This window comes from Heterocephalus glaber, unplaced genomic scaffold, assembly GCF_053883595.1.
Source record: "Heterocephalus glaber isolate CG9 unplaced genomic scaffold, H.glaber_assembly_v1.0 deba00001509, whole genome shotgun sequence".
Classification (NCBI taxonomy): Eukaryota; Metazoa; Chordata; class Mammalia; order Rodentia; family Bathyergidae; genus Heterocephalus; species Heterocephalus glaber.
Genome location: NW_028258325.1, coordinates 10956094 through 11100272, shown reverse-complemented (window position 1 = coordinate 11100272; position 144179 = coordinate 10956094). Strand labels below are relative to the sequence as shown.

Sequence of the window (144179 nt, the reverse complement as noted above, 5' to 3'; positions counted from 1 at the left end):
AAATCAGTGAATTGAAGACTTGGTTTTTTGAAAGAATAAATAAAATTGATAAACCCTTAGCCAACCTTATCAAAAAAAGGAAAGAAAAGGCTCAAATCCATGCAATTAGGAATGAAAAAGGTGAAGTCACAACATATCCAGCAGAAATCCAGAGGATCATCAATACCTAATTTGAGGGCCTGTACTCTGATAAAATGGAAAACACAGAAGAAATGGACAGATTTCTAGATACATAAGAATTAGCAAAGTTGAACAAAAAAGATACAAAAATCCTAAATATCCCAATTACAGTGAAATTGAAAATGTAATTTAAAATTTACCAACAAAGAAAAGCCCAGGTCCTGATGGCTTCACTGCTGAATTCTACAAGACATTTAGAGAAGAACTATTGCCACTACTCTTCAAACTTTTCAATGAAATTGAAAGGGAAGCAATACCGCCAAATTCATTCCTGGAAGCAAGGGTTACTTTGATTCCAAAACCAGGAAAAGACCCAACCAAAAATGAGAACTACAGGCCAATCTCCCTAATGAACATAGATGCAAATATCCTCAGCAAGATACTGGCCAACAAAGTACAGAGGGTCATCAAGAAGATCATATACCCTGACCAAGTTGGATTTATCCCTGGGATGCAAGGATGGTTCAACATTTGTAAATCGATAAATGTAATACACTATATTAAAAGAGTCAAGGACAAAAACCATATGATCATCTCAATAGATGCAGAAAAAGCATTTGACAAAATTCAACACCTATTCATGATAAAAACTCTGCAGAAAATTGGAATAGATGGTCTTTATCTCAACTTGATGAAGGCTATCTATAAAAAAAAAAAACAGCCAACATCAGAGTAAATGGTCAAAAACTGAAAACTTTCACACTAAAATCAGGAACAAGACAAGGATGTCCACTATCACCACTCCTGTTCAATATAGTTTTGGAAACATTAGCCACAGCAATTATACAAGAGAATGAAATAAAAGGAATAAAGATAGGAAAGGAAGAAGTTAAACTGTCAATGTTTGCTGATGATATGATACTCTACATAGAAGACCCAAAAAACTCCACCAAAAGACTTCTAGACTTAATTGACAGATACAGTAGAGTAGCTAGATACAAGGTAAACACTCAAAAATCAATAGCCTTCTTCTACACAAATAACAGACTCACTGAGAGAGAAATTAGGGACACAATCCCTTTCACAATATCATCCAAAAAATGAAATATCTAGAAATCAATCTAACGAAGGAAGCAAAAGACCTCTACATTGATAACTACAACACTCTCAAAAAAGAGATCAAAGAGGATATAAGAAAATGGAAAGACATCCCTTGTTCCTGGGTAGGAAGAACCAATATAGTGAAAATGGCCATACTTCCACTGCTGTATAAATTTAATGCAATGCTGATTGAAATTCCAACAGTACATTTCACAGAACTAGAGAAAACATTCCAAAAATTCATTTGGAACCAGAAGAGACCTAGAATAGCAAAAGCAATTCTAAGCAACAGAGACATGGCAGGGGTACCACAATCCTCAATTTGAAACTATACTGCAAAGCCATTGTGATAAAAACAGCATGGTACTGGCAAAGAAACAGACCTGAGGATCAGTGGAATAGATTAGAAGATACAGAAACAACTCCATACCTACTCAGCCACCTCATCTTTGACAAAAGAGCCAATCATCCTCACTGTAGTAGGAAAGATATCCTCTTTAATAAGTGGTGTTAGAAAAACTGGATTTCAACCTGCCAAAGATTAAAACTAGACCCCTATCTTTCACCGTGCACTAAACTAAATTTGAAGTGGATTAAAGATCTAATTAAAACAGAAACACTAAACTTGCTGGAAGATAAGTTAGGTAGAACTCTTGAAGACATTGGTATAGGAAAAAACTTTATGAACAAATCCTCAGTAGTGTGGGAACTAGCACAAAGAATCAACAACTGGGATCTCTTCTTATTAAAAAGCTTCTGCACAGCAAGAGAAACCACCAACAGAGCTAAGAGACAACCTACAATGTGGGAAAAAATTTTACCAGCTGTTCCTCAGACAAAGGTCTACTATCTAGAATATATAAAGAACTCAAAAAAATCAGATCCCCAAATATAAAGACCCAATTCAAAAAGAGGGCATCTGAAATGAACAGACATTTCTCAGACAAATAAGTAAAAGCAGCAAATAAACATATGAAAAAATGTTCAACATCACTGGTCATTCAAGAGATGCAGATGAAAACAACACTGAGATTCCACCTCACCCCAGTAAGAATGGCTGCTTTCAAGATATCAACCAATAACAAATGCTGGTGGGGTTCTAGGGAGAAAGGAACCCTTCTTCATTGTTGGTGAGAGTGCAGAATGGTGCAACCACTGTGCAAATCAATATGGAGATACCTGAAACGACTAGGACTGGAAGTTCCATTTGACCCAGCTATCCCTCTGCTGGGTATCTTCCCCAAAGAATTAAGAGAATCATACCACTTAATGTCTCCTAGGTCTTGATATTTTAATTTAAAAATGTATAATTGATATTGTGTAATAGGAAGTAAAGGTCTAAAGGAGTAGGGGAAGTGGGAGGAGTAGGGGAAAGGAAAGAAGTGAAAAGAAAAAATATGAGAAAAGGAAAAAAATGGAAACAAAATCTTTGCAAATAGAGAAAGGTGGAGGGGGTGAAGGGAGGGCAGGGGAAGAGGAAAAAAATAAGAATCAAGATACTCATGTAATGGTACAAGATCCCAATGATTTATGTAAATATATTTTATACCTAAAATGTACCAATAAACATAATGGGGGATAAGAATCATACCACAGTGATATATGCTCACCCATGTTTATAGAGGCACAGTTTGTAATACCTAAAACTTGGAAACAGCCCAAGTGCCCATTAACTGGAGACTGGATAAAGAAGATGTGGGTTTTTTTATAAAATGGAGTACTACTCAGCCATAAAGAATGAGAAACTAGAAACATTTATAGCTAAGTGGATGCACATTGAGGCCATACTCCTAAGTGAAATAAATAGGACACACATGTGTAAATACCAAATAGTTTCTCTGGTGTAAAAAGCTAAAAGTGTGGATAAGAATCAAAATGTATAATTGATATTGTGAAATAGGAAGAAAAGGTCTAAAGGAGTAGGGGAAGTGGGAGGGGTAGAGGAAAAGAAAGAAGGGGAAAGAAAAATATGAGAAAAGGAAAAAATGGAAACAAAGTCTTTGTAAATAGAGAAGAGTGGAGGGGATGAAGGGAGGGCAGGGAAATGGGGGAAAAATAAGAACCAAGATACATCATGTAGAGGTACAAGATCCCAATAATGAATGTAACTGTACTGTATACCTAAAATGTACCAATTAAGTTAATGGAAAAAATTAAAAAATAAAAAATAAATAAGCGTCCTGCTCTTTCCAGTAGCTAAGCCTGGGTTTTATTGATCCTCTCTCTCAGAATTCCTCTTGCCACATTCAAGTTCCATCCACCCCCACCACCATTCAGGGCCTGGATCATGTGCCACCTTCTCTGGGAAGCCAATCTCTAATCAGAGAGAATTAAGCTTTCTCTTTGGGGTCTTTTAGACTACTTTTTAAATTCTTTCTATAAAACACTTCAGATTTTCCTAGTGCTCATACTTCCTTAGCAGATAAGTTCACAAGGGAGAGAAGCATCCCTTGTTTTGTCCTGCAGCTTCTCTAGCAACAAGTGAGGACTTCCCTTCTAGGGGTTGCTTTAATGCTGCTGCAGGTGGAAGCTGTCTTAGTCACTTTTCTTGTTGCTGAGACAAAATGCATGCACCCAAAATTAAAGGAGAAAAGATTTATTTGGCTCACAGTTTGTAGAGGTTTTAGTCCATAATTGGCTGGCTCTAAGGCAAGATGGCATGGCAGAAGGGCATCACAGAGGAGAATCAGTTCATGGCAGAGAGAAGGCAGCAAAGCAGCAAAGTAGCAAGCAGCAAGCAACAAGCAATAACAGCAGCTCTTTTTCTGTCCCTTATATCTACATTCCTTTAGACGCGGGGTGGGCCCTTCCATTATCCATACTCAGAACTATACCAAACCAATCAGTGGACTAAGTTAGTAATCACACACTCTGAATTACTCAGCATCACAATCTCTAGAGCCACCCACCTCTGAAAAAGCCCAGCCTATGACCACATGAGGCTTTGAGGGAATATCTAAACAGCCATAGCACAAACCTTGGTTTCAGTTCTCACTCTGCACACTGCTGTATGACATTGAGAAAAGCAGGTAAGCTTTCCACACCTCAGTTCATCATCTGTGCACAGCGACCTGGTAGCTCCTGTCTGAAGGATCCTTGGACTGATTCAATGAGGCATGACCTGTAATGTACTGTGTACATTTCCTGGATCACAGCTGAAGGTCAAACTATGTTTCTTGAATAAAAGGATCTTCAGTGGTATAAAAGCAGCAAAGATCACATGTCCAAAAGAAATGGCTTTATGTGATTTTGGAAACAAGTGGGGTTTTTTTCTTTTCTTTAAAAGTAATTAAAGTACCTAAAAGGAAGTCTCCTAGGTACTGGAGAACCAAAGATGAAGCAGCAGTTTGCTCTAATAGAGCCAAACCTGAAAACTTCTCCATCAATATTGGGATGCCAGCTCCCAGAAGGCATACTCTATTAATCATACTTATGGAAGTAATTTTTTGAAGCACCATTTTATTTAGGCCTGTGTAGCTGGCTTTTCAATCTGAACTGACTAGCAAGCATAGTTCTGCTACAGCTGGATTTGGTCTTGAGGTACCAACGACTTTAACAGCAGCTACAGACTGTTGGTAGTGCAGTAGAGAGACCCCAGAGCTGGAGGTGGAGGTCTGACCTAAAGAACATGATCTTTCCTCCAGACCACATTTTCCAGAGAGTGATCACCAACTTCTGCCATTTATTGAGATACTCACAATAAAAGACATAAATTTTTTATATCCTCCACCATAATGTTTTCTGCAAAGGAAAAATCTATTCAGAAGTTCTTATTTTTAATTAAAAACGTGATTTTTACGACTGAAAAAATAATGTCTTCCTGAGTTCTGCCATATTGCTTGTTGGATCATTGATCTAGTTAATTCTCCCACTGGGTGAAATGTGAAGCTTCCCCTTGTCCCACATCTTTGTTGGACTTCATATTCTCCAACAGTCTGAACTTTGGTAATTTGGTAGGTGTAGTGTAGAGTCATGTTGCTATTTAAGTTGGGCACCTCCATGATTATGGATGAATTGGACTCTTTTCTTATACTTGTACCTTGTGTGAGTTTCCTGTTCTATGAGACCTTTCTTGATGGCTTTCGATGACCAAGTTTGTTTCCTTGCCTTTTTTGTTGATTTCCAGGAGTACTTTGTATACTGTGGCTACCAATCTCCTTCAAAAATTCTATTTTTGTCATTGACTCATAAGTTTATGTTTCACAGTAAAGTTTCCAATTATATAAAAATTTCCCCCTTTGTTTATAGTATAAAGTAAAGATTACTTTTCTCCTTCATATCAGTCCATTTGGTCTGTCCTTTATCTATTGCCACCTCTAATGGATAACAAGTTTCTAGATACATTAATGAACTTTCTCTTTTTTTGCAGTAACAAAGTATTATTAAAGGTAGGAAAAGAAATAGGCTCTACAAGTGCGAGTTTGCACCAAGTAAAAGTATGGGGCTAAAGTACACTCTCCAGCATGAGGGTGGGCCACCGTGTACCTGAGAACACAGTGATCTCTACTCCCTACTCCCTTTTGCTGTCCTAGTTGAACATCCACAGCACTGCTTCCCCCAGGCTTCATAGTATATCTTCATATCTGCTAAGGAACTCCCCCTTATTCGCACTTATTTTTCACAATTAGCTTAGTTATTCACATACTTTTAGTATTAACCACTAATTTGAGAATGTCTGTTAACAATCAAAAAATAATGCCAGACATTTTTAAATTGCTCTAATTTATAAATTAATTTTAGGATTGATTCCATTATAGTGTTTTTATTCCACCCACGAACATAATAGTATATTCATATATATTGTGTTAAGTTCTTTGTCTATTTCCTTCCATAAACCTATAAATTACTCTCTGTAAAGCTGCTATATAGCTCTTATGTGTTCTTTGCTAAGTAAATTCTTAAACATGTCACACATTTATTTCTGTTGTGACTCGTGTTATCTTCCTTTATATTTTCTCACTTATTGTTGCTGATCTATAGGAAAATGATTATTTTATATAGTCTCTGCTAATATTATTCTTGATTCCAATAGTTTGTGACCATTCACATTTTTCTGAAGATTATCGTATCGTCTTCACTTACTGTCATGTTTCTCTTCCCTTTCCATCTTGCAGCTTTTATTTCTTTTCCTTGACTCATAGTAGCACCCAAAACCTTTAAAACCAAGTTCACAGTAGCAGTGACAAAGTGTTACATTCTGTTTCCTGATCCTAATGAAAATGATCGAAGATATTTTCCATTAAAGACAATTTTGCTGTAGGATTTAGGTGTGTAAGGTGTGTGTCTTTCCTCTAAGGTTAGGAAGGATCCTACTAGTACAAGTTTTTTTTAAGGCATTTAACATAAATATGAGTTACATCTTATCAGATTTTCAATCTACTAATTATATAACTATCCTCCTTTAGTTCGTTGATTTGGGTAATACCTAGTTAATTTATGTGAATATTATTTGTGTTCAAATAAAATGTTACTCAATTATAAATATTTTGCTTATGTATCTGCTATCAAATTATCTTCAACTGTTTGCAAGTCATCCATTCCATTTTTAAAGCACTTATTTTTAATTGCTAAGTCCTATTGTTGTGTTTCTCTCTATTAATTTCTTAAAGTTAGCATTAACTTTTTTTTTCTCCAAAAAAAGAAAGGGACTTTAAAATTCTCTTCACTCTTCTTACTTTTTTTTGCTTTTGCCTCTATAGACTCTGCTAACTTCTCATCCATTGGGTTCTCTCTCATATTATACATCTCATCTTCTCATTTCCAAGTTGGGTTTTCTTTATGAATGCTTGTCCTGGCCTTGTATTATATTTTCCTAGACTATTCCTTCAACATATGTACTATATCTCTTTAAAATTCTTTATTTGTTCCATTCCTTCTTCTTCATCTGGTAAGGGTTATTTACATTTGTTTTTTGTTTGTTTTGGTTTTGATTTGTTGTTTTTTGATATTGGTCAGACAGCTCGTATTTCTCCCTGTGAACATCTATTCCTCTGGGTATATGAGTCATTTCTCCAGGTAATCTGTCCAGGAGAAGAAAAAGTCCATCCCCAGTTGCCTTCCTGTGAGGTGAAGAAAGGCCATGTCACAGGACCCTGAACTTCTGTCCACTGTTACGTTTCTTATGACTTCCATTTGCCATTCCTACCAGGCAACATCAGCCTTTACTACAACTGCTTTTTTTTTTTTAACAAAATAAAACAAGGAGAGTGACTTAAACAAGTGTTGTCCTGTAGCCCTGGAGGCGAAGGTGTCAGCAGAGTGGGTTCCTCCTGAGAGCTGTGAGTAAGATCCCTCCATTCCTTTCCCCTGGCCGCTGGTCCTTTGCAGGCAATGTGTGTCATTCCGTGGCTTGTAGAAGATTGCTTTCATCTCCACCTTCATTTCCACACCCTCGCTCTGTTTGTCTCTGTCCAAATTTCCTCTGTTAATAAGGACACAGATCACATTGGGTTAGGGGGCCATCCTTCTCCAATATCACCTCAACGAATTACACCTGCAATGATCCTATTTCCACAAAAAGTCACATTCCAAGGTACTGGAACTTCAGTATGTGAATTTTGAAAGACCCAATTCAACTCAGAAGGGCCTTCAAAGCACCTCCCTGAACCTCTGCCCTGGGAACTACGATTTTACAATCTGCACATATCCTCACCCTGTAGAAAAGAATGGAGGGGAGCTTTGCCCTCACTCGATTCTTGCTTCCCACCCCAGCTGCATGGGAGCACCATGTTGCTGTGGTCCACAGCCTGGGCTGAGATTCTGCTACCACTTTTCTGATTTATATTGGCAAAAAGAAAAAAAAGTAGAACAGAAAAACCACCACAACAAAAGAGCTTCCTGCATCTGCACGCCTTCTCCCATTATGAGCTACCATTTCTCCTCTACACTGTCACCCAATAGGAGTTTTTACCATGTGTTCAGCTTCGCAGATCCCCCACATTTCCTCTTGCTTTGGTGGCACTTCAAAGAATGCTCCCAGGGGCAGGAGACACAATCCATGTTAATTTGATATCTAGTGGAAATCATCCTTTGTCTGAAGTTGTTCTGTAGACATATCAGTTGGCAGTCAACCCTTAGCTCATCAGTTATTTCTGATATAGAGAAGAAAGGGAGTTCAAGTTGCCCACAATGGAGGCACTGGGTAGGCAATTAAAGCTAAAAGCAAAGTTTTACAATGTATTGTAAAGTTGAAGATTTTTTTTCTCAAGAAAGACTAAGCAGCTATAGAAAAGTTAGGACATTGATAAATGATGGTTTTCCCAACATAGATTATTGTTCAAAACAAAAGGATGCTTGTTAAGGGGCTATGGATACATTCATTTTTCTTTTTCAGCATTTTTCAGTGAACACTTTGCTGCAGTCCTCCTTCCTGTTCTAGTGCACTTTGAGCAACTGCATGGAAAGGCAGGAGGCTGGAGTGAGAGTCAAGGTGTCCAGGTCCTCGTCTTGAGTTTGTCACTGGGTGACCTGAGCAGGTGACTGGCTTCAGTTTTCCTTTGTCAAAGAAGGGGTCAGACCCTCTCTGCCATCCTAAGTTGTCACCAGATGTAACACTTGCTTGTCGTACAGTGAAGATGACCGTGCCTTATACTATTGTTAGTTTCTTTGAGAACATGGAACTAAAACTCCAAGAAATTACATTTTTATTTTCTCTCATGTTTATTTAGCTCATAGATAGATAAGATGACCTATTGAAAATGATTCTAAAGTCCAGTTGATTTTATAAGCCTGATGGCAACATGAGGTTTATAAACACATGACCAGATCCTAATATCTCAAGTTCTAATTGGATAAAGAATCACTACATTCTCCTGGGCATGGTGCTACATGACTATAATCCTAGCACTCTGGGAAGCTGAGGGAGGAGGATCACAAATTCTAGCCCAGTCTGAACAACTCAGCAATTTAGCAAGACCCTATCTTAAAATAAAAAATAGGAAAGGGGATGTAGCTCAATTGCAAAGGCCCTGGGCTCTGACTCCAATAAAGGGCGCACACACACACACACACACACACACAGGAGAGCAATGGTTAACCACTGAGGACCATTGTGGACCTTTATTGTCTAGAAATGACACTAGAGGGATTTACTAACTGAACTTTATCTGCCAATTATTTGACATTGCTCCCAAATTGTGGCTGTAGAAACTCCAAGTCCTTTTCCTTGGTCTTGTCATTTCTCTAAATACACACTGTTCTTTGTTGTAGATACAGTACAAATTCAGTGCCACCTTACTGAAAACTACTTACTCAGTGGGTGTCTCTGTGTGTACAAGAAATATATATCTTAATAAACTATTTGTTTTTCTCTTGTTAATCTGTCCCACAGTGCTAGAGGAAAGTAAGAGATCCCATGTTAATGAGGTTTCCATTACTGTAACAAATACCTGAGCTAATCAACTTACCAAGAAAACAAGGTTTATTCTGGCTCACAGTTCTGGTGGTTGTAGCACATGACTGGTTGTCCTCACTACTTTTGGACCTGTGGTGAAGACCCACATCATGGCAGAGTGTATGTGGCAGAGCAAAACAGCTCTTCTCATGGTCAGGAAGCAAAAGGGAGAAAGAGGGACTGGCTGAGGGTGTCTCATGCTCCTCTTCAAGGGCCCCGCCCCAGTTACCTAAAGACCTTCCACCAGGCTCCACCTCTTAAAGGCTCCACTGCCCCCCAATAGTGCCACAAGATGAGGGCCAAGCCTGCAACACGTGAACCTTTGAGAAACACTTATCTAAGCCATAGGAGATCCACTCTAACTAAAAACCCTACGAGGTTATTATTGGTCCCTGCATTTTACTTATCAAACCCAAGACCTGACATTAACACATTACCATTAACTAAGCTCCAGATTTTTTATTTCATCTTACTTTCCATAAATAACTTTTATCTATCCCAGAATCCATACCAGGATACTTCATGGCATTTAGTTGTCATGTATTTCCAGTCTCTTCTAATGTATAACAGTTTAGTTTGTTTTCTTCTGATTATTTCACCCATAAGTCAGTAGATAGACTTGGTTCTTACCACCATGCAAGAGCTTATTATTAAATTTTCAGGAATTTTCCAGGCTGGCTGACATCATGCTGCTAGTCTGAAAACAACTATGACGGGATTATTTACACCACAGATATCGACAAACACTGTATGTCAGGGCTTCCCCCACTCCAGAGAGTTGGTTGTGAAGAGTTGCTGGCACACCTCTGTATCACAGATATACCAAACATAAAGTACTAAAAAAAGCTAAGGAAAACAGAGGTTAGAATCTGTACGAGCTTTCTTTTCCTGTTGAGATTGAAAATAAATAAGCAGACTGTCTCCCTGCTCTGCCCCCTCACTCCTACACCAGACACTACACCATTGTGAGTGAAGAGGCTCAGCTGTAGTCAGACAACCATTCTGCTCTTTGCTCCACCAACAAATAAAACATACCATCTCCAAAGCCTGGACTCTTCTGTCTCCAAGTTGAGAAACTTTTAATACCACTGTTTATTTAAATTATTTCAAGTCCAAACATGAAATTTCTAGATCAAGGCAATAATTATTACTTATAGTAATAACTATGTCCATTCTTCATGTCCAAGTTCGTCCTTCTTAAATGGGAGCCACCCCCACAATACAAAGGGAGTTTCTAATACCACTGGAGAAAAACCCAAAAATAGGAACCTGGGAGATTAGATACACATTGCTCCCTCCATTCTACTCCAAAGACTGAAAGGAAATCTAATCTCTTCTCCTTAGTGTAGTGCTTTTGGGATGTCATGGGAAGGGTCCCTGGATTCTTACCTTTCAGAATGTAACTAAATGTCTCGTTCCTAAGGGCAGAGGAGACAAATTGGAGTTTCCCATTAAGGATTTTGTCCTCCTTTGAAATGTTAACATACAGAGAAACTGCGGAGTTCTCTTGGCTTTCAATCGCCCTTTAATTTCCACACTTGACCTCTAGCCCAGATAATCTTTGCTCAGGAAGCCCTGCCCACGCAAAAACAAATGCTTTATCTGTTGTCTTTCAGGTGGAGACAGGAACTGCAGATTAGCGATTTGAAGTTTAATTTAGCAAGAGTTGAAGGAAGAAGAAAATGCCTTGGCCATCCCGGTCTCCGAGGTTTTCCACTCTCATCCAAAGCACTAATATTATGTTTTGCCAAAAGAGAAGATGTAAGCCCCTAAAATTGAACACGTAAGCCCCTAAAATTGAACATATAAAGCTCTGAGAATGATGGCTGATCTCAAAAAAAAGACATATAGCCAATGCTGCTTCTTCACGAGAATGAGACTCGCTTCTCTGCAAAGCCTTCAGGCAGCCCCAGAATGAGCGAGAAGCCTTCTTCCACAGTGATTCGCAAACACAGTCTATGGTTTGAGACCCTGTCACCAGGATCCACTGCCGACCTCCTGAATTGAAATCTCTAGTACATTTCTGTGGACCAGGAGTCCGTAGTTTTACAGGCTCTGCAGGTGATTAGAGGTCACCATCCAGATTTGGCATCTGCTGGTCCATTTCTCCCAATTCAAAATGACGTGGTTCTAGAAAGGGCCACAACGCCATCTATAGGTGATGCTTGGTTTTGCACCAATTTAATACCAGAAACAACATACAGCTGTTGCCAGGAGCGTGGTTCCCATGGGGTGTAACGAGAAGACCTGAGACGTTTGTCTGCAGTCATTTCTTCATTTAGACTGTTTAGAGTGTCTTTTGGAGTCTTTGAAGGATACCTTGGGCAGAGTCCATAACTTTCCAGACATTTTGTTAAAAGTCCAGATCGATTCAAAACTTCAGACCTAAAAACTATTTAAATCTCATCTCCTCACGTCTTCCTCAACACTGCCCAGTTCAGGCTGTATTGGTCGCATAAAAGATTAGGATGGAAGTGTGGGATATAATCTATTATTTTGCCTCTCCACCTCAGATTCCTTAAAGTGGCAGGAGAGAAGGGGTCGTGCCTGAAACACAAACCTCCCTTCCTGTCCTCTTTTCGTGGTTTTATAAAAGAGAAGAGGTGCCCCCAACTTCCCAGTCCCTAAAATTAAAGAGCTGTGGCTGGCGAAAGTAGGGAGAGAGACGTTCTGGAAGGCAGCGCATGGAGATGCTCTCCTACGTGATTCACTGTGGCATAGGTATGGGGCTGGAACTATGGCCCTGCTTGGGTAAGGTTTAGACTGTGGCTGGTATTCAAGGGGTTCATGCTAACACCCTGTCAAGGAAGGAATGCTATGCTTAGAGGGGTGCCCAGATCTCCCCTGGGCCCTGCCAGAGTGTTTCTAATATCCCCTTCTGAGAGGTGCACACTTTTTGTATCCTTTTCTTCCCAGGTAGAAAGCACTACCCACTCCACCTGTGACGCATCCCTGAGAGGTGTAGGGGCCTCCTGCCTCCAGGAAGGAAGAGGCCAGCAGCAGTTAGTAGAACCTTGTTACGTGTGTCTCCAGGACAGGTGTTGCCTCTCCTGAGCATTTCCCACCAGTGCCAACTCCCCTGGGATGGCAGTGCCTGGTAGGCCTGCAGCCTCTGCAAAACCTCAGCCAGTAACAGCAGAAGCAGGGTGGCAGTTTGTCCCTCCTACAGAAGCCTCTAATCTCTACATATATTTTTTTCCTGTCTCCTTTGCCACCTCCCATTGTAATTGTTGGGAAGTTAAATATTCATTTTTCTAACTTCCCTTGCAACTTGATGTAGCCATATGACAATATTCTGGAGTTTTCCAGAGTTGAAGGGGGCCTCTGGAGAATGTTTTACCTTCCCAACTGCAAAGAAAAAACTCAAATGAATCTTCTGCCACTACTTTCTCCTTCCTCCTATCTTGAATACAGACATGATGGCTGAAGCCATGGCAGGCATCTCACCATCACGAGGAAATGTCAAAGACTTTCATAGATGTCAACCCTGACGTTGCTGAGCTTCTGAATCAATTCCAAACTGGTTATGCGAGAAAACTAAATTCCTACTAGTTTCACCCACTGCAGTCAGCTTGTCAGGTTTTTTGTAGTTAAAAACATTTGTAAGTATGGGCCAGGGATTTAGCTTAGTGCTGCCACTGCCTGCCTGGAAAGCTCAAGGTCCTGAGTTTGATCTCCAGGACCAAAAAAAAAAAAAGTTTGTAAGTAAAGCAGTGACCTCCTTATTTATAAAATGAGAATCTCTAATTCTTGGGGATATTGAAAGAATTAAATGAGCTCCAGTATATAAATCACTCTGAAGCTATTTGATATTTAATAAATGTAAGACTCCAGTGGCCAGTCCTTCACCTTTCTTTTCACTTCTGCCCCCATGAATCTAGTGTATTGTGTTTTGGCCACTGAGCACATCAGCCCCCGTAGCTCTCTACTCTTATTGCTATTCCCTATTACCAACTCCAGAATCGTAAGTGATACAAAAGAAAGAGTAAGAGTCAAGTGTACGGGCTCAGGTCTGCTGCAAATCAGCTATGTGATCTTAGGCAAGCTAAGCAAGCACTTCTGAGCCTCAGCTTCTGCCTCTGCCAAGTAATAAGAATATCGGTGCAGCACAGGCTTCATTATAGAAAGCGATGTACTTAGCACATGCACGTGGTAAGCTGTCAGTCCTGGAACCCTGTCTGACCTTTGCCCCTTTGTGCCTTGGCTCTAATACAGGGTCAGGGCTGAATACACACAGGCTCCATGAATGAATGGGACCCAGCGCACATAGCAATGTGCTCAACTATACAATGGATATCGTCACCCAGCCAAGTGCTCAACCTCAGAGCACCATCTTCCAAACCTGCTCCTCTTTTGGTGTTTTCCATCTTAATAAATGACCCAACTTTGTTCAACGCCAAGAACACGCAGGTCACCTTTGCTTCCTCATCTCTCCACAGGCAGCCATCCATCAAGCTGATGACACCTCCTCGCTTCCTGCTATCCCCGCTCACACTCCTCAAGTCAACACCATGATCATCTCTTACCTGCACCACAGCTACAGCCTCCCACCTGGCTCCCTGGCTTCTGTTATCCTTCCTGGATTAGTTTTCTAAGGCTGCCATATAAATTACACAAATTGATTCACTTTCAGCAATAGAAATGTATTCTCTCAGAGTTCTGGAGGCTGGAAGTCTGAAATCAAGGTGTTGGTAAGGCCATCATCCCTCTGAAGCATGTATGGGAGAATCCTTCCTTGCCTTTTCTGGCTTCTAGTGGCCTCTAGTGTTCCTTGACTAGTGGCAGCATCACTCCAGTCTCTCCCCGCTTCTTCACACGGCCATCTTCTCCGTTTCCGTGTGTTTCTGTGGCGGCTTCACACAGCATTCTCATCTATGAGTCTTGGTTTCTCTTTTCATAAGGACACAAGTCACATGTGTCGGATTTGGGCTCATCTTAATTGAATGTGACCACATTTCAATTTGATTACATCTAGAGAGACTCTATTTCCAAATAAGGCCACATTCACAGGTATCAAGAAGGACTTCAACATATATTTTCAGGGAACACAATTCAGTGCCCAATGCTTCCCTTCAAATCATTCTTCACATCACCATTGCAGTCATTGTAACAAAAAAGAAACTATGCTAACAAAAAAGATAGCTGCTGTCTTTCCATTCTCGTGCTGAAAATGATGGACAAGGGGAATGGAGTCTGGTGAAGATAAGGCCAAGTGTTTATGCTTATCACAAGCTTCCTCTGGATTTATAACTAACAGGAGAGTGAATCACAGAGCAGTGCATTTGTAATTCACAGACGATGGAAGCTTTCAGCATTTGTCCACATTCGGTTACACTTTGGTGACTTGGGAACTTTGAAAGTGTAATAGTCCTTGACGCTGAGTCAAGGATATGTTAATAGCTGCACAACATAATACCTCGAAAGCACTCAAGGCATTATTGTTCAGTTCTTTTCTTGGGATTTTAGATCCTGCCTCTTAAGAATCTAGCCTTTCACTGACTTTCATTTTTAATTTTTTTTTTTCCTTTTGAAGTTCATGTGCCCAGAATTGGATTAATCAGAACCTCTGGTTCCTAAGACACCAGCATCTTTGGTCCACACATAATTTTTATTTATTACCTTTTTTAACAGTCTGTTATTTATTATTCAATCATATGATTAATGCTTGTATTTCATTACTCACCCCAAGAACCAAACTATCAGCCACTCCTTCAAATCTCCTAGAGTTAACCTTCGTCTCCTAGAAGCAGAATTGGGAATTCAAGTGAACTTTTTAGGTCTTTTGCAAACTCATTCAATTTGCAAGTAAAGAAACAGAGCTCCTGAGTAGAAAGGCTTGTTCAATGTCACACAGATTGTTAGAAATCTAGAGCAAGAATCCAAGATTCCAAAAAATATCATTATCAAAATTATTTCTGACTACTAAGCCAAAGAAAGCAGAGAGATTCAGAACTAGAATACCTAGGTCACCTTTGAGATAGGTAGGTTTTACAGCACACGGTTCACCTGCATACTGCCATGGCTGCTTCCACCATAACAACAGAATTGTATTATTGTGACAGAAACCTGTGGTCACTAAAACTTAAAATATTTACCATCTTTCACTTTACATAAAACTTTGCCCACTCCTTGGTTGTGGGAAGAACTCCAGGTCAGGAGACATTAACCTTAGCGGCATGTTTGCCTTTCATTAAGGGTATCCTAGAACTTGTCTAAGTCTTTGCCTGCCCAACATCTACTCCTTTCTTCTTCTGGTAAATCAGCTGGGCAAAGGTTTCCCCTGAGTCTCTGTGATGTGGTATTTTCATCACTTGGGAGTTGTATTGCTCAGTCTGTTTCACTCCAGACTCAAACTGAGAGCCTAAACTCCAATTGCTTTAAATGAAAGAAATACACATGGAAGCCACTAGGCCACTCTATGGTCATTAAGGATCAGAGATCCTGTCACATTTCCCCTGCAGAGTTCAGCAAAGTTTTTAACCTAATATATTTTTGGGTTGGGTTACGCTACTGATTTTTCTCCTCTCCTGACAAAAATACTTTACCCAGAAGGACTCTGCAAATTGTGAACTACAGACCAGCACAGGGAGTTAGAGTGTCGTCACTATAGTATTATTCTGTGGGCTCCCTGAAGAACAAAGACCAACCTTAGATATAAGGAGTAATGCAATGACTTTTGAGTATTTGAGATATTCAATTAATCCATTCATTAAGAAAATCCTCTTGACAACATAATTCTGAATGAAGAAAAATTGAAAGCCAAAAAAAAAAGCCACCAAAAAATAGTCCAATCAATAAGTTGGCAAATAAACTGAACATTTTTCAAAAGAAGAAGTACAAACATCCAGTAAGCATACTAAAAATAATTCGACATCCATAGCCATTAGGGAAACATAAATTAAAACTACATTGAGATTCTGGCCAGGGATTTAGCTCAGTGGTTCCGGCACCTGCCTTGCAAGGGCAAGCTCCCAAGTTCAATCCTCAGTACCAAAAAAAAAAAAAAAAAACTACATTGAGATTCAATCTCAGCCCAGTCAGCATGACTATCATCAAGAACTCAGAAAACAGGGAGCGCCTATCAGGATGTGGGGGAAAGCGAACACTTCTACACTGTTGGTGGAAATAAAAATTCATGCAGTCACTATGGAAATCAATGTAAAGGTTTCTCAAAAAGACTAAAAGTAGAACTTCTATACAACCCTGCTACACCACCCTTTAGCATGTAACTGAAGAAATTAAAGTCAGAATATTATAGAGATACCTGTATCCATCTCATGTTTATTGCAGCACAATTCACAATTACCAAGATACAGAACCATCCTAGGTCCCATCACTGGATGAATAGATAAAGAAATTGTGGCATATAAATACAAATTCATCCATTGAAAGAATGAAATTATGTCACTGGAAGGACGATGGATGGAACTAGAGATCATCGTGTTAAACAACATAAACCAGACTCAGGTAGGTACTGCATGTCTTTCTTAATATGTGCAGTGTAAAAGAGGAAAAAATGAACTGACTATACGAAGAATCATATTATTAGACAAGAGAAGGGAATGAAGGGGAGGGGTATAAGGGAGGATGGATATAGTCAAAATACATAAAATGCATGTATGAAAATACCACATTGAAACCCAGTATTTTGCGGAGTTAGTATGTAGTGATAAAAAATATATTTAAAAAGGAAATACTTTGTGGCACATAGTCAAACACTGTACTAGTTACTGGGGTAGAAGGAGATTCTCTACAATGATTCTTGAACAAGCCCACTTTCAGTGACTTTTATTTGAGATATTTTTATCTGGTTCCAAAGCTCCTCTAAATATGTTTCTGCCAGTGGTTGACATTTGGAAGTCCAATGGTTAAAATTACTCATTACATTTATGACCATTTTGTTGATCTAGTGTTCTGAGCAAGTGGGAACTTTACGTCATAACCAGAGTTTCGCCCTGTATATGGAACACTGGGCAGGATCAAGCAGTGGCTCTGTCCTTGGATGTAGCCCCCCTAGAGAGAGCATGAGCTCTCCACTAGCAGCTCCATAACTACCTTTTGCTCTACAGCTTCCTGCTTCATTACTTTACATTCCTTGCTTGGCCCTGATCTGTCTACAGAGACTGGGGTGTGAACAAACCAAAGTGATCTGAATGGCCACATGGCTGTTCCACGAGGTTGTGACAGTACATTAGTGGCTTTTATCCTTTTGGGGGTCAGATGTCCATGTTATAATCTGATAGTAAGTCTGAAAATGTGCATAAACATAAAATTTTGCATACAGTATTAGGGAGTTTCCTGAACCTTCTGGTAAAGGGCCTTTTGGTGTGATCACTGTGTCACATAGAAGGGTTGTGGTGACAGATGAATGTAAAACCCAACTTAAACTGGTTTGAACAAGAAAAAAAATTCGTATAAATCCAGTTAGACCTTTTGCTATGGACTGAAGTGTGTCCCTCTCTTCCTCAAATTCAAATGCTGAAGTTCTAACTTCCAGTGTGACTGTATTTGGAGAAAGAGCCTGTAGGGTACAAATTAGGATAAATGAGGGCATGAAGTTAGGGTCCTAATCAGATAGGTCTGTGTCCTAATAAGTAGAAACACCAGAGAGCCGCAAAGAAAGGCCAAGTGAGAAATTCTGCAGTGTGAAGCAGCAAGCCAGGAAGAGGCCCTCATCAAAAACCAACCCTGCTGACAACTTGATCTTGGACTCCAGCCTCCAGACCTAGGAGACAGTAAGTTGGTTTTGTCTGAGTCACCAGTCTATAGTATTCTGTTACACCAGCTCCTGTTAACACATCTTTCAAAAATTGGCAGCTATCTAAAGGCTTCTTGCGGCCAAACGTGGACAAACCAAGAATGATATGACTGTGGTTCTGATTTAGACAAAGCACTACAAATCCCAGAAGTCCATTCATAATAACACTAAAGAGAGTGATCAATGCACATTGAGAACTTACTATGTCCTAGGGACTCCACCGTGTACCTTACGTATATTATCTCACTCATTACTATGATAGAATTTACAGTCCCTACTTGACACAAAGAAAACTGAAACTATTTGATTATACAATCTATTATTCCATTATGCATCAAATATATACCACCTGCATATCGATTATTACGCAGGGAAGGTACAGCAGGGCCCTAAAGAATCCCCCACAAAAGTGACACCAAGAGGCTGGGCTTACTTGAAGGGGACCCAACTACACAGCCATTCCTGATTTCACATTGAAACACCTCAGCCAGTCTTTCTGTAGATGTCCAAGAGTTGTGGGAGCTGCAAACTTTCTCACCAGATTTAGATGCACAGGAAAAAATGACTTTAATATTTTCTTGTTCAATAAAAAATTATACTGAATGGTAGTAGGAATAAAATCTAAAATTACTAAGTTTTTCTGGTTTAAAATAATATCAAGTAGGATTTAGCTCAGTGGTTCTGCCGCCTGCCTCAGAAGCACAAGGTCCCAGGTTTGATCCCTGGTACCAATAAAATAAAATAAATATGTCAAGCAAATAACCCAAATTTCATGTGCCTAACCAGTTTAAAACAATGTCAGGTAAATAGCCTATATTTCACAGGCCTAACCACTGTAATCCATTCTTCTCATTACTAAAACTTGAATTAAGAAAAAGAAGAGCTAGATGTGGCAGCACACATCTGTAGTCTCAAGCTATCCTGGGGGCAGGGGGCTCACTTGAGCCCAGGAGGTCAGGACCAGACTAGGCAACATAGTGAGTATCTCAAAAAAAAAAAAAAAAAAAGAAAAGAAAAGAGAAAAGGTGATTTGAGGAAATCAGGGCCCTAGTACCTGTCTCTTTTATATTGGGTATTCCAGAGGGAGACTAGGGAGAAAGGAAAGAAGAGTAAGAAATCACCTCCAGTGCTGGAGATTTAGCTCAGTGGTTCTCTGCCTGCCTCACAAGCACAAGGTCCCAAGTTCAATCCCCAGTACCAAAAAAAAAATAGAAATCACCTGCATCCTGATCTTCAGGGAACAAAGGGAGAAAGGCAGGTCGACCAGCAGTCCGAGAGATAGGTGTATCCTAATTTCTTCTTTCTGTCCTGTGGCTGGGAGGGGAAGGAGGACCCAACAATGCTAAGTCTCCAGTTGTTTGTTTTGGTTTTCTTTTTAATGCAAACTCAAATTTTGCCATTCTGCATTTGGTTTACTCAAAGTAGATTACACACACACACACACACACACACACACACACACACATATGTCTCAATTACCTTAACAGCCTATATTTGTTTTCAGGGGTCATCAGATTGGACGAGAGAGAAATGAGGAAGAAAAGAGGAGGACAAATGGGTAATTTGCATTGTTGAATTTTTAAATAAAACTTCCCAAGACCAATCACATTTGTTCTTTCATTCTTTTTCTAATGCATGAGTGGTTTAGAAACTAGAAGAACAAGGGAGGGAAGATGATGCAGCAAATGGATACATGGTTTAGAACCTAAAATGGCCAGGATACTCTACTTCCTTAATGTTGCCATCTGGAGAGGTTTTCCTTCTGATTAATGATCAACCATTGTACATTACCAGAATGCAAACAATTCCATTACCAATAGAGCTAAATCATAATTACCATGCAAATGATTTCAATCATGTAATAGAATGGGATATCTGGTCATTACAGGGAAGACAATTTACAATGTTAATTGGGGTTAGTCTGTTTTCAGGGAGTAAATAATATTAAGAGCAAAATAAATCCAAACTAATATTGGGTTTGACTTTGCTTATAATCAAGGGGAATGGTCTCTTCTGAGATTATGTCAATGTTACAAAGCCTATGTTGCTTCAGTCTCTGTTGTAAGTAAAATGATTGGATTAAAAATACTGGGGAACAAAATGATACTGATGCATTCTAGAGTTTGAGAAGAGAACTCAGCAACTGAAGCTCTTCAGGGCAGAAGACAGACATGGAAATAGCCTTTAATTCCCGAATGCCAAATATACTTGGGTAGGAGGTGATGGTTAAGAACCTGAAGAACAGGAGAGAGCCAAGAGAAAGAAAACTGCTGGTAAGTTACCCTCTTAATTCCTATTCTTCCATTCTCTCAGCTCTTACCCAAATTTTAATCTAATATAACCACCCAATGGGTCCATTACAGTTTCCTCCTCACCCCTAGATCTCTATGACTCATGTTCTCTCTCCCATTCCGTGCCACATCAGTAGTAAAGCATGAGGTTCTCCCCTGCCACCACTGAGGTCCCACCAAGCCCTTCTCCAGGTGGAGTCCCTAGATGTTCCTTCCCCTGGAAGCTGCTTCTCATCCGCTGCTCTCCCATGGGGAGCCACATGACCTCACCATGGCTTTCAGTCACTCTCCCCAGACTCTCAAGGCACAGACACTGTGGAGCTGATTACCCAGCAGCATCCTTGAACTGTGAGTCATGCTTGCTATTTACACACCCACAGCAGACCCAATTTCTGCTCAGAACCTTTAGCCAAGTTTCTCTCCATTCTCTGATCTATACAACATTCCTCTAATGAACTGCCCTTTGATAGTATCTTCACCATAGTTCATTTTTGACACTTTCCAAAGAGAAACTCTAACACATGTACTTCTAAGAAATGCAAGTTAGATCTACACAGCATCAGGTGGGAGGGGTGGAAAGGATCCTGATTATCTGGTAAATGTGGGCTGTTTCTAAAGATTGCTTGAGTTCATTATAAATTCAAACATATTCTGTGAGTAGATGACCTGATCAGATTCACTGCAGGTTGCGAAGTGAGACCATGTGGATGTGAACTTCACTTCCAGCTCTGAATAGCTGTATGACCTTAGACACATTCCTTAGAAGTTAAATGGAAGAAGTAAGAGTACATTTCTCTGAGGTTGACTGTGAGAATGAATGAGTGACATATTTGGAATTTAAAAGAGCAGCGTTTGACATCAGGGAGCATTTGTAAGCACAAAAAATGGGATGATTAAGACTTTTGAAAAATAGCCTAGGCAGGTAAGCAAATGAGACTGGCGGGGGGTGGGGTACCAGGAATTGAACTCAGGGCCTTGCACTTGCCAGGAAGGCATTAGGCTGCTGAGCTACATCCCTGGCCCCCTAGAGGCTTTTTAAATACTGCTTCAATAACCTTCCTTGATCTCTATATGAAGTACAATCAAAATAAATAATGAATGTTTGCATTTTTTAAAGTTTATGACAGCAAAAGACAGTAATCTCTCTGAAAGTCTTCCCTCTTGCTTTGAACAAAACATGCTTATCCCACTGTTCTTCCCACTTCCTGAAGCAGTTTGCAAGTACTCTTTCATGAGTGTCTTTACAAAATGTGATCAAAAATACAGTGAATGCTGCTGCCCAGTGCTCTCCAAGGGAAAGGCAGTCTTATAAAAACTTCAGTGTGTCCTCATCCACCCTTATTCACCAGATCTGACATCATGAGACTTCTGGGTCTTCCCTGAAGTCAGGATGGCTATGAAAGGTAAACATTTTGAATCAATTCAGGAAATTTAAACATTCACCATGGTTTTCAAACATCTCACATATACAAGTAGCTATGTGGAATCCAATGTAGTTGGCCTGGGGTTACAAATATTCCCATGATATTATTGTAGTCAGCTAAGTTTGTTAAAAATAACTAGTTTTGTCCCACCTTGGGATTTTCCATTGGATCAATTTTACCTAAGCGAATATACTTGCAATCTTATTAGTGGACTATTGTTTTGTCCCACCTTATACTTGCCTCATCTCATGGTTTTGCTCTATACAATTCTCTGAGAAGTGTGTCTGTGCGTAACCCACTTTCTGGGCCCCCTTCTGTCTCTCTTAGGCAGAAGCTATCTTTCAATAAATTCTTCCTACTCTTAGCCTCCATTGTTCCTAGAACCATTCTTCAGTTTTAGAGAACATGAACTCGGCATATCAGACATCTAGCAAGTTGGGAGTTACTACATTTCCCTCATATTATTTGGAGGTCCACATTTTACCCCTATATCATATGCCCTAGGTCATTATTGCCAACATTTAAGATTTTTTTTCCCAGAATTTCACTTTTTGAACTATATTTACAGCCAGCCATACTAAGGTTTGACTGTCCTTGTTCCAGCTAAAAAGAAATGTAATTACTAAGTACCAAAAGAAAGTAACTCATAGCATCTAGACTAGGTGTGATCTTTCCTCCTGGTCCCCCAAGGCTTTCTAAAAAATTAGTGTCCCAAGGAACTGTGAACCTTGGCTCCTGAATGGCCTCACCACTGGTGCTTCCCACATGCTGTGGCACATATCCAAGAGCTTGCCTGAAAGAACAGTCTCAAGCCCAGAATCCTAAGTCTCCTTGCTGGCTCTGACAGGCTCTCAGAAGGCATCCAGAAAAGACTCAGCCCCAGAAGACTGTCCTGCCCTCTCCCTCTTGTCTCACTTCTACAACATCTTGATCAGTGCTTCCTGCTAATGCCTCTTGGTCTCTGGCCAAGGCTGAGGTCAGAACCTCCCCATCTGGCCCATGGTGCAAAGGTGGCCACATACACCTGTTTATACTACCTACGATACAGGTTGACAGGAACCAATTCCCAGGAGCTGGATCCCTGGGGGACTTGAGGGTCCACCCAGTACCTTCTTAAGGCTGAATCCTCTACACAGTTCAGGATTTGAAGACAGGACCACAGCCCGTGCTCTCTGAATGAGATGCTTTAGCTCTAGGCTCCTAATAAGAACAGAAAATGAAAAAAACCCCATGGCTCTCACTCCCAGGCTCCCATGTATGCTACACTTTGCACTCAGCACTTCCCAGTGCCCACAGATGTCTTAGTGGCAGTAGTGGTGGATATAACCCAGGCACAGGCAGTTTTCAAGAGTTGCATGAATCAAAGAGGCAACATTGGTTGAATAAAGGCCAGCTTTTCATGTCTAGTCCCAAAAGGAGGTGCAAGTCCCCAAGCACGGTAGTGGACACATGTGACCATTAATCATGACATGTTGACTTGACTGAATTAAGAAATGTCTAGAAGATTCATAAAGCACAATTCTGGGTGTGTCTGTAGGGTGTTTCCACAGATGACTGGGATGGAGGCCAGCAAAATGAGGTGGGAAGACCCACGTTGGTTGTGGGTGACACCAACAAGTAGGATTGTAGCTTAGATGAAATAAAAGGAAACATGGAAGCTGGCAGGCATTTTCGAAGAGCTCCAGTCTGCTTGAGTGGGTATGTCTTTTGATGCTGTTGCCTTTAAACATCAATCTCCAGTTCCTTCAGGCTTCCAACACAGACTCATACCAACAACTTTCCAGTGAGCTTCCGGCCCTTCGACCTTGGACTTGTGATGCACCCTTGACCCCACTTGTTCTATGGCTTCCATCTGCTCAGGCTGAGCAGCCCCTGGATCCTCTGGATCTCCAATGTGCAGACGGCCATTATGGACTCTCTCTCTTCTGCTCCTATAAGCCTACCTAATAAATCCCCTTGCAAAATTACACGTATTTCTATTGATTTTGTTCCTATAGAGAACCCTAACCAGTACAACACAATTGGTAGTGTCTTTCTCTGGCAGAGTACTCTCTGGGTGGGGGATTCTGACTCACCAAGGATACAGCCCCTAGGAGGGCTCTGAGCTCAGCTGATCAGGGTGTTAGATGAGCCCTCATCAGTTCCTACAGCCTCACAGACAGAAGGCTTCATGGGCATCAAGTACAGCTCACTGAGTGACAGGGGCATAGGCATATGAGAATGGTCAGATCTCTTGATAAAAGTCAGGCTGCTCAGAGACAGGACCGATGGGTCTCTCTCATGGGTGGCACAGACTTCAGGGAAGTCGGTCTCTACTGGTACCTGGGAAACAGTCTCTGAACTTGAGACAACATAAAAATCCTGAACTCATGACCTCCAGCATGAATTTCCATGGAGACATCTGCGGCCCCTCCCAGCCATAGCTCAGTGGGTTCCACTGTGTGATGGTTAATCATGATGTGTCAACTTGACTTCAGTAAGAACCTACCAGATTAGTAGTTCTCAGTGTGCCTGTGAGTGACTGACATGTAGACCAGCAAACTGAGGGAGGAAGACTCACCCCAAAGGTGGGTAGCACCAATCAATAGGCCTGTAGCATGGGCAGAATAAAAAACAAACAACCAATAAATAGAAGTGTTTTATTTTCTTTGGCATTGCCTTTGGACATTGGTTGCCAGTTCCTTCAGTCTTCCAGTGCAGGCTCCATGCTTCAATCACAGACTCTTCAGCCTTCTGACACAGACTCCCACCAGTGAATGCAGCAAGCTTCCAGGCCTTTGATCTTCAGCTACTACTGAATACTCTGGCTCTCCCGCACACAGTCAATCATTTTGGATTCTTCTAGCCCTCATTTCTCAGGTGGCCCCTGGGACTCTTCCACTTTTGATCCTGCAAGCCTACTTAATAATCCCCTGTATAATCATACATCTATTTTATATTGAGTCTGTTTCTCTAGAGCTCTAACTAATAGACACTGGTAGGCAGTGTTATGGGGCTCCCTCCACAAGATCAGCATCATGCATTAACACTACCTGGCCCAAGCTGTCAGGGAGTTAGAGATCTCAGTGCTACTGAGCACTTCCAGGTGCTGGACTCATCAACCCTTCTCCATACAGCACTCACTGAGCAGAATCCTTCCAACACAAGGAATACAGTCAACACCTCTCCTCACCACTGATGTAAACACAGGGTACAGATGGGAAGTAGGTTAATTTAGGGTTGGATTGAAGAAAATGAAGACTTTGTGGGCTGCTAACTTGCCCTTTCCTTTGAAGGCAGAGTTAATGTCTCTTATTCACCATTCTAGCACTCTAGAACTCTAGGCAGAGCTGATGATCCAACAGGAAATCAATAATTATTTGTTCATGGACAATCTCAGAAATATCCGTTGATGTTTTCAACAAAAGACTATTGGAGATATTTTCCTCCAGTCCTATTAGTCTCAGTCTACTTCTAAATTGAAACAAAATGGCAGTTGTTGTCCTTTTTCTCCTAATTTTTAAAATTTCAACAAAGAGATTAAGTGTTTATCACAAATGTAACAATACAAAATACACCAGCCACCATGACGCATGCACTCTGGGAGGCTGAGGCAGGAGGATCACAAATTTGAGTCCAGCCTGGGCAATTTAGTACTTGGTGAGACTCTGTTCAAAAGAAAAAGGGGAGGGGTGGAAGTAGCTTAGTGCAAAGGCTCTGGTTCCAACCCCCAGTACCACAAAAAAGGTGTATTAAAATGTAATGTTACAAAACAGAACATGATCAAATGTTTAGTGAGTTTTATGGAAAATAGAACTCTTTATGTTCAGAGTCAAACAAAAGCATGAAGGCAACGGTGGCCTTTCAGTCATTTTCGTTGTATTAATCAGAACAATTGCAAGGAGTTTTTTCCTGTGCCTCCTCCTCCTAATGTAAAATCTGCCCCTTGCCTGAATTACCAAATCCTGGTACAGTGTTGAATTTTAACTGTTTGCTTTTATGGTTTTGCATTTAAAAATAATACTAAAAATAAAAACAATACAGAAATGTATAAAGTAAAAGCATCCTCCCCATTCTAAAGAATTGCTCAACGTTTCTCCTATAGAAATTATTTACTTTCCTTTGTACTGTAATTTTTAAAAATTTGAACTTGCTTTCTCCTGCCCTCCAACTTCTTACCCGTTCATGGAAAGAAAATAATACAGGATATGCATTTGTGATATGTGTCACTACCAGTAAAATTGCAAGTTTGAATTGCACCTTAGAGTACGGATAGGTTTTTGTAGGGGGAGAAGACGGAGGAAGATACTTGTCACTAGCACAGAGGACATGGCATATAGCAGAAAAATTATGATTGCTAAATATATGAATAAAACATCCGTCCTCTATGACTGTAAAATACTGGGCTGATATAAATTCAGGATTTAAAAAGTTTCCTAAAAGAAGCAAGAGGAAAAAATAGGAGAAGCAATCAATCTCAGTGATCATGTAAGCTGCTAAATTTAAGCTGGTGCACATTAGCAGATTTTATTTCCCAACTTCTAATACTTTCTCCTTCCTTAGCAACTACATATTGTTCCCATATCTCAACAGTTGGTCATATGTATTGATGCTTTTTATTTCAAGTTTTTAAAATAGGTATGCTTATGGGAGAGGGGTTTGTGTTTTTATTTCTCTTGTTGTCCTTGATTTTTTTTCCCAAGGGAAATCAGCCTCCTTAAATGCACTTACAGGTGTTCCTGTAAGTGGTCACTGGGGCTTTCACATGAGCTGTGTCATCTTTCTGCGGAGCCCGATAGATGTGCTCTTGGCAGCTCTCTGATCCAGGAGAGTGAGCGAGCATGTGTACACACGCGTGTGTGTCTTTGTGTATTCTTGAACACTAACTCAATTTCCTTAATATTAATAAGACTTTTTAGATTTTCTATTCTCACTTGAATCATTTACATTTTTTCTACAAACTGAATGAAGTCATCCCGACATTGGGAGCATGAAGTTGTTCATAATATTCTCTGATTCACAGTTGTGATTGCTTCTGTTGTGATTTTTTTTTCAATCCCAATAGTAATCACTCATTACCAGTGATATTAATATCAATTACCATTCACTGGAAGTTTGTGTATTTTATTAGTCTTTTCAAAGAATTAATGTTTAATTATCTGTTTCTTATTTAATTAATTTTGGCTGTTATCTTTATTACTGTCTCCTCCTCTTACTTTGAGATTACTCTATCATTCTTTTTCTAATTTCTTGAACTAAGTAGGCTTTCTGCTTGTTTGTTTTGGAATTTTTATATTATTTTGTCTAAAATATAAGCCTAAAATCATAAATTTAAAGTGTCACAATATTGTAGACAGCAAAGTTAGCTGGATATATTATAGGCCAGGCCCTCTAGGAAGTCAATAGAGAAGACAACTGAGGCCCATTTACCAAAAGCCAGGATTCAAAGAAGAACAACTATACTCACATAGCTCCCCTAGGGATGGACAGCAGTGACTGACACTCCAAATAGGCCTCAATCGCCTTGGGTGGGACCAAAACCTCCCTAGCCCATTCCTTCCCAGAAATCCTTATTCATTGCTTGCTGCGTGATTTGCTTTCCCATCTGATCCTCACTTAATCAGTATTACCTAATCGACTATAATTGTTGTGAGCTTATTGGCTGATCATAGTTTTATCCCACTTCATGATTTCCCATTAGATCAATATTACCTAAATGACTGTACTTGTAATCTAATTAGTTGATGGTAGTTTTGTCCCACCTTGTACCCATCTCTCCTCTTTGCTCAATAAAACACCTTGAGGAAGCAGGGTGGGTGGGCAACCCAATTTCCAGTCCCCCTTCTGTCTCTCTTACACTAGAGCTATCTTTCTCTCAATATATTCTTCCTACTCGTAACCTCTGTTATTCTTGAATTCATTCTTCGATTTTAGAGAACACAAACTTGGAACATTGGACATCTACTGGGTTAGGAGTTATAAAATTTCCCTTACATTGTTTGGATTATTTATCATATGCTCCATATCATATATATACGCCCTATATTATATGCCCTATATCATCAACAGATAAATTCTATTATCTTTTACTTGCAATGTTTTCTTGCTTTTCAGTTCTAAATATTTTGAAACTTTTATTACATTTTCTTCTTGAAACACAAATTATTAATTAGTAACTGAATTTTTTAACTTCTAAAATTATGAGGATTGTTTTTGCCATCTTCTGCTAATTCCATTGTATTTTAGACAATGTAGTCTATAGTATATTTTTAGACAACTGCTCAGACTTTCTTTTGTGGTTGTGGCTGAGTATATGTAAATTCTCTAATGGGTAGAACCACGGACCTTTTATACCTATTTTACTATATTGTTCAAATTTTCTAAAGTCTTAAAAGAATTTTGTCTACTTTATCACATTTTGAAAAATGATGTTAAATTCTCCTGTTGTTAATACGAATGTATTCATTTCTCCTTGAAAGCCTTTCATTACTTGCTTGCATTTTTGAAAGCATATTATTAGGTGCAGATGGATTCTAAACTATTTTAATCTCTAGGTTTGTTGTTTGTTTGCTTGTTTGTTTGAGGCAGGGTCTGCTACACAGTTCCGGCTGGCCTGGCTGGCCTTATACTCGCTGTGTAGCCCAGGCTGGCCTTGAACTCACTATGATCCTGCTGGTCTCAGACTCCAGAGTGCTGGGATTACGGGTGTGTACCACCATGTCCAGCTTGGTTTATTTTATTTAGTAACTCTTTATCTTATTCTTTTATTACTATGAAATGGCTAATATTAGGCTAGTGTTAATAATTAATCATGAACAGGAATAATTAAGCTATATTAATATTGCTATCCCAGCTTTGGGGAAGAGAACTTGTATCAAAAGCACCCTGTCTCGACTTCTGCAGGACGGCTTGCACTGCCTGCTTGTGACCTGGTATCCCTCTGTTGGCTGGCCCCTCTGGCGAGGGACAAGGGAAGCACGTCCTATAATTTCAGCCATGTCTTCCCTTGCTCTGCATACCCTGGCCACAGAGAGGAGAGGATGCCACAAAGCCAGGTGACAGCCTTTGGTGCTAAAACACTTCCGCGTGGGCTTAGGACTTTTCCAGATGCCCCAGAGCTCAGGGCTCCTGTTCGGGTCAGGCTCATCCTGCTCCCACACTGAATTGCAGCTCCTCTCCATCCCAGCTCAACTTTCTAGAGTTCTCTTAACCAGGACAAGGAGTTTGTCCTGGTGTCTAGGACACTCTGGCCATGCAGACACTTGAGCCTAATCTCAGCTATGGTGTGAAGAAGCTGAGACCAGGGAAAACCACCAAGCCCACTTGGCTGTATGCTCTTTCTATAAAGTGAGGCTACATGTTGTAGAAGGTCGAGGTTAGCTGGGTGTAGCAGTGCACACCTGTATTTCCCCTACCCTGGGAGGGTATGACAGGAGCATAGAAAGTTCAAATCCAGCCTGAGCCATTTATGGACTAGCTGGGGGAAACACCAAGAATCTATGAATCTACTTGGAGTAGGTAACCTGAGCCTGCTTCTCATAATTGGGAATTTCAAATCCTAGCTACTTTACTGAGAAATTAAACAAATCTCCAGAATGAATTACAAAAAGGTTTGTTGAAAGGGAATGGCATGTGTGACAGAAAATACTGGGGCACAGCGGGAGCAACCTTCTTTGAAAAACACTCAAGCTAGTGCCGTGTTTCCTTGCAAATAAGACCTAGCCAGAAAATAAACTTCAGCTGTAATTAATATAACTATAATAATGCAATTAATAGCTGGTTGTCACCATGGTGATGGCCAGTATAATTCAGAAATTATACCTCTGTATTCTCTTGCTCCATGGCTACTCTAATGGCAGGTAAGACAAGGATAGGCTAGTTGGGACTAGAATTTTTGATCTCTAGTTAGATCTTATTTAGGGGGGATGCAGTGGTAACTTTTTTTTCCCAGAAAGTTCTCCCTTTATTCTGAGCTTCCACATCTCTAAGAAAAGAACAATGACAATTTTCAAAACAAAACAAGCTATGTGTAGGGACAAAACTTTAAAAACACAACATGTTCGAGAAATTACTTTGAACTTTCCAAAAATCTAACAAAGTAGTTTTCAGTTAAAAACTTTTTTAAAATATATATTATATAGACCTCCTACTTTCTAGGAAATCTTACCTGTTCCTGTGTTTTCACCCTAAAATATTACATAACTTGGAAGAACTGTGAAGTTTACCAAAATTCAGATACAAAAATCACAGTCCTGAAGTCACCAGCACAGCTGTCCTGCCTCACCATCAGCAAGCCTACAGAGTTCACTAGATGGCAGCATGTAATAACAAATAATGACCCCACAGGCTCGAACAAAACGTAACTGAGCAGCTACTGCAACAACAAACGTCAGTCTCACAGAGATTATAAAACAAAAGAAAGAGCTTTAGTCTTTTGAGCTTCACGCTAAAGAATGGTGGATCTATCCAAAGAATTTTCCCCCACCTACACACATACTATTTTAAGTAAAAATTCTTGAGACTAAAGCTATATGGATAGGAGAGTTGGCTTCTCTGAGGTATCTTTCCATTGTTAATATTTAAATAAAGTAAATGAAAATTTGCCTCTGAGCAAAGAGAGGTTTTCATTGATACTATACATTATAGTTAAGCATTTCTCAACATCAGATCTTACTTAGCAAGGTCAATATTTTGTTTAGCAATTGATGATTAAAAAAGAAAACCAAAACTTTAACTCTAGGGGAAACCTACCAATGCAACTGAGAAACTTATGGCCATAGGTAGAAAATGTGCATTAAGCATTCTACAACTTCAAAGAATGGACATACAGTACTTCGTGTAGACTGAATCTATGTGTATGTGTGTTAAAAATTTCTCATATTCAAATTCAAACTATTTCATACAAAAATAAGAGAAAATGAAAGAAGAGCTAAATTGATAGAGACCTGCATCCATTTATTGGAGGCTTCAACATTATTAAAATGTCAACTTTATCTCATCAAAATCCCATCAGGCACATTTGCAAAGATAGACGGATTCTACAATTTATTTATAAATTCAAATGACATTGAACTGCCAAAAATATTTTGGGAGAGAAAAAAGAACAAAGTTGGAGAACTTAAATTATCTAATTTCACACTACAGCTGCAAATAACCAAGACAATATAATATAAAGTAAGTACAAAGATAGACACCTAAATCAGTGGAAGAGAATAAAGTTCAGAAACAGATGCAAACGTAGATGGTCCATTGGCTTTTGCTGTGTAAGGTGTGATTGAAAAAATTCAGTAAATGTTTAAATTTATAAAAAATTGTTACAGTAAAAGACACATTGCCATTAATCTTTCTCAAAATACTCCCCTTCACCTGGAACATACTTATCACATCGTTCTTGCCACTTTCTGAAGCAGTTCTGGAAGACTTCTTTTGTGAATGTCTTTAGTTGTGCTGTTCTGGCTGCCTCGATGTCCTGAATCGATGCAAAATTTTTTCTTTTCATGGTCATTTTGACCTTAGGGAAGAGCCAGAACCTGTGCAGTGCTGGATCCTGTGAATAAGGTGCATGAGGACACATCTTAATGCTTTCATGAGTCTGCCTTTCCACTGATGATGGCACTCGGCAGCAACATGCACGGTAGTTTTGATCATATCTCATTCTGAATGTATAAATCAATATTGCTGATGGAAAGCAACTTGGAAATTTCTTGTAATGTTAAGCACATATTACTATCTCGGTCCTCAGTATATACCCAAAAGAAATCAAAATATATGTGTGTACCTGAATGTTCATAGATTTATTCATAATAGCAAACCACTGAAAACAACCTAAATTGGGATCTGACTAGATAAATGGTTTATAGTATATAATTTGTTTACAATCTAATACAGCATATAAAAATAAACAATGTATATCAATGTGAAATTCCTTTATTTGTTCCCTTGGTGGTTTCCTTTAATGTTTTCAAAAGTTTATACAATGGAGTACCACTTAGGAACAAAAACAAATTACTGAAGCACTCAAAAATACAGAATCTAAAAAAATACTATGTTGAAGAAAAGAAGACAGAAACAGAACAGTATGCACTAATAGTTCCATCTATATAAACAACCAAAACTTATGCATGATTTCATACTATAACAGTCTATATTATTCTATATGAGAGAACAGATCCATGGATTCCTGTGATTAGAGGAAGAGGACATTACATGCAAAGCAGTAGGAGGGGATTTTCTAGGGTGATGGAATCAAAACTATGACTTGATTGCGCTGATGATCACCTAAATGAATGCACTGCCTGGAGCCCATAACACTGCGCCAGGATTCAGATAAGCAAGGTAATGGACTCAGAGGTGAGGTTAGTGTGGACACAAAAGGGAGATAGTCCAGCAGTTACACGTGTAGTCAGTGTCTTCCACGTACCTTTGATGCACAATACAAGTGCGAATCTGGTGGCTGTGGCCCATGCTTTCTGCACAAGAATGCAGTAAGGATTCAGCACAAATACCACAGAAGTCTTTCTATCCACCTACAAATGGTTCACACTTTAATCATTTTTAATATACAAATGTTCTGCATTTTGTGCATTTGCCTTTTTTTCTGTCTGACCTCATCAGCAGAGCAAACATACCAATGCAAGATTCTGTACATATATGTGTTGTTGGATTTTTTTCTTTTTTATTTCCTCTGATTTGCAACAACAAAAGATCTCATCAGCCATGGGCCTAGCATAGTAGACACTGTAACTATAAGATCTAATTGCCATAAAATACATAGTACAGAGACCATGACATTTTTATGTCTAAAGAATCGTGTAGTCACCAAAATGAGCAAGGTTCCAGAGGAGGTGGACACGAGCAGAGAGACAGGGCCAAGGTGATGGCCAGGACCCTGCTCACTGCAGAAGAAGGAAGAAGCGCTACAAGTGGAGGTGTGTTTGGGGGCACACTACAGATTCCAAGGCCTTTTGTCATCGCGTAACAGGAGGTAAAATGGACAGGGCAGGCTTAGGGCTTGAGGAAAATGAGAAGGTTGGTCACAACCACTGTGAGGAAGTGGAAAACAGCTCACCTCAGAAGAGCCATCTGAGTCTGGTCAGGGCCCGCTGTGGTCAGAAGTCATCAGTTTACAGTGGTGCTGATCAGTATGGAGCCAAAATGTGTCTGCTCTGAGATCCTGCTTCTGCTCCCTGCCTTTCACATGTAGGCACTTGAAAGTGTAGAAGGTGTGTGTGTGTGCGTGTGTGTGTGTGTGTGAGAGAGAGAGAGAGAGATATTGTAGATCCCAGTGATGAAAGTACGGACATGTTACTATCCTTTTGTTCCTATATGTCCCTAAATCTTTTCCTTTCTGGTTTAATATCTCATCCTATGACCATTCCTCAATGGGGCAGTCATTTGGTTGTCTCGGCAGCGTTTTCTTGGACATAGATAAACAGCAACAATAAAAAGCCTATAATTTTTTATATTATATTATTGATGGTTAATTCATATGGCAACCTGGCTGGGGTGTGGTGCTCAGATGGTTCATCAAAGGTTACTCTGGATGTTTCTGTGAAGGTGTTTGGAGGATGAGATTAACATTTAACTGGAAGACTTTGTGTAAAGTAGTCGTCCTTCATACTATGAATAGGCTTCATCCAATCAGCTGAAGGCCTAAATAGAACAGAGCCTGACCTTTGCAAGCAAGAAGAAATTCTGCCAGAAGATCACCTGTGGCTCAGACTACAACTATCCTGAGTCCTCAACCAGGCCTCCACAATCATGTGAGCCAATTCCTTAAAGGATGGATGGATGGGTAGCATCTTTATTACCTTCTTCATTGCTGGGACAAAATACAGAACACCTACAACTTCAGGGAGGTTTATTTTGGCTCATAGTTCATACAGGTTTCAGTCCATAGTCATCTGGCTCTAACTCAAGGTGGCATAGCAGAGGAGAAAGAGCTCATGGCACAGTGGCTGGAAGCAGCAAAACAGATCAAGGTAGGAGAGAGGGAGATAGAGCCTTCCACACCCCCAGAGACCCACCTCCTCCAACCAGGCTTCACCTCCCAACATCACATTTAGCTATAAACTCTTCAGTGGATGGATCCACTGATGAGTATCACACCCCCATGATCCAATCACCTCCCAAAAGTCTCACCTGTAAGTGCATGAGGCTTTGGGGAGAACATCTACACAGAAACCATAACAGATGATTGATAGATGGATAGATAGATAGATAGATAGATAGATAGATAGATAGATAGTAGTAAAGATAGATATATAAATGTAGACATATATGGTGTAGATGGTAGAGATGTGCAACCTGGTTAGCTTTGTTTTTCTGGGAAGCCCTGACTCATACTGCTATAGTTTGCAGTACAACTTGAGTTCATGCATTGGCACCTTAATCCCTGATCTGACTGTGTTGAGAGGTGGCCTAATGGGAAGCATTTAGGTCTTGAGGCTCCTCCCTCATGGACAGATTCACACATTTATAACAAAGCTCACAGAGTAGGTTTGGTCTCTTAAATGTTTGCCATCCCACCTTCTGCCATGTGATGATGACACAAGAAGCGAAGCCTCTTGCAGAAGTTGGCACCTTGATTCTAGACTTCCCAGCCTCCAGAACTGTGAGCTAATGAATTTCTGTTTATTATAAATTGCCTTGTCCCAGATACTCTGATACAGCAGCACAAAATGGACTAAGACACTTTATAAAAAATGTCTTTACTTAAGCCATCCAGTAAGTGGATCACAGAAGCCATTTGTGGTAATCTACCTATGTCGCCTTTCTGAATGTCTTTCGCTTGGAAAGGACTATAAACATATGCACTCCCTCCTCCATTTCTCCTCACGAACTATAATTTCTAAATTCCTTACCTCCTAGAGGCTGCTGAAAATAATATGATATTTAGTGCATCAATAAAGATCTTAAAAAGAATTACACAGAGGTATGTTAAGACTGAATTCATTACTAGCAGTTTCAAAGACAATTAATGACCAGGAAACTTTTTCCAAACTTTGCCATTGGTATGCAAATAAGTTGCTTTTATTCAAATACGCAGAGTTTCTAGCACACCAACCATAAAGATGATTACAAAAGTGGATTTGAAATTCATCATCCACTCTATTAAAAATAATGAGTATTTTTCTGGAATAAAGATGACTAATAATGTATTATCAAGAGCAATAAAAGCTAGGCTGATGCAATTGGCAACTCACCCACATATTTCCAAAAACAGCCTGCCTTTTATAGATCCATGATGTAACACTAGCAAACTTCTCCTCATGCTGAGCTGCTGGGGTCTTTTTAATGCCCCAGTTCATTGATAGGCTGTTATTTTTAAGCAACTAGCCCCTGTTTGGGTCTATTGGATGGGACATGAGTTGAGAAACAGTATACCTAGGGTAAATGTTCTCTCCTTGCAACTCTAGCTATGTAGGGCTTCATTTTGAAGACAGACATCTTCAGATAGCAAGCACCAGCACAGCTAACCCAGATATTAAATTAGTGAAAGAAATTGTCTCATACTTGTTAGAAAACGATTGATATACTATGTAAGTCCTTCCACTCCATACCCCTCTTCCTCTTCTCTGCTCCTGCCTCAGGCTCCTCTAGCTAAACAGATACTACACAGCAGAATCGGGACCCCGAAGCCTACTCTAGAGCAACTGCCAGCTTCCATCCCACTTAGTACCAGGTCCCACTGTTTGCTAAATATCCTTAATACATACCTGTTGGCTAGGAAGTTTTGAGCAATTTTTTTAATGTAGTCTTTTAATTAGTCAATCTATTTTTGTTGAAAAAACAAATAATAAAATAAGTAGAAACATTTTTGTAACAATCAGCATTTTGAAGTTTTTCCCATATATTTCTATTCAACAATTATTTATTAATCCATACCATGTCCTAAGCACTTCTGTAGGTATTAATGAGTGCCCACACACACACACACACACACACACACACACACACTTTCTACTTCACTATGAAAATCTTTGTCTATTTGTGCTACTGTAACAAAATACTACAGACTGGATAATTTATGAACAACAGACATTCATTGCTCATGGCTCCGGAGGCCTGGACTTCCAAGAGCAAGATGACATCAGGACTAGTGTCTGGTGAGGGCCTGCTCTCTGCTTCCAAGATGGTGCCTCATATTACAACCTTCAAAGGGGACAAATGCCATGTACGCACACAGTGAAAGGGACAGAAGGGTGAGAAAGTGGTTCCTTTAACCCACTTTGTGGTCCCAAAAACCACATCTCTCAATAATGGTGCACTGGAAGTCAGTTTCTACATAAAGTTCATCAAGGATAGAAACATTCAAACCCCTACCAGCATGCACGTAGGCACCCACACCATTTATTCCTCATGACAATACTGTGACTTAGGTGGTACTACAGTAAGTTTTATGAGCAATCATATAAATATTCTGTGTGATAGACCGCAGGTTGCATACTAAACACTTTGCATAGATCAGCTAATTTAGTCTATAATAGTGCCGCGAGATATACATTTTTTTCATCCCTAATAGACAGATGAGTCTGCTGTGACAGGAAGAGGTCAAGTCACATCTTTAAGGCTAAAGAGCTGGTAGGAACGGAGCAGGGATTCTCATCCAGATTTCTGATTCTAACTTTCCACTGCTGTCTCCACTGTTCCACATTCCCTTGCACTAGAAGCTGATTTGGGCAGAAGCACTGAACTTAATAGGACAACTGCAATTTCTAAATGGATAAAAGTATCCTGAGCTCTCACTTTCAGTTTTAGTGTTGGCATCACATGACTTTCACAACATAAAAATGACAAATTCATACTGAAAACCAAGTAATTTCTAGAAGCAGCTCTGTTACAATTTCTTTTTGGTAGTTCTCATCTTGAATAGATGGAAATTTCGCTATTCTTTGTTTTTCTTATAGATTTCATTTAATATTTAAATCCTGAGACTTCAACTTTCTAGAATTACTATAGGACAGAGGGAAGACTTGCCCTGATTCTCTCCCTATTTTTCTCTACTTTTGTCTTGTGTGGAATGCTAGACCCTAAGCTTTGAGAATAGGAGCCATGTCTATCTTACTGTGTCCCTGGCTATTAACCTCATTCCTAAAACATTCTAAAATAATATCGTTTGAATACAGGAATATATGTGGGTGAGAGATGGTGCTATTTAGCTATTTTTTCCTGTTTCTGAACATTTATTCCAGAATCTTATTCATTATTTATACTGTAGTTTTATTTTGATATTATCACATGGAATACAGTTTATCCATTGAAAGTGTACAGTTCATTGGTTTTTAGCAATATTCACATCATGCAACCACCAGGACAGTCAACATTGGAACATTTTCATCAGACCCCAAAGAAACTCTGTACCATTAACAAATGATGCTATTTAAATGTCTCCAAAAGATATAATTTCCCCAAGTGTGATAACAGTGTGCTTTGACTTCCACAAAATACCAATCCCCAGGTTAAAAATACCAATCCCCAGAGCCAGTATACGGCATCCAGTACTTTGTTCTATCTCTCTTTTTTCATGCAATAAATTCTACCTACAAAATTCATTCATTTATTTAACAAATATGCACATCTCCTGTACACCACACAATGTGCCAGATTCTGGGGATACTGTGAAGAATAAGAAGGATCCAAGCTCCCCTCCACAGGCAACTTACATTCTAATTGGGGGGAAGGGAGCATGCATGATGAATATATCTAATAAATAAGTCAAAAATAATAAACAATAATCACCAACTGCATAAAGTGCTTTGACAAAAACATACAAGGAAAAGAGATGGAATAATTGGGAACAGCAATAAGGTGACCTCTGAATTGAGACCTAAAGATGAGGATGAACCAGCTATGCAAAGGGATAGGAAAAGAGCATCCTAGGCAGAGAGAAAAACAAGCGCAGAGGCCTGTGCTCCTGAGAAAGGCACAGAAGGTCCATGCTGCTGCTGTCCAGGGAGCACTGGGAAAGGTGGCAGGGAAGGAGAAACCAGGCCTTGCAGGGCTCCGTGAATTTTATCTCAGAGAAAATCTAACAAAGAAGAAAGAAAACAATTTCCTCTCTACTCTAGAGAGTAGGCTGAGAAGGAAGGTTATACAAAGGTTTTTACAAACAGGGGCAAGACGATGGCTTGGACTAAGATGGTGGCAGTGGAAATGCACAGAAGTTGATGGATCCGTGTTCTATTGGACCCGGGTGTATAGGAGAAGGGAAGGTGAAGGAAAGATTGGGAAGACTGAGGTAGGAGACTGTTGCTGTCAGGAATTCCCCTTGGTGTGCTTTAACCTTCTACTGCACATTAAGTACCCAAATGGGACTACCAAGTAAGCAGAGAATATGCAAACCTTGAGTTCAAAAGAGAAAGAGATCAGAACTGAAAATAATAAATTTGATTATCAACTAATGGATGGTATCAAAATGAAACCAATATATACTATGATCTGCTTATTTAAAGCCTACTGATGAAGCATGATAGTTCTGTGATCTTGAGCAAGCAAACTCTTCATGCCTCCATTTCTTCTTCTGCAAAATGGGAATGAAAGTACTATTTGAGGGTGGTTATAAAGATTAATAAAATAATTCATGGACTCTACCATCTGGATGAGCACTCCAAGAGTATTAATGTAACTAATTTATATTTTTCTCCACAACTGCTGTTGTACTCATTCTGAGTGTGACTGATTTAAGGCAATGAAAACCTTGCTGGGTATGGTGACTGACACACACCTCTAATCCCAGCACTCTGGGAGGCTGAGGTAGGAGGACTGCAAGTCCAAGTCCAGCTTGTTCTGTCAAACTCTGGAAGTCCGGGCTGGGCCCTCTGCTACCTGAGGTCCTCATTGGCCATCTCAGGCTTCTTCAGCTATCTTTGTACTCTCAGATCTCTCCAGACAAGAGGAAGTCTCCAGTCTCAGTGTCCCCTGTTGGTGGACATCATCCCTCCAGGTTTGCCTAGTGTGGAGTAAGGAGACAAACCACCCTTCTCCCCAGAGTGAGGACCTCAAAAATGTCACAGTAATCTTACCATCAGTCCCCTTTAGAGTACCTTCTCAAACTATCCTCATATTCCTGAAGATGGTTTGAAGATTCCACTTGGTTATGTCTCAGTAAATCCTGTAAAAATGCGGCTAGTGTCAATCTTTATAATGTGACTATGTTAGCCAGCTTCACATACTATCATAAAATACCTGAGGCAATTAACTTATAAAGAGGAAAGGGTCATTTACCTCATAGTTCTTGAGGTTCCAATCTAGGATGAGGGGGTTGTTGCATTAGGCCTTTGGTGAGGATGCCAGGTGACAATGACAGAGAGCAAGTAGCAGAGCAAAATCGCTCACCTCATGAATCCGGAATTAAAGAGAAAGAGGAAGAGTCCAGGTGTCCCCTTATCTCCCCAAGGACATATTCCCGATGACGTAAGGAGCCCCCAGGCCTCCCTGTCAAAGGTTCTTCCACCTCACAGAGGTGCCACTCTGGAGACCAAGCCTTTACCACACGGACCTTTGTGACCTATCCATATTCAAGTCACACCAAGTGGATAACTTGGTGCACTTCATAATCAGCTCCGGGCTTCAGGTGAAATTCCAAGAAGCAAGAAATGTCCCATTTCCTGTCATATGTATTTATTCTTTAATTTTTCGTGGCAAATTTGTTAGCCCATAATAATCCCTATACAAACAAACAGAACTTTTCAGAAGTGACTACTGAGCAGAGACTGGAAGGAAATGAGGCAGAAACTTGTGGAAGGATAGTGTTTGGGAGAGAGAAAACAGCAAGGATAAAGTCTAAAGAGATACAGAATGGAGGACAGTTTGTAAATTTGCCTCTTCTTTCTGCGTGTTTATGATCTCGGTTTATAAATACAAATAAGAGATTATGAAAATCTGTGTTACAGAGACGTTTGTACAAAGAGTCATATGGGTGATGTTTGAGTTTAAGGCAAGATGATAATTGTTCCTTCTCTTCAGAGGTCAGAACTAATTAAGAAATTAAGCCAGAATTATGGAGGCCAAAACATCAGCCCTGTAATTGTGAAAGACGGGACTAAAAAATGTGACTTATCCTGTGGTAAATGGAGGCTTCCTGCTACTTTCCTCCAGGCTTCAGCAAGAAAGGCAGTCCCCATACCGAGCAAAATTAAAGCCTGTCCTTGTAACCCCACTATATGGAGGAGCCAGTCATGAATGCATGTGTGCTTCAGCAGGCAGATCCCAGAGCAAATCCCACATGGCCCGTTCTGATGGAGGGACAACCAACCAAAGGCCTGGACAAACAGATGCCAGACTTCCCCTGCCTTTGAAGGCAGAATGTAAGAGAAGAAACAGATGCTAATAGTGTCACTTGCATCTTTTTTCTTCCTTCCTCTTCTAAAGAAAGGATGGATGAAGAATAAGACCACTCTCTCAACAGAAAGAACAAAATGCTGTAAAGACAGAAAGTAGAAAAAGATCAGTTACCAAAACCAGGGAACAGCAGCTTTATGGCTATTCATTTGGTCTGAGCCAATAGGTCTGATTTCATCCTTTTTTTTTTTTTTTTTTTTTTGGTACCGGAGATTGAACTCGGGTCCTTGCGCTTGTGAGGCAAGCGGTGGAACCACTGAGCTAAATCCCCAGCCCCCTGATTTCATCTTTTTAAAGAAGGGGAGGCAGGGAGCGTGCCTCGCAGAGCAGGATTGAACAGTGTTCCTGTACTCAGAATCAGCAGCGAGTATCCTTTCTTTGATTGTCCAGATATTTTCCCAGAAGGATTGAATGACAACGTGCAAGGGGAGTACAGGTTGTCACTTTTCTACAAGCCTTTCAGTGTGAGAGGAATAGGCCCTCAGAGCTGAGAAATCTCTAAGAGGTGGAAGCAAATACATGCTGCACATGTGTGTTGTGTCCTTGAGGGAAACCAGGAGAGAGGAAAAAGTTGAAGGAAGAGAAAAATAAGATAACTCACTGGTAAAGTTTCTCTGACTCAAAAGAGTGTGAAATTGAACCCAGAACTATATGTACAACCAATCTTATGAAAATGTGTGGAAGCAATCTGAAGAAAATCCAGGAACATAGAATTTACTGAAATACAAGAGTGGAAAAGGACCACTTTTTTCTGCTGAGATCATGGAGGCAGAAGAGCAGCAGCCATGGATGACAGACTTTTACTCAGAATTGCCCAAAGTGGAACTTCATGCCCACTTGAATGGATCCATTAGTTCAAATACCATGAAGAAATTAATACCCAAGAAGCCAAATCCTGACATCAACAATCAGATGACTGTGATTGACAAAGGAAAGAAAAGAACTTTAGAAGAATGTTTCCAGATGTTTCAAATTATTCATCAGCTTACTACTGGGCCTGACGATATTCTAATGGTCACAAAAGATGTCATTAAAGAATTTGCTGATGATGGTATCGAGTACTTGGAACTGAGGAGCATACCCAGAAGAGAAAGTGCTACAGGAATGACCAAAAAGACTTATGTGGAATCTATACTTGAGGGTATAAAACAGTCCAAACAAGAAAACTTAGACATTGATGTTAGGTAAGAAGATTGCACCTCAAGAGTTACCATTTTAAAATCTAGAATATGAAGTTTTATTGTTTTTATCATAGGTATATATAATGAGTTTTTAAAAATCAACCATTAACTTTCTACCTATAACAGAAAAAGATAAAGAACTCTGTTGTTTAAAAAATAAAAAAAGAAGGGGAGGCATTTATCAGAGGAACAGCATAAGGACAGGAGAGGAGGGGATGGCAGTTGAGCTCAGTTGTGAGCAGCAGGTTAGATTCATTTGAAAATGAAGATATTTGTTGAAGACAAATGGGTGATAGCATGGATGGAGTCTTGAGCCAGGCTGGGAGGGTTGTGGATATAAGCCAAGAAGTTTGTGTACCATTTGATCAGGAATTGGAAGGCAATCACAGTTTTTGAGCATCATTATGGCAGTGCCTCAAGAAGATTAAGTGGGGCAGAAGGGTGCAGAATATATTATCTGGGGAGAGTTCGGAAGCGGGAAGATTAGTCAGAGGCCTCTGTATGAGTTGGAAATGGAAGTAACATTAATTAGTGCCATCACAGTGGGACTGGAAGGCAAATGACATTTGTGCAGTGCTTTAGAGTTTCTAAAGTTCATGCTGCATTAATTACCTCACTTGACACAGCACTTGTGGGTAGTAAGTAGCTCAATGATAAACACACCGTAAGGCACCTTGCTCTCAATAAATGCTAACTGAATAAACTCGAGGAAGACTCTAAAGGGCCTGGTGACTATACACAAGAATGAACTCAAGTGAGGAGTCAAAGACAACTCATTACCTTCTGTACCTAGAATAATTCATTCATTAATCAAATATTTATCAAGCACTTACTATCTTCCAGGACCTTTTCCAGATGCTGGGATTGAAGAAAAGAACATGATAAACAAAGATCTGATCCTCAGGGAGCTTATATACCAATGAAAAGAGAGGATCAGTAGATATATTAAAAGAAAAAGTATTACATGGTGAAGGAAAATGTCAGCATAGGAGAATGGGGTCATGGAAGGACTTTTTAGATAGTGTGGTAGAAGAAGCCCACTTTTTAGAAGTGACTCCTGAGCAGAGGCTGGAAGGAAGCAAGACAATGAGCTACAGAAAGTTCTGGAAGAGCATTCAGGACATGGAGAACAGCAGGGGCTATCCGGTGCCTTCAGGAACCAACAAGGAGGAGGCATGGAAGGCAGAGTGGTCAACAAGGGAGTCCAGAAAGACTGCCAAAGCCAGGTTCTGCAGATCTTCTTAGCCAGGATAAGGACCTCTGCCTTCCTGTGGAGAAATCATCTGTAGAGGGGAAGAAAGGACATACACAAGAGGGGGCACGAAAGGAGTCCGACAAGAGGACATGGCAGCTGGACTAATGTGGACTGGTAGAGAAGATGGAGAATGGCAGGTTCCAGATAGATGCTAATGTCATTTATAAACTGTTTCATTATATCAGATATGTAGTGGAAGAAAAAGAGAAAGGAAGGATTACCTTAAAGTGTATGCTCTGAGCAGGCGGGTACATGGTGGTGTCCTTACTGAGACCAGGCAAGTGGGTCAAAGAATCAAGAGCTTTGCTTGCAGCCTGTTGTGTGGGATCAACTTGCTCATCTCTCAAGTGGTGGTGTTATGAAGGAAAGATACGAGTCTGGAGGCAAGCGGGACAGTTGGGGTCTGAGGTACAAATTTGAGATGGCTTCCTGTTATGGCCTGTGTCTAGATGTCCCCCCAAATCCTCATGCAATTATAGGTGGGGCTTTTCAGAGGTGGCTGATCTAGGGTGTGTGCTGCTTGGATCAAAGATGTGATGCTGGGATTGATTCACATGCAGTGCAGTGCGATGCTAGGATGAAGGGTGTGAGTGCTACCTACCCTAAGGGTGCGTAGACAGAAAGAGCTGTGGCCTTGGCCTGAGGCTTGTCACTTGCTACTTTGTCGTTTTGCTTGTGAAGCCCCTCTGCCCTGCCACCCTGCCTTGGAGCCAGCCAGCCATGAACTGAAACCTCTACAAACTGTGATCTAAATAAACCTTTCCTCCTTTAACTTTGGGTGTCAAGCACTTTGTGTTAGCAATGAGAAAAGTAATTAAAGACACTTCCCCAACATCAAAAAACAAGGACAGGGCTGGGAACAGTGCCCCACACCTATAAACCCAGCTATGTGGGAGGCTGAGGCTGCAGGATCACGAATTTGAGGCCAGACTAGGCAATTTCAATAAATATTAAAAAGTGAAAATAATAAAATACACACTTTTAAAAGCAATTTTTTTTAAATGGCTGGCGATGTAGCTGAGTGGTAGAGAGCCCTGGGTTTAATCTCCAATACTGTCCACCCCATACCAAACAAACAAACCTAAGGGCACAGTTGTACAGGCTAGGGACCAGTTATAATGGCCAAGATCATACCCCCATGACCCACCCAGACACATCCAGAAGTGTGCTCCACCAGTCCCCCAGGTAGCTCACAAGCCAGTCAGGCTGACAGTCCAGCTTAACTGACACAGTGAGGCTCAAGGAAATGTTGAAGGTTGAAGAAGGGCTCTCTGGGAGGAGGGCAAAGGAGAAGGGTGTTTGAAAAGGGCAGAAAGCGTGGTTTTCAATAGTACAGAGATGATGCAGAAAAAGCATTTGACAAAATCCAACATGCATTTATGATAAAAACCCTACAAAAAATTGGAATAGATGGTCTCTACCTCAAACTGATAGAAGCCATCTATGAAAAACCAATAGCCAATATCATACTAAATGGTCAAAAACTGAAATCCTTCACACTCAAATCAGGAACAAGACAAGGATGTCCACTATCACCACTCTTGTTCAATACAGTTCTGGAAACATTAGCCACAGCAATTAGACAAGAGAAAGAAATAAAAGGAATAAAGATAGGAAATGAAGAAGTCAAATTGTCATTATTTGCAGATGACATGATACTCTATGTAGAAGACCCCAAGAAGTCCACCAAAAGTCTTCTAGACTTAATAAGCAAATTCAGTCAAGTAGCTGATTACAAGGTCAACACACAAAAATCAATAGCTTTCCTCTACATGAGTGACAGACTCACTGAGAGAGAAATAGGGCAAATAATTCCTTTCACAATAGCATCCAAAAAACTGAAATAGCTAGGAATCATCCTAATGAAAGAAATCAAAGACCTCTTCTCTGAAAACTATGGCACTCTGAAAAGAGAGATTGAAGATGACATCAGAAAATGGACAGACATCCCCTGCTCCTGGGTAGGAAGGATTAATATAGTGAAAATGGCCATACTTCCAAAACTGCTAGATAGATTTAATGCAATTCCAATTGAGATCCCAGCAGCATACTTCATGGACCTTGAGAAAACAATCCAAAAATTCATTTGGAACAAGAAGAGACCCAGAATAGCAAAAGCAATTCTAGGTAACAGAGACATGGCAGGGGGTATCACAATCCCCAACCTGCAACTCTACTACAAAGCTACTGTGATAAAAACATCATAGTACTGGCAAAGAAACAGACCTGAGGACCAGTGGAACAGATTAGAAGATGCAGAAACAACACCAGACACACTCAGCCATCTCATCTTCCATAAAGGAGCCCAACACCCTCACTGGAGGAAAGATAGCCTCATTAATAAATGGTGCTGGAAAAATTGGGTTTCAACTTGCCAAACATTAAAACTAGACCTATTTCTCTCACCATGCACTAAACTAAAATCAAAATGGATTAAAGATCTAAATATTAAAACAGAAACTCTAAACCAGTTGGAACAGAGGTTAGGTAGAACTCCTGAAAACATCGGCGTAGGAAAAGATTTTATGAACAAAACCTCAGTTGCCCATGAACTAGCACAAACAATCAACAAATGGGATCTCTTCTTATTAAGAGGCTTCTGCACAGCAAGAGAAACCACCAGCAGTGTGAAGAGACAACCCACAATGTGGGAAAAAATCTTCACCTGCTCTTCCTCAGACAAAGGTCTACTATCTCAAATCTATAAAGAATTTAAAAAGATCAGACCTCCCAAATTTAAAGACCCAATCTGAAAAAGGGCATCTGAAATGAACAGACATTTCTCAGACAAAGAAGTAGTAATAGCAAATAAATATATGAAAAAATGTTCAACATCACTGGTCATTCGAGAGATGCAAATGAAAACAATGCTGAGATTCCACTTCACTCCAGAAAGAATGGCTGCTATCATGAAATCGACCAATAACAAATGCTGGCGGGGCTGTGGGGAAAGAGAAACCCTGCTCCACTGCTGGTGGGAGTGTAGACTGGTGCAAGCAGTGTGGAAATCAGTATGGAGATACCTCAAAGAACTAGGACTGGAAGTCCCATTTGACCCCACTATTCCACTGCTGGGGATCTTCCCCAAAGAATTAAAAGAATCATACCACAGTGATACATGTGTGCCCAAGTTCATAGCAGCACAGTTTGTAATAGCTAAAACTTGGAAACAGCCCAAATGCCCATCAACTGGAGACTGGATAAAGAATATGTGGTTTTTTATAAAATGGAGTACTACTCAGCCATCAAAAACGAGAAATTAGAGGCATTTATAGCTAAGTGGAGGATGCACATTGAGGGGATACTCTTAAGTGAAATAAATAGGACACACATGTATAAATACCAAATAGTTTCTCTGGTGTGAGAAACTGAAAGTGTAAATAAGGACTAAAATGTATAATAGGTAATGTGAAATAAGAAGAAAAGGGACAAAGGGGAAGGAAGTGGGAGGGCTAGGGGAAAGGATAGAAGGGAATGGGATTAATATGAGAAAATGGAAAAATAGGAACAAAATCTTTGTAAATAGGGAGGAATGGAGGGGTTGAAGGAAGGGCTGGGCAAGGGTGAAAAATAAGAACCAAGAGAGACTATGTTAAGGTGCAAATTTCCAATGATGAATGTCATTATATTGTATACCTAAAATGTACCAATGATTAGAGTGAATAATCGAGAATGCAAAATAGGAAGAAAAGGTCCAAAGTGGTAGGGGTAGTGGGAGGGGCAGGGAAAAGGAAAGAAGGGAAAGGAAAAATGATGAGAAATGGGAAAAATGGAAATAAAGTCTTTGTAAATAGGGAAGGGTGGAGGGGGTGAAGGGAGGGCTAGGAATGGGGAAAAACTAAGAACCAAGATGCATTATGTAAAGGTACAATTCCCAATGAGAAATGTAATTGTGTTGTGTACCTACAATGCACCAATAAAAGAATTTAATTTAAAAAATAACAGTACAGAGCTACCTAGCAGCGCGACACGCTCCAGCAGCTGCAGATACGCAGACACACTTGGAGGGAGGGTGTTTGTGGGAGGGAGGACAGAGACGAGGGTGCAAGGGTAGGAAGAGGACAGATCAACATGCTAAGCAGTTCAGTGGGGAAGATGACAAGGCCGGTGTGAGAAATGCTGAGTCTGACATCCAAATGGGACACATCCAGAGAGAAACAGAGTATGGAAGATCAGAGCTCCAGGAGGGTCAGGGCCAAATCTATATTTTAATTTATATCTTCACATGTCTGTAGTATCTCAAAGACTCCCTCATAAAGACCATCGCTGAAGCCCCGGAAGTGAATTAAATATCAAAGAATTTTAAAATGCAAAAAAAGATCAGGAGAAAGACAGAGTTGCAGGCAATACCAACAGTTAGAGGAAGAGGAGGAATCAGTACAGAACTCAGGAAAGAGGGCACAATGTCCCCAAAGCCTGGGACAGAGGACTTGTGAAGGAGGCTGTGCTTGGCAATGCCAGACATCCAGAGAGGCTACAGAGAGTAAGATGGACAGGAGTCATCACCAAATGGTCCCTTGGTAGTCTCTGCAAGGATAATTAAGGAAAAGATGGGGGGGGGCGTTCAATACCAAGGGGTTAGATTGATTCGTGTTAGAGCAAGAAAGTGAAAGCAGAGAAGGTGGATTTCCAGACCCTTGTCACCGAGTCTGTGCCCTTGTCCTGTCTGGCCCTGTCATTACTCCTCCACCCTGACTTGCCCCTTTGCTCCTGGCATCCTGTCCTGACTCTTATTCCCACTGTCTGCTGCCTCAGTGTGACCCTGTGTCTTGCCAGAAACAATCCTAGTGTTCAGCCAACTAGGAAGCTGTGAACAGAATCATCAAGCAGACTGTCAGATAGGGAAATAGGGCCAGGGTTACCTTGACCAAACACCTGCTGTCACGGATCCTGCACAAGGAGCAGAGTCACTCAAGGGCACCTCTGACCGGAAGAATCCCCACCAAACAGTGTTCACCTCCCAGGGTTGTGGTGAGTTGGAGGTTATGGATGAGGATGCTTTTCCATTTTTACCATAAACACATACATACCATTTTATTGTTTTAGGTGGTGGTGGTCATTGTTGTTTTACCAATTTTAAAATGTTGAGTTTTCTGATTTTAAACATTTTTGTTAAAAAAAAAAAAAAGAAATGCCCCCCATTCTTATAATCTGCAGAAGTATCATTTGGCTAAGACCATTTATATTTCTTCTTTCTTTCTTTATGTTCTCCTCCGATAGTTCTTTGGCAGCCAGAATTAACTCAATGGAAATCTTGGCAAACTCTTGAGTCAGACATTTGTTCTCTTTAATGGCAGGGCCATATCTAGATCATTGTTCTTCTACACCAATTGGTATCTGGCTTTTAATACAATTGGATCTTTGCATATCCAAAAGCCACTTATGCAATTAAAACAATGACTCCACTCAATAAACTGGGAATGATAACCACAGTTATTATGACACTAAATGAAGCTAATCAAAGCTCCATCTTCATAATTTTCTTTTTTGAGACCAACAGCTGAAACAAATGGAATCAGGAAGGAATAATTGGCCACTTAGTCTAATCCTTGCTATTTATAATAGAAATAAACAGGATAAATAGCAAACAAATTAACTGCGGCTCCCACTGAGACAATCAATTACCAAGTTATGACAGCTCCACTTCCTGAGTCTTTTTCTTCTTCGCTGACTTACCCATCTCTTTTCCCCTTCTCTGGACCATGATACCAGCCACCCAATCTCTATTCGTGTTCCTCTTAAATATAATATTCCACACAAGTCACCAAAATGAATTCTGTAATGCAAAAACCAAACTGTTGCTTGCTTAACACTTTTGGCGACCCTTAAAGTATCATGGAATATCTTCATGGCAGCATGGAAGATGGTTAGTTGCCGGCATCCTACTAGTGACTCTTCTGAACTCAGACTCATAGTGCACCAGACAGAGCTCTCTTGCCTGGAGTTGGGTTGTTGTGTGGAATTCAGGTCACTGCCAGGCTCTACTTTCCCTTGTGGTGAGTTTCCCACTGGGGACTTTAGTGTCCTTTTCCATCACTGCATCTTGGTCAAGACCACTACAGTCCACCGTGGCAGGCTTTCCGAATTTTAACATTTAGTAGGAAGAGGCTTTAAGACTTTTAAGATCCTTATGCAAATACATCCAGTCCTGCACCAAACTTCTTCAAACTGAGATGTCCCTACTAAACCACAGGATTAAAAAATTGATTGTGCACCATTTCCAAAGTCAAGAACATGACTCAATTCCTTATATAAGGGATGTTGCTCCAATATGACATTCTGTATTCACCTCTTATTAAAATTTTACACCTTATGATGCACACTATACACAAAATTAATCAGATTTATATAAAATGCAACTCACTATAAATAAGCACATCTTATAGCTTTACACCTCTGGGTAGAAAATTACTTTCCTGAAAAATAGCCCTTAATAATGTTATTGCTATTTTATCGGTGGCCTAACAGATAATTTCATGGGGTCAATAGCATTGAGATCAGAATCCAAGTGAACAAACCGCTTCAATGAACTGATTATTTTTTGTGCCAGACTTTTAAAAGAAAGAGGAGAAGAAGCTAGTAAGTGTGGATCTGTCAGAGACCAATTTCAGGGGCTGTTGAAATGGCTCCTGCATCTGTAAACTTCAGTCACACATATATGCACAGGAATGTCTATAGTTCTTGGCGTCTATCTATATGTTGGGGGCAAGGTTTTCAAACTTCGGGAAGATCTTACCCAAGCATCCAGAAGATGGTGACTGCAGAGATAGGCGTTTCCTTGAAAAAACAGATGGGAGAAATCTTTAGGGTGGCAGTAAAAATACTACCAGGTACCACAGACATCCCAGCAACTAGGTATGGCATTTCTAAAGATCCTTAAATATGGAAAAATATGAACAGCAGCCACACTTAAGTCTTCAAGTTTTTCCACCCTTCTGAGGCCATCCAGTTTTCAAAGTCCAAGCTAAAGCAGACAAGGAACTTATTTAAGGACATTAAGTGGCTCCAGAACTTCTAGAAGGGCCAGAGAGACCTATGGGAAATCTATCTAGCCTGGCACAGTGAAACCCAACTTATGTGACAAGTTGGTTTGAGATTATGTGACATTTGGTTTGAGATTGTTGGGAGAGATTAAGAAAGCTTTGGGTCCTTCTTCATATTACAGGGTTTTTTTCAAATAATAAAAATCTTCCAACCCAATGCCCCCTTTTGCCTTAGCTCTCAGAGAACACTGCCCTCGGGTCAGAGGTCCCTACAGTAGCTCCCAACTAAGGCTGGGCAGCCTCCGCCTCTTTTTGGAATCATCTTGTTTATATGGATTAAACTTCATAAAACCTGGGTAGAAATTCCAAATGAATAATTTAAGTAAAAACCATAACATATTACCATAGCAAACTGTTGCTTGATGCAGACACTATATAGCTAGAAACTATTAAGTAGACTCTGGTTTATCAAAAAAAAAAAAGTTTGTTTCTTTGCTACTCCAAGTCCTCATGTCTTCACTCTTTTTCATATCCAAGTCATCATCTATTTAATATCTTAATAAGATTGCCTGAGCTCAATACAAGAAGCCTTGGGAAAGTGTGACCACCTCCTTCCCCTAAATACTGATCCTCACACACAGATACCACATAAGCACGCTTCTCCCATCCCCATGTCAATATCTCCATGGCACTCCAATGAGGTTGTGTCCTCTGATCATCATCTGTCTCCATTTATTTGTGTGAATTTCCTGTGTCTGCTGGCCTCACTGGTAACCTTTCCCTATCCTTCTATCCCTCCCTCCTTAACTCCTTCTAACTCCCCATCCTGAAGGGTAAAGTTGCTATATTGAAGAGTTTATTCACTATAAATATATGTTGAGCTGGTCCTTGATTTTGATTTAATTCACAGTTAAAGGTGATAGATTAATAATTACCACAAATTGTCATTTTCTAAGCTGTGCTTGATTATATGGTGTTGCTGATTGTATCATTCGGGCTAAGGTGTAATGATTGCCTTCATGGCATAATGAAAATGCGATAGCCTCAGAGTCATTAGAGTCTCAAAACCTAAAGACCAACTATATCTGGAAAACACCTCTGAAAAGCAATTGTCCCACAAGGGTTCTAAATACAAGCAACAAAGATACTTACAATAAGCAGTTTCTTTTTTTTTTAATTAAATCCTTTTATTGGTGCATTGTAGGTACACAACACAATTACATTTCTCAATGGGAATTGTACCTTTACATAATGCATCTTGATGCTTATTTTTTCCCCATTCCTAGCCCTCCCTTCACCCCCTCCACCCTTCCCTATTTACAAAGACTTTATTTCCATTTTTTCCATTTCTCATCATTTTTTCCTTTCCCTTCTTTCCTTTCCCCTGCCCTTGCCACTACCCCTACCACTTTGGACCTTTTCTTCCTATTTTGCATTCTCGATTATTCACTCTAATCATTGGTACATTTCAGGTATACAATATAATGACATTCATCATTGGAAATTTGCACCTTTACGTACTCTCTCTTGGTTCTTATTTTTCACCCTTGCCTAGCCCTCCCTTCAACCCCTCCAGTGCTCCTTATTTACAAAGATTTTGTTCCTATTTTTCCATTTTCTCATATTAGTCCCATTCCCTTCTATCCTTTCCCCTAGCCCTCCCACTTCCTTCCCCTTGACCCCTTTTCTTCCTATTTCACATGACCTATTATACATTTAGTGCTTATTTACACGTTCAGTTTCTCACACCAGAGAAACTATTCAGTATTTACACATGTGTGTCCTATTTATTTCACTTAAGAGTATTGCCTCAATGTGCATCCACTTAGCTATAAATGTCTCTAATTTCTCATTTTTTATGGCTGAGTAGTACTCCATTTTATTAAAAAACCACACTTTCTTTATCCAGTCTCCAGTTGATGGGCATTTGGGCTGTTTCCAAGTTTTAGCTATTACAAACTGTGCTGCTATGAACTTGGGCACACATGTATCACTGTGGTATGATTCTTTTAATTCTTTGGGGAAGATCCCCAGCAGTGGAATAGCGGGGTCAAATGAGACTTCCAGTCCTAGTTCTTTGAGGTATCTCCATACTGATTTCCACACTGCTTGCACCAGTCTACACTCCCACCAGCAGTGGAACAGGGTTCCTCTTTCCCCACAGCCCCGCCAGCATTTGTTATTGGTTAATTTCATGATAGCAGCCATTCTTTCTGGAGTGAAGTGGAATCTCAGCATTGTTTTCATTTGCATCTTTTGAATGACCAGTGATGTTGAACATTTTTTCATGTATTTATTTGCTGTTACTACTTCTTTGTCTGAGAAATGTCTGTTCATTTCAGATGCCCATTTTTGGATTGGGCCTTTAAATTTGGGAGGTCTGATCTTTTTAAGTTCTTTATAGATTTGAGATAGTAGACCTTTGTCTGAGGAAGAGCAGGTGATTTTTTCCGACATTGTGGGTTGTCTCTTCACACTGCTGGTGGCTTCTCTTGCTGTGCAGAAGCCTCTTAATAAGAAGAGATCCCATTTGCTGATTGTTTGTGCTAGTTCACGGGCAACTGAGGTTTTGTTCATAAAATCTTTTCCTACGCCGATGTTTTCAGGAGTTCTACCTAACCTCTGTTCCAACTGGTTCAGAGTTTCTGTTTTAATATTTAGATCTTTAATCCATTTTGATTTTAGTTTAGTGCATGGTGAGAGAAATAGGTCTAGTTTTAATGTTTGCCAAGTTGAAACCCAATTTTTCCAGCACCATTTATTAATGAGGCTATCTTTCCTCCAGTGAGGGTGTTGGGCTCCTTTGTCGAGGATGAGATGGCTGAGTGTGTCTGGCGTTGTTTCTGCATCTTCTAATCTGTTCCACTGGTCTCATGTCTGCTTCTTTGCCAGTACCATGCTGTTTTTATCACAGTAGCTTTGTAGTAGAGTTGCAGGTTGGGGATTGTGATACCCCCTGCCATGTCTCTGTTACCTAGAATTGCTTTTGCTATTCTGGGTCTCTTCTTGTTCCAAATGAATTTTTGGATAGTTTTCTCGAGGTCTATGAAGTCTGCTGCTGGGATCTCAATTGGAACTCCATTAAATCTATCTAGCAGTTTTGGAAGTATGGCCATTTTCACTATATTAATCCTTCCTACCCAGGAGCAGGGGATGTCTGTCCATTTTCTGATGTCATCTTCAATCTCTCTTTTCAGAGTGCCATAGTTTTCAGAGAAGAAGTCTTTGATTTCTTTCATTAGGATGATTCCTAGCTATTTCAGTTTTTTGGATGCTATTGTGAAAGGGATTATTTGCCCTATTTCTCTCTCAGTGAGTCTGTCATTCGTGTAGAGGAAAGCTATTGATTTTTGTGTGTTGACCTTGTAACCAGCTACTTGACTGAATTTGCTTATTAAGTCTAGAAGACTTTTGGTGGACTTCTTGGGGTCTTCTACATAGAGTATCATGTCATCTGCAAATAATGACAATTTGACTTCTTCAGTACCTATCTTTATTCCTTTTATTTCTTTCTCTTGTCTAATTGCTGTGGCTAATGTTTCCAGAACTATATTGAACAAGAGTGGTGATAGTGGACATCCTTGTCTTGTTCCTGATTTTAGTGTGAAGGATTTCAGTTTTTGACCATTTAGTATGATATTGGCTGTTGGTTTTTCATAGATAGCTTCTATCAGTTTGAGGTAGAGACCATCTATTCCAATTCTTTGTAGGGTTTTTATCATAAATGCATGTTGGATTTTGTCAAATGCTTTTTCTGCACCTATGGAGATAATCATATGGTTTTTGTCCTTGGCTCTATTGATATAGTGTATTACATTGATTGATTTTCGTATATTGAACCATCCCTGCATCCCGGTGATGAATCCCACTTGATCAGGGTGTATGATCTTCTTCATAATCTTCTGCATTCTGTTTGCCAGTATCTTATTAAGGATTTTTGCATCTATGTTCATTAGTGAGATTGGCTTATAATTCTCCTTTTCAGTTGGGTCTTTCTCTGTTTTGGGGATCAAGGTGATGCTTGCTTCCAGGAAAGAATTTGGGAGTATTGCTTCCCTTTCAATTTCATTGAAGAGTTTAAACAGTAGTGGCAGCAGTTCCTCTCTAAATGTCTTGTAGAATTCAGCAGTGAAGACATCAGGGCCCGGGCTTTTCTTAGTTGATAAGATTTTAATTACATTTTCAATTACATTGATTGATATTGGGTTGTTCAGAATTTTTAGGTCTTCTTCGTTCAACTTTGGTAATTCATATGTATCTAGGAATCTGTCCATTTCTTCTGTGTTGTCCATCTTATTGGCGTATAGGTTCTGAAAGTAGGTATTGATGATCATCTGGATTTCTGCTGGGTCTGTTGTCATTTCACCCTTTTCATTCCTAATTGCATGGATTTGGGCCTTTGCTTTCCGTTTTCTGACAAGGTTGGCTAAGGGTTTGTCAATTTTGTTGATTCTTTCAAAGAACCAACTCTTGGCTTCATTGATTTTTTGTATCGTTCTCTTAGTCTCCATTGCATTGATTTCTCCTCTGATCTTTATCATTTCCTCCCTTGTATGAGCTTTGGGGTTGTCCTGCTCTTCTTTTTCTAGAAGCTTGAGGTGCAGCATCAGGTTGTTTAATTGGGCTCATTCTGTTTTCATAGTATGTGTATTCACTGCTATGAATTTCCCTCATAAGGCTGCTTTCATTGTGTCCCATAGATTCCGATATGTTGTATTGTCATTGTCATTTAATTGAAGGAACTCTCTGATTTCTTCTTTAATTTCCTCTGTGACCCATTGGTTATTCAGAAGTATGTTGTTCAATTTCCACATGTTTATGAAATTTTTTGAGTTTCTTTTGGTATGGATCTCCAATTTCATTGCACTATGGTCTGATAATATACAGGGGATAACTTCAATTCCTTTGCACTTACTTAAACATGTTCTATGTATGAGTATGTGGTCTATTTTAGAGAATGACCCATGTGCAGCTGAGAAGAATGTGTATTCTGATTTTGTGGGGTGGAAGACTCTGTAAACATCTGTTAAGTTCATTTGTTCAAGAGTTCGATTGAGTTCTAGTATTTCATTGCTTATTTTTAATCTAGTTGATCTATCTATTTGTGACAGTGGGGTGTTGAGGTCCCCCACTACAATTGTATTAGTGCATATATGACTTTTCATGTCCGTTAATATTTGTTTTATATAGTTGCGCACACTAGTGTTTGGTGCATAGATACTTATGATTGTCATCTCTTCCTCTTGGATTCTTCCCTTTACAAGGATGTAGTGTCCTTCTTCATCTCTCTTAATCAGTGTTGGTTTGAAATCTACTTGATCTGCAAAGAGGATAGCTACTCCTACTTTTTTTCGGGTTCCTGTCACATGCAGTATTGTTTTCCACCCTTTAACTTTCAGCCTATGAGTTTCCTTTTGAATTAAGTGTGTTTCTTGTATGCAGCATATTGTTGGATTTTGCTTCTTGACCCATTCTGCCAGTCTATTTCTTTTGATTGGTGAATTGAGACCATTAATATTGATGGTTATAACTGAAACATATTGACTTGTCATTGCCATGACTTTTCCTTTTTGTTGGGTTCTCCCCCTTTACATTTAATTTCTTGTCATGCCAGATGGGTTCATTCTGCTTTGCTTCCTGGGGCTGTGATCCTCAATGTCTGTTCCTAGGATATTGTGTAAAATTCTTTGGAGTGCTGGTTTGGTATTCACGAAGTTCCTAAGGTGCTTTTTGTCATGAAAGTATCTTATTTCTCCATCCATTTTGAAAGATAGTTTTGCAGGGTACATCAATCTGGGTTGGAGGCTGTTTTCTTTGAGGGCTTGGAATATGTCACTCCAAGCTCTTCTTGCCTTGATGGTTTGTGTTGAGAAGTCTGCTGTGATTCTGATGGGCTTTCCTTTGTAGGTGTTTTGTTTCTTTTCTCTGACTGCTTGGAGAACTTTGTTCTTCTGTTGAGTTTCTGGAATCTTAACAATTATATGCCTATGTGTAGATTTTTTTTGATCAAGGCTATTTGGAGTCCTATATGCCTCACTTATCTGTATGTCAAACTCTTTTCTCCTGCTTGGGAAGTTTTCTGCCATTATTTCTGTGACGAGATTTTTTATGTCATCTGCACTCTCTCCTTTTTCTTCACTGAGCCCAATCAGTCTTATGTTATTCTTTTTTGCATCATCTAGCAGCTGCTGGATTGATTTCTCGTGTTCCCTTATAATTTTGAAGCAATTTTTCTTTTCCTGATCACTAATTGCAATCTTATCTTCTGTATCTGAAATTCTGTCCTCACATTGGCTCATTCTGCTGTGTAGACTTTCAACGGAGTTTTTCATCTCCTGGAAATGTATTCGCATCTGTTTTGTGGATTCCATTTGTTTCTTATGTTGGGATTCCATCATGTTCCTGAGCTCCTCTCTAGATTTATTAATCATATCTTGCACTAGGAGCACAATTTCTCCTGCTATCTGAGAAATTATTTCTGATTTCATTTTTTCAGATCCCCTTTTGTTGCCAGTTGAGTGGGTCCAGGTGGTTTAGTATCAGAGTGTTCCATCTCATTTCCTTTTGGGGTTGCTGTAGGTGGTCTGGAAGTCTGGTTTTGAGACTTATTTACGTGTTTTCTCATTTTGACTGGGGCAGGGGGCTGTTAGCGCCTGCATGGATTACCTCCTCTGAGCTGGGTGAGGTGGGACAGGGGCCGGGAGCAGCAGTAGGGATGGTGACCCAAAAGCCCTTTCCTGTGGGCTGGGAGCAGCAGGTGGGATGGTGGCTGGAAAGCCCCTTCCTCTGGACCAGGAGCAGTGGGATGGTGGCTCAGAAGCCTCTCTCTCTGGGCCGGGTGCAGTGGGAGGGATGGTGGCCCAGAAGCCCCTTCCTCTGGGCCAGGAGCAGTGGGACAGAAGGTGGCCCAAAAGCCCTTTCCTCTGGGCTGGGAACAGCAGGAGGGATGGTGGCCGGGAAGTCCCTTCCTCTGGACCAGGAGCAGTGGGATGGTGGCTCAGAAGCCCCTACCTCTGGGCCAGGAACAGTGGAACTCAGTACCTTGGTCTGGTGGTCTGGTGTCCTCTGCGTCTTTGTAGTGTGGAATCAGGTGGCTGCCTGTCTGCAGCGGAGAGATTTGGCGTCTTCCGCGCAACTCAGGACCTCGATAGGGCATGCACAGACCTGCCTGTCTGCAGTGGGCCAACTCGGCGTGTGTTCCACGTGACTGGGAACCCCGGCAGGGCATGGGCAGACCTGCCTGTCTGCAGCGGGGTGACCCGGCGTCCTCTGTGCAACCCAGGACCTCGGCAGGGCGTGCACAGACCCGCCTGTCTCACAATAAGCAATTTCAAAGTATCAAAACAGGAATTAAACCAAGGACAATATCAAAAACAAAAATGAGAAGACATTTAAGCAAGGCACAAACTCAGACTTCTACCCCACCAAAGGCAAATTCTGTGCTAAACGAGGTGGAAAAATATGATAATCAACCACCTGGACACCCTGAACTGATAGCACAGGAAGTAACAAAAGAGATGAATGAGGCTCTAGAAAAATTGAAAACAGAAATAATTTCCCAGATAACTACAGAGATGGTGAGCAGAGTGAAAGATATGATTAGAGCCTCTAGAACAGAAACAAATAAAAAAAAAAAAATACATGAGCTCAGAAGCATGCTGAAAGGCATGAATGCCCAGCATAAGAAAGAAATGGAAACCATGATCGCCCAACATAAGTAAGAAATCCAATCAATGAAACAGATTCAAACAGATATCCAGGAGATTAAAAACTCCATTGAAAATATTCACAGCAGATTAAAGGAATGTGAAGATAGAATATCAGATATAGAAGACAGGATTGCAGTTAGTGACCACGAAAATGGAGATTTCTTAAAAATAGTAAGGGACCATGAGAAATCAATCCACCAACTGCTAGATGATGCAAAGAAAAATAACATAACACAGATAAGAGTCCACGAAAAAACAGGAGAAAGTACAATAGACATTTAAAAACTGTTCACAAAAGTAATAGTGGAAAACTTCCAAGAGAGAGGTAGAGAATTGGACATACAGATAAGTGAGGCACATAGAACTCCAACTAGCCACCATTAAAAAAAAAAAAATCTACACCTACACATATAATAGTCAAGATCCCAGAAACCCAACAGAAGAACAAAACCCTATAAGCAGTTACACAAAAGAAACAAATCACCTACAAAGGAAATCCCATCAGAATCACAACAGACTTCTCAACACAAACCCTCAAGTCAAGGAGAACCTGGAGTGAAGTATTTCAAGCCCTAAAAGAAAATAACTTCCAACCTAGACTGTTGTATCCTGAAAAATTATCTTTCAAAATCGATGGGAAAATTAGATACTTCCATGACAAAGAACACCTGAGAAATTTCATGAACACCAAATCAGGACTCCAAACAATTCTAAACAATATCCTAGAAAAAGACAATGAAGGTCACAATTCCATGAGGCCCAACAGAGGGAAGCCACCAGGCAAGGCAAGAAACTAAAGGGAAAGGGGGAAAAATAAAAAATAAAAGAGCCAACAAAGTAAAAAATCATGTCAAGGATGAGTCAATATCTATCGATTATAACCATCAATGTTAATGGCCTCAATTCACCAATCAAAAGAAATAGACTGGCAGAATGGATTAAGAAGCAAAATCTAACAATATGCTGTGTACAAGAAACACACCTAACTCAAAAAGAAATTCATAGACTGAAAGTAAAAGGATGGAAAACAGTTCTCCACGCAACAGGAACCCAAAAAAAGAAGGGGTAGCAATCTTATTTGCAGACAAAGTAGATTTCAAACCAAAACTAAGCGACACAAAGATGGTCACTACATCCTTGTGAAGGAAATAATCCAAGAGGAAGAGATGAAAACCATAAATACATATGTACCAATTATGAATGCCCCCAACTATACAAAACAAATATTAATGGGTATGAAAAACCAAATAAGCACTAATACAATTGTAATGAGGGACTTCAATACCCCACTACCACAAATGAATAGATCATCTAGACAGAGTCAACAACAAAATTCTAGAATTGAACCAAGCTACTGAACAAATGGATTTAATAGATGTTTACAGAGTGTTCTGGGCCACAAAATCAGAATATACATTCTTTTCAGTGCACACGGCTCATTCTCCAAAATAGACCACATGCTGGCTCATAGGACATGTTTAAGTAAATGTAAAAGAACTGAAGTTATTCCCTGTATATTATCAGACCATAGTGCAATAAAATTGGATATCAGTAGCATAAGAAACTGCAAAACCTCCACAAACACATGGAAATTGAACAACACTCTCCTGAACAACCTATAGGTCACAGAGGAAGTTAAAGAAGAAATTAGACAGTATCTACCAGTAAATGATAATGCTAGCACAACATACAGGAATCTATGGGACATAACGAAAGCACTTGTACCTGGGAAATTCATAGCAGTGAATGGCCATATTAGGAAAACAGAGAGAACTCAGATAAATAACCTAATGCAGAACCTCAAGCTCCTAGAAAAAGAAGAGCATAAGAAACTCAAAGCTCATACAAGAAAGGAAATTATAAAGATCAGAGCAGAAATCAATGCAATGGAGTCTAAGAGAACGATACAAAAAATTAATGAATCAAAGAGTTGGTTTTTTGAAAGAATAAATAAAATTGATAAACCTTTAGCCAACCTTGTCAAAAAAAGGAAAGAAAAGTCAAATTCATGCAATTAAGAACAAAAAAGGTGAAGTCACAACAGATCCAGCAGAAATCCAGAGGATCATCAACACCTACTTCAAGAGCCTGTACTCTGATAAAAAGGAAAACACAGAAGAAATGGACAGATTCCTAGATACATACAAATTGCCAAAGTTAAATTAAGAAGATACAGAAATTCCAAGCACCCCAACTACAATGAGTGAAATTGAAGATGTAATTAAAAATTTATCAACAAAGAAAAGCCCAGGTCCTGATGGCTTCACTGCTGAATTCTACAAGACATTTAGAGAAGAACTATCACCATTACTCTTTAAACTCATCAATGAAATTGAAAGGGAAACAATACTTCCAAATTGATTCCTGGAAGCAAGTGTTACTTTGATTCCAAAACCAGGGACAGACCCAACCAAAAAAGAGAACTACAGGCCAATCTCCCTAATGAACATAGATGCAAAAATCCTCAGTAAGATACTGGCAAACAGAATACAGAGGGTCATCAAGAAGATCATACACCCTGATCAAGTCAGATTCATCCCTGGGATGCAAGGATGGTTCAACATCCATAAATCAATAAATGTAATACACTATATTAACAGAGCCAAGGACAAAAACCATATGATCATCTCAATAGATGGAGAAAAAGCATTCAACAAAATTCAACACCTATTCATGATAAAAACCTTACAGAAAATTGGAATAGAAGGTCTTTATCTCAACCTGATTGAGGCTATCTTTGAAAAACCAACAGTCAACATCATACTAAATGGTCAAAAACTGAAAACTTTCACACTAAAATCAGGAACAAGACAAGGATGCCCACTATCACCAGTCTTGTTCCATATAGTTCTGGAATCATTAGCCACACCAATTATAAAAGAGAAAGAAATAAAAGGAATAAAGATAGGAAAGGAAGAAGTTAAACTGTCATTATTTGCTGATGATATGATACTTCTTATAGAAGACCAAAAAATCTCGGTCAAAAGCCTTCTAGACCTAATTGACAGATTCAGTAGAGTAGCTGGATACAAGGTCAAGACTCAAAAAACAATAGCCTTCTTGTACACAAATAACAGACTCATTGAGAGAGAAATTAGGGAAACCATTCCTTTTACAATAGCATCCAAAAAAATGAAATATCTAGGAATCAGTCTAATGAAGGAAGCAAAAGACCTCTACATTGAGAGCTACAACACACTGAAAAAAGAGATTGAAGAGGATATAAGAAAATAGAAAGACATCCCTTGTTCCTCGGTAGGGAGAACCAATATAGTGAAAATGGCCATACTTCCAAAACTGCTATATACATTTAATGCAATGCAGATTGAAATTCCAACAATATATTTCACAGAACTAGAGAAAATATTCCAAAAATTCATTTGGAACCAGAAGAGACCTAGAATAGCAAAAGCAATTCTAGGCAACAGAGACATGGCAGGGGGTATCACAATCCCCAACTTGAAACTATACTACAAAGCCACTGTGATAAAAACAGCATAGTACTGGCAAAGAAACATACCTGAGGATCAGTGGAATAGATTAGAAGGTGCAGAAACAACTCCAGACATACTCAGCCATCTCATCTTTGACAAAGGAGCCAACCACCCTCATTGGAGGAAAGATAGCCTCTTTAATAAGTGGTGTTGGAAAAACTGGATTTCAATGTGCCAGAGATTAAACCTAGATTTATATCTATCACCATGCACGAAACTAAGAACAAAGTGGATTAAAGATCTAAATATTAAGACAGAAACAATAAACTTGCTGGAAGATAAGTTAGGTAAAACTCTTCAAGACATTGGCATAGGAAAAGACTTTATGAACAAAACCTCAGTAGCATGGGAATTACCACAAAGAATCAACAATTAGGATCTCATCTTATTAAAAATCTTCTGTACTGCAAGAGAAACCACCAACAGAGCTAAGAGACAACCTACAATGTGGGAAAAAAATTTTAGCAGTTGTACCTCAGACAAATGACTACTATCTAGTATAGAGAACTGAATAAAATCAGATCCCCCAAATTCAAAGACCCAATTCAAAAATGGGCATCTGAAATGAACAGACATTTCTCAGACAAAGAAGTAAAAGCAGCAAATAAATATATGAAAAAACATTCAACATCACTGGTCATTCGAGAGATGCAGATGAAAACAACACTGAGATTCCACCTCACCCCACAAAGAATGGCTGCTATCAAGAAATCAACCAATAAGAAATGCTGGCGGGGGTGTGGAGAGAAAGGAAACCTTCCTTCTCCATTGTTGGTGGGAGTGCAGACTGGTGCAACCACTGTGGAAATCAGTATGGAGATACCTCAAAGAACTAAGACTACAGGTCCCATTTGACCCAGCTATTCCCCTACTGGGTATCTTCCCAAAAGAATTTAAAGACTCATACCACAGTGATATATGTGCACCCATGTTTACAGCGGCACAGTTTGTAATAGCAAAAGCCTGGAAGCAGCCCAAGTGCCCATCAACTGGAAACTGGATAAGGAAGATGTGGGGGTTTTTATAAAATGGAGTACTACTCAGCCATAAAGAATGAGAAACTAGAGTCATTTATAGCTAAATGGATGCATACTGAGGCCATACTCTTAAGTGAAATAAATAGGACATACATGTGTAAATACTGAATAGTTTCTCTGCTGTGAGAGACTGAAAGTGTAAATAAGGATTAAAATGATTAAAATGAATAATTGATCATTTAAAATAGGAAGAAAAAGTCCGAAGTGGTAGAGGAAGTTGGAGGGGAAGGGGAAAGGTAAGAAAGGAAAGGAAAAATTAAGAGAAAAGGAAAAAATGGAACTAAAGTGTTTGTAAATAGGGAAGGGTGGAGGGAGGAAGGGAGGACAGGGAATGAGGAAAAAATAAGACCCAAGATACATCATGTACAGGTGCAAGTACCCAATGATGAATGTAAACATGTTGTATATCTAAACTGTACCAATGAAAGAACTTAAGCAAAAAAAAAAAATGCCAGATCCACCCACTGGAAGGGACTGGTGTCATAATGTGCGCCTCCGGATCCCATCCATACTCCCCTCTTCAGCCAATCAGCACCCAACCATGCTCAAGCGTCTTCCATATTAAAAGGACACAAATAAGCCGGGTGTGCGGGTGGACACCTGGAATAACAGACTCTGCGAAGGTGATGCAGGAGAACCACAAGTTTGAGCCAGCTTGGGCGAATCAGCAACTTAGTGAGACCCTGCCTCAAAATGAAAAATAAAAAGTGCTGGGGATGTAGCTCAGGGAAAGGCCTTGAGGTCAATTCCCTTCCTGAAGGAGAGAGGAAAAAAAGACAAGTAAATCAGGCAACAAATCAGCAAACTTTCCTTCTTGCAGCCCAGTGTTTTCAGTACAGTTGTCTTTGTTTCTTTGCTTTCTTTCTTTGTTTCTTCTCACTGTTCTTGTGTGTACACAGCTGGATACTTCTTCTCCCACTGAGGACAGTGAAGTCATTGCTGTTGTTGCTAAAGCCAAAGGATACACTGCAGTTTGTGCCCTCTCAGTAGCATCTGACAATGACAACCACTTCCTCTTTCTTGACTGGACTCCCATGAGAATGGCCCCTTGAGGTATCTTATTACACCTGCCTCCCATTCACGGACTCCTCCTCAGACCATTTCTTACCAGAATGCTGGTGCCCCTCCCTGACTTCTTCGATGACCTTCTCTCCTGCTGTACATCTTCTTACGATATGTCACCCATTCTCTTGGGCTCCATACACACCTTCAAATGACGTGGCTCTCAAATCTGTTTTGCCTCAGGTTTCTCTGCAGATCATCATAGCTATGTACATGCATTTGTTTTTGTGACATCTTCCCTTGTCTATGCCACAGGCTGAATATGCAATCTGATTCTGCCTTTCTGAGGCAATTCTGACTGTAAATATCAAAATGAAATAGACAAGAGCCAAAACTGTATGTAGCAAATCCGTTACAGATGAAAAGCTGGCTTTAGAATCACCTACTGTTGGTAATTTTCAATGCTGCAAAAATTGTCTTGTGGAAATAGACTTGGGGTTTTTTTCTAAAGTAAAATATAGCTGATAATAGCAAAAAGAGCAATGATAAAAATTAGTATTGCTCACAAGTTGAAAAAAATCAAAAAGACTGGATAAAAAGTTTAGATGTGCAAAGTTAATATGACATTGGAAAAATACTGGCATTAAAATGAAATTTACCATAGGAAAAGCTTTGCAGAAATTTGACAAAGATGAAGAAAAGGAAAACTGATGGCCTGAAAATAATGGTGCACTCCTATAATCCCAGCTACTCAGACTGCTGAGGCAGGAGGATCGCAAGATCAAGCCCAGCCTGGACAATTTAGCTACTAAGGGAAATCCTGTCTCAAAAAAAAAAGGTAAAAAGAATAGGGGATGTAGCTAAATGTCAAGTAGCTGGATTCAATCCCCAGTACCACACATACAAATAAATTGATAAATCAAGACTTCATTATAAAATGTACACAGCAAAAATGTCATCCAGATAGAAATAATGTTGGTAAAAGAAAAAATGAAGTGGAAACAATCGGAAAGAGGTTAAATCTGGCATGTAGAAAATGCATCAAAGAATTAAATTGGCTTAATGGAGTTCACTTGGAACAAATCTTTGTCACAAAGTTTGTGTCATTCTGATGGAAAGGTTTATATTTAAGACAAACAGAGCAGGGTTAGAACACAGGGGCGCTCAACACAATGAAGTCAAAACATTCTGCTCTCCCCAAGGGTAACTCAAGCCCCACAATTTCCCCACCACCTTAGTCCTTACTGCTGCAACAGAAAAACCACAGACTGGGTAAATTATACATAATGGAAGTCCATTTAGAAAGACAGTCAGACAGGAAAAGGGTTGGGAATTTCCAGGACAACTGCCTTCCTACTATGGTAAAGCCATGATCCTACTTAGAAGGATGCAGCCTCTTAACGGTGTTACAATGGCACTACTGTATTACACAGTAATTGTCTTACAATTAACCCACCTCTTAATAGTGTTCCAATGGCAACTGCATTTCTACATGACTTGGAAGAAGCATTCAAGCTATGGCACCCAACTGTATCCTAAATGGTTTCTCTTGCATTTCCTATCTCAGAGAATAGCACCATCACTAAGTCAAAATTCTATAGTTTCCCTTAAAATTTCTTTCCTCTTCCTTACCACTGTTCCCTCACCTCCACATCCGATCACACGCTGCCCTTTCTGGGCCCAAACCTCTCTTGGTATAGTCCATCGCCTTCATCTCCACTGCAGCCCCTGTTGCTCAGGCACCCCCACTTCTGGGCCTCAGCCTGTAAATGTTTATACTCATTCCTGGACTCTGTCAAACTGCTCCATACCCTGCCCAGGAAAGAGACCTTCCTGAAGCATAAACTTGATCCTATACCCTTCACAGGTTCCCTCTGCACTGAGCCTGGCTTGTGAGGCCCCTCATGATGTTCATCTACGTTTTAAGCCTAACCCACCATCGCGGCAACATTATTCTCTACTGCATGTTGAACTTTCTTACCATCCTCTCCAGCTCAAAGACATCACACGCGCTTCTCCATCTATCTCAAATCCTGCTGCCTTCACCCCAGCCCCAATAACCCCTGTGCTAGTGAACTCCTACTCATCCATCAAGAATTATATTGCAATTGGTCGTCTACCCTACTAAAGTATAAAGTCCTTAGAACAAGGTCATACCATACTCATCTTTTTATTTTCAGTGCCAAATACAGTAATACTTGCAATTACCAATGAGTAACAGGATTCTCCATATATTTGTTGAACTGATGGATGAAGCTTAATCTTCTTAACAATCCTGCATAACAGGTATTATTATCTTCATTTAAAGGAATTCAAGGAAGTTAAGTAATACATGCTAGTCCTTAGTGAAAGTTAAGTAGCAGTTAGGATTCAACCTGTAGCAGTGCAAGTATAAAGTGCACATTCTTTCTATTCCAAAGCATTGCACATTTTGACTGTATGCAACCATACTCAGAGAAGGGGACACAATTCCACAACAAGAGTCAATGGGGGAGATGCACTTACAAAGTCATTCTAAAACAATGCAGTTGTGGGCTCACAGACATTGGATGTGCAGAGAAAATGGTCATAAGGAAAGGGAGGTAAAGGGAAAAAGGAAATGGGGGGGCTGTGGTTTAAAGGCTTAGTGAGAGCAATGGAAAGTTAGGAAGAGAATCCTGGCCAAATGCAGAAAATAAGTTTGGTTTTCTTATATGTCCACTGCTGCATCAGAATAAGCTTAAGAAATTAATATTCTGAGTATAGCATAGGTGACAATGCTGCCAATGTCAATATTTTGACATTTCAAAACACTGAAATGATTAAATGTGCAAGAGTATAAATGCCAGCAAGGATGATGATTTCTCAGAAGCATCAGGCATTAGACTGAGTGCCTTTTTTGGAATGCCACAGAGTCCCCAGGCAGGCCATCATGAACGCCTTTCTTCATGTCTCGAGCTTCATCAACATATTCTGCTGTGTTCCAAGTGCTAATTAAAATTGCATGCTGATTGCCAAAGTAAAAGCAAAAGTGCTTACAGTAAAATAAGTGTCTAAATTAAGTGGCTCAAAACAGTGAGTCTGATTCCAAGTTGACATACAGTTCTTACTCCTACCCCATAATTGTCCAGGGAGCAGGCTGAGATTCAGACATAAAATTTAATCGTACATTTTTTCTGGCATTTATAATTATTCAAAATAAGCTAGAACTTTAAAGGTTACAAAAAGCAGCTTCCTAAGCAAGCCATTGTCCCATTTTAACCTCAAAAGATGGAAATGATTTGATTTTGAATTACGAAGTTATTAATGTGAAGAACACATCTACATATCTGAAGACTTAGGGGACTAATAGGTTGCCAACTACCCCAACCTTCTTCACAAGTGGAAGAATAATTTATCATTTTTAATTCATATATATGAGAATTGTTTGCACTTCTACCAATAACAGTTAAGTAAAAAACAACTAGAACATTTGTTTGTGTTTATTAAGTCTTACTTGCAATGTCCAGGTCTAATATGCAGTTAAGAAATTTTACCAACATATCTTTTTCTTTTGAAAATTGTCTCAGCGTAACAATTCGTGGACTAACCCTTTTAAAATTTTCTTGTTTGGCTGTAAGATGATTAATCATGCCCAAAGAATTAAATTCGTGGCAACTACTCACAGATACATTTTTTTTTTCTGTTACCAGGGATCGAACTCAAGACCTTGCACCTGCGAGGCAGGCAGCGGAACCACTGAGCTAAATCCCCGGCCTCACAGATACCTTTTAATAATCATTCTTGCCCATTCTATCTAGCCAATGCTCTGCCCCACGGTATGCTTCCTAGGACCTAAGCCTAGAAACTGAAAGAGTCTTGAAGTTCTAATGAAACGCCATGCAACCTCCTACCTCTCACTGTGCACATGCTCTGACATTTACCTCGGGCCTTCAGGTCCCATCCCAGGCCCCATCTGCCACAGCAGACACACCTTTCCAGACCCTCTCAAATGCCACTTCCTTCCCTGCTGCCATGGCACCTCTCAAAGCAGAATGAATCAGTCTCTTCTTTGAACTATCAAGCCATTTCACTCATTCCTCTATTCTGGTATTATCACATTGCAGTGTAATTACTTGTAGATAGGAAGACCATCTCATTTATCTTTGTTATTCTAGGGCTCTGCACAGCTTCCAGCACATAAAAGATAGTCAATACATGTTGGCTGAAAAAGAAATACTAATGTCGGTAGCTGAATGTAAGGAATTTAAGATAAACCTTACAATTGAAAATAAGGCAGTTGAATCCATCAGAAAAAAAATTACAAGTCAATGCCAAGTCAACACTTGATGCCAACCTAAAATAACTCAAGGGATAACTAAAAATCACCTGATTATAGAGCTGAAAGGAAACTTCGAGACAATTGGGGCTGCCTTCTGCTACACAGATTAGCAAAGGAGGCCCATGGCACATGCCTGGTTTCGTGACTACCACCCAGGTCTCCTCACCTACAGATTCAGCACTTCCCCACCGTCCTGCGCTGTCTCTGGAGAACTTTTCTAGCCAATTCAATCACTGGGGCTGACATGCTACAGTCTAATCTCAAACAAATGTTTTGCTCACTTTGACACAGAAGCAGGGCAGATTGTTTTGAGAAAACCATCTGCTAACTAAAAACAAATGCTTGCATGGGTGAATCCACCTGTGTTTTTATGTATGTCCCTGAAGGATTAACCGATGCTGGCCATCTTAAAAGTTAGTGTTTTTAAAAAATACATACTACAAAGAAAAAGTCTTGCAGATTAATGATTAAAAAATATTTGTGAAACAAAGAAAATCACTTGTTTTCAAGTGAGAAGCTAGTTATACTGTCCATAAAACACCAATAAAGAAACCGGATCACACCAATTAGGCTTCCTCCGTGGTACATCATTAAAATGTAGGAGGGAAACAAATGCCAGATTTGGAGAGAACACTGTTGCCCAAAGTCAATGGAATCAACTTATTTTTGTACCTTAAATTATCCAACAGGAGATTGATTTTACTAGCTACCTTAAGATAAACTAGAAACCATGTGTTTATCAAGCTTGTAAAACTAAAATCAAATTGCATTAAACTTAGTATTATTATGATACTGGGTATTGAACCCAGGGCCATTGGGCTGAGCTACATCTCCACCGTGCGTGCTTCAAATTTTTTGAGACAGGGTCTAAGTCACTAAGTTGCTAAAGGTGAGCTAGAAATTCTAATTCTCCTTCCTCAGCCTCCCCAAGTGCTGCGATTACAGGTGTGCACCATCATGCCTGGCTTAAGAAAGAATATTTAACCAGTTACATTAGCTCATAAGTACTCGCACTATAATAAATACTAAAATTGAATATTTAAAAATAGTTTGCAGTACTAGAAATAAACTTTCACTTAAATAATTAGTGTTATCACATAGCTAAATACAATGGATGAAAAATGAGAGCAAAATTTAAGAGTTGATGACTGGTGTCTAATTTAGCCTCCGTTTTCTTAGCAATCAAATATTGATTTGTGAATTATGCATGTGAAATTTTTAACCCCAGCATACATCAGTGGGCCTATGCTCAGGGGAATGTGAATTAATATTACTGTCAGGTAGGGCAGCACACCATTAGGAACATAAAACTATCCTAAGAAAACAAATATTTGCTATCCTAGCACTCAGGAGGTTGAGGCAGGAGAATCATTGTGAGTTTGAGGCCAGCCTGTGCTACATAGCAAGTTCTAGGCCAGCCTGAACTACATAGTGAGACCCTGTCTCAAAAAAAACCAAAATAAATAAATAAATATTTGTTAAAGCCACAATACATATTTTCTTTTTATTGCTGTTTGAAAAATGAAACACAGTGGTGTTCTCCTACATGAAAGAATATACCTAAGTTATAGCATTTATTCAGAATCCAGATGGTAAACAGGTAATAGTAGTTTATTATTTAAAATTGATACCAAGCTGAAAAGTGTCAGAAATAACAGAAGTATTTTGCATATAAACATAAATTTAAAATCAAAAAGAGGGAACTATAATAGATGCATGTAAAAGAGCAATTTGCTAAGGCCTGAAATCAAGTAAACAAATTAATAAAAGCTGGAAAGGAGAAACCAAGTGAATTACTTTGAGAATCCGAAAATTTATTATGCATTTGCAATGACTTTGGGTCATCAAGACAACAGACAAATAATTGGATTATTTGACGATGACACCTAAATAATACATTTCTGAAGAGTCAGAGCGTGCATTCACAGGTCAGTAACTCAGAAGATACTGGAAAGATATTTTAATGGAAAAACTGACTAATGTGGAGAATAAAACCAAAATATAAAAGACGACAGCTCAAAAGAACTTAAAGGCAGAGTAAAGAGAAAAATGACTCAGTTATCAAAATCCATGAAAGTTAAACTAGAAATACTAGGAAAGGGTCAAAAGTTATCCCAAATATTACATAAAGTCTTCTGATTATCAGCAACTATTTTATGAATAGCCAAAAGAAGTAGGGTAATAAGATATTCTGAAAAACAAAACCCAAAAGAGCTAGTAACACGGGGGGGTGGGGGGGGGTTAATAAGCTCTCCTCTGCTTTCTGAATTTTAAAATGAAAGCCTTTGCTAGCTGGAATTATAAAGGGAGATTTTTGACCATTAGTAACAAATTTACTGGAAGATCTGAGTTTAACAATCCGTTGTTAATTAACTGACTAAATGATTAAAACTGTTCTAAGCATGACATGTCTTTTTTGTTTTTGTGATGAAAAAAGAACAACGTTCTTTCTCTTCAAAGAGAGAAACTTGGAATTAGGAGCTTGCTAAGTCATCACCAAGGTCCTTTTCATTTGGATTTTGGAATTTTCCAGAAGTTTAAAATCCAATATAAAATAAACATGTATCTGATTATGAAAAAAAATGTCCTATTAGCCAGCACAGCATGGATTTATGACCACACATTCTTCTTATATAAACAGAACTCACCTTTAGGCACTCAAAATATCTTTATAAAACATTCCTTTGAACAAAGTATAATTTTCTGTAAATTCTACTTATAATGGTTTCAGTCACATAGTCTCATGCCAGAGAAATGCTTTTAGAAATAAGACTTTGCTCATGACTATTTTAGTTAAATTGTAACAGGTACATTAGAACCAAAGGCACTTTATTCAATCTGTGAAATAAGCTGAGCCGGTGTCCTTCAGAAATCTATGGAAGGAAGCCCAGAAAAGATAAAACATGATGAGTATATTTTAAAAGGGGAGGGGGGGAGATGATTGCCAAAGATAAGAAATATTATTACCAAAGCCAGGAGAAATACACTCACACAAATTCAGTGTGAAGGCTTGTGCTGGGCCCAGCAGTGTATTTTATTTCTTTAGAATCTCTGTGGCAAAGCATTTCACATTTATTTAAAACCTCAAATCGTATTTTTCTCCTTGAAGATAAAATGGTGAGTAAATTAAATTCAGGACTATAGTTTATGAATTAGACATGTGGCTTTTATGGTTCAGAAAACAGACATCATGGACTGCCAAAATACATTTTCAATTAAGAAATACAGATATAAACAAAACTGTACTCTATTCAGTGTCTGCAACTATATGACCAAAATGGACTGTATTACAGTAAGCATCTCAAATACTATTTCCAGTGCTGTTTACTGTCACCTTCAGGCAATGTTCTTAGACAAAGGCATGCATTGGTACAAACAGGGAAACTTACTCACAATGCAGAAACCCTGAGGCCTGAGGTGAAAGCTGGAGCTTTGGAGACCAGGTGAGTGAAAATCCTTCAGGCCAAAGGATAAAGAGCCAATGCACAGACCATAAAGAAGCTGCATAGAGACTTACATGCTTCTGATGGGTTGTCAATACAGTGACAGCATTTCAATTCTCTGCACTCAAATTTTAGAACTAATTACAAAAGAGCTCTCTAATTAAGGATTTCATGCTTTCCTTCAAATCTTGATAGAACAGGCCTATACAGCTGTTCTTAATCCAGGAGTTTGAGAATCTAAAAAGGAGTTTGAATAGATGAGCATAAACTTCTGGAGCTAGAAGTGGCCACTAGAGTCTAATCCAATGCTCATTTTGGGAAAATGAAAGAGAAAGAGATCACTTGAGCTCATGTGTTCAAAGACTTTTTAGTTGGAGAGTCAAAGAGAATCTAGGTGTTTTCATGACTCACAGCTCTTTCATTAAAGCATTTGATGTTTTAATTACAGTACTCAGGAAAAATGTAGGAAACTAATTTCAAACATTTGGGGGGTGAATACACCAGAAATGCAGTTAAGAAATAAGTTGCTTTATAATTGAAAAATGAAAACTTCAGTCTAAACAAAAGGAAGCATTCAAAGTTACCATAAAAGGGAAAGAAGAAAGGAAACAGTATTTTTTCTAACTCTGGTTATGGAAGAGACATTGCATTATTTACCAATGAAGGGTCTGATGGCCAGAGTGAATATCTTTCCAGAGTCACACAGTTAAGTATGCGGCCAAGACAGTATCTTCCCCAAGGACTGAAACTACAAGACCAGGGTTCTTTGCATCATGCTGTGCTATTCCTGAAAGGAAAGAATATGTGCAAACTGAAAAACAACACTAATTTTAAAACATCATTTTATGAAATGGTGGACCATAATGATTTGGGTTAGGCGTTAAGCAGTAGACGTTTATATGCTCTGTAAGGGTAGTTATCTGATGCTCTGAATCTCTGGTTCATAAGCAATAGATGAAGGTACTTTGGTCCACACAACCATAATTGTTAGATTTTTGAGTAACAAAATATGAAGTTGTTCAATTTATTCTTAAAAACTATGCATACTATTCATCAACTTTCCATTCTTTTTAAAAATGTTATTTTGTTTTGCAATCTTCAAGACACAGTAGCCACATAGTGGCTATAATAACCACAAGACTTCTCAACTTCCCAATTCTAAACTCACATCCAATATTCATCACTTTCATCTATTAAAATTATTTTCCACCAATGGAGTATTTCTTTTTCTAATCAGTAGTACAATGATATGCTTGTTGCTTGCAGAATTACCTTAAAGTTGAATTTCCAGAGCTTGTTATCATCAAAATCTAGTTCTTATCTTATAATTAAGATAAAATTATTATAGAATACTATTTGAATTTTCATAAATAGGGTTACTATATTTTTAAAACACTCCTATTATTTTTAATGACGGTGCTACAAATCTAAGCCTACATCTTTTAATAATTGATATAAAGATATAATATTTTAGCTGTTATTTACCTTCCGCTGAGATTTGCTGATTTTTCTGTCTTTTTTTTGAGACAGGGTCTACGTTGCCTAGGCTGTCCTCAAACTTGTAATCTTCTTGCCTCAGCCATAACTTAATATTTTGAAGATTCAGAACACATATTTGAAAGTATCTTTTCCTGAACCTTGAGTAAGTACAATAGGTTGTAGTAACTTAAGAAAATCAATTTTCTGTAAACAAACTAAATATGTAACTATCATTATTTACACAGGTGGACAGCGTCAACAGAAAAAATTATATTCGTGTTTGTTTTAAAAATACATCTTAGGGGCAGGGATTTAGCTCAGTGGTTCCGGCACCTGCCTTGCAAGCACAAGGTCCCGAGTTCGATCCCAGGTACCAAAAAAAACCCAAAACAAAAACATATCTTAGTAGTTGATGACTTCAGGGTGGGTTTGAGATTGTGCAGTTTCACAACACATCAGGTGAAATAATGCAGTTCTGGTGAAACGATCTAATTGAAGAGCAGCTACAAACCCTTCAACTTTCCCATGTTTCTACCTTGTTCCTCTTACTTATCAGAACACTTACAGTCCCTAGGCTGAGCATGGTTACTTCTCTCCTTGCCTTGCTGATTATTTGAAAAAAAAAAAAAAAAGCCATAGCCTTTAAAACACAATGTCTTTCCCTAGGCCTGACATACAGAATGAGAAAAACCCGTTAGTACAAGTGGCTGCTTTAGTGGAGGAAATGAGATTCTGTCCCTTCCAGCCCATGACTTAAAGGAAGGAGCAACAAGCCAATAAAAGAGAAACTGACATCAACAAGCAATAAAAGAACACTTTCTTCTTGATAATCAGTACATAATAGGATGAAGATGATTTTACACTAAAGATAGAAGAGTAATATAAATTGAGCAGGAAAGAACCTTTAGAGACCATAGGGTTGTCAGTATCTTAATTTTCAAAATGATTTATGTAATTTGACTCCGGCATGTTTTTAATTGGTTCAGTAAGGCTCAGTTTTAACCCCAAACAACCTGACCCAAACAGAACTTTATGGGGAATGGTCTTAGGAATAAAGTTTAGGAACGCAATCCTGTGAGCTGTCCTGTTTCACTGAGGATGAGGAGGTTCCAAAGGCTGCAGTGATTGGTTCCTCCTGTCCCCGCCAAGGTGAAAGTCAGCTCCTACCTGCCAGGCTTTGTAAGTCCACCATGATCCCTTACCCGGGCCTCCTGCTCAGCTGTCAGACCACCGAGCCCTGATCTCAGGCTGCTCCCCAAAGCAGCTCACCTAGTTTTAAACTTGGGGAGAATTTGCAATCAGTTAACTGGCCCGACAGCAAAACCCTCAGGATGTCCCTGATGAATTAACGCTCGATTTTTCTTGTAAGTAAGTTTCCAGGCAGCTTAAGTGTTCCGGGAACAATTCGTCTTGCTTTTGCTAATCAAAAGGTTACAAAAGCACAGGTGAGAAAGATCCAAAGTTGGCTCTGGAGAAAGAGGAGTCACTGTCCGCCTAGCTGGAGGGCGCAGCAATCACGTGAGAAGCGGGTGACTAAAGTCCCCCAGCCCCAGCACCTTCACTTGCAGGACCCTTAAGCGAGCGGCCTCCACACTGTGCTCGGGGCGGGGCACAGGTCCCGCTCCGAGTCCAGCAGTTGACAGCAAGGACACCCTGGCAGCCACGGGCCACCTCCCAACACTGTTCCCGACAGAGTCGCCAGCAACTCCTAGAGCTCCCGCCTCGTCGGGCTGAGTCCCGGGCGGGTCGCCTCCCTTCAGCGCCTCCACCTGTTATGAACTCCCCAAATCCCGAGTTTCTTCTGGCCCAAGTGCTTTGGAAACTGTCAACGGCCAGGGAATGTGACAGTGACAGGCGACCATAAATATGCAGGACAGATGCAGCCAAATCAGCAGACACACGGAGCCGACAGTCGAGGGGGACGGGCAGCTAGAGCCGGGCCCGAGTCACCGCGGCCGCGCCAAGGCCGGGCGGGCGGTGCCGACGCACTCGGGGCACCGAGGCTGCTGCGGGGACCCGGGGCGGGCGGCCGCGCTCCCGGCAGACGGCGGGCAGCGGGCTCTGCTGCCCCCGGGCTCCGCCGCCGACCCGCCCAGCACCGTCCCGGAGTCCCGCAGGAGGCGCCTGCTGTCCCCGGCCGCGCGACCCGAACGCATGGAGCCCGGCGCGGCGCCCCGTTCCGCCGAGCCCTCCGCGGGCGCCCGCCACGGCGACAGCAGGAAGAAGATGGCGGCGGCTGTGGCGGCGGCGGCGGCGGCGGCGGCGGCCTCGCACGCGCCGCTGACGCCAATGGCGCGCGCCGGCCGGCGGGCTGCGGACGGCGGCAGCGGCGGCGGCCCAGGCTCGGGCTCGGGCTCCGGCTCGGGCGAGGGGCGGGGCGAGGCGGGGAGGGGGCTGGCCGCGGGCGGAGGCAGGGCCGCAAGCTGGAGGGAGGCGGCGGCGGCGGCGGTTGGTGGCGCGCGGAACATGGCGGGCGTCGGCGACGCGGCTGCCGCGGGAGAAGGCGGCGCGGGCGTCCAGGAGCGGGACGGCCGCGGCGAGGCAGAGCAGCCGGGCCGCGGTGGCGGCGGGCACGGGTCCCCGCCGGCGCCTCAGCACACGGAGACGCTGGGCTTCTACGAGAGCGACCGGCGCCGGGAGAGGCGCCGCGGCCGCGCAGGTGAGGCGGGGGGACGCGCGGGCGGCGCTAGGCCGCGGCCAGGGCGACCCCGGGACCCGCGAACTCCGCGAGCCCCGGCTGCTGACAGCCCCGCGGGCAGTCGAGCCAGGCGCCCAGGGGAGGAGGCTGCGGCGGGCCTGGGTCAGGAGACGCGGGCAGCGCGACCCGGCCGGGTGACGCTCGCGGGCATCGCCCAGGGCAGGGACCGCGCGAAGGGAGACGCGCACGGGTTCTTGATGATCTTCGTGCCAAGGTGACTCCTTGTTGCTGTTGTTGGTGGTCTTGGTCTGTATTTTAAGCGAACTTGAGCCCCAGGAACCTGTTAACTTGCCCTCCAAATAGACTGTTTCACAGACGCAGCCGACAAGTGTGGTAATGACCGTGAAGTTGAGTCGTTTTCTCCAGAACAGAAATATTTAGCACTCCTTAAAATGGTACATGGGAACTTTTTCCTAAACTGAAACTGCCACATAAGAAAATACGTCCCTCACGCGAACCCTCCAAGTTAACGTTTTTAAGCATATTATGTAATAGAATTCCAGTGAGGTCCAGGGTTTTACTGCTTTTAAAGAATTTTTTAAAAATTGTGTTTGTATTCATATTACAGTTGTGTATTAGGATTAAAAGGAAGATTTTGAGATGTATGTTTTATTTAATACAGAGTGGTCACCGGGTTTTAATCCTTACATAATTCTGAGTCTTGAACAGCAACTGAACCATAACTCCATTAAATTTCTTCCAACTAAAACTTTGAGTCAAATACAGTTGAATAGGGGCTCCACTAGCTGTTATTTCCTGCAATTCATGCAAATAAAGGTTTAAGGTGGCTGACTGCATCATTGATTGTTCCTGGGTATTGAAATTATGGGAGTACTTAAAAGGCTATATGGCTGATCAGAGGAGATCCTACTTGGTTTGCTAATTCTCAGAACTGGGCATAGATTTTTGAATTGGTCCACATCTTTGAAAACTTAAGTATGCACTGTACATTGTTTGGTCTTTTTCAGTTAACCACTTAAACTTTCTCAGCCCTACTTTATTTGGTTTAGCTTTCTGTTAAACACTTGTTCACAAGAGTATTTACTTTCTGAATTGGCAGGCTCTAAGTAAGATAAAATATTAAATCTCTCCGCTGACTATTCAGACTTGACTATTGAAAGCACTCTTGTGTGAATAAAAATAGATGTGGCCAGGTTTCACTATAGTTTCTTTACAATATTTCTGACTTTCGGGAAAGCCAACATTGCGAGAAGCCGTTTTTGTTGTTTGTGTAGAGAGAAAATGAAGTTTTCAGGAGGTTTTGATGAGCACAGACCTTGGGCTGTTGGATAGCACCTACATCTTCCCAAATTCTCCTGGGAAGTAGCTGGGGGTTGTGGATCCTGGGACTTGCATAGATGTTATTGCTCCACACATTCCTTCCCCGACGTGGCTCTCTGAACCCCGTGCCCTTAACGTGTTTGGAGCTTGGCTTGTAACCCACAGCTGCAGAAAGTCTTCGGGAGAGAGAAGCCTCTGGCTTCAGCTGTTGACATGGTCCTCTGTGTCCCCAGCTCCATCAGCTCTGTGTGAGGAGACATGACTGTGGCCACTCTGGTCCAGCTAAGTCACTCTAGCTGGGGGACCAGGACCACGGCAAGCACCCCTGGGACGTGTAAGCGTCGGGCTCCTGTGGCCTCCTTTCCGTGCACCAGTGTCTGTGCTGCAAGTCACAGGGCCCTGGCAGCTGCTGACCCCACCTGGGAGCGATGCTTCCGTCCTGGCTGTCAGTGCTCTTGAGCACCCTCCCAGCCCTCTGACCCTCCAGGACTGCTCCCTTTCCACTGCTGTGTGACCTTTCCCCCTCCTTCCCAGAGTTCAGAAACTTCCGGGTGAGGGCCTTTGAGCGGGACCCCATCTAGTGTGGGCAAAAAGCATTGCTGTCTGAGTCAAGCGCCACAGTCTTCCTCGGCGCTCACACTGACCCGTGTTAGCATGTCCCTTCTTTATAGCTGTTCCCTGCACTTAGGGCGGCCTTTGTCTTTCCTTCTGAACGTCATAATTTTGGTGTCTGGTGGCCTGACCATCAGTTCCAAAGTGCCCCCGTCGTTCCTCCTAAAGAATTCAAGGCTCTTGGAAGGCATTTGTTGGTCAGTTGGATTCCATAAGTGAGTATACAGTTTTAAGTGCTTATCCATAATCTCTCCACCCAAGTAAAATAAGTATGATGTTTAGGGTTGGTTTTGTTGCATTCTTGTCCTTCTTAATTTGTTTAGAAAAATATACACAAACATTAGCTCGTGCATACACAGCAGTATGTACTGTGTACACTTCTCTACATCAAGGGTCAGTTTTATTTTTCTTTTCACTCTCTTATTGCTTACTTCTCAGAACTCCCTTTTTGACTTACACATCTCCCAAAAGTAGACTGAAACTTGTCTCGGTTGTTCGTACCTACACCCTAACACGGAGATGGGTGTCTTACCATTCCCAGGTATCACTGACCTTGAACTCTGGGAATAATGCATATCAAAAAAAAACCCTGTAGTTTCTCCTCTATCTTTTTTTTTTTAACTACTCTTGAACATGCTACCAGTTTCTACATAAGACCTGATAGTACTCCTTATTAGCATGTTCTTGTACTTATTTCTAACACTTGACTCACCCATAGAAGTTCTAGGCGAAAGAGTTTCTGTATAGCCGTATTCACCTTAGGGAATCTACATTCAGCAAGCCAACTTTGGACTAAGAGTTAGGCAACCTGTGTTCTTGGTTTGATGCAGCTGTTGAATTACTTTGTAGACTCTGCTTGCTTCCACTGCTTGCCTAATCCATTTGGCTGTTTCATAACCCCGTTACTAAATAGTATCTAAATTATCTAAGTTGTTTTAGTCGCTGTGCAAACTTCACAGAAGGCTCAGCGCAAAATAAGTGCAACACCTAACCAGTGATTGTGAAACAATACCTATAGAAGGCCAGTGTGGGAGATGCATAGGAATAGGTAGGTCTTGCTTGTAAAACAAAAAACCTTGAAGCACAATATGGGCAAACGGTATTGTTTCTAGGAGTGACTCCTGACTCCTGGAGCTGAAACTTGTCTACCTCTTGCTTCTTCTATTTGTTTTTACCCATCCTTAGACCTTTCTTTGTAAGAGGTTGAGCCACGGTCTGGCTGTGTACTTGAGGCTGGGCTTGATCTCACAGTGATCCTCCTGCCTCAGCCTCCTGAGTCCTGGGATTACAGGTGTGTGCCAGCCACCATGTCCAGCCCCAAGTGATCTTTTTAACAGTTCCCACAAAAGATTTCCAGTAGGAAAAATGCTTCAACTATTCATATTCCTTGTGTTCTGTTATTTGTGTAATTAAAATTTTAAGTTCTTATAAATATTTTATTGAAATAACTTTAGCTATCTTCACCTTCCATAGAAGACATTATATAGGTCTCTGTGGTCCAAAACTCAGCTAATTCTGAAATTATACTATAGAGTTAATTTTTTATTTACAAAGGAAAATAAAAATAATTAAAAATCTGCTGGGAAATGATTTGGAGTAACCACAAACCTGAGACAGATAAAGTAAAATTACCTTCTTCTCTGAAAAGCTGTTGTTCTGCTTTTAAAATTCTCACCTACTTTGCCTAATTAGTATATATAAACTAACAATGAAAAGTTACTCACTTGAGTTTTTGATCAGTTCATTATCTTGGCATTTTAAAATGTTTAATTTCAATCTAGTTTACTTTCCAAAATTTAGCCTTAGCAGCTCATTTGTGTGACTCTTTGTGGAATACTGGCATAAAAGAAGTCTCTAGAAAGACTGTATCATTGACTGTCAGATATTGCTAGTGTATTCTCATTTTTATTGGTTTACTTAGAAAGCTTGTGACCTTGGAAAAAGTAATTTTATTTTTTTGTATCGGTTTTTCTGTCTCTGAATTCATGAATATCCTACCTGTTCTTTACTTTGCTAAATGAGAGTATACACATTTTTTGAAGGGCTTAAAACCTTGAATATACAGTGTACAGTGGATCCTTTACTTGTATTTGACTTAGGAGGGCAGAATTGCTATTGTATTGATTCCCAGAAAAGTTGATTCCTAATTGGTCTTGAATAAAGGAATGCCTCTGCATCTGTGTAATAAACTCAATTTAATATTTTAGTATAACCTTAGTAAAGTTTACTAAAGCTGTCAGTTACTTAAGACTGGAGCTTTGAATATTTCATATTTTCTTGACTGTTAACCAATATTACTTTCCAATTTACTTTTTAAATGTACAGTGCTATTTTAAGAAGGATATATTTAGCCTTATTACTAAACATATAAATATATTTGTGATTAATCATTACTTTTAATTAATGCTTTTTTATCCTAGGTTCTTATTTTTAAAATAAGCTATCACAGAATGTAATTAAACATAAGAGTTCTTATTTTAGAGGCAAGGAAGAAACAATTCGTACTATACTTTTTCTCAAATTTATGACACTGGATTACAGAACAGTTCTGTGGTAGGAGATGAATATTGATTTAAAACACGCTGCAGGGGCTGCGGATTTAGCTCAGTGGCTCTGCGCCTGCCTTGCAAGCACAAGATCCTGAGTTTGATCTCTGGTACCGCAAAAAAAAAAAAAAAATCATGTAAAATACTCTGGAGGAGTTGGTTTGGGTTTATGATTGGTGTTATTTTCCTTATATTAAATGTCTACAATTGGCAAAATTTAAATCTTCTAATATAGGAGCACTTATGCTATAATTATTAAAATATCTCTAAAGTGACCTTTTCTGAACATTATTTTTAGATAAGAACTAATGAACTAAAAGTGGTTGACATCCAAAATGCTAAGTCAGTGTTTGGAAAATAAATGTTTGTATTATTTGATTTTGGAAAAGACCACTCTTAAAACAGAAAGGCAGATGATTGGCATAACCAAAGAAATTGACTCCTTTGCTGAGAGAGAGAGAGAGAGAGAGAGAGAGAGAGAGAGAGAGAGAGAGAGAGAGAGAGGCAGGCAGAAAGGCCACCAGAGTATGGAAGAAGTTGAGGGGTAGCGAACAGAATTCTTTTTGCCTTCCTTTTTGTGTGTATATGTTTGTGATACATGGTAAAGGCCTTCTTCGTGGTAGGGAATTGTACATATACATAATGCACCTTGGTCCTTTTTACTTCCCTTCCTCTCCCTTCTGTCTCCCCCACCCATTCCCAAATCTACTTCCCATCTTCACAATGTCTTTCTCCCTGTTTCCTGTCTTTTATTTTGCTCTTATTTATACTTTAGGTTTCTCATATGAGAGAAACTGCAATATTTAGCCTATGCCTAATTTATTTTTCCTTAGCATTATGTTCTCAAGGTGCGTCCATTTTCCTCCAGGTGACTCAAATGTATCTTTCTTGATGGCTGAGTAGTATTCCATCATGTATATATATACCACATGGCTACATTTTCTTTATCCATTCATCTGTTGATGCCATGTAGGCTGTTTTCAAGACTTAGCTGTTATGAGTTGTATAGTCTGCATGTATCACTGCAATAGGATGTCTTTAACTCTTTCAGGAAGATACTAGAAGTGTAGCTGGTAAAGAGTGGTACCAGCAGATTACAAACTGTAGTCTTCCTGGGCCAGGGATTTAGCTCAGTGGTGCCACTGCCTGCCTCGAAAGGTCCCAAGTTCGATCCCTGGTACCAGTAGTCTTAGGAAGTAATTAGCCAGGCAAATATATACCCAAAATCACAGGACAGATAAGTTCAGCTAGGTCTGTAAGAATGCGCGAAAACATTTAATGAACCAAAGGAACACTTGGGCACCGAAGACTCAGTAGTACACTGAAGTAGCACACTGTGAGGGAGCGGGGACGGGCCAGTCTGACGGCTCCAGCCCCAGGCAGCGCACCCCCTTCCTTTGGCATGATCTTCTTGTCTCAAAATGACTGTTGAACAGATGAATAAAGATGGTGTAGGGAAGACAGCTGGCTGGATTTGTAGTTCAAAGATCTGGGTTCTAGCCCCATTTTCCCTCTTAACTTTTCGGTAACTTTGGGCAACACTCTTAAATTCCTTGGTTTCTTCTGTTGCAAATGTGAGTGCCATTAGCTGCTCTTTGGCTCTCATAATTTTGACTGTTGTGTGAAGTAATGCCTGCAAGACCTTTGTAAACTGTCTCGTGCCTCAGAGTGGAAGGATCCCAGCCACTTACACCGAGCCACCTTTCCAGAGTTGAAGAGGAGGAAGTAAAATGAAGCTGTTGGGACATTTAACACCATGAAGCTTGAGTGTCTTTTGGCTGGCATTACTGTATCTTTAAAACCATTCTGGGGCTCATCAGCATGGCGTTAATTGTGCAGAAAGACGACCTTTGCACACAGGACTGGCAGCTCTGGACCTCAGGAAGGGAATGAAGGAGTACTAGGTTCTGGCTCTTGGGTGGTTCATGGCCTCGTAATGTGGGTGACAGTGCAGCTTCATAGATGTCAGCCCGGTGCTAGGAGAGCACAGAGAAAGGGTTGGGGTTCTTCTTTTCTACATCAGCCCAGTGCCTGTTTAAAAAGCTCTTGAGGGGCTGGGGATTTAGCTCAGTGGTTCTGGTGCCTGCCTCAAAAGCGCAAGGTCCGGAGTTTGATCCCTGGTACCCCCCAAAAAAATCTTGAGACAACAATAGGCAACATAATCTGGGGGGAAAGCATGCTCTTAGTGACAGACAGCTTACCTTTGAATTCTGGCTCTACCACTTGCCTTCTGGTGACCTTGGAGGCTTTTTTGGCCTCTGTGCCTTGGATTCTTCATCTGCAAAATGCACCTAACTACAGACCTGATTTCACGGTTGTGAGAGCATGCATTCAAAATATGCTCTTATCGTTTCACGCTTTAACATTCTCCAGTGTAGAATCTAACTTAGTGGTTATATTTGAAATTATTGTATTTCTAGGGGAAGAATCCTAACAGTATTATTTTGTTTAGTTGAAGCACTTTTACTTATGTTGTATAATTAGTTGTTTACAGAAAACGAGCTACTGGGATTGTATAATTTGTTAGATATACTAGTCACATTGCCCTTCGACCTTAGAAACAGGATTGCAGAAGTAGTAAACATTAGGCCACTTTAACAGGGCTGGAATTGGTAATATTATGGAACTTGTGGAATCAGTGAAAAGTAGTTCAAGGCGTGCTGCCCTGCCCTTCGGTTTTCATATAAGTGCTCTGGGTCCCTCGCTGCTCTGTGTGGAAGCCCCAGGGGCGGGTGTTGGAGAACTGCTGCAAGCTCAGCTGTCCTTTGTGCAGCCCAGCTCTGCGGTGGCCCGGGTGGCAGCCTCGCCCCTCCTCTCACTGCTCAGGCCATGCTTTCCTTGAGGACCATAACAAAACACTGATGATGGCAAAAGCTCTGCGCTCCCCAAGAAACATGCCATTGTGAAAGGCACTTTTCCCAGGGAACGGGATAAACCGTCTGAGCCTTTTTAGTAAATTCGCTTTCTTAAATTTAAAACTATTGTGTGGTAACCAGTTTCTGTGCCTCCAACCCAGGTGACTCACACATGGGCTACTCAGCTTCTCTGCTTGCACTTCCTGTGGACGGACGGTTAGGATGTCCTTGTCCCCACGCCCGGGGCCTCAGTGGCCGTGTCCATGCCGTGGCATCTGTGCTCCAGACCTTGGTGGGCTTGGGGTCGTCGGCCATGCTGCATCGAATGAGGCACTGGGCCCTTTGCCTCTTTCCCAGACTCCCCAGCCTCGGGACTGTCCTGTCACCAGCATGTGTTCTCTTCACTTCTAGAGAACCTAGTGTTCTCTTCTGTTGCCACTTCTGATTTTTTATTCTGTTTTTTAATTAATGCATTGTAATTTATTTAGCAGTTATACTAATGTTGAACATTTTGATTATTGCTTTTTGTGTTCATATAGATCATCTTTAAAGACAGTGTTAGAGAGAAATAGAGAAATGTCAAGTTTTGACATTAGAAGGAACAAATCATCCACTTGGAAATGGGATCCAGTTTCCTTTTACGTCACTTCCTCAGTTCTCCTAAATACCAGTTTTCTTTGCTGTCTGCCTTTGTTTTAAGGGGACCATAAATGAATACTCCATTTTATACTTTATCATTCTTCTCCCTTTCCATCTTATCTTTAGCTTTTTACCTTCTATTTTTGTTCTCTCTCCTCCATACTCTTCTCTGATTTTATTCTTCCTTGCTCCATATATTCTTTTCCAAGCATTTGTTGAGCACCTATTATATGTGAGCCTAAGAACGTAAAGGTGAATGAGGAAAAACAGACAAGAAAATGAATATGCCATGCTCTAGAGAAGCATAGGCAAGTAGAAATGCTGTGGGGCTGAATTCGGGAAGGATAGATTCTGCCTGGGAGACTAAAAGAAGGTAATGTCCAGCCGCATTCACCTGTGGATAGCTGGAAGGGGATCCGGCCAGGGAGGAGCATGAACCAAGCGACTGGGAGAGTAACTGGAGAACAGAGAGCTACAGATCCAGGTGGGAGGTGCAGCTGAAAAGATGATCCTGGGCCAAGCTGAAGGGACTCGGGTCACCAGCCCTGAGGAGCTGACTTTGGAGACCAGAAGAGCCACTCGAGGGCTCTGGAGTTTGAGCAGAGACACCTGATCTGGCTGCCAGGTGAAGTTAGTGTCACGGGGAGAGAAGGTTGGAGTAGGGGTGTGTAGTTAGGAAGGCTTTATGGAACCACGCCCACAGCCAGGTGGAGTATAGGAAGGGCTTGGTGAGAGGAGAGAGGCAGTCATCAAACTGACAGTGGCCTTCTAGCATCACAGCCTTCTGATGCTGCTGCTGTTACTCTGAGCTGAAGCCTGACTCCAGAGGGGGCCAGAATTACTGGGAAGGGTCCTGGCTCAGTTTGGCAAGTGATAAGGTGCCTGTGGGATGTCAGGGTGCGGCTGCCCCAGCAGCTGGAAGTACGGCTCAGGAGTCAGGGGAAGATGTGGTGACTTCAGGATTTAGATGATGGTTTTAACCTCACATTGTTCAAGGAAAACATGTGTGCGAAACAAAGAAACTGTAACCCAGGACACATTGGAGCACACAGGCATTCAAGGATGGCTGTTGTTTTACTGTAACTCGTGTTTTGTTAGGCTGTAGTGAGTAGGGCACTGAACTAGCAAACACCTAAGGGTCAGGTGGAGGAGGAGCCACAAAGAGACTTAGGTCAGAACTCTTGGGCATGTGAGAGAGAGAAGAGTGCCTCTGAGAAGACAAGGGACAGGGGAGCTGCAGGGCGAAGTGAGAGTTTGCCAGGGTCAGTAAAATTGGTGCGTGGAGAATCTCTTCTGCTCTCTTAATGTCCTGTCACTTCTCAGTTTCTACACGGACTGAATTGACATTTATAGATGCAAGGTGTTCCAGACTTTCTTTCTAGTTGGAAACTGCACTTAGTATGAACCTAGTTTTTATCTCTCACTAGTCTTGGCTGTTCTTGTTTACAGCTCACGAGTCTTTTGCTCCTCTGCAGCAGATCTTGTTTAGTTCTAGAAAGGTCTTAGCCAAAAGTTTTACTCTGTGGATTAGGCTCTACTAAGGCCTTTAAATCTGAAATCTGCCTATATAGCCTGTAGAGCTTATATCTTGTGTACATTTAACCTGTGCAACTTCAGTTGTTAGAGTGCTGAAAAGAGAAAGAACAAAACTGTGTATCAGTGGTCCTGCCCTCCCTGACCTGGGAGGAGTATGTGAGAGACTGCGCTTCTCTCCCTCTGTATCACACCATGGTATCTCTCAGTATCACTAACTCTCCAAACAGATTACAAATCTGATATTTTAAAAAGCACGTGTGTGCCAGGTGTGGTGGTGCACACCTGCAATCCCAACTTCTTGGTAGACTGAGGCAGGAGGATTGGAAGTCTGAGTCCATCTTGGGCAACTTAGTGAGACCCTCTCTCAAAAAATAAAAAGGGCTGGGGATGTGGCTTAGTGATAGAGTGGTTGCCTAGCACGTGCAAGGCCCTGGGTTCAGTCTCCAGTACTGCAAAACAAAAGCAGGTACACTTACATAGAACATAAACCCTAAAGGTATGCAAGCAAGGCCCTTAACGTGATGCTTGAAGAGCTAAGGAGGAAGGAAGCTGTGTTAGACCCATTGTTGTTTAGATCCACAGTTAATGTTTAAGTCTTTCTAAGAGCCTTTCAAGGATATTTTTGGCTGTAGATACTCACTCCCTCCCATGGAAACTTTAGCTCCTAGCATGCATAGAAGATGCACCTCCTTGAAGTACATGACGTCAGCCTTCCCTGTGTCAGCAACTTCAGTAACGTGTTTGGTAGAAAGACCCCAAGCCTGGCTCAGAACAGAGAACAGTTGGGACCTTCTGGCATCCTGAGTGCTGGGAGAGTGAGTGCCCCGCCCATAGGAGTCAGGGTGGGAAGGTGTGTGTGAAGTAAGAGGTGTTGAGGGGCCAGAGGTGATATGCTGTCGGGGAGGCATGACGCACTGCAGAGATCTGGAGCCCAGCGTCCACACCTGATTGTCCCTCAAAGCTCCAGGTATACCTGAGTGGAGAGCAGTTATTTAACCTGCTTGCGCCTTACTTTCCTCATCTGAGATGCGAAGACTGGATGGATTTGCTTCAGAGGACACAGGGATGAATGGGAGGATCCTTGGAAAGGAAGGTTTGCCAGATCTGGCTGAGGTTCTGCTTGTGCACCTGTTGTGAAACCGTCCCGCTGGAGAGCCTTCCTGGAGGGCAGGGCCAACCCACTTTGGCAGGATCTTCTGGGGTGACCTGAGGAGGAAGTGGTTGCCCGGTGTGCGTGTGATTCCCCCAGGATAGTTCTTGGCCTGAAGCCATGCCCACAGGGGACTGGGCTCCCTCTGACTCTGCATATCCACTTGATATGTTCTTGGGAGCTGCTCTTTCGTCCTTTTCCATCTCTCCACCAGCCCAGGCCCTATATCACCTTGAAGACCCAGGACTTCTCTGACTCTTCTAGTTCTTCGGAACCACTCCCAACCATATTCCTGTGACGTTTTCCTTTTATACCACACAGAGTAGCAGTTCTCTCGGTAATATTTGCTGGTCCATAATGAATAGTTCACCTGTTAAGCACAGAATTACAGATGGCTTTGTTTTGATCTCTTTGTGTTTTATGAGTGTATCATCTGTAGCCCCAGCTAGCCTATGAGTTCCTTGATAAACACTATTCTTTGTGTTTTGTGTCATTTTCTTTTTTCTGTAGAGCTTTCATTGTTGAGGTTCCTCAGTGCTGAACTAACAAGAGGGTACTTCCTCGAACATAATGAGGCCAAGTACACAGAAAGAAGAGAAAGAGTGTACACTTGTATGCGAATACCAAGAGAACTGGAAAAGGTACTATTTTTTTTTCATTTCTAGACATTATTTTGAAAGCTATGTCAAAGTGTTAATTATGAAAAAAACGTGAACAACATCAGTTGCACTTCTAAAATATTGGAAATAATGTGGTAGGTAAGTAATTCAGTGTGTTAGGGGAGTAGAAATTCCCTTATAGGAAGATTTTTAGAAGGTACATTTTTTAGCGTTAAGAACCAATGATAGCATATAATAAGTTTTATCAAAATCTTTACTACTTACTGAACTTTTTATATTTGTGCCATATCCAGATAACTTTTTCCAAAGAATTACTATCCATTTCTGCACTCTTACTTTCTTTCCTTTTTTGTTTTATTGGAGGAAGTAGTTTTTTCACTTAATATGATAAATTATTTAATTTCAATCTTTTTTTATTTCAATCTTTTTATGGTTTAAGTTTCTCAGAAAACACCCGTATTTAAAAATGTGAATGAACAGTCTTTTCAAAGAGAAAGATGATTTGTTTAGCTGTTGTCACAGAAAGCATGGCATTAAGAGTAAGCTTAGCAGGGCCGGGGATTTAGCTCAGTGGTTTCGCCGCCTGCTGCGCAAGCGCAAGGACCCGATTTCAATCCCCGGTACCAAAAAAAAGAGTAAGCTTAGCAGTAGCAAAGCCGACCTCCCACACCTCGTCCGCTTTGCCTGTCTCAGCCTCAGTCCATCACGTAGGACAGGAAAGCTCTCCTTTACCTTTGGGCGCTGCTAAAGTTGGTCAGCCTGAGTGATTCCAGGATTTCTTACTAGAGTTAAGAAATAATTCAGCTAGTTATCCTGAAACGTATTTTCATACTTTTATGGTAACGTAAAGCTTGTGAGAGAGAGTCTGTTTCCTTAGAATTGTGCTTTCTGTTAGAGTGGCCGTCAGAGGAGCTCTGTGGGTTTGCTCATCCAGACGCTGTAGTAACAGGAAATGTGGTGAGCAGTGGGAAGCAGGGACCCCGCTGGTCTGGTGGTGTAATGTCCGTCCCATCATTTTGGTAGAAGGATGGCAGCCAAGGGCAGAGCGAGCCTCAGAAACCTTGCTTTCCATAGGCTCTTGGTGAGCACCACCTGCTGAAGCTTTTGGGAGTCCTGTACTCGGGTGAGGTCAGGAACACTGGTGAGGGAGCAGGCATAGGCTGGAGAGGGAGCAGAGTGACAAGGGGATGATGGCCTGGGGATCATTGAGCATGCTTGGTTGTGACCGCCTTGCTGCTTCCCCGGGGAGCCTGAGGGACTGGTGAGTGACAGAGACAAGGTCCAGGGGGCTGCCCACAGCACTGCTTGCTCCCCAGCCTGCAGCGGCTACACTTGATACACAGGGGTGTGTCCAAGATTTTGCCTGGGGATGGGAACCAAGGGGACAGGCTTGAGAGAAAATAAAAGATGATACCTCTTCTTATATCTGAAAACACTTGTATTTGCTTTTTTTTTTTTTTGCTTTTTTTTTTGGTACCAGGGATCGAACTCAGGTCCTTGCGCTTGCGCAGCAGGCGGCGAAACCACTGAGCTAAATCCCCAGCCTGTATTTGCTTTTTAAAGCCCACCATCTTCTTCCAGTGACAGCCATGAGGGGGAAAGGTAGACGTGCAGAGACAGGAAGGACAAGGCCAGCACACTGTGCCTTTCCCCACCTCAGCCTTCTGAGCAGTGCAGATGGGAGGACACAGAGGGATTGACTGTAACCCACGGCCAGACACAAACACAGGAAGATTGCTTCCAGTAGGGCAGCAACTGTCTGACCCCTTCCGCCATCCATCCAGTGGGAGCACAACTGAATGGTAGCAACATCCACTAAGTCTGCTGCCTCCTAAGACACAGGTTCCGAGCCCAGCCCTGCTTTCTTTATTGGCAACTGTAAAACAGCAGGCAACATTGCTGCTTTTTGTTTTTGTCACTGTGAGTACAAATTGTCTTCTGGAGAAAATGCCCTCGAGTGTGGATGAGACTTAGGTGTAAACAGATGTTTTTAAACTAGGCTCCACCATGGATCCCTGTTGAGTCAAGTAATCTATGTAGTAAATTGCGGTGAAGATTTTCTTTTTTTAAGGATAGAAGAAGTATCAGAGGGCACTGTCTATATTAAATGTTAGTGTTGTTTATGAAGCTTGGTTCACCGAATGTGAGTTATATAGCATCATAAAGTTGAATTAACCCTGCTCATACGCAATTTTTTTTTCCATGAAAGACCATTTTGGCTATAGCCTATTTGGGAAAATGTGAATCAGTCTCTTAGAACAACACTACAAGAGGCTTTGTAGCACACATGGACAAAAAGAACATGCTTTTCAGTTTGGAGCAAATTCTTTGTAACTTCTAAGATGAAGTGAAATATAGAGGAAAGCAGTGTTGGGTTTCACTTTCATTTCAGGCGAGACACTTAACATGTCTACATAACTGCACAAATTCACACTGGTATCTTTATCTTTATATGTTTTATATAAGTAGGATCCCACTTAAAGCAATTACTATAAACATTGAGAGCCTATTTAGATATTGTAGTCAACCTAAATTTTTTAGTTTCCTTTTAGTTTACGTAGTCTGTTTTAAAATATCTTGGTTCACAAATGCTTTTGTTTGCAGACAATTTGGTTCGCAAACAGAAGTATTTGGCAAAATTTTGCTTCCATTTGCAAATTCTGCAAAGGGTGACAAACACAAACATGGCCATCTTTTCCAAAACCGCAGAGCAAATAAGTTCATGACCCAAGGTACCACTGTATCTTACCTGTTTTTCTGTTTTGTTTTATTTTTTTGTTTTTGTTTTTTTGCTTTGGTAAATGCTGTGATACTTTCACCTAATATTTTTCAGAAGAGAAACTTGAAAATTAGAAAGCACTTTGCTTCTACAAAGCTTACAAATACTGTAAGACATATGTCTAATATTTATACTTTAAGGTCAAGAGAAAGTTCAACTCAGTGTGTCTTACCCAATCTATTTATTAATGTAAAACAAACAAGAAAGTTCTAGAATTTTTGTATAATGTGGTTGGATTAGTAATTTATACTTGACACTTACTAAAGACAAGTTATTATATAAAGTAATATTTCCAACTTTTCATTTACACTTTTTCTACATTTGAACTTCTTTTAGTGTAAGGATATAAAATTTGGGGGTGTTTTATTGGCTTTGGGAGGTCAGTTTTTCTTTTTCACCTAAATCCATCTTCTCCACACATTTTGGGTTCCTGTTCCAGGTGTGTTTCTAACAGCTTTCTTGGACCCCTTTCGGAGATGTTCTCTCCTATACAACCGAGGAGGCTGAAGTACACCTTCCCTGCATTCCGACTAGCATGGCAGGGGTGTGAACTGGTTAAGAGGGTGAAAGCTAAATCCAGGCTGGCTGGCTGCCGCCGGGCTCTGTGGTTAGCAGGCGAGAGTGAGGCCTTGAGCAGTTCACGCACCTTCCTCTGCCTCAGGTTTCTTCTCTGAGTGTTAACCACTGTGTGAGTCTTGTACAAGTACTTTGGATTCCCTAAAATTCCAATTTATATCCATGCTAATTTAAGGAAATAAAGGTCACTTATTCATTTGTTCTATGTTTTATTCATTCATTTATTTATTTGAGATAAGGTCTCACTGTGTCGTCCAGGCCAGCCTCTGCCTTGGTATGTAGCCCAGGCTGGCATTGAACTTGTCTTCCTCCTGTAACAACCCCTTGACTGCTGGGACTATAGGCTTGTGTCACCACACCTAGCCATTTTATACATTTATTATGCTCCAGACACTTCTATAGTATGGAAGTCTAGAGATAAACATGACACTCAATCTTAGTCTAGTGGGACATATTAAATACATAAGTAATGATAATAGAAGATACAAAGTGATAAGTGCCATTAAATAGCACAGTAAAATCCTGTTAGGAATTTACAGAAGGGAACTCTTGCTTAGAAGATGCTTGCGGAAGAGGACCGGGGAAGGATTTGTGAAAGAGGTGAATGACAAGAGAATGAGAAAAGAAGTAGATTTTGTACACATGTCAAAGGGTGCGTGTGTACACACATACCCTGTGATCAGGGTGAGTGTTCTAAGAAGTCAGAGGTGGGAAATTGCTAACTATGGACAAGGAGCTATCAGGACACTCTAGAAACGTAGAGTAGACTCAAGTTATGTTGAATGTTCAGGCTGAAGAGTTTAGAGTCAAGGGTTTGGGTGGAGGATGTTAAAAATATATTTCTTAGGAATGCTTCTAGCTGTATATAACAGAAAACTAACAGTGGCTTAAGCAGGCAGAAGGGTTTTTTGTTTTTGTTTTTTTTAAACAAGTCTAGATAGAGGAAGGAGGTCTCAGTTATTTCAGCAGATTAGTGAAGCCATTATGGACCCAAGTCTACTTGTCTTCCTGTCTGTCTGTCCCTGGCCACTGGGTTTTGGTCCTCTTATTTGTTGTCTTTTAATAGATGACAGCTCTGACCTCAGGCATTAGGTCTGCGCTATAATCAGAAGGCAGTGTGGGCAGTGCCTCTTTTTGACTGTCCCTTATAAAGAAAGCAGCATGGGCAGTGACAGTCCCTTAGGAAGAACTGAAGCTTCCTGAGAAGCACCCTCACAGTGCTCCCACTTCTGCCTCACTGAACCGCATAGCCATCCCCAGCTGCCAGGGCCACTAGGATGGTGAATATTAATTATGCTTTCCTAACAAACAGAAGATGATGTAGAATGGGTGTTGACTTAGCTACCCTCCAGAGCTACACTTCTGAAAAACTGTAGCATTCAACATGGCTGGGAAATAAGCAAGGAATGCCTAAGATCTGTCCATATGTGTGGTCTTTCTACAGATTAAGATCTTTAATTAATTTACCTCTTAAGACATTTGTTCCTTGTGTTAAATGTATGTTAGATGTAGGTTTTAATTATGAATCTTCATCAAAATTACTTCTTCATGTAACTTTGTTGTAAGAAGTTGAACTAAGCTGAAAATACATATTTTACTTTTGTCACCTTATAATTATGTGTTATCATATTTTGTACATTATAATCATTTAATATATTTAATAGATTCTGAAAGTTGAATTCAGCTGCTTAGTCTTAAATGGAACTACTTATTTTTTCCTAAGAACCTGGAACATTTTTCGAAGTCTTGAATTTTTCAAGGTGAAAGTGTAATAGAAGTTTTGATATACAGATATAGAGTGCTGGTATTACCAAGCATAGACTGTTACTGTTACAGAAAGGAAGCACGGTTACTGTCCCACAGGAAGGCGTTGTGATCAAGCATCAGCCTCTCCTCTCAGGTCCGCAATACCTGAGGCCCTGATCAGGGCATCGAATCTCCTTTGGGCTTTTCTTTTTTCACCTAAGACAGGAAAATGGAGCAGGGTCATCCCAAGAGGTCTAACAGTCCACCACCTGTTCGTGAGTTTGCCCGTGAGAAACAGGACACTGGCAAATGGAAAAACTCCCAGAAAAGAACATCTTAAATATCTAGCAGAAGAACTTAGTTCTTGCTTTTCTGAGGGTGAGAGAGATTAACATCTAGGGAAAATAATCCAAATGCTTTTAAAATAATGAACTTAATCAAAATATCATATAAAGCCTTTTGTTATCAGAGGAAGGGTATATGTTAAGAAAAATATAGTGATAGCTATTGTTTCATCTTTATTTAAAAAAAACAGTCCCGGGGTTTCATGGTAACTGATAGAGACAACTTTTGTAGACCCAGGTTGATGGCAGTGACTTCTTGGGCATCCTTCTCATTTCTGATTTCATGAAAACACGTTTGGAGAATCATCCCATTGAATTCTCCTCACCACACAGTGTTGGTTTTGACACGCCCTTGCTCGCAGCCTTGGCTGCTGCTCCTCCCTTCTCCCCACCTGTGTTGCCCCCTGCTTGTCGTGGGGCGATGGCAGCTTCCACATTCCTTCTAATGTCTCACCTATCTTAACTTTTAGGGGGACAGCAACAGTGTGGGGCACACAGCAGCCTCCTCCAGAAGTGGTGCTTGCTCATGATGGAGGAATAGCTCAGGCATCCCAGCCTCCACAACATGGTGGAACCCTGCTACCTGTGGAGCATGTAGGACGAGCAGCAGAGAAAAACTTCCAGTCCCTGCCCCATTCACTGATGTATTTTAGACAGTTTATGAACGTGGCATTGTGAGGCTGTGTTTGCCAGTAACCTATTTCTGTCACGTTAACTTTGGAACAATCTTAAATCTGTCTCTTCCTCTGTATTGACATTGCCCTGAATCAGGCCATTGTGATCCCTTACTCAGATATTTCCCTTCTTAACTGTCCCTTCTGATTAATGTCAGCCTGCAGTTTATGCTGCTGATCACACTCCCTAGAAGTAGGGCTGAGCCTAGGAGGTGGACCATGGTAATCTGCAGGGCTCCCCTATACCCAGAGCAGCTGTGAAGACCCCTGTTCCGGGAGGGCCTGAGGGCACGTCCACCCTCCTGCCTCACTGGTCTCCCCTGGAGCTTCACAGCCTTCTTCTTCCCGTCCAGAATGCCACCAAGTCATAGTCCTGCCTCTGGGCCTGTTGGAGGATTAAGAAAGCTCATGTGGGTCAGGTGCCTAGAACATAGCAATAGCCAACATGCATTGGAAATAAAAGAAGCAAGAAAACCTCAGGATTGCTCTGTGTGCATAATCTTCCTACAAATTAAAATGTCCAGTTGGTTTCTGTAACTCCTGTGACGTGTTCTGTGTTACATGCATGCCGGATGTAGATTTAGACTGTGATGAGCCACTTATCAAGATGACTGTTTTCCCTGGTTCAGGTATTTGTGTAACCTTGCCTAGCAGAAATGAGCCCCGCTTGCTGGCACTCCCTTTTTTGACCTTCTCCTCGACTGTACGCTCCCTGGACACGTGAATACTTTTAATTTAGGTGAATAAGGATGACTTTGCTATGGGGCTGTCCTTAAATCTGCAGTAATTATTTTCAAAGTCAGTTGTAAACTTTCCCGTTGATAGCTCACTCTCCTTGACAGTCTCCTAACAATTGATTCCCGCCTGTGGGTTTGTTGAGAACTTCTGGACGATTGGACAAAAATTTGAACTCCTTAGCAATTAACTGAGGATCATTTTTACCCCTTTTATAAATGATCACCTTCTAGCTACAGCCTCGTACTTATATTGTGCTGTGCATGCTCTTCTCATTGCTTGGAATTCTGGACCTCCGGCTGGGCCTGGCACAGTCTAGTGCCCATCGTCTCTCCTCTGTGGGAGACCTTTCCCGACCCTTGCTCTCTCCCTCTCATGTTCATTCTCTGACCCCGCTCCGCAGCACATGTACCTACACACACACACCCTCTTTCGCACTACACAGACCTCATCTCTTGACCAGCATTTCCAGAACACAACAGTTAGCACTTACCACACTGGTACTTAGTTTAAGGCTTTGTGTTCGGCTAATAAGATGATGATTCTCTGGGGAAGGTGTCTTTCCTAATGTCTTTCCTTTAATCCCCAGTGTAAGATTGAGCAAGATACACTCTAAACCCTTGTAGAAGTAGACCTTAGATCTTTGTAAAAATTGAAATAGGGCAGCAGAGGGAAATTGGGACTCCCCATGTAGTTAAGGCTGCCTTGAACTCACTGTGTAACCTAGACTGTCCTTGAACTTGCAGTTAGTTGTCCTCCCTCTGCCTCGGCCTGCCACCTTACCACCCTCTGCAAAGCTCCCCATAGCTAGTGTGAACTGCCTCCATGGCCTGTAGTAGCCACTCACAGAGGGAACTGAATTGCAACCTGGTACCTATTTGGGAACCTGATATTCAGACGATTGAGTTACCTTTTAGTGAATCATGAATTTAGTGAGGCCAGCATTTTTTTTTTATCAAGGGAGAGTAGAAAACAGTCCATATTTCAAAGAATAAAAGTATTATTTTTATGAACCTTTTCTTAGAATATTTGAATATGTATATGAATCTGCTCATAGTGAATTGCAATGTAATATATTTGAGTTGTGGTTAACAAGTTTGGATCCTCTTCTTTTTGAGCAAGTTCTTTTGTGAGACTTGGACCCCTTGAAAGCAGTGAACATGTATTTTACTCTGTTGTCACAGTGTCTGCCTCTGTCAGAGCTGTGCAAAAACCACCTGGTTAAGGGAAGGATGGAGGGAGAAGTCAGAATGAGCTAGCCTAGGAAGTCTTCACAGAAGACCTAGTGTAGCATCTTGTCTTCCATCCCTGGGAAAATGCTTGTCTACCACAGAGTGCTAAAGAGGAAAGAGCCTCGAACTCTAGTGTGTGACTTCTTCTGAAGGTTTTTCACTATGCTTTGGTTCTTTGCCATATTTAGGTTTTCTGCTTTTTGTTTTATGTGCAACTAGTTTAAAGAGATGACATGCTCATTAGAAGGCCTTCCCTGTAAAGGTGAGAGACCGGTGAAGTAAGATACTGCACTCTCCAGGCTGGTAAAGCCAGGTGAGACTGCAGAGGCTGGGCCAGAGGAAGGAGAAGTGTGGACACGGGAAGAGAGCGTGTGAAGATGTGATACACAAGGCTGCCTGTGAACTGAGAGCCCCAGCTGTCGCCTGTGAGGTGACACCTGGAAGGAGATGTGTGCCAAAATCATGTGCTTTCCTTTTAGCCATAATATAGCATTGATTTTGAAATTTAAATAGTATTTCAAAGGGCAGGAGATTTTTGTGTTTCTCAAAAGGGAAATAGTTGTACATGACACCATTTTCGTACTTTACAGTTATACCTTATGTATTTGAGGGAAAATTTTCATTAGCCATTAGCCATTAAGAATGCCTGAATATTTTATGGTTATTTTGTCCAAGTAAAAAGGAAAATAGTAATTACCTATTTATCAAAATGCCAGCAAATTAACTGAACATGTGAAAGTACACGTTTTGCTTTGGGGTGTTTTTTTGGTACTACTGGGGACTGAACCCAGGACCTTGGTGCTGAGTTACACGTCACCTGCTTTTTTGTGATACAGGGTCCTGCTAAGTTGTTAAGTTGGCCAGGCTGGACTCAAACTTGCAGTCCTCTTGAATCAACTTTCCAGAGTGCTGGGATTATGGGAGTATGCCACCATGGCAGCCCATGCACTTTCTTGTAAATAATATATTCTCAAAGCTTTGAATTCTTAACATAATTTCAAAGCTAACAGCAAATCTAAATATGTAAAATTTGCATACCTTTTATAATGTTATTCAATAAATTCCTATTATTTCTGACTTTCTTCTAACACAAAGCAAATGGGCAGGAGCAGGTAGCACAAAAAAATCTGTCTGAACCCCTCCCTATGCCTTGTGAAACTATCAGAGCTTTTGCTCTACTCAGCTGCTTTGAAGCGAGCACGGTGAGCCTGAGCCAGGCAGACTGGCACTTGAGTGCTGCTTCCTGTACTCCGATCCACGCGTTGGGCCCACATTCAGCCTTCAGAGCTGTGGTTTCCTGCTGTGTCAAGCAGGGGTGATCATTACCTCAAAAGTCCAGGAGGATGATCAAGTGTGAGCAGGTCCCCTGCCCAGAACGTGGGAAACGTGGGAAACGAGGGAGACATTCTTTGCACAGCCCTGTTCCTGCCACCGCTGGAACGGGATGCATGGACAAACATCACCCTGCTCGGAGCCAGGCTCACCCTCCACACAGCTCGACCTTCTCTACCTCCTTCCAGATGGACACTCTCCAAATTACAGCTGGTTTGCTCTTGGGGGGAACGTTCTCCTTTTCGTATGTAAGGAAGTAACAGAATGCTGTATTTTATGAAGAAGTGCAGGGCCAAAACAACAAGTACAGTAGTTGAGTCGGATTTCCACTTTTCCAAATCATGAAGGGCTTTTCTTTTTGTTGTGTTTCTCCCTGCATGAGTGACTTCCCTCGGTTGAAATGTCTTTACATCGCAGCCATCTGCTTGCTCCCACAGCACAGTGTGCAAAGATTATTGTCCTTCCCAGAGTTAATGGGACCGTTTTCACATATGAAAAGAAGACCTACCAGACTTGGGTTACGTTGTTTACCATAAGTCCTACTAATAGGCCAAAGAAAAATGACTCTGCTTTTAAACATTTAAGAGAAAGTTTCGGTTTCTCTCAACTTCTTTGCAGCCCCATGCTCTAGCCTGGTTCGCGTGCCCTTGCTCCATCTCTTCTGCCCTGTCCCCCACGTGGCACTTTCTCTCGTCTTGGATGTTGTCTAATGGTATCCTCACCTGTGGAGATTTTCAAACATCTCCAAGTTCAGTCACTGGGCCTCCTGGTTCCCTGCACAGTCAGTGACAGCTGTTAGCGTCACGTTGCTCATGCTGACTGGGGCTTCTCTCTCTTGTGCTGACGAGGGAATCGGCTTCCAGGGTCTTTACACTCCCTGGGCTGAGCATGTTACTTGGCTCACATTAGCAACTTAATAGACATTGGCTGGATGAATGTTATGTTCATCCCCAGCATAAGCTTGTAAGGAAGACAACCAGATACTCTCCTTCCCAGCATCCTCTGAACTTATGTGTTCACACCAGAGAGCCTTCGGGGATCCGTGGGCCCCAGCACTTTCTTCCTTCTGTCCTCTGCCAGTGGTTCCTTTGCAGGCAGGGAAAGGCTTCTCAGTGACAGGAGAGAAACAAGGACCACTACTTGGTCTTCTGCAGCATTCCTTTGTGTGTAAGTCAAGAACAGAGAGGGCTGGGGGTTTAGCTCAGTGGTTCTGGCACCTGCCTCACAAGCGCAAGGTCCCGAGTTCAATCCCCGGTACCAAAAAAAAAAAAAAGAACAGAGATCCAGAACCGGGACTGTGCTGACAGCAGAGACCAGATGCCCAACTCGCTATCACAGAGGGAAGCTCTTAGAACTGTAGCCAGTGGCACTGGATTACAGGCCGGTACTGTACTTCCATTGTTCATAGTGTCTAGACTGAAAATACGTGAGCGTTATGGTGAGGGCATGTGTATCACATACCACATTTGAGTGTCTGTACAGAAAGTCACTGCTTTTAGAACACCAGTGTTTGATACCCTGGATAGCCTGGCTACTTCAGCAAGCCATGGGAAGACTCCACTCTCTTGTGAAGTATAGTCCTAAATTTAATAGGTAAAAAATGATGGTGCTTTGTAAAGATAGGAAATGACAGGGACACCAGAAAGGGAGATTACCAAAAAAAAACAAAAACAAAAACAAATGGCAGCCTAGTCCTAGAGTTGATAAAAATAAGGCCTTCCAAGTACAGTGATTTTTCAGGGTACATGGAATTGTGTTAAAGTTAGTAATCAGTGTATATATGTTTAACATAATATTTTAACATATATATTCCAGTCTTTTGTTTTTGGAAGATTTAAATTTCACTTCTTGTATTATTCCAGCAAACATTACACTAGAGGAAATGATTGGGAAAATACAAACATTCATTAAAAACACAGGCTGATTATTCATTCTGTTACATTCAGAAGTATGCAAAACAATTTAGTTATTGCAAAGCTGTAACTCCTTTTCTGACAAAGCATTTTATAAAACTGTAGTGTTGCCATTGATTCCATTTTAATACAAAATACATACACAATACAATATAAAAGTAAACTGTATAGTGCCTTCCACAAAAGGATATATTAAGGCGCTTTACAAATACACCAATTTGTTGACCCAAATTACTTTTTGCTTTAGACTAAAAGAAACAGACTAAATGTTTCACTTTAAATATCAAAGGAATTTTTGTTTATTAAAGAAAAATTTCTGAAGTACCTTAGGTAACAGCAGCAGCAATATCTAAAATCCTCCCACTGTATTCTCTAATTTCCAACATATTCTTAAGTCAGAATAAAACATTTCCACTCACAGTTTTGCACTTTGCAACAGCAGAAGGTAATAACTTTTTTAAAAAGTCAATCTCAAAGTGACTCTTTAGTCATACATTCTATAGTTTCTATTACAAGTAAGAAGGTAGAAAACATATAACAATAGGACCTCCCTTAGGATACCATTGAACAATACATAACAGTTATCTACAATTACATAATTATAGAACATATTTTATAAATACTATTGATATGCATAAAAGGTTACATTTACACTGTAGGAAAACTAAGGTTCTGTATCCTCCCTCTTTTCTCCTCTCCCAACAGAATCTGTACTGCTGCTGTTCTTCAAATATGACACTATAAATTGTGTATTCTTTTAAAATTTCCTCCAACACTTTTGTCTTTGTCTGAAGCACTATACAAACTATTGGTATCTGCAGTTCAAATGGTATGGATATACTTAGTAGCTATTGTAATTCCCCATGTCTAGTTCTTCCAATGTGAATCCTGGACTTCCTGACCAAAAGACAACAGCATAAAAATATCTGAATGCCTTCAGTTAAAATGGAGTGAAAACATTGGTTCTACATGTTTTCCCTTTAAAGTGATTTTCTCATTAAAAAAAAACACAAAACTCGCTGTCTTACACTTAAACCCTTTTATGCATATTCCAGTCTTTTCCATCAGTGAAGTGTTCCAGTAAACAGAAGATAGCAAAATTATTAGGAATAAAGTTAAAGAGTTTCATGTGGAAGTTTTTCTGCAATATCTTTAAACTTTTAGGCGGTACCGGAAAGCTACATCAGCTGTGTCATAGCTATGGCCAAGGACAGCTTGTCTGTTGAGTGGTTAACTTCTGTAGGTAGTAAACCAAAGACTATGGGAGAATCATATTTGTACGTTGAAAAAGGACTGCCATTAAAATATGGCTTTTATATGCAAGTAGAACTATTAGTTTGTTCCCTGGGCTATTATAAGAAATTCTCCATAAAGTTTAGAAAGTCCCTAGTTGTTTAAAATTTTTATCTATAGTTATTTAAAGGATGATTTACTTTTTTCTTTCTGTCTTTTTATAACACAGCTGATGTTTTTTGGAATCTTCCTGTGCCTGGATGCGTTTCTGTATGTGTTCACTCTGCTTCCCTTAAGAGTTTTTCTGGCACTATTCAGGCTCCTCACCCTGCCTTGTTATGGCTTAAGGTAAGTTTAAGATTATCAACTATTTCAAATGTCTAAATTATTTCATTTTTTTTTACTGCCAGTAAAATTTTTAGAGTAATTCATAGTTTCACATTGGCACTTACTGCGTAAATTAATTTATTTTTCAATGGATATTATATAATAATACACATTTTATATGCACGTTTTTTTCCAGAATGATTTTGAACTAAAACTTTGCTTTGTTGGCTTAGCCAGTAAAATAACATTTATGTGGGAGGCTGTGTCAGGGCCCAGGATTGAGAGCCAAAGACCCATTAACCACACTCCTAACTTGCCTGACCTTTACTTTCTCGAGGTGCCTGGCCCTCTCAGCATCATCTGGGAAAGGGTCCCAGGCTCTTGGCTGGGGATGTGAGAGGCGTCAGGCTCTTCCAAGGAGCTAGTACTCTTGCAGTTCATTGGCGAGTCACTGTGTCTGTGGCTTGTGGGCCTTAGTTGCAGTTTTACAGGTGAGACGCCCCTAAAACTCAAAGGCCACTGTCATAGCGGGAAGAATCAGGCAGCTCAGCCCGACATTGATCAGGTCGTGAATTATGGCAGCCACCCGACTTCTGTAGGCCTGTTTCCTCGGAAGAGAAGGCTACTGAGAACTCAGTGTTTTGCCACAGAGACTGGGAGACCTAAAATGAATGTCGAAGCATAGTAGTACACAAACAAGTGTCAGTTTCTTTTCCTTCTTTGTCCACTGAACAGTAGCAGAAAAATGTTAAACCTGTGTAAACCTTCGTGTTTTATTAGTCTGACATTTGGAAGGCAGTCTGGACATTGTAGTTTTCTTTCTTTGCATAGTTCTGTCTACATGCCTCCACTCTGTGTAGTTACTCCTTATAACATTATTTAGTTTTAGCATAGTTGTCTCAGTTACATTTCTAACATGCATTGTTTTCTAAATACACGGATTTTCTAAAATACAGTGTATTTTCTAAATACATTTTGTTCTGAAAAAATGTTTTAAAATGCTGAAATGGACAATAATTTGTGAAACTTCATTTAACAATAGTGACTATTCCATGAAATATAAAATATATTAATAATAAAAATAAATTTAACTCTGAAAATTGAGTTACAGAATTATTAGCCCATATACAGAATTGCATCTTTTTAAAAGACTAAAATCACAGAATAGTATATTTTAAAGTAGAAAATGAACGTGTAGGGGCCAGGGATTTAGCTCAGTGGTTCTGGCGCCTGCCTCGCAAGCACAAGGTCCCGAGTTCGATTCCTGGTACCAAAAAAGAAAAGAAACATGTACTTAATATTTAGTATAATATACGGTTCTTTTAAAAATGAGCCTTATTCAGAAAAAATACTTTCAGTGTAAACAAATAATTTAATGATGATGATCTTACTGTGAAATGAATAAAAATTATTTTTTGCAAAATTACATGGAGTAAAACAATTGTATTCAGTTTGTACTGTTGTTTTATATGATTCTTTACATCCTGTAACTTTTATCACCTTCCAGAATAACAAGCAATTAATGTTACATATTTTATTAATTACAAGTTAATCAGATTTACCTTTATAGTTCAAGTATATATCCTTTATATCTTTGTATAACTTTTTTTTTTGGTACCGGGGATGGAACTCAGGACATTATGCTTGCAAGGCAGGCGCTGGAACCACTGAGTTAAATCCTCGGGCCCTATCCTTTATATCTTGAGGAGAATTTATGACAAGGCCATGTTCTTATTAGTAAATCTTTTCAAAGACATTTGCAGCATGGTGCTTTAATACTAACAAAACATCACCTCAGTATGCTCTTCTCTATTTCTATCTCTATTGAATGCATGGTAAAATCATGACATTTTATGTACCTTTCCAGAAGACCAAAACAAAATCCAGTAAAATCTTACTAAATAGAAATCCTCGTGTATGACTGCATAGAGGATGGATACATAGGGTTTTAGATAAAGTCAGGTGAAGTTACCTGACAGAGATAACTAAAACCCCCATGAAAGGGTTTTCACCCTGTTCTGTACGGCTGTTCACTTGGTGAGATAAAGCATTGAGGGGTATACCCTAAAAGCCACCTTCTTTCTGGGTGCTCCTTCCTTGGGTGTGGTGAGCACACAGGTCATGCACACCCAGTGGCACTGAGTGGCCAGGGTTCCCCAGGGCCTCTTTGGGGCCAGTGGGTTCTTAGTCAAAGCCCCATCCTGTTGCTCAGGCAACAGGATGACCCTCAAGTTCTGACCCTCAGCCGACCCTCAAGTTCCTTTCTGTGTGTCCCTTGTCACTTGGGGAGGCAGGGTACCTAGACAGCGTTAGAATGGTCTTTCAGTGTTTGTTCTAAATATTGAAGAAAGGGTTTCAGGGAACTGGGAGATCTTAAGCCCTCTACTCCAAGTTACTTTATTGTGAGCAAGTGATGCTTCCCAATTCCAGTATTATTAGGGTTTTTTAGCACATAAAGATGGTCACTTTTTTATTTCGTTTGAAACACTTCAATTTAAATTAATTTGAGTCATTTAAAAGTAGTGTTTTCTAATTTAAATGTTTTATATTTAAAAGGACACTAGAGGGCAGCCTGTTACTACATTTAAGACCACTCTCATTTGAATTAACTGAAAAATTACATTTCATGCCATCATTAATAACTATTTGATATAAATATAAATGAAACATGAAATGCATTTAAAATTATGCAACAGAATTTCGATATCTAGAGTACTCTGTGTGAAGATAGGCCAGCTTACACAGAAAATGAAAAGACTGTTTGCAGGTCTTATTGCTTTTAGTATGCTGTATCAAAATTAATGTTTCTGCTTACAGTAGTACGGGTCACAATTTTTACCCTCTTTGATCAGCTTCGAAAATATTGTCTTTTTGGTCACTATTTTTAAAAGCATAGAATTTAAAATTTATGATAATGTGGAAAGTTATATTAAACAAAACTAATATAAGTCTAAGACCTTTCAACTATTTGGGAATATAAAAATACATTTTAGTTTTATAAAGTGATCATTTAGAAATCAGCCAGATTTTACCAGCTTATATCTTTCTTTCCAGTGTTCTCACTTCTTTTAAAGATGATTTGTCTTGCCTGTAGCTGTATCATGTTCCATCTTTTTCAGCAAGCAAAAGTGCTCTTTCCTTCAGTCTGACTTTCAAAGTAGACCTGATTAAAGAGATCAGCAATGAAGTTGATTGCATACTTTTTTCTGACTGTTTCCTTTTTCTCACTCTCCTATATTTCACTCTTCTTTCCATAAAAATTGTACTCTCTTCCTGGCCTCTTAGTTCTTTGAAATTATTCCCCCAAAGGGGAGGGAGGAGTGTATTTGTCAAATTAATCAAATAATAACATGAAAACGATAACTGTCTGCAATTTAGGACTGTTTATTTCAGTGTCAAAAATTAACAGTGTTATGTCATTGCCTTCTTTTCATGCTTGAGACTAACCTTTTCACCACCTTTCCGTCCAGAGTTCTATCTGATGCAGCATTTGTGAAAGGCATTTTAAAGCAGATAGATATCCAAATTTTCTGCCTCAGAATTTAATCTTTGAACCTATTTCTATGTCCTCTGCAAACTTGTTATGGTTTTTGGCCTTCCCCCATATTAACAACAGAGTAAACACATGTTCTACCTTTCACTAGGGTGAGGGCCAGGACAGTTCGCAGCTCCTTAGGTAAACCAATGGGGCATTTTGACCCTTGTAAAGTTGTTTCTTAGGAGAGCTGGCAGGATAATTAGCTTGAGTCTGTAGTTGTGTGTGTTGTTCACAAAAGATACACTGCTTCTATAAAAAGTTTACTTCTGCCTTCAGTGATCTCAAAAATACTTAGAATTCGTTTGTAATGCACTAACAATCTTGAAAAATCTTTGCCTCTAGAAGTTTTGTGGTAGCCAAAAAAGAGAGAAAGAGAAAGCAAGCAAGCAAAATGCGTCTAGATTCTATACAAGCAGAAGCATCTATGTTGTTTCTTCTCTTTCCTAGAGAAGGTAGTATCATTTTAGGAAAAAATTGGACAAACTTGTTGAATTAGGATAATCTTTTTAATGACATGGAAAACAGAATTAAGTTGTGATTCATTTTATGAACTGTCTCTGCTTCTAAGAAGAATGATAAGATTTTTTAAAAAATAGACTGCTCATATTATGCTAATGAGATATTGGAACATCAGTTTTCCAAATTTACTTATAGAGCAGATTTAAAAATAGCCAATTATGTATTTTTAATTAACCTTTTTTGTGAATCCTATTTTCTTTTAAGAGTTGTGATATTATTTTGTGCTTTAGAATTCTCAGTCACATTTGATTTACAATCTGAAGGAGATTGTAGAGAGAAATGATGAAATCTGGTGTCAAGAATTGATAGTTATTGTTGAAAAAAACTTATTAAATTGTTTTAATAAAGGCAAGGATAATAAGTTGATTAGGTTTAAGGAATAAATGCTAGCACATTTTTCTTTTACTATTCAAGCATATTAAATATGTACAAGCAAATTTTCTGATCCTTCACCCTGGTTTTAGGCATAACTCTTACTTGAGGCTTCATTGACTGTCTAGTTTTTGGGGGTTTTTGTTTGTTTGTTCATTTGTTTGTTTGTTTGGCTTGCTTGTTTTAAAAGGCAAGAGTATCTTTTTCTTTTGAGAGCTGACCCTGTAGGAAAGCTCTTGTCTCCCAGAAGAACTATCAACTTCAGATGCTCGAGTTTCTTAACCTGTTGGGATTCCTCCATGTGCCTTAGCTCTGTCAAGGTAGTTCTGGTCACGAACTTTACATATGCATTACAAATAGATTTTTCACTTTCCAGGCAAAATTAGACCTTGTTTTCTGGCCTAAGTGATTAATGCCACCATGAGAACACATGTAGGGAGAGCTCTTGGTATGTTACTCTGGGGAAACAGTATGTGTTATTTCCTCTTACCAGGGCTGGTCTGTGTGGCTTACTGATGGAGAGCAGTGTATTTGTTATATTAGAAAGGCTTCGTAACATCAGGTTTTGTTGTCCCGTTTCCTCACCATGACACTCGAAGTAGCGTAGCAACATTACAATCTTCTCTCTTTCTTTCTCTCTCATAAATCAGACCGAAGGGAGGAGCACTTTCACTTCCTTTATAGAATGGAATGTGGTGTCACAGGGACTCCTTTTGGTGAGTAAACCCTGATTTTTCCTTCTATACTCTTGGCCAAATTGACATCAGTACAAACAAATATTAATTATAATGCAAAGTAACGGCATAGGCAGATAGAACCTTACTGTATGGGGATGGAAACATACTGAAGAAAATAAGATTTCTCTCCTTCAGTAGCATTCTTACTTAGGCGTAAAGCTTTGTCCGTGTTTATGAAAAATTTGACCATGATTTCATCTAACATGAAAATCACCCAGGAAAATGATCTTTAATTACACATGTTGGTCTAGAGTTGACAGCAAGTACTTCATTCTCAACACCACAGCAGTTGGCTGAGCTTAGTGGCTTCCATATAAGCACTTTTTATTTTGCATTACTCCAAATACTAAACCTAGGTTTATAAAACTCATTACATTTTTCCCATATACTGTAGTTTGAAATTATTATGTCAGCCAAACTTAATATTGAAAATATTTAGTTTCATGGTTAAGGAAGACATCTTGATCTTACTACTCTATTCCAGTTCTTTAAAGTTATAGGGACTTCTCTTTCAAAAATGTGAACCATGTTAAATATTTTATTTTTTATTTCAATTGTGCTTATATTTCTTTGCTCTTTCACCTATACCACAAATATTTTAGAATGTTAAGAAATTAAGATCCAGGGCCGAGGATTTAGCTCAGTGGTTCCACCGCCTGCTCACAAGCGCAAAGTCCCAAGTTCGATCCCTGGTACCAAAAAAAAAAAAATTAAGATCCAGTCTATGTATTTTTTAATGAAATTACTCATGCTGATTTCCTGGCCTGTTTGAATACTGATTTGAAATTAACCATGCAGGATTCTCCCATTTCTCTTGTTCATAATCATTCCTACCTCTTTCTCTGTCCATTCTCACTTTAATTTTCACTTTAATAGTAGACTACTAAAGAGGGCAGGGAAAATTCCCACCCTTGATCATCTTTCTCTACAGTGTAATTCTGTTCCCATAAATCTACGAGCCCCTTCGAGAGGCTTTAAAATGGTAAATTTTACAACATAAAATTATAAATTATAATTGTTAAAAATACAGTGGAAGCATTTGTAGAAATTAAAGGTAAAATTTAGGAATGTAGAGAATTTGATTTCTGTAAGGGTGGTTTAACTTGAAAAGAAGTTAAATTCTATTGAATATTTTATTTAATATCACTTGACTTGCTATGAAACACAGCCAGACCTGTAAACTAGATTACTGTGTTTTTCACTTTGCCCAATGTGTTTCACTCACGATTTTTGGCATTTGCAAAGGAATTGCCAGTAACTACCACTTAACAGCCATTTATAACAAAGAACTTTAGCCTGCAAATATTCAAAAGCTGATTCCAGCTTGATTGACGGGGTCATAGATAAACTTTGTAGGGAGTTTGAAATGCTTGCTGGGTAGTTGTCCAAAACTATCCTGGCAGAAAAGGAAAAAAGAATACTGTTACTGCTTCAAGCTATTTTAATTAGGTAAAATTATTCGTGAAGCTAGGTCTTTTCTTAGAGAAGGTATGATACATGTAGGCGTCTTGCACTAAACCACTTTAAAAACTTTTTAAAAATTTTTTCCAGCTTTTTTCATTTAACAGGGATATTTATATAAAAGCAAAATCCTTGTTTCTAAAAGATTCTACTTCTTTTTTTCTTTGAATACTGTTTCTTAATTTTGAAAATCATAATGGAATTAATATGAGAAAATGAAAAAATGGAAACAAAGTCTTTGTAAATAGGGAGGGTTGGAGGGATTGAAGGGAGGGCAGGGGAAGGGGGTAAAAATAAGAACCAAGAGAGATTTTGTAAAGGTCCAAATTTCAATGATGAATGTCATTATGTTGTACACCTAAAATGTACCAATAAAATTAATTTTAAAAAAAGAAATTCATAATCATCTCTGTAGCAACCAATTATGTTATCAGTAATGGAAGATTTTTACACAGAGATTGGAGTACACAAATAACAGAGGATCCAAGAAAATATATATAGTTGTAGGTATTAATATGTATGTGTTATGTATGTGTATATATATGAAATATATATATATATAAAATGAATAAAGTGAGAGGCATATTTGTTTTTTAGCAGTTTTTCCAAATGATAAATTATGTAGTGTTAAATGTTACTAAAAGATAGGCACTGAGTTGTTGATTAAAGAAGTTCAGAAGTTCTTTTTTGTCTGTTTTGTACTCTTTTTAAAGATTATGATATATAGTGTTTTAACTGTTATTCTCTTATATTGTTATGAAGTTTTATTTTATCATAAAAAATGTAATTCTGAACAATTAGAACCCTTGAATACAGATGCTCCTGAAGAGCGCGCCTCCTGAGCCGGGTGGCCCAGGTTCTGTCCCTACTCCACAGATAACTTGTGAACCGTTCAGCCACAGGCATGTGCTCAGCTTCCCTGGCCTTCTCTGTACACTTGGGTGGTACCACCACCCTTAAAGGATTATTCTTAATGACCGAATATATTTGACATGCTTGTCACGTAGTAACTGAGTTATAGCATAAGGTGTCTCTGCAACTTTTGTTTTTCGATCTTATTTAATGATAGGTAAAATAAAACTAAACTTGTTTACTCTTAATTTTTAAATTTTGACTTATCATTTGGTTCCGAAGCTGTAGTGTTATATTTTCTTGCTATGTATTTCATGTTTGGTAGATCTAGTTTCTACCAATGACTTTTATTAAATACAGTTTTTCTTCATAGATATACACCACGCTAACAGATTGTTCATTTGTTGCAGTATGTTTGTAAAGGAATGCAATTGGTCATATGGCAAGAGAGCTCCTTATCTCTTAAATAAAATTACTTTTAGATCACCTAAGTAAGTAGATGTCCATCTAATACCAAAAGCTTTTAGTATGGTTTGCTACTTTATTTGTCAAAATCATTTTGGCAATTAATGCAGTTTACCTAATCCTACCCTGCTTTTAGTTTCGAGGATTTTTTTAAATCACAGAATATGACCTGTAGTTCTTAAATTCCAATGCCCAGCTGTTGGTGCTGTGTGATTTTCATCATGTGCAGAGCTGTGCCCACGTGTCTCGGGAGGAAACGGTAGCACTCACACTTCTAAGGAAGGAGGGGAGGTGTGCAGCCGCTCTGATGCCTCGCAGTTTGTTCCTGGCTGTTGGAGAGGAGACAGCCACGCATGGGCCAGGAGCTCAGGAGTGTTCAAAATGTCTCCTCTTCCCCCGATTTGAGTTAGAAATGTGTTCTCTCTTGACAGAAAGGATTGCTCTTCTAGTGTCAGTCCTGTGCGGGCTGGGGACAGAAATAACCTGGAAGGTCAGATAGCCCTTGGCAGGGGTCTGTGCTGTGAGCTGGCTGTGGGACATGGAAGATGAAGTTCATCTGCGTGTCATGAGGAGAAAGCCAGAGTAGGGGCCGGTGGGGCGGGGGTGGGTGGGGAACAGCGTCGGAAACAAGAAAGTCAGAGTGACAGAAAGAATGGCAGAGATTGATCTGCTGGGTCTTTGGTGTGCTTTTGCCCACAGCTGACTTCAGCTGCAGGTGTCAAGACGTGAGCTCTGACTGAGACCAAGTCTGACCTGTGTCCCACTTAGGCCCATTGGATCAGCCCAGTGTCTCTGCTTCTACTTCCACCTCTTCCTGGTTTGTCTCTCTTCAGGACTTGGAAGATCTCAGACTCGGTGTCATTCACCAGTAGCTTTAGTTCACACTGTAGAAAAGGAGGAGAGTCTGTGGCAGCTGCTCACAGACCTAGTACTGTGTGGTCACTGCCCCCTAAGGCCGTGTTTCAGGTAGAGGCTTGAAGACTTACACATTCCTGTTCATCTCTGCATAAAAGCACCTCTGATCTGAGGAGCGCCAGAGCATATGGAGCCAAGGAATACCCAGTAACAAGTAGATGGCTCGAAGGCTGAGTAGCAAATGCCCACCCCTTATATTGTTTGTTGATCAAGCTGTTGTCATGACTGGTGAAAGAGAAGAGGTCTGCAGCTCTTAGAGGAAATACTTCAGTTTTTTAAACTGAATGGTACTACTACTGCCAAGACAAGACGGTGCCTCTTCCGTCCTGAGGGATGAGCCTGCAGTAGAGTAGAGAAAGCATCTTTCTGTTTTTGTTCCAGGAATTTTATATCCAGTAAAAGAAATCCTAAACTTCTTCTTTTCTAATATATTTTTGTTCTGACCTATTAAGATGATTTAGGTTTAGTTTATTCCATGATTTAGGTTTAGTTTTTGTACTCTGACCTCAGAGTAAGTAACAATTCTCATATTAATTATGAAAAAAATTCAGTTCATTTCACAGAGAGCTAACTCTTGAAGAGCTCTCCTGTAAACCAGTACAAAACGATGAGAGAAGTCACGGGAAATGGACATAACTCTTAGATATAAAAAAGATATTCAGTCTCCTAAACAGAGAAGGTAGCATTGTGACACTGTACCAGGTACTGGTTTTCACCCAGGAGATTGGCAAAGACCCAGAAGTTGACCGCATACTGTTTTGATGGTCATGGCAAGCTTTCGCCTCCCATTCCTGGCAAAAGTGTAAATTGGTACAACCCCTACAGAGGGTGCACCAGCTGTTTCTTCAAAATACCAAGCGAATGTAACCTTGAAACTCCAATTTTAGGAATTTACCCTATAGATATACTTTTATTTCTGAGACATGACACAAACTGTGCTATGGTCTGTAGTTGCAAAAGACTGGAGATCTGTCAAGGGTGCATTAAAGAAATTTCAGTACAGTGGACTTTTGACTTACGAATTCAATTCGTTCCTGAGGACTGGTGGTAACTCAGTTTGGTCAGTGAAGGCTCAAGCTCCTCTGCACAGCCTCCAGAGTCTCTCTCCTGTATACAGGCAGATCTCAGTGTCCTTAGAAAGACATTGGCCCAGGATTTCTCAGTTTGCCCCACACAGGAAAAGATGCTGCAGTATTCCTTCCAGAACTGTTTAAGGGTTAAATCTGTATCTAATACCCATCTGGAAGCACAAGTGGCTGGCATTTGGGTTGTAACTGAAGACTTTGTAAGTTAAAACTAAAATTCCAGTCGTAACCCAAATTGTTCATATGTCAGCCTGGGTGTAACTTGAGGGTTCACTACATCCACATGAGGGTCAATTTGCTGCCGTTAAAATAGTTTCCTTATGAGCCAAAATGCGCTATTAAATTAAAAGCACAAGGTGCAGAACACCATGCATTGAATGCTCACATTGTATAGAACAGGCTGATCCACTGGGCTCAGGGCCTCAAGGGCAGGTTAAGGCTTATGTCGTCATCGTGGAGAGCTGTTGCTTTAACGCACTCCACCAGCCAATGCCTGCCCTCGGTTTTCACCCAAGACTCCCAGCTTCTAACGGCAGTTCTGCTTTCACATCTCTGTATTCTCTACTGGGCAGAAAAATTCATAGTGTTGAAGAGTCATTTAGTGTGACTTCTTAGTTTGAAGTTTTTTAAAGGTCCACCTAGTTCTTATTACCTTTGCTAGTGAATATCCAATCAAGATTACTTATGTTGAAAACACATGTAGTATATTCTGTAAAATCTGTGGTAATGTCTCCTAGGTCTTGATATTTTAATTTTAAAAATGTATAATTGATATTGTGTAATAGGAAGTAAAGATCTAAAGGAGCAGGGGAAGTGAGAGAGGTAGGAGAAAGGAAAGAAGGTAAAAAATATGAGAAAAGGAAAAACATGGAAACAAAATCTTTGCAAATAGGGAAGGGTGGAGGTGGTGAAGGGAGGGCAAGGGAAGGGGAAAAAAATAAGAACCAAGATACTCCTGTAATGGTACAAGATCCCAATGATGTATGTAAATGTATTTTATACCTAAAATGTACCAATAAATTTAATGGGTAAAAAAATAATAAAGTTAATACACTCTAAAAAAAAAAAAAGAGAAAACACATACAGTAAAACTCATATTTTCATGACTTCTTATATGTTCCAGGGACAGACGTATGCTTCAGCCTGCCCAGGTGTGTGACATTTTGAAGGGTGTCATTTTGGTAATCTCCTACTTCATGATGCACTACGTTGACTACTCCATGATGTACCACCTGATAAGGGGACAGTCTGTCATCAAGCTGTACATCATCTACAATATGCTCGAGGTAAGGGCCTCATTAGCCCACATCATGCATAGGCGTGGCCAATAAGCACAACTTCAAGTCTTCCAGTGTAGAAGGCACCTGAGAGTCTGGAATATTTTTCTCCCAACTCAAATAGAGGTCTGTAATATGGAATCTCTTGGGGACCCTGTTACAATGCAGATTCTGATTGGTGGGGCTGGAGAATGTGCTTCTACTGGGATGGTGCCAGGGCTGCTGGTCTGGGCTTAGGGAAGCAGGTCCTGGGGGTCATGTTTCCTGCATGTGCAGGAAAGATTTGCTGCCTGGAAGTTTCTGGATCAGTACTCCCTAGGGAGTGTATACTGTCAAAGCTGAGATGGGCCCGGGGTTTAGCTCAGTGGTGCTGCCGCCTGCCTTGCGTGCACAAGGTCCCAAGTTCGATCCCTGGTACTGGAAAAAAAAAAAAAGCTAAGACGTTTGTTTTGCAAATTCATTGGAAATCCATGAGCACTTTTTTTTTTTTTTTTGCTTAACAATGTGCACTTTTTGCTAGAAATTTAGAGAATATGAAGTAGCTGTTATGATTATGTATGTACATTGTATACTATATATATTACTATAATAGATTTACACTGTAAATTGACTTAAAATTGTACATGGTTTCCCAATTTCTCCAAGAATTTAGCATTTTTAATACAAAAATATATTTTACTTTAAAGCAGTTAGCATGTGAAAATACACATTTACACAAAATAATAAATTGAGCAGTTAAGTGTTTGCTTTACAAAAGGGTACTCTGCCTTAGAGGCAGAATCTTAATAAAGTTTTTAAATAGAAAACTACCCTAGATTTACGTAATAAACTTTGAAGTTCAAATAGTACTTTTCTGTAACTTTTTGCTTCTTTTGCTTTGCTGGGAATTGAACCCAAGGCCACACACACCCCAGGCAAGTGCTCTCCCACTGAACTATATCTCCAGCCCAGCTGTACTGCTTTTTTAGAAACTATTTTATTGCTGTTTATAAGGCTTGTCTTTTAGATTACTGTAAAGGGATTTTTTTCCTAAGGAATTAGACAGGCGGGGTGAGGTAGGGCAGCAGGCCTTTCTGCCCCTTGCTATGGCGGAAAAGAACCAGTCAACGTGGTAGAGAACATGGGAGCCACAAGAGACCGGAGGATCTGGGAAAGGCTTCCGTGAGGAAGTGGTATTCTAGCTGACTCCTGAAGAATAAATATGGTGCCTTCCTGTCCTTTTTCTTGTGTGCCCCAGTGTTACACCGAGTTCAAGGAGACCAATACCCAGAAATGTCTTTAGAAAGTAAATCTGCATATTATATTCTATATACTAAGCTTCAAGTAAATACACTGCATTGTTTACAAATATTAGGTGTGCACAGAGTTTACAAATATTAGGCTATCCATTAGAGTGCATAGAGTCAAATGATACATTTATCCTGAAGAATTTAAATTTAAATCCTGAATTTAAAGTGCTAAAGCCAGAGACACAATTTTTATATGCCTCCTCCCCGCTTTGGCAATGTCTAAGACTTTCCTTGTTACAAACAGCTGGTTGGACCAAAGTCTAACTCAAATTTTGCAGCTATTTGAGCACTCACCATGTGCCAGAGAATAAAGAAATATGAATGAATAAGTCAACAAAGATCCTTGTTCTTTTTTAGTTTGTCTCAGCTGTGATTTAAAAATCAGATGTCCGGTGCTCAAGGTGTATCGGTTTCAGTAATACGTTTAAATGGACTATTAAGAAACATCCTTCTGATGTTTCTGTAGGTAGCCGATCGTCTGTTTTCGTCATTTGGACAGGATATATTAGATGCGCTCTACTGGACAGCAACCGAGCCTAAAGAAAGGAAGAGAGCCCACATCGGGGTGATTCCTCACTTCTTCATGGCAGTTCTCTATGTGTGTATCCTTTTACACCTATAAACCCCAGCGGTCAGTGTGTAGTCCTCATTATTTTACTGGTTAGCTATTTCACAGATTTAAAACTATATGTGTATGTGTGCATCTTAAATATTAATTGAAATATCTGCTTTCCTTTGAGAAACTGTAATAGAAATAGTAATTGAGTTTAAAGAGCCTTGTGTGTATATGATTTTTTGAACCCCTGGCAAACTGTTCTGTTCTTGGTGTAGCTCAAAAGGAAGGATTCTGTCATGGAAAGGTAGTGTATCTGTACATACTTTACACTGCAGAGAGCTATATAACTTTTCCATACTTAGAATTTTTGTTGAAGTTATCTTTATATGTATGAACTCTTTATTAGAATTTTGGAGATAGTTTTGTGTGCATGTGAGTAACCCTGACTTAAAGCTTTTCTTTCGGAGAGTTTATGTAGCTTTACTATCTACGTGTGTGTATACCACATGTACATATTTACACAAACATGCATACCTACTATTATGCATATGGAATCAGAACTCACTTAGTTATTTTAGTAATATTGACAGAGATTGGCTTAATGCTTGGTAAGTTAAGGAACTAAGTGGGAATGTATCTATGAGGCCAGAAGCTTGTTCTGGAATTAGTGGAGTAAAACAGTGAGCATTCTAAGGTATAAATTAACCACCCCAGGCGTAAAGTGAATATAGTTCATATAAAGACATATAAGAAGAATCTTAATTTTCAGACATTTCTGACTGTCTTTAACTTTCCATATTCCCTGAAGAACCAGAGAAGAAAATAACTTACAGACCAACTTTTATTTTGTGTTTTTGTAAAGTTCAAAATATGTCAATACATATTCCACAGTCTCTTCTTTCAGTATTTACCATAGTTTATTGTTTATTTAACAAACTTTTTTAAGGGCCTATTTCCCAAGCACTGTGCCATGTGCCCAACATACAGAAAGAACACAATAATCCCATTCAGAAGGACTTGTAAGCTTTGTTTGTTTGTTTGTTTGTTTGTTTGTTTTTTCAGTACTAGGAATTGAACTTGTGCTTGCCAGGCAGGTGCAGCACCACTGAGCTACATCCCTGGCCCAGGACTTGTAATCTAAATAAATGGATTTACAGAGACTCATTTCTACTTTTGTTTGCTTCATATGGATTGTACACATTTTTCCTTTAAAATCTGTTATAGCTAACCTGGAAATTAAAAACATAATTAAATACTCATGTAAAATTTGCCCTAGAAAATATAGTTATTTTTCCTCTTGTTTTCAAAATTTTATAGTATTTCCTATTAATAATATGAAAACACATTTAAGTTTTTCCCTTGACAGACTGTTAGTTTTGCATGCAATTCTCATAATGGTTCAAGCAACAACTCTCAACGTAGCGTTTAACTCGCACAACAAGTCACTGCTTACTATCATGATGTCTAATAATGTAAGTATGAGGTTTTATTTTGCACTTTAGGTTACAAAGCTACTTCAACCATAGTACTGTGGATGAGATGAAATTTTTTATTCTATATTTATTCTCCAAGAAATTTTATATGTAGCCAGTCAATTTTTAAAACTATTATAATGATAAAGATGATAATATATTTGTTTATTATTTCAGTTTGTTGAAATTAAAGGAAGTGTTTTCAAGAAGTTTGAAAAGAACAATCTCTTTCAAATGTCAAATAGTGGTATGTACAATTAAATTTTACTTGCAGCTCTAATTAAAATTAATTCTCTTAAGTGATTCTTGCCATAAACATAATGCTAAATTCTAAAACTCTTAGGACAAAATGTAAGAAAATATATTCACAACCTTTGGGTAGGGAAACTTTTTTTTTTTGGTATTTTGAAACAGGGTCTCACTGTCTAGCCCAGGTTGGCCTTGGACTCGCTGTGATCCTCCTGCCACAGCCTCCTCCTGAGTACTGGGAGGGAAGGATTACAGGTGTGCGCCACCACGCCCTGCTCAGGGAAACTTTTTTAGAGACCACTCAGAAAACACTTAACTATAGAAAGAAAGAAGAAGTTGGACTAAAAAATTAAAAACATATTCATTAGAAATATTAAGAAATGAAAAGGCAAGCAACACTACCAAAAGATTGGAGGTACTGTATGTGTATTTGACAAAGGATTTTGTTGTTGTTGTTGAGTATATTACAAATTCTGCGAGGTAATTATAAAAGAATAACCTGAATTAAAAATGGGGAAAAGATATGAGCAGACATTCGGTAAAGTAAGGTGACTAAATGACCAGGTGAAAAGGTCATGAAAAGGTGTGTGGTATTAGTAGGGAAAATTATCACGAGGGAAATACAGAGGAAAGCCTTCTTAGACATCGCTGCACACCCACCAGAGAGGCTGTGCTTGCAGCCTTCGGTTCCAAAAGTGAGTGAGGATGTGCGTTAACTGACGCTGTTATTACACTGATGACGGATGTAAAATATTACAACTGCTCTGTTAAGATGTGAGGCAGTTTCATTCTTACACAGTTGAATGTTCTACGCTGTAACCAAGCATTGAGAATTACTGTTGCAGCTTTGTTCATAGTATCCCCAAACTAGAAACAACCCACATGTCTATCAGCGGGAACATAAATGGTAATTCATCCATACCATGGAATAGTATTGGCAATTAAAGAAAAAAACTATATATCCTACTAAGTGCATCAGCCAAAAAAAAAAAAGGCACAAAAATGTACATACTGTTGGATTTCATGTATGAGATTTATGGTGATAGAAGTAAGGGTTATTGGAGAGGGGACTGACTCGGGGAGGGTGCAGGGGAACTTTCTGGGTGATAGAACGCATCTGTTTAAATCAGAGGACTGGCAGCCCCAGTTACACATTTACCAAAACTCGGCAGATTGTGTACTTAAGACCTGTACGTTTCACTATATGTAACTTTTACTTATATTTGAAAAGGCAAATAATGACTTATTAAACAGATGTTTAGAACTATAGGAGATTTGAACATCAGGCAAGGAACAAAAAGAACAGATGGAAAACTAAGAATAAAGTCCAGGTCAGTGATGGTGAACCTGTTAGAGACGGAGTGCCCAAACTACAACCCAAAACTCACTTGTTTATCACAAAGTGCCAACGCTGCAATTAAACCTGAATACTGAGGTTTCAGTTTAGAAAAAACAACTTGCACGCTTGGCTCACATGCCAGCAGAGGGCTCTGCATGCTCACTGCAGCACATGTGCCATCCGTTCGCCCCACTGACCAAGTGGTCCTGTGGGCCACGGTGGATCCGGGCTCTCTAAGCGCTGGAGGCGTTTGTGCTGTCTTTAGGGTTGCTGTCCCATTGCTCCCGTGTGTTGGGACCAAGTGAGTGAGCCTGGAATGAAAGAAGAGGGGGGAAGAGGGAGGGAGCTCAAAGAATTTTGTTGGCAACTTCAGTAGTTGCTGACCATAAAATATATTTATTCAGCTGTAAGAATTTCATCGTTGCAACAATCATCTTCATTGATTTACATTAGTCTGTTTTGAGTAGGTACCCTTTGTAGGGCTTTAAACTAGACATATAAATTTTAAATGTGAGAGTTTCCACTCTTTGTATTAAGACCCCTGAAATTGTAAGATGTGGTTTTTAACCTTATCACCACCATCTTGATGTAATTAATATCTCTTCTTTCTTTTACAAATAGGTCCTCATCTTTTAGTTCAGAGAGATTAAGTGTTTAATAATTTAGTTTTAGAAGATTCTGAAAAAATAACGAAAACAAGCACGTTGATCGTGTATGCGTGTCAGCCCACAAGAAATTCAGTGTATTTTGGCTTAAAATGGTTAGTAATTAGCATCCAAAGATTTTGCTTTTTTTTTAAGGAAAGTTGTTTATGTCACAGTGCAAAGTGGTCTGCATTGTACCCTTCAAGTTTTATAACAAATTAACGTTACCCTAAGGCAGCTTTTAAATTTCAATTCCCAAGTAAGGAAAAAAAAAATCATCCCTAGCCTTACGGGAGAGAGGAGGAGCAGGAGTCCCTTGCCTCCTCCATGCTGTTGTGGCCACACTGGAGGACGGGTCCAGCAGGGGCTCCCACCTCACTGTCCTTTATGCCCTTTCTCCTTCCAGAGTTGAGCTCCCAAATGCAGTGCACTGTTCAGCACCTTGTGCTGGTTTCACATGGAAGATTTTGTTTGGAAATTTTACAGTAACTTTATTCCTTCCAGTATTAGCTGAGCACAGTTTCTTTAGAGGAATTGCCTAAGGGCACCTGAAATGGAGTTTGGTTAAAACCAGGTTTTTAACACTTTATCCTTTTTTCTACTCCATTGTAATGTAAGCACCAGTTCAATGTGAAACCCAGAGAATTCCGATTTGCATTCTTACGATGAAAAGTTTTACATAGTTTTTACCCATTAGTAATGTGAACAGCGTTCAGCAAGATCCTTCAGGAGATTTGGCTCTCTTAACACAAGCCTGTTTACCTGCAGTAGGTTTGCAGGCTGTTGGGAATAGATGTCACCCATCCCCACTTAAACTGCAACTGTAAATTTGTTAACGTGTGCCCCTATTAGTGGTAAGATAGCAGGGGAAAAGGAACTTCATAATCTGAATATCAGAAATATCTTAGAAGCATTAATCACTAGTGTTTTTAAGTTCCTTAATAAGAGAACTTCCTATTTTGGTAGAAGGTACAGTATTTAATCTACATAAGGGTTCAGTCCTAATCAAAGTCCTTGCTGTACTGAAGATGAGATATGATACAAATATTATGTAATTTGCAAAATATGTTCTTTGCATTACGGAACTTGTAAGGTCAGACCAAGGCACGACTGAAACCACCGAGGCCGGCGAAGTCTAAGCAACATGCGATGAATTTATTGCCATGTGGGTGCAAATGGGCCAAGGGTGAGAAGGCCGTTGGCCCTGAGAGGAGGGTGCTTGTGGTTAATGCAAAGCATTTTAGGTAGGGGAGGGGCACTGGCCAAGAGGGTGGAAAACTGTAGAGCCCCATGGGCGATGGGCCTGGGGCCGGCCACTGATCAGGGCTGTGTGCCAGCAGCAGGGCAGGGCGGCTGCCGGCCTCTCGTTGCCTCTTGTCACCTCCGTGCCCCTGTGGATGCGGGGAGCAGGTCTGCTGGGGTGGGGCTGTCAGAACTTTTTCACATTTCAGTTATGCTTTAATAAAGCTCAAATTTTAAGTAAAATCTTGGCTTCAGAGTATCTGTGTAAAACATTTAATTGTAAAAAAATGAAGCTAAATGTGCAAGAAGAAAACTAAAACATTCACATTACATTTCATAGTTAAACTGAAAATGAATTCTTGAAATAAAAATATACTTTCTATGATATTACTTTTCTTAATCTTTATAATCTCACATCTTTCACATTATAAAATTGCATTTAGCAGGTTTTCTTTTGCTGGCAGTTGCCATGTGTCACAGAACAGCTATGATTAGTTTTAATGCTGCTTTTCTTTTTGTTTTGTTATATTAGAGTTCATAAATGTTATTTTGGCTTATTTCAAATAGTGTTCTTAATTTTTCAATGCAGTACCTTTCTAGATAATTATATAATGAACCAAGTTGGTATTATATAACTATACTTAGTAGATGGGTCAAATATAAGCACATTTCTTTGTTAACTTTGTTTATGGAAATTAGAAAGGACTTAGCACATATATGGAGACAGATTTGTGAATAATTGTACAAAATTCCAAGGTACGTTGAGAAATTTAATCCCATTAACTGAGATCCATAGTTAACTATAGGTAGTATTTTGTGTGGGACCTGGATAGAAATAACTTTAGGGCAGACTTTTAGCTTGTTTTAACCTATATTCCCTTTGAAATCACAAAATAAGTTGGACCTGTGAGCTGGAACTACTCAAAATATGTGCACTTGAAAGCCCTGTATGTACTTCCTTCATTTCTCTTACACCTTTCCATGCGGCCTATCTGTGTATTGCACCTTGAGACTCACTGCTGTCAGTTTAAACCCCGCCATGTGGTAGTACGGAAGGAACAGCTCCAGTTGTGTGATGAGAACAGCAGCTTGTGCCCTGTGGGCTCTGAGGGAGTGAAAGTGAGCCCGGGCCCATCACAGATGAGAGCTGAGCTTGCCTGGGAAGGACATTCCCAACAACTGACTGGAAAAGTAAGGAGTTAGGGAGAGCAAAGTGGTAGAGGCCCACTGACTTACTGAGGTGAGGGGTTTTCCATGGAGGAAAAGTAAATCATTTTGCGATAGAATAACAGAACAGGTGAAAATAGGAAAAGAGGAGCAAAGGATGACTTCAAGGTGAAATTGAAACTCAGAACACTTGATGGAGTGGGTGAGCTGGCGTTACTGATAGCAGAACCAGAACCGTAGTGCGAAACAGCAGCCGGGTTTAGGAGAGCTTTTGAGATGGGCAGCTGTGATTGTTTCTAGCCACATCACCACTACAGGGACAGACGTGTGTGTACACACTTACTGCAAGTATAGATCTGTTTCACTCCATCTCTCCACTAGGTCGTATCTCAGACTCTTAGGAGAAATGTGTGAACTGATCTTTACTAAAAATTATTTGCTTTCATTAAATTCATGCAGATCAGTCTCAGAGTACAAGTTTATTAACTTATGGTAAATATTGTAAAATCTAATTTTGCCCCCACATTCTGCATATAAGTTAAGAAATACTATTGTAATGTCAGTATTCTCATAGCTGAGGGATTCTTCAGGTGGTAGTTACTATTTAACAAATTGGAAGTAGTCTGGGACAAAAGGATTTTATGTTCACACCCAAAGTCTTATACTTTACTGTTTCTATATCTTTCTTCTGTAAAATGAAAAGTTGTTCTGTATCCCCAAAGACTTTTGGAGAAATTTAATAACTCATTCTGAACAGTTCAGTGGTTTGAATGTGTTTGAAGTTCATAGAAAATTTGAATTTCCCTGCTAGACTTATATTGGTAAAACAAGTAAATAGCTTGCCATTGAGGGAGAGAGCATGTTGTGTTGAGTCAGCCTTCCTATTCTAAAATAAAAATTACGTGTGTCCTGAACATGTGCAGACCTTTTTTCTAGTTGTCATTCCCTGGACATTATAGTATAACAACTATTTAAATAGTATTTACATTGTATTAAGTATCATAAATAATCTGAAGGTTATCGTATAGAGAGGATTTGAGTTGGTTATTTGCAAACACTACAGCATTCTGCATCATGGATTATGGTATCCATGCGGTCCTAGAGCCAGAGCCTCACAGATACTCAGAAAAGACTATATTTTTTTGCAGATGTTTACATGTGAAATAATAATTGTTTTGACAGAATTATTTTATATATACACTATATATGCACTGACTACTTCTGTCTTTTCTTTTTAGATATTAAGGAAAGATTCACAAATTATGTGCTTTTGCTAATAGTGTGCTTAAGAAACATGGAACAATTTTCTTGGAATCCAGGTAACTAGCTCTTAACAAATACAATGTCTTATGATTTTACTCTTAAACCAAATTATTCTTTCACAAGAAATAGATTAAGTACCACAGCAAACGCCAAATGACTGGCTGCTCCTGGGTTTGGGTATTGGAAATGGCTGTTTCAGGAGGAAGGATGGAGCCTGTTCTCTGGTGCTGTGGGCTGTGTGGGCTCCCTCAGCCCCCGAGGTCTCTGAGCTCTGTGCTATTGGAAGATCAGGCCCTGCAGCACTGCAGCTCCAGCTTCTAGCGCAGCCTGCTGTCGGTACCCGAACACGGGCAGGTCATTTTCATTTTAGGTGTTGAGCAGAAGAATCTGCTCTTTCCTTATACTTACCTCCTACCTAGTCACCAACTCTTCGCACTTTAAAGGGGGTAAGTTAAAGAAGTATAATGTAAAGGAGTAAATTTTAGTACTTACATGTGTCTGTGACAGCAAGTTGTCAGAACTCGTGTTTTCATGCATTCATTTGGCAGACATGCACAAAGCACATGCTATGTGTCAGGCACCAGGCAAGGCACCATCAAAGGTACCAGATGTAAAAGGCATCAAGACATTGCAGACCTCATGGGCTAATAGGAGACATAGATAACTATAATGCCACAGTCAGCTAGACGGGAAGTGATGAGAGACTTTCTCAGTATCTCAAAGTAATCTAGAAAGTTTTGTGTCTGACATTTTTGTACAACTTTGTTCTTAACGGAATAGAGCATGTTGTACATTTCATTTCTTCCAGTATCATGGATGTTCTAGGCATCTAATATTTCTTGTTAATTTATTTTAATTCGTGGTTTTCAGATACCTGTGAAAAAGCAAAACAGATATAAAATGACAGAAATGATCTTGGAAATATATTTCCAGAAATTACTGTCTTAGAGACCGTAAGATTAAATGATAGGTCTTACAGTAGCATTAGTTCTAATCTGAATATGTTCAAACGCCATCTGATTTGTGGTAAGGAAGTTTCTCTCTCCACACGCACGTAGACTCTTGTGCACGTGGACCCCTTTGAAGAACGGAGGTTTAATTTGGTGAGCTAGCAGCACCCTTGAAAGGCAGAGTGGCTGTGTCCTGTGCTGGGCGCCCACATGGGATCACAGTCCCACCCGAGAACACAGTACTCCCTCACCCTCGGCCACCTCAGCATTTGAAATGATATTCCCACTTGTGTGTGACTTTCACCAGATCAGACCTTACATCTCCTCTATCACCACTGTGGCAAATAGAGTGATATAAAAGGAACACTCTGCTGATGAATTCCTCATTGTTTTAACTTTTTTATTTTTTTTTTAATTTTATTTCTTCTGTAAACCAAACTGCCATTTATGGAAGCTTTCCTTATGTGCTCAGGGTAATTAATAAGGTAAAAATCATGCCACTAGTTTGCATGCCAGACACAATGCTATATACCATTATCTCATTTAGTTCTCCTATCAGTGAAATGTAGACACTTTGGACTATCCTTAATTTTGTAGATGTGGAAACTATAATTTAAATAATTACAAAACTGGCCTAAGGCCATAGCAATTACTGGCCAAGTTTACTGTTAAAAGAAGTCCCCAGTTTCCAAAACTCACTGTGATGGGAGACTCAGAAAAGCTGCCTTGCTTGATCAGCCTCAAAGCCCAGCCTCCAGCTGCCCAGGTCCTGCCTTGCTGTAGGTCCTTGTCAGCATTTCCAATCACCTTTTTCTTGCGCTGGTCAACTCTTAAATCCTTCCCCAAGGTCTTAGGCAGTAGTCTGTTGGTGTTTTTCTAGTCAGCTAGTTAATATTGAATTGAGATTGTAATAAATATCATAAAAGTAAGTAGATTTAACAAGTTAAGTCTGTATGATAGTGAAATTAAATGATTGATCAATATGTTTAAGTTACAGTGACCAAAGAGACAAAAAATTGCCCAGTTCACCTCAGCATGTCTCTGCTAGCTACTTACCATGCTGCCAAGGCAGCTATAGCATTAAGGGGTTTCCTGACAAACTTGTTTAGCCTGGCCTCCCATCACGATGTGGGCCCCTCAAGGCAGTATTCTGCTCATTACTCTGACCTGAACGGAAAGCAGCACTGGGAGCATCAGAAGTTCAGAGTTAGTTTGTTGGATGAGCTGTCCTTTAACTTGGTAAAGTGTGGCTCTTTTGATAAAGGTTATAATTAACTGAATGCTAGTTCTGTCCTTTATTGAAAATGTTACAGTAGTGTGCTATAGAGTGTTCAGGCATCTGATAGCTTGTGATACAGCTTCTGTTCATATTAAAAGGTTTCATTTTCTCCCTTTTTTCCACCCTCTGTAGATCATCTCTGGGTGTTGTTTCCAGATGTCTGTATGGTGGTTGCATCAGAAATCGCTGTGGATATTGTAAAGCATGCATTCATCACCAAATTCAATGACATTACTGCAGATGTATGTATTTCTATAAGCAATTCAGTGTTTAAAGTTTACTTGACTTCTTAATGTTATAAGGGTGTAGAATAATGAATTTAGGTTTAATGCATTTATGAAGATGATAGACCTCATTTTAAAATTAGAATTAAAATTCTTAAGTTTCTAAAAATTACTATACTACTGAAAGTATTTTCTTTCAATATTAAATAGTTCTAGGTTCCATACTTTTGGGTAGAAGTCTACCCCAGCCAGTAGTTGAGATGGGAATGTCATTAGCTCAAAGTCATTTATTATACACTGCTAATACTATCATCCTCTGTTTTCGTAAGTTTTTTAAATCATATGGTATCTACTTTAAAAATTAGACCATCAAGCCCAGGCATGGTGGCGCATGCCGGTAATCTTAGCATTTGGTGGCTGAGTTAGGGGGATTGCCACAAGTTCAAGGCCCAGCTGGGCTACATAATGAGCTCAAGGCCAGCCTGAATGCATAGCAAAGCCCTGTCTCAAGAAACAAAAACAAAACTTAGACCATCCGAACTTTTCTCTGGCTGGTTTTTAAAATACTTTCTGTTTAAAACTTGGTGTTTGTTTTTCTCTCTGTGGTTATAAATAGGTTCCTGAATTCTAGAAGATAGGAGCAGTATATTTTTTCTGGTAAAAATTTATGAGGAAACTTTGAGGGATTTCTTTTATATTGTAACCATATTCTGAAGAGTGTCCAGAAATAGATAAGCAGTTTTGGGCTCATTGTGTATGCAGTGAAACGTAGCAGTTTCCTAATGCAGTCCTCATTCTGCTTCAGTCCCAAAGTATCAGTTCAGCATCTTTCTAGATTTTATTGGGTTGTATTTTTAATAAAGCCGTACTGAGACTTACTGTTTTAATTTCATAGATTCAAAATATAATGCAGTTGGAGTTACTACAGTTTGATGATTTCATTATGAGTTTCTGAATGCTTTCATTGGGAAAAATAGTTTCATACTTTTTGTATACCACTGATAAAGTGATTTCATCATTTTGTCTTTTGGCTTCCTCAGTACAGAATGATTGCCTTTTCATAGGTTCATTTTCTCAACACCTGACATCAAAATTTATAGGCTCAATTTAGGGATTTTGTGCAATTTTTTAATGGAAATGAAAATTTACAAGTGGCCTTGGGACTGCTACAATGACACTACTGTGTTCCCTCACTCAATTTTCCATCTTGCTTATTGTTAGTATCCATTTTTCTGAAAGGCATTGTGGATAGAAATACAGAATTAATAATTTTTAGGCTTTTCATTTGGTTTAAAATTTCAAAAGAAATTTTTATATAATATACTACTTAAAATAGCCACTGTTCCCAGAACTCTCTGGATCAAAATCATTGAATAGTTATTCCTCTATGAAGAGAAATGTTTTTTAAAAAAAAACTTCTGAGTGTAGTAGTTAGGGGAATTGCAGCTGTGCTGTACAGGGAAACAAACCATGTCCAAAGGTCTGCTTGGTTTTAGCATCTGTTCTTGTTTAATTATTAAACATTTTTATCTACCAAGTTAATCTTCCCACATTATGTATTTGCACTTGATAATGTAGTATTTCTTTCTTATTTTTCTTCAGGTCTACAGTGAATATAGAGCCAGCCTTGCTTTTGATCTTGTTAGCAGCCGACAGAAAAATGTGAGTATTTTATCAAAGTCGTAGTCTGAAATTAATTGAACAGTGGTTAAATTTAGCAAGGAAAACTTAAATGTTCTATCCATTCTATACTACACATTATTTACACACTAACAATACTTAGCATTATATAATGTATGATTTTTGCGGTATAGTTACAGTTACACAGTTGTGTATTCAAAATGCCTTCTGTAAGACTTCCACATCATTTTACCAAATTCCCTAGCAGGTGTCAGTTTCTTTTCCTGCTTGTTCTGTCAGCTGTTGAGAGCACGTGCTGGTGATGAATGAATACGAGTACTTTTTAAGTGCTGGTTCACTTCCGTAACGCAGGGTCCTTCTCCCCTTCCTCTGCAGGCGTATACTGATTACAGCGACTCTGTGGCTCGGAGGATGGGCTTCATTCCCCTCCCACTGGCTGTTTTAGTAAGTCCATACTTTGGAATTTTTTTAAAGGAGATAATCATCATGTTAGAACATTAATAAATGGATTATCAATAAGTTTATTTTAAAAGGACTTGATATAAAAACTAAAGGAAAGTGTGCTTTAAATTATAGCATTATCCTCTTGGCTTTTGAGTAGCTAGATGATGGAGTATCCAGTAGATAGGTGATGTTAAAGAGCTGTTTATTTAGGTAGCTTTCCTAGCAGTAAGAAAACTCTCGCTTACTCATTTGGCAAAGAATTTTTTTTAATGGATATACCCAGTAATAAGTATTACTGTGTCCCTCAGAACACATAATGGTGGCGATGAACATTAAGCCAGTATTTCTAGAGAGCAGTTTGACAGTATCATGCTTTGATGCAGTTATTCCAGTTCTAGGATTTTACTAGAAGGAAATTGTCATAAAAGGCGCCCAGTGATTGGTGGGCAAAGCTAAGTATTACAGTGGCGTAAATAGTAAAAATTTGAAAACAAAGAAGTATGTTGAAGTATGATATGCCCAACGGAAGATATATTTGTTATCTGTTGAATTAGCTTTTTTAAAGTTTTTTCCAAAATTTTTACATTGAAAATTCCTACTGGTATGTTTTAAAAAATGTATTTTTTTAAATAAAAATTGTTCTGAAGTTTAAATCAACCCAAGAAAAGGTTCTCAGCTTCAAATACTACATTTGAATGAATTCTCAGAACAGCCTTGCAGGTATTTAGTAGCCATATCAGGCTGTAATGTTGTTAATTAAGATTTGGTGACTGCCAGGAGTGGTGGCACAAACCTGTAATCCCAGCACTCAGGAGGCTGAGGCAGGAGGATTGTAAGCTCAAGGACAGCCTGGGCTACGTAGTTGAGACCCTGTCTCAAAAAACAAAAACATAAAAATAAAGATTTGGTGGCTGCATCATTTGTGTGATTCTGTCCCTCCTGGACTATCTAGTCTTGCATCAAAGCAAGTGAAACCATCTTTTTCCCAGATGTCTAACGCTGTCCTATAGCAGCAGCCTGTGCAGATCAGCTACAAAGTGTAGAAGGAAGTTACAGGCCATGCCAGCTGGGTATTGGACCAGCTTGCCTGACTGTTTTTAGATGATTGATTATTAATAGAGTTAATGGTACTTAATTTTTAGGGTGACTTTCCAGATAACCACATCCTAAATATTTTCAATTATATTAATAGTTCATTATTTTATAATAATGCAAGTTTCTTTTGCTTGGTTAAAAGAATTCCTAGTATTTTGGGAAAATAATGAAGAGTAAAATTTTTTAGTAAATGTCAAAGACATTGATGAAATATTACATTAAACCTGGATAGCCTGATTGATTTTTTTAAAAAGCATTGGTTTAATGACAACAGTCATTTCCCTGTTGGAGGCAGTCAGTGCAGGCAAGGGTTCCCGTATCAGTTTTCTCACGTTAAATGTTATCAAATATACAACAGTCCGTTCCTCATCTCAGTTGTTCTTTTATTAAAAGCGCTTCTTAAAAATCTCTTACAATGCACATTCATGTTTAAGGCCCCTCATAGGCTCTCCCACTTAATAACAGCATGGATAGGGCCAGCTCTAGTCCCCAGTCCTCCCTCTGCGGGGGTCCGTCCCACTAGAGCTCAGCACAGATGCACCCCCGCGCGTGCCTGTAATCCGTATGCATTCCCCGTGACTCCCGAGGATAGTGCTGTCATTCCTGTAGTTCTGTAAGGTAAGGAGATGGTGTTTGCCATAATTTCCAGAACCAGTGGCTTCTTGCTCTGCTGGGGACCCACGTAAGAGATGAGTACTTTCCGAAAGATGTTTTTCTAACAGTGGGCTGACCTGTGTCCCTAGTGGTGCAGGCAGAGGTGTCGTCAGTGTAGCATCTGACTTCAGAGTCAGCAGCCGTTGGCTATACCCTGATTTGCCTGAGCAACCGGACCCTGCACAGAGGGTTTCACAGGCAGGCGGGCTTTGATCACTGTGCTCAGAGTGAGAGGAAGGCCACACATGTGGCCTGAAATGCTGAAAGGATCATTGAGAAATCTTGTATTTAAATAACGACTATTAACTCTGTGGTTGTGTGTTTTGTTGTTTTGGTTTGTTTCTGGTAGCTCATCAGAGTTGTAACAAGCTCAATTAAAGTGCAAGGAATCCTGTCCTATGCCTGTGTCACACTCTTCTATTTTGGGTAAGACTGACTATTGAATATGTTTTTAATTTTAAAGTATAAGTGTAAGATGTAATGGAATTTTCTGCACCTAAATCATACTTCTCCCACTCTGTGTACTTTAGATTTTATTTTAACCATTAGTGAAATCTTTACTTTAAACCCCTTTGTGTTTTGTTCTGGTTTTTGCTTAAGATTTCATTTTTTCCTGTTTTCTTTTATGAAAAGAAGCCATTATAGTTAAACATTTTTCTGTCTAAAACCATCTTTGACCCTCCGGTATGTTTGCCACATTTAATTATGTAGGACCCTCTAGGCCTATGTCATACCAACCCAAAGGATGCAGAATTGTAGTGTCTCTATCCATGGCAGGCTAAACCTCACCGTCAAATCTGTTGGTTTTGAGTGGCTTACCCTCTAGTTGGGGGAGAATCAGGAAATGAATAAAAAAATTTAAGATAATCATAAATGGTGAGAGAAAATAACATATGTCAGTAGTTTTGCCATAGTTAGTTTTCTAAACTAAGTAGTTTTCTCAACTGATGATATAAGTAGTCTAGAAACTAGGAAGCCTAATCTCACTGTGGCTCATGTGGGATGCATGGCAGTTAGTTCTGGAAGGGGCTGAGCTGGCAGAGGGCTCAGCTCTGACCTCTTCAGGGGGAGGAGAGTAGGGAGCAAATAAACAGAACAGGAGTAACTGCAGCTGTCGATTGCCTTGGGGTCTTGCCCTGGAGTGAGGTCTGCTGTCCAGGGACGTCGGTGTGGCTCCAGCTCCATGTTGGGGTGTTTTCTGTCTGTCTGCTCCCTGCACACCACTGGCACATGGCAGATGCTCAGCAAGCTGCTTGTCGAAGCAGTAAGGGAACCGTCACTTCTCATTGTCTGCACCCCACCTCTCCATGTGCATCGAGTTGGGAATGTGCCTCCCAGCGCTGCACTGCCCGCCTTGGTCCCTGGAGCTGTGTCCAGCCCATGTGGATACCAGTGGTGGCCCCAGCAAGATGCAGTTGTCATCCAGCTATAGACCCTTTGCTCTTCCTTTCAAGTGGACACAGTCTGTTTCCTGTTGCTAATAATACAGTGCCACACATGGGTAAGTTATAAAGAAGAGATTTATGTTGGCGTCTGGTCCTGGTCTAGGAAGAAGGGGCCACCTCCAGTTATGCCTTCTTACTGGCAGAGTCCCAGGCAGTGAGGGTGTCCCAAGGCGAGACCCAGCAACCAGGCTTTCACCACAGCCCCCTCCCGAGGTCTGTCACTGACTGTGAATCCATTCGCCTCTTCGTTTCCTCTTGGGAATTAAATTTCAACGTGGCTTTTGGTGGGGACAAACCAAATTCAAACCATGGCACTTTGTTGCAGTGTCTCTTTCCTTGTTTTGACATTAAAAATCATAAGACTATTGCATTCTGGGACACTTTCTTGCACCACCCCTTAAAGTTCTTTGTGCTGTGCCATGTTTATCATGTGGAATTGCCATAATTGCTCCCATCTTGGTTTAATAAGCTAACTGTTACAGTATTTGTATATATAAACAAACCAGGAAGTGAGGTGTGTGTATAATATGCCTGAAAACCTCTATTTAGTTAGAGCTGCCTGAGCATAATTCATTGAGCAGCAGCACGTGGTTTCATTTGAATTGCTGACAGCTTGGCACCCACCTCCTGCCCAGCATCACCTCTGCTCCCGCATCTTAGCGCTTCTCCACCAGCATAGCCCAGCCAGACAAGCGTACACACGCGCTCTCCGCCGTCCTGATCTATTCCGACTCCCTGTCTCTTGAGTAATTCCCACGTTATTCTCTCCTCTCCACAAACTTTCTCAGAACCACCTTTGGTCCTCAACACCTTCTTTATGCTTCAGCCCCCGCCTCCAGAGTCGAAGCTATGCTTTTCCCACCACACCCCTGCTGCGTCCCCACTTGATCTCACCAGCAGAGGAGGGAGCTTCCCCCACGGCCGCGGCCACCGCCACGCTCACACTGGATCCACCGAGCATCCTCTATCCTCCAGCACCTACTGGGGCTCCAGAAACAGCCAGAGAGAAGCCAGGCAAATGCCCTGCCCTGGTGTCACTGACATTATCGGGAGCAAATAGTAGACATCAGCTAGAAAAACACTTAGTTCTCAAGTGACAGGTGGTCATGTTAGAAAGAGAAATACGGTGATGTAAGGAAGGGGGTGTGAGGAAGCCTGAGCTTTCAGCCTGAGAAGGCGAGGCGGGTGGGTGGGGGCTCCTGCCTGGGAAGAGGGGCTTGGCTCGGGGACTGGACGCCAGGCCTGACGGGAGGCCATGGAACTCGAGAGGGCAGTGGAGGGGCTACAGGCCACCACCCCCTCCTCAGTGTGTTCACACTGGCCCCCAAGTCCTTGCTTCCGTGTCATTTAAAGTCACTGTAATGTTTTATAGTAAGAGCATAAATAACAAGATACCAGTCACAACTTTTTCCTCCAGAATTTTCTGTCAGATTTATATCATGTGCCTTTAAACATTAAACATCTTTTAAGCTAAAAGTTCCACTTCTCTAAGTTTAGGTGTCTAGCGATTCATCTTAAGAAAATGCAGAGTTGAAATTAATTTTTTAATCAAAAACTTTTAATAGCAAAATATTGGAAATCTGATGAAGTAGCATTTCTTTTCCTTTCCTTTTCTTTTTTGTAGTATGGGTGAGTAAACCCATAACCTTCCTACTGAGCTACTTCCCAGCCCTTCATCTTGACACACAAGGTCTAAGGAAGTCCCTAGGCTGCCTACACTGGACTCAAACTTGAGACTCTCTTGCCTCAGCTTCACAGAGTGCTGGGGCTACAGGCATGCACCACCACGCCCAGTCTAAATTAAACGTTCTTAGGCCACTTAGGAAAATGTCTGTCAATGAAAAACATTCATGGTGAATTATCACTGTATTACCATATAACTGGCAGCAGCAGACGTGAAATAACCAACTTGCTGAACATTTCCTCGCCGAGCGCTGCTCTGCACACCTGCCCTGCTCCTTTGCTTTTGGCTCCCTAGGCTGTCCTGCAGGATCCGCTGAGACGCGTGGCTCCCCACAGCCCGCTCCCCTCCTGCCTTGTGACCCAGCTGTTCCCTGCAGCAGGGAAGCGGTAGTGGATAAACTCAGGAAAGGTGATACACTCAGCACCAGGGATTATCAGCTGCTGTGGCATTCTACGTTCTTTTCTTGCCTTTTTAAATTAATCTCTATCTACTGGATGTGTTTGTTTTGTAATAAGAGAATAAATAAGTATTAAGTACGAGGACAGCTTCTAACTGGTGTGCTTTCCTGAGAGAACTGAGGGATTTATCAGAAGTTCTCCCTCTTGGTGAAGGAGCCTGAGGAGCCCAGGCTCCGTGTGAGGAGCTCGGGCCCCTGGAGTCCGGGCCTCTCACCCCCATGTCCTCCTCGCCACTCCGCACGCCTTCTCAGCAGCCCCGGACGGAGGACACGGTCCACATGGCGAGGCAGGTGACCTCCAAAAGGCTTGTTTCTGTGTTTCTGGTTTTAGGTTGATATCCCTGAAAATACTTAATAGCATTGTGCTCTTGGGGAAGTCATGCCAATATGTGAAGGAAGCCAAAATGGAAGAAAAGCTATTTAATCCTCCCCCAACCAGCACTCCAGGCAAACCGTCCAGCCAATCGCAGAGCAAATGTAAATCCTCACAAGGTACGTTGGGATCTTTTCAGTGTTTCCCAGAACCATTTTCAAAATTAATTGTCTGAATTCTTTTTAATACAAATTACCTCTTAGTCAACATGCGGCAATGCTTCAAAGCTTTGCTTTCACATTACTTAGCTGTGTGCGGTTTTTACCGGTCATGTTTTAGTTGTCATCATGGATACACGTGACACAGTGCCAGAACGTTTGCATTTGTTCCTTTGCTGTTCAGATGAGTGTGGAGTGCTAGTCACACACCAGGTCCGGGGGACTGGGCAGTGAGGAAAGGCCGGTGCTCCTCTGGACGTCTGGAGGAGGGGAGAAAGCCAGGAGACCGGACCGGACCACTGGGCAGGGTCGGGAAGGGGTGTGTGGCAGGGAGTTGGGGGGCCCCTGCCGAGGTGGTTGCCCTGAGCAGCGCTACTTAGTCTACTCAGTGTGCAGGACAGCAAAGGCCAGGGGATGGAATTGTGGGACTCTGGAGAAAGGGACTGAGGAGAGCGGCCGCGGGGCCGCAGAGAGCTGCGAGTTCCCCGGGCCCTGCAGGCTCTTGTGGGACCTTAGCTCTGACTTGAGCATGAAGGGTGCAGGCCTTGGAACATGGGAGCAGCGTGGTAGCGCTACTGTTTCCAAAAGATCTTTCTCAATCTGTGGAAAGTGGCAGGGACCTGGGGGAGCAGCTGGAGCGGGTGCAGCAGGGAGAACAGGCTGCATTCTGGGTGCCTCTGGAAGATCTGATCAAAGGGTCTGCTGATGAGGAGGAGGTTGTGCAGTGAGAGGATGAGTCCAAGGTTTCTGTCGGGCCGATTTAAAGGAAAAACTGGGACACTGACTAATTGTCAGGAGATGGCAGTTCCTCTTTCATAGTATTTGTTTCTAAGACTTTCCTTGAGACGGCTTATTCATTACATGTGCAGGTTCTGTGTGCCAGGTCATATAAACGATGGCTTCGGGCTTCCGTCCTAACGGGAGACAGCACAAGTGGGAATCCAGGTGGGCGAGGGGAAGGAGAGGGCAGGAATGCATTCTCGTAGGTGACTGTGCCTGAACTCAGTCTTGAGGGATGAGAAGCAGACCAGATGAAGACGAGGAAAGGGCTCCTGAGGAGAGGGCCCCGGTGAGGCCCTCACGGAGCCTGAGAAGCACGCAGGGAACTCGCAGAGTACAGAGCTTGCTTTGGGCGGGTTGGAGGAGACTTGAGCTGGACCAAGTTTCCAGTGAAACAAGAGCCGTGCTCAGTGTCATGTGTGCTTTACAGGAAGCTAAAGTAAAGCATGGAATAAACAATTGTGGATAGTTTTCTCATTATAAAGAACATGTAAGTGCTGATCATGAGGTGGGGCTGGCGTGTTTCAGCTGACTGAGTGGTTCCTGGAGGGTCTGCATGTGTTCTGTTGTTTATATGAAGACACCAGTAAGAGTCTGATGGGGAGGAAACCTTGAGACACATGCTGCAGCAGTACGAGGACCAGGGATCCCATAACGGAAGTGCGCTTAGGACAAGTGATTGGGAGGGACGTCTTTCGGGTCGGGAGACCACAGGCTGGAGACCACTCGGGAGTATGTTGGGGTAAGGCGGGGGTTGGGGGTTCCTCAGGACAGCGTCAGATTCATCACATTCCAAAAGGCGGGGGACAGAAGGGTCCCCAAGAGGCAGGTGTGTACCTGGCCTGCTCGGTGGCAGTGGTTTCAGCAGCATGTACACATGGCAGAGCTCACACGCAGTCTGAAGAGATGCAACGAGCTACACTTTACTTTTGGCTCAGAAAAGCCATGCTTCAAAGGACTAAATGTACAATTCAGAGGTTGGTCAATCCAGGCCCTGCTAAATCGGTTGAAAGGCCAGGCCCCAGGATTTCTGTGGCCTGAAACGAGCATTGGGCGTTTAGTTGGGTGGTTGGATGTTTTTTCTCTGATTTGGACTTCCAGAAGTAGTGGTGCGAGACCAAGTCTTGCTAAAGTGACTGTAAATGAGAGATGGGAAGCATTAGGGTCTGTTCCACACTATCCCAAAGTCCTGAGTAGGAGAGCCATGTTCATTTCCAGGTCTGGCAGTGGTCACGGGAGGATATGGTTACACAGGAAGTGCTGGCATGGAGGATCTTTTCAGAATTGGAGATGGTGTTAGCTGTATGATACACTGTACCCTTCTGTAAAATTTTGAATGAACAGACAGTGAAGCCAAGCTGGGTACAGTTTGCTGTTTGACTATCTTCTGTTTTATTTAAGGGAGGACAATGGACCTTTTTCAGTACTACTGGAAATATGGGTATTGATGTGCTCCTGTGTTTTGTAAATTGAGGGGAAATTGTTTTCTAATTCAGTGGATCTACTTTTCCACAGGCCTTTCCACAGAAGAAAACCTGTCTGCATCAGTCACCAGCCAGCCTGTTCATCAGAAGGAAAATGTCACGCCACTACTAGTGACTAGCAACTCTGATCAGTTTCTGACAACTCCGGATGGTGATGAGAAGGACATAACGCAGGAAAACCCTGAACTAAAACACAGATCCTCAAAGAAAGATTTGTTAGAAATAGACAGGTTCACAATTTGTGGAAACCGAATTGACTGAAGCCTGTGGCTTGTGGGCCAAGGCTGCTTTGCCCTGGGGCAGCGTATGTGTGCTGCCAGGACGGACAGATGCTGAAAGTGACACTTAAATATTTATTTAAAAACTTAAATTATTAATGGCAAGCAAATCTTAGTCTCTTTCTTCCAGTTGTGTGGTCTGGCTGAAGGTCAGATCACGGAGCAGCAGTGACCTTGGCCTTGACTCTGGAGAGCGTGGTGCTGTCAGACCGCGTGCTCCCACGTGTCCAGGCGGCGGCAGCAGCGCTTCCAGACAGGGCAGGAAGCACCAAGAGCTCCTCTGCTTTGTCAGCCTGGGCCTCCAGAACGACACGTTTTGCCTCAAGGCCTCATCAGTAGGATATACCTGGGAAACTGTGAAGCTTTTACCATGAATTACCTTTCCACTCATACTGTTTTCACAAGCAGTTTTCAAACTTTACTTCATCTGCCAAAGCATTCAAAAATGTTCTTACCACCAGAATAATCCTTGAAGATATATCTGAATCAGAATAAAAGACTACCTTAAACATGAGATGATGAATAGTAGCATTTTATAGAAAACAAACAAAAAAGCCCTAAGCCAGTTCATTTATTTAAAAGAAAAAAAAAGGTTATTCATCACTGAGAAAAATATTTCATTTTTTCAGTTTACTTTTTAAAGCAAAATGTAAGCTGTGTGATATTTAATTGCAGTGGATAAAATTGGAATTTCCTTACAGAAAGGAATTTTATAACTGACAGAACAGAACAGTGTTAACTTTAAGGTATAGTTAACTGGATTTGCTTTAAAATTAATTACTTCATCAGTTATTTACAGCTAAAGGATTAGGTGTTGCATAGGCTGAGAAATTATCAGTGTAAAAAATTCAAAACTGTCAACTTTAACTGGATTTTTAAAGTAACTGTCAAATATTCCAAGTGGATTGGGCACCATCATCTTGCTTGGGCTCACACGTTCTTCCTCTTTCTCCAGACATCGGAGGGGTGCCTGTCCCCAGGGAGGTCCGAGTGCTGTGTGGGAGGGACAGCGGCAGACCTATGTGGGAAAGGCCCTTGTGTGGAGTAGGGTGTTCACAGTGTGAGGTTTCCGTCTGGGTGTCCGGAGGCATTTGAGTGTAGATGTTCAGAACAGCAGCCACAGGGTGCTTTGTGGTTTTGTTTGAGATCAAGTTTCCATTTCTGCTTTGGCACTGCATCATAGGACAAGGTATTTCCACCCCATTTTATCCTGGGAATCCTTTCTGCGTTTCTGTAAAAATGTTACCCCTCCTGGTTTCAGAACTGTCCAGCTGGTGGTACTGTTAACTTTGTTTCCTTTGCTGTTTTGACTGCATGTCAAGCCTCATGCAAAAGTTACAGGCTTCTCTATGCAGAAGACAAATTTTAGGTGTTGTCTGTGTGCTGGGGAAATATCAACCAGGCTTAATGCTTTGGCTTGTTCATTTGGAATATGAAAGTGGATTTTAATATTTTGCACTAACTAAGGAAATCGGAAGATTGATGTCAAAGAGATTATACAGACATGCCTTGTGAAACCAGGAAATATTTTTGAGTTAAAAAGTAACATTTCAATTGCTTTATATATGTTTTGTTGCCCCCTCCCCCCATTTTAAAACTACTCATTTTCCCCATCTCCTTTTCACCAGCAAAAGGAACGATGTTCCTGGTGAGTAGGAACAGTTTGGAGAAAGTTGCCAGACACAGCCCTGCTCAGTGCAAGAACATGGTTTGGGTATCTTTCAGTTCCGCTTGAATTATCCTGTTACTGTGCTGTCATTTTCAGAAGATGTTCATTTCCTTTGAAGATGCTGTCGGGGGTGTGGGGTGATGCTCATTTCTTCTGTCATAATGGCATTCAGTACTAATTTTATAAGTGCATCTTGTGTGAAACTCAATAAATTCAATTTTGTAATCTTTTTTAAAAAGGTCACTGAATTTATTTTGGTTTACTGTTATTTTTGGTGGCATGGATGTCCCACACCATAATAAGAATTTGTTTCTAATTTACAAGTACTGGAACTATCTTAATTTGAACTATTCTTTTGCCCTAAATAGTGGCAAAACACTCAGTTCTGTCTGTCAGCCTGGGCCTTTGGCATAACCCTTTCAGCACCAGAAAGTCTGCAGTCCCGAGTGTTTTGCATGTCCCAGAATGCACTTTCCACGTCTGAGAGCCAGGCTCGAGACAGCGCTTCGGTATTTTTTTTTCTTTAATCTCGAATTAAGGCACAACATAGTTCAGACTCTTACTGGCTTTTCCTTTGGAATCACAGTAGAAACACCGGATGTCACTCGTGAGTTTGTCCAGACTCCCCTGTGGCCTTGGGTGGCATTGAAACTTCATGTTGTTGTCCAGAAGCATGAAAGCCAAGTCCAGCTAGCTCCTGAGAACCTCTCCTGCCTGCAGAGGGAGATGAGTTCACAGAGTAACTTTAAATCACTCTCTTGAGATATGTTTGGATTTCATGCATTTATTTTTTCCACAAAGATTGGTTCATCGCCTCCTCTGCATCAGGAACAGTCGCGAGTGGGAAATCAGCGGCAAGCAAGGCCCTGCCCTGTGGGGACGGCAGACCACAGTGGGTTGGGAACGGTGTCTGAGGGTCACGGTGTCCAGTGGCCAAATGACCTCTCAGGCTTCTTTCAGTTCTAAAGTATATGTAGCTCTTTGACATTTTCATGTAAAATTGACTTTTTCCTTGTTTGCCAAAAGTAAGATTCTGTAGCTGTTTTACAGTGCTTCTTTAGAAAGAAACAAGAAAATACCTTTTCACTAAAGACTGCTAGTTGTACTAGAATCTGCGCCCCTGGACAGTAAGCATAGGGTTGTAGCCGGCCACGTAGCCAGGCCCTCTTGCTGTTGCGTGTGGCCAGTTGACAGATTCTCACCTAGAGGGTAAAGCAGAGCGACGTCTGCCATTCCAAGCCAAGGCTCCTAAGACGGTGGGCCCCTCTCATCCTCTGCATCCTCTTCCCACCAGCTGGACTCCAGCTACCTGCACCACACTCTAAGGTGAAAGAGCCGGGGAAGAGAAGGCACCTGGTCCCGGAATGCCTATGAAGAGCAGAGTTGCTGGTCAACTTAGAACAGCTTGGACTGTACAGAGGAGGAATTCTGTTCAGGAACTCGGGAAATCCCTCTGGTGCCAGGCCGCTGACACTGGGGTGTGTGTTAATGCAGGTCAGCCCCAGCAGTACGCCAGGAAACCAGAAATGGTCACGTAAAAGAAGGAAGGTGTTAGCCTCCTGAAAATACTCCCTTTGGCTGCTCCCATTTACTGTTTACTGTTTGTAGGTGGAAAGAGAAGGACCATTCTGCCCACTTCAGGGCTCAGGCTCCCAGCACCCATGAACTGAACATTAAGCGTGCTCATAACTAGCCAAGTCCTGTTCATTCATATACTCCTAACGAACAGACATTTCTCGCCTACTGTCTCTATAGTAAGAGAATAAATTCTAAGTACAATCCATCAGCAAGGAGAACTATAACCAAGCAGAGTTAGTCAACTGAAAGTACCACACAAGTATCGCTAAGGCTGTCCCTGGGACAGAGTTCAGTGTGATATGTGGTGCTCATCCACCAGCTCATTTTGCAGATAAGAAAGCCACAGGTGCAGGGGCTTGAGAACACATCTGGCGTGCACATCTTTAAGGGTTGGGTCAGTAGCCACGGAAGGAACAAACTTGCAGGGTGATCAGGCTAGAAGATGGGTGGTTAATTCTGAAGCTGACATTTTCAATAAGTACCTTTTTATTTCAGATATATCTACCTAAAAGTGTAAATACTAGGGGCCCGTGGATTTAGCTCAGTGGTGCCACTGCCTGCCTTGCAAGCACAAGGTCCTGAGTTCTATCCCCAGTACCAAAAAAAAAAAAAATGTAAATACTGGGCTAACCAGGTAAAAGAAAAGCATAATAAGGAGAATGCATAAATATCTTGTTGGACTTAACAAACACTAGTCGAAGCGATGCTCTGTGCTCACGCAGCTTATCTGTAGTCCAGTGAGAGGAGTCGTGGTTAAACAGGTCGAGCCCCAGGTGACAAGCACACCATAAGCCTGGCTCTGGATCCTACAGAACATCTCATTCAGAAAGCTGCTGCCACACTCCCCCAGGTAGCCCCAGTGCCTGTGCAGCTACTGGCACATAGAGGTGGCCAATAAATATTTATTGGATGAATAAAAAGCATAGCCATTGCAGAGGAGATACACTCAGGCTACCTTGTAACAGGGAAGACTTAGATGGACAAGGTAAAGGAAGGGATAGAAAGGTATGCGTGGTGTTGAAAGCAGCAAAGCATGGCTCAGCCACTTGGGTGCCTGTGAGGCGGCATCTTCGAGAATCAGCAGGGGACCCTCAGTCGGGCAAACTGCAGATGGAGGCAGGGCTGGATCTCAGAGCTTGTAATGCCTTGCTGAGGAGCTTAGACCGGATCCTGTGGGCAAAGGATGCAGGAGGGAGCTTCAGTAGAAGTTGTACAAATTTGTTCATATTCTCATTTGATTGTTCAATGAGAAAATGAGTGAAACAAATCTTGTAAACTATAAAGTGCTATGATCAGATCAGTGTGTCAGAAAAGGCAAGCTGGTGGCCTTAGGAAGGATTAATATCTAGCAGCTTTCCTTGTTCTCAGGGAAAAGCACTGTCCTTTTCTCTGCATTCTCTCGCTGAGTCCTTGTACGTCTGAAGCACACAGTGTTATGCCATTTGTGAAGTGGCTCATAACCTTAAAAGGTTAAGTAGCTTTCCAAGACCACACGTGTAGCCAGTCGCAGAGCAGAAAGTCCCATCCCTCTGCTAAGCTGGTGCAGTCCAGAGCTCTCACTGACTACTTTCAGGCAGGGGGAGACTCGGGGCAAGGAGGTCCCCTAAGGAGGCGGCTGGGGCCACCCACACAAGAGGAATGAGGACACCCAGCCCTCAGGCCCTGGTGGCCAGGATGACCCACGTCTGGGATGTGTACTTTGTTAGGAAGTCCAGAGAGGGCTGAGTAGGTGTGTGATGCCGCCTTCAGACACTTGCTCAGTGACACCCTGCAAACCCCTGTCCACATCTGCAAATCGGGTTCACATACCTGCTTCTCATTGTTGTAGCAAGCAAGTGGGAACCTGCATCTGAAACTGAAGGTATGAATGATGAGGCGTGGGGTGTTCTGGGTTGTGTGGGACATCGTCACCTGATGCCCCACACCCTGGGTCAATGCTCACTGACCCTCCCCCTCGAAGTGTGGTCCCTGGGCCCGCAGCGTCCCCTCTCCTGGGAACACACAACCTGGGGAGTCAGAAACTCGGGCTGGGGCCTGGCGGTGCGTTTAACCAGTCTCCAGGGCTCACCAATGGGAACCTTGGCCTAGAGCCCCACCCTCTAGGTCTGAGCCTCAGATTGTGGCTCCAAACACTCATCTCTGTCTACTTTTCCAAAGGCAAAGATGGGATAGGCAAACAGAACTTGAGATTCAGAACTTGAGATTGCCTACATTTTATTGAAAATCTACACTTCATTGCTGAAGGCCAGGCAGCTAGATAGAGGCAAAACAGAGTGAGGACCAGGAGCGCTAGGTCTTCCTCAGACCCCTGTTCTCCTCCTACTGCAGCCTCAGGGCACCGGCCCCATCCCCAGACACCAGAAACTTCAGGTGAGTCCTGCAGATAGCACAGTGCACTGGATCAGGAGACCACACGACACTCCAAAGCTGTAAGTTGAGGAAAAGGTAATGAATGGACACACGTCCCACTGAGTGGCATGATTCAGCGAGGGACACTCTGTGGAGACTCCCCCACCCATGCAGAGCAGGCAGGCAGGTCCCACCTCCAGAAGCTCATGGTCCAGCAAACACAGATAACATGCATGGAGTAGCAAGTCTTCCAGAAATGGTCTGTGCTAGATGGGCAATGAGAGTGTAATAAGGACTGGAAGCTTCCTTGCCCCTGGATGGTCAGGGAAGGTCTCTAGAGGTGACAGGTGGGCTGAGACCTGAGCTAGGAGAATGAGCTTCATTCAGGTAGACTTGCAAGTGCAGAGCTACCAAGCTGGGTGGGTCACCAGCAGAAAGAGGTCTGAAGGGGTTACTGAACCTGGGGGTGATGGGGCCACTTGTGGTGAATGGAACTGCAGGTCACCAAGCCCAGACCAGGCAGAATTAGGGTATCACTGGTCTAGGGACCAGGTGGACAATGGGGCATGAAATAACTGGCATGGAATCAGGACCAGTGAGGAACCAACTGGACTCAGACGTGGGGCCACACCAGCCTCAGGGAGGCCTTTGTGACACAGAACTGAAGAGTCTGAACCCATCCCTTCTTCAACACTGACACTACTGAGTAGACAAGGCCCATTTTTGTCTGGTTTTGTTTCTCATCAGACAATCAAAGTAATGACCACCCCTCAAATCTGCCACTCTTCCTATGTGATTCCCAGAGTCATGCTGCCCCTGCCCATGGGCCCACTATAGAAACCACATTTCCCTAAGGGCCAAGGAAGAAACACACCTGTGAGCCCCATGCCCAGTAGCCACGTACTGGGCTGGGCTTTCTCATGAAAGGGAACGGACAGACACCTGGAGGACAGGAAGGAGCTGTTGGCAAGATGAAGTAAAGCCGTGACTGTTCAGATGCTCTGCATCTGTTTTAGTCATCTTTCCATCACTATGAAAAACACTTGAAATATTCACCTTAGGAAGCGAATAGGTGCAAGTAAAGTGGCCCACACCCGTCATCCCAGCTACTCAGGAGGCTGAGGTGGGAGGATCACAAGTTGGAGGCCAAACTGGGCAACTTAGCAAGACCTTATCTTAAAAAAAGTTTAGTGGTGCAGCTCAGTGATAAGTGCTTGCCTAGCGTGTGCAGAAAAGGGAGGGAACGAGGGAAGGAGAGGGAGAGAGGAGAGGAACTGGAGTCCCACATTCTTCTTCAAGGGCCCAGCCCAGTGACCTAAAGGCCTCCCATTAAGCTGTGCCTCAAGATTCCTCCCAATGCAGCCACCTTGGGGACCGAGCCTTTAACACATGGGCCTTTGGGGGAACGTTTGAGATCCAAATGACAGCACCACATTTACTTGAAAAAACTACAGCAGGAAAGAATAGGACCTTCCCTCCAATATAATGCATAGAAATGAAGTGTTCATTTTTCTTTTAAATATCAGTTTTAAAGTCACCTATGTCCTAGGATGATGGAAGCAGCTTTAACAACACATGCAACCTCTCTTTCAGAGCAACTTTCACTTGTCCCACAGCCCTGATCAGTGTGTCCTCTAGCTTTGTCTTAAAATAAGACCTCTACTATTAGTAGTAATAATGTTTAAACCAGTACTTATTAAATACCCACCTCAAGCTGTCATTGAAGACCCATTTAATTCATGCCTCAATTAATTTGCACAGGATCCCTGCAGAGTCCCCGCTTTATGGATGTGGAAACTGAGCCTCAGGAGGCTCTTAACAAACTGGGAGCAACAAGGCCAAGATTTCAGCCCAGGCCCACCTGACTACAGAGCCTAGTGCTCAATCACTATGGGGCCTGAAAACCCCAGGAGAGCCATAAACTTGAGCTGCCACAAACACACACAAAATTTCTTACATCGTTTTCTAACAAATCCTATACACTTAACAGATTTTCCATTCTGTCTGCCCTCCTTTCAGTTCACATTTTCCAGATCCTCATCTGATTCTAATTCTTCATACATTGGCTTTGCTGAGTGTTATTTTTAGATTGGATTATGAATGGATGGCTCTGCTTCTCCTGCTCACATTGTTGAATCATCTTTGTTTTTCCCTGAGGCATCATGAAGCATGCGTAAAACGACATGGAATTATGTGATGCCTGGCACTTTTCTTGACTTTTGATTCACTTGTGCAAGGTGTGCACTGTAGACAGGGCTGGGGAAATCCACGTACCATCCACAAAAACCCGGTGTTCCAATAGCTGGAGTGCAGGGCCAGGGCTAGAGAGAAGGGCTCCCTTCATGAGTCAGCACAGGCTTGCTCAACAGGGCTTCCAGCTCCTGGGCAGAATACACCTGCACTGCTGTTTCAGTGCGAAGCAGGAGAGGATGGGCCAGCAGCCCCTGCCTGACTCCCGTAATGCAAATACCACACACGTTAAAGTCTGTTACCAGTTTAGATCCTCAAGTAATAAACAGTTGCTGCAGAAGAGTCAGAAGACGGGAAGAAAAAAGTGGAGGCAGTGAGAGGAATGCACATAACTTCACCATCTAATTGCCAGTGCTCCTTTAAACTTTCTGGTACTCTATACATAGGTGCGGGTGTCCACATGCAAATGTATTTCGATGAGATACTATCACACATGCTGGCGTATAAGATGTCCATTTCTCTTACATGTGCTGAACATTCTTCCATGTCAATAATTTAAAATATTTTCAGTAGCTGCATAAAATTCCATATATAGCCCGATGGTAATTTGTGCAATCATTTTTTGCATTTGAGCATTTGTTCATTTCTTCAGGATTCATTCCTATAGCTGGAATTTCTTGGACAAAGGCTCTTGATGATTTCGGATGTGTGCTAATTGCCCTGCAAATGTGACCAGCATGAGTATTCCGGGGCACCCACACTCACCAGCTGTGGGTTGTGTCCTCCCAGTTTTTGCTAACATTCCAGGTTTTTGAAAGGGGGCATGTACTTTTAAGATCATGATTAAATATTTTAATATAAATATTAGCTATTTTTTTATTTCCTTCACATCATTTGGTAATGTATTTATACCTTTAATTTTTCTTTTTGGTATTAATCTTTTTCTTGATGACTTTAAAAATGTTTAATGAATGAAGGTTCAATCAATCCTTTAGGGCATCCAAATGAGTTCCTAAAAAGATAGAAATTCTTTGCCCTACTGAGATTAGGCCAGGCCCTCAGTGGAACTTGGAAGTGTATTGGCACACTCTTGCATGTGCTACCTGTAAGAAAGAAGGATGAAAGGCAAGGCTAGCTGTTAAGTGCAAGGCCTTCGGTACGAAACCGAAAAGGGGATTCATGAAGCATCTCTTAGGTGGCAAAGACTGCCATGGGGTAGAAATAACAAATTCTATGCATGGGCTCTGGATTGGGACTCAGAAAAACTGAATTTCAGCATAGTAAAATGGTATAATACTGGGGCCCCCCCTATTTTAGGGCTCTTCTTCCTTGCTCCTGAAGTAAGAATAGATGCCTGGATGAATTAACCAATTCATTTACTTAAGGATATCCTTTTATTCTGTGGAAATGTAAATTTCCTTTGCTGTTTTTTCTTTCCCCTTTCAATTAAAAACCTCTCTGGTCAGTTGAGCCCACACTGGGACTTTAGGGGCATCTTTTCTTTTTTTCATTTTTGCAATTTTTATTAATATATGATCCTCCTCAGGGTTTAAAGGGCCTTGGCCTTTTAAACAAATTTCTAAGGCAATTTCACAATTCATTTGAAAGGTGATAGATACCACATACTCCTACAACCTCAGCCACTTTACAAAACAAAGGGAAAATTGCTTTGAAATTCCTAGGAAATGTTACTATAATTTCGAGCAGCTCTGTGTTTACTCTTATATCAATCAGTGTGTCTTAGATTGCCATGTACATTTTGATTGTGACATGTAAACATAGATTCTGCTTTGGAAAATGGTTAACTTGCACAGAGGCATCTTTTCTGACCTCCCGTGGAAGATGTTTCACAAAAGATAAGTTGGAAAGACAGTAGACACCGAGGAAACTTAGCAGTGATACCATTCGCTGGCATCCTGTGAACCTCAGTCCTCTTCCCGGGGCTCACTGAGCGTGCAGCCCTGAGGGAGCACTGTCCCCTAATTCACATCCTATTGGGCAGTCTCGGAAATCCTGGAAACCCATTTTCTAAGGGACAACTTGTATGTTAGGAAACTTGGTCTCCTTTTTGCAGAACAAGGCTATTTTCTGGAAAGCTGCTGGACAGAGTGGGACAAACATGGGCTTTGGAGTCAGAAAGAACTGAGTGGGTGGAACCTTGATCAAGCAATCTCCCCTCTCTAAGGCTCCTCCTCTATGCACATGGTGGAAATAACACCTCCCTGGATCACTGCATACTAGGGGAAATAATGAGAAACAATGTCTCAGCAGATGACGCTTCCTCTCTCCCCTCTTCACAGTCTAAGGGATAAATGACCTGACATTTGACCATTTTGCCAAATTCACCCAGCAAACATTTACCTGCAGGGCTCCGAGCACAGTGCTAGGTACTGATGGGAGGGCACAAAGGTGAATCGAATGTCACCTGAATTCTAGATACAGAGCAGATGCAATACGAATCATCGGTACAGAGGGAACAAGGACAAGGATGGGGAGAGGCTATGTTAAGTTTTGTGGGAACAAAAGCATTTGAACTAGATTCCCACTAGCTGGACAAGGTTCAAGTGCAAGTGATAGGAGACCCAACTCCAGCAACCTTAGGGGGAGGCGACTACTCATCTCACATAGCAAAGAGCCTGGACAGTCATGCGGCAGCGCTGGCTAGTGATGCGGCAATGTTAAGTCCGTTCTTCCCTCGTGGACTCAAGATAGTCGCTGCACTTCCACGCGTCACAACCTGTGTTAAAAACAGGAACAGGGAAAGAGCAGATGATGTGCCAGTCACATCGGCCATCTAATCAGACAGAGAAAAGCCTCTCAGACCCCTCTCATCTGCAGCAGAAGTGTTGGTCACGCCAGCTACAAGCACCATGGGCTAACTTGCTCCAAGTGGGGCTGGGAACTGGACCTAGAAGAGCCTATGACTGTCCCAGACCAGTGCTTTTCAAAATTTCTGACTGCCATCCCTAAGAGGAAAGCATGTTTTACATTGAAAACCACTGTCCACACGGGATTATAACCAAAAGTAAACTTTGGGGGAAAATGATGGTTGCCTTCATTCTGATTTATTTAAACATGCTCTATCTGTATTTTTTAACTGCTGATCATAGCACAGTAAATTGATTTCCTACCCTGGTGAGAGAGCAACCCCAGAAAAACATTTGCTTAGACCAAGGATTAATCACCTGCCTGGAAGATAGTGGCCCACGGCCCCCACAACTCTGTCAACAGAGACCCTAAGGAAGAAGGCGTCAGGCAGACACAGGAGAAGCAGGAGTGGCTTGGGAGGCTGTCCCCAGGCTTCAGCCCACCTCTCTTCCCAGAGAATGCCCCATCCTCATTGGATGGCTGCCAAGGGAGCTGGGCTATTGTAGATGCTGGCTCTCCCCCCGCCTGGACTAGTCACGGGCCTTCAGTTGAACCAATCAGAAGGCCTGAATTTGAGCCAATCACAGGCCTGTATTGGACCAGTCACAGGCCTGCAGCTGCTATATAAGCAGCAGTCCCCACCCACTTCTCAGGTTAGTCAAGGAAGGCTCCCTCCCCTGTATTGATCTTCAGGTGCTACAGCGTAGGCCCTGTTAAAATACTCACTCTGGTGGACCTATAAACGTGCTCATGCTTTACTTCTTGGGTACAGTGGACTCCAGAAGTCCTGTAAATCTGCTCACCATTCCTACCCTGAGCAGGGTAGACAGAACAGTTATGTCAAAAGATAGAGCAATAAACCTAACAGCTGTTATCCCTGAAGGGCTCCAGAGACCAGCAGCCAGTGACGGCAGAGTTGACCTATGGTGTCCTGCACAAACCAGCACCAGATGGCCATGGCCAGCAGCTGGCTGTGTCAGGTGTTGGCATCCAGTATTATCTAGTGCCATCTGGACCAT

General features: G+C 40.9%; 1 protein-coding gene across 2 annotated transcripts; it reads left to right on the top strand.

The window, feature by feature from the left end:
• Window positions 1–74734: 74734 nt before the first annotated feature.
• On the top strand, window positions 74735–134413 carry Tapt1 (transmembrane anterior posterior transformation 1). Of its 2 annotated transcripts, none has more exons than XM_087187400.1 (14): window positions 74735–74949; window positions 86118–86248; window positions 99021–99139; window positions 110186–110348; window positions 112128–112230; window positions 113559–113656; window positions 113834–113903; window positions 119536–119616; window positions 121922–122031; window positions 123616–123675; window positions 124030–124098; window positions 126197–126273; window positions 129765–129925; window positions 132260–134413. In XM_087187400.1, exons 1-14 carry the CDS (start codon window positions 74757–74759, stop codon window positions 132487–132489), a joined length of 1665 nt encoding a protein of 554 aa, XP_087043526.1. In that variant the 5' UTR covers window positions 74735–74756; the 3' UTR covers window positions 132490–134413. The 2 variants fall into 2 exon arrangements, with proteins under 2 accessions (XP_087043526.1, XP_004847305.1); XM_004847248.3 differs by having other exon boundaries at window positions 74737–74949; window positions 112095–112230.
• The last annotated feature ends 9766 nt before the right edge of the window (window positions 134414–144179 follow it).

Coding starts and splice junctions, on each gene's coding strand:
- Tapt1 (XM_004847248.3), top strand. CDS start 74,757: ATGGCGGGCGTCGGCGACGCGGCTGCCGCGGGAGAAGGCGGCGCGGGC. Junction 74,950..86,117: donor GAGGCGCCGCGGCCGCGCAG/GTGAGGCGGGGG, acceptor TTTTTTCTGTAG/AGCTTTCATTGTTGAGGTTC. Junction 110,349..112,094: donor TCATCTACAATATGCTCGAG/GTAAGGGCCTCA, acceptor ATGTTTCTGTAG/GTAGCCGATCGTCTGTTTTC.